This window comes from Python bivittatus, unplaced genomic scaffold, assembly GCF_059951505.1.
Source record: "Python bivittatus isolate LINGU-HERP-01145 unplaced genomic scaffold, Pbiv_v1 ctg000980_np1212, whole genome shotgun sequence".
Lineage (NCBI taxonomy): Eukaryota > Metazoa > Chordata > Lepidosauria > Squamata > Pythonidae > Python > Python bivittatus.
Genome location: NW_028277125.1, coordinates 31004412 through 31148590, shown reverse-complemented (window position 1 = coordinate 31148590; position 144179 = coordinate 31004412). Strand labels below are relative to the sequence as shown.

The 144179-nt window shown below is 37.7% G+C and overlaps 3 protein-coding genes across 4 annotated transcripts; 1 reads left to right on the top strand and 2 right to left on the bottom strand.

Moving 5' to 3' along the window:
* Positions 1 to 903: 903 nt before the first annotated feature.
* On the bottom strand, positions 904 to 6829 carry LOC148213562 (uncharacterized). Its single transcript, XM_088132058.1, has one exon. The coding sequence runs from the start codon at positions 6423 to 6425 to the stop codon at positions 5463 to 5465; it is 963 nt and encodes a 320-aa protein (XP_087988184.1). The 5' UTR covers positions 6426 to 6829; the 3' UTR covers positions 904 to 5462.
* A 31614-nt stretch (positions 6830 to 38443) lies between these two features.
* SGPP2 (sphingosine-1-phosphate phosphatase 2) lies at positions 38444 to 81502 on the top strand. Of its 2 annotated transcripts, XM_088132556.1 has the most exons (5): positions 38444 to 38744; positions 58572 to 58730; positions 73769 to 73948; positions 74599 to 74688; positions 80937 to 81502. In XM_088132556.1, the coding sequence occupies exons 1-5, from the start codon at positions 38517 to 38519 to the stop codon at positions 81477 to 81479; spliced, it is 1200 nt and encodes a 399-aa protein (XP_087988682.1). In that variant the 5' UTR covers positions 38444 to 38516; the 3' UTR covers positions 81480 to 81502. The 2 variants fall into 2 exon arrangements, with proteins under 2 accessions (XP_087988682.1, XP_087988683.1); XM_088132557.1 differs by lacking the exon at positions 58572 to 58730.
* A 2162-nt stretch (positions 81503 to 83664) lies between these two features.
* Positions 83665 to 125271, bottom strand: FARSB (phenylalanyl-tRNA synthetase subunit beta). Its single transcript, XM_007425660.4, has 17 exons — positions 125158 to 125271; positions 124444 to 124499; positions 121674 to 121828; positions 120264 to 120336; positions 119288 to 119403; positions 118763 to 118913; positions 117558 to 117666; positions 115552 to 115622; positions 114951 to 115012; positions 114809 to 114860; positions 113061 to 113122; positions 102287 to 102494; positions 101808 to 101888; positions 98827 to 98919; positions 97813 to 97930; positions 95078 to 95230; positions 83665 to 84078 (listed from the first exon to the last, which is right to left on the bottom strand). Exons 1-17 carry the CDS (start codon positions 125213 to 125215, stop codon positions 83927 to 83929), a joined length of 1770 nt encoding a protein of 589 aa, XP_007425722.2. The 5' UTR covers positions 125216 to 125271; the 3' UTR covers positions 83665 to 83926.
* Positions 125272 to 144179: the final 18908 nt, after the last annotated feature.

Genomic DNA, 144179 nt, shown 5'->3' with positions numbered 1-144179 from the left:
TATTGAAGGCCACCAAAAGATCAAGGAGGGCTGGGATGGGTCCAGCAATGACTTCTTGAAGAGGGTGTTGGACAAACCTCACTTGAAGATGAATTCACTACCACCTGGAACCAACCATATGTCACCTCTCAGGAGGCCTTAACCAACCAGAAGAGGCATGAATCTAATGAACAGGGAGCCATGCACACTGTTCTGAGGATCAAGGCACTTCCTTGGAGCGAATAGGTTCTAAGTCTACTCAGATAACCACTTGGGTCAGAATTCCTACTGGGAGAAGATTCATTTGATCCCATAATTTGTTTACATAAAGCTTACAAGTAAAAATATGTGCTTCACTTTTAAGGAAAATTACCTTAGGGAAAGTCAATGAATGAAGTTTTCTCATGTTCCTCTGCAGAAATCATTGACACATTGCCTTTCTAAATTGTCTTTGCATGTTCTGCTAAGCTCATTTTAAGCTAAATGATCCAGAATGTGTGCCAGAGATGACATGGCACAGTGGTTTGTTGGGCCTCTTCTTCCCTGGCTATATTTCAGGTATTTTGTGATAGGTAGCTGGGCAATTACTTGTATTACTTTACTGACTGACTGATTGATCAAATTTATACGCTGCCCATCTCACTATATAAGTGACTATTAAAAAATATACACACATATGTAGGTACACTATTCAAGAAGTTCCAGTTATCAATACCATCATGTTATTTAAACTGAACCTCAGTCAGTTTAAATATATTTAGCACCTAATTATTGTCAGATATTGAGTAAGCATCTATTGAGCATAATGGGTCTGTATGATGTTTTTAAATAGCTCCATTAACACAATGAAAAGAAAAGGGGGAAGGAATAATCATTTGGAGTACAGAGATATAATCACATACTCATAGTTAATTTATTGTTGCCGTTAAACACTTGTTCATATTTGATAAACTGAGACAAATGATTAAAAAAAAAGCAAGCATCAAAAAAACCTTCAGCATATAATAGTATTAAACACCCAAAACTGTTTAACAGTTTGCACAATCCTTTGCAGTTTAAATTTATAATTATTTATGAAAAATCTGAAGAATACAAAATGCTTAGGTATAAATTTACAACATAGCACTTCAGCATGTTAAAAAGGAGAAACCATCCTAAGCACAATATAAATATACAAACAATGCTTTTATATTTCACTTATTATAGAGATTAACATTAAAGGCCCTGATCTGGCTCTACCAGCATATAAACAAGAGGTGAATGCACTTTTTGAATATAGAAGAATATTCAAGGCAATATACTGAGTTAGAGTGTATTCTCTCACACATATCCATTAAGTTGAAAGTTGGATTTAAGCCTGTGACTCTCAAGTGAGCAAGTTTATAGAAAATAGTGATACATAATTTCTTGGAGTACAACACCTTCCATCAATAGCCAGCAGTTTATTAGTCTTTACCAGAACAGTATCCTTTAATTGATTCAATATCAGTAAATATTCTGATGTAAAAAGCAAGAGTTTGTCCATATTAAATGATTATTTAAACATCCATTCACTATCACAGGAAAAGGAAAGAAAAACATGCATTATTTTACTATTCTATTAATACTGCTGAAGTTTGATTTCTTCATGTAGTAACAATAAAAGCAAGATGTTTCTATATATCCCAAAATATTGAAGATATATACATATATATACATATACATATACATATATTTCTTCAATCCTTGAACTTCTACAATAATGTATTTAAAAAACCAGTTGCCTCCATCTTCTCACCCAGTCAGTAGTAAGCTTAATTAAATAAACAAGTAAAGCAAGCTTAGCCTCTATTAAGGTATCACCACAGCCATGTTAGGCCTGCTTTATGCAATACCAGCTGTCTGCCCTCAGATCACATGACATGCAGTGCCATTCCTTACTGAGGCTTGTAAAAAAACTGAACTCATATCATAACTTTCTTTGGGTTCATTGAGAGAGCTCTTTCTCTCTCTCCCAACTTCATCATATATGACATATGTCTCTGTGAGAAAGGTGTATTCATGCAACACTAAGCCAGTTATGTGAATCATGGTTTACTGATAAACCCAATTGCTTGGGTTCATACAATACCCTAAACCATAAACTAACTACATTGGTTGAGTTTACACAATTCTCTGAGCCAGCTACATTTTAGTCTTTTGTAAACCAAGTGAGAGATCTTCCAATGGCACATCGGCTCTGTGTCTCAAGTGGTACAGCCCAAAAACAGTTTTACCAAATGTATGCTGAGTCAATATGTAGAATGGCTCTAAATCACATGCATATACAAGGCCAATTTACACACACATGGTTATCACTCTGATTAGATCAAACATGACTGAGCATCAACTAATTATTTTCAAATATGTGAGCTGACACTGGTATTATATTTGAGGTAAAAATATTATAAAAAATATGGTTATGGTCTGTTATAATTCATTCACATATGGATGGCTCCATGGTGTTGCAGTCATTAGTACAGATATAGGAATGAGGCCTATGTGGCTTTTTATTGGCAAGGAACAGGGTGAATTAGCCCTTTCGTAATAGAATCGAGAATGACTTCCACATGTGAACTACTTTCATTCCATATCAGCACAGACGTAATACTTTCCAGTAAGGAATCATGCATTCATCTGATATCACCCAACATTTAAATAATCATTAAAATAATGAATCTGTATTTGAATGTCTGAAGCAAACAAAAAATAAATTTGGTGCAAACTCACTGATTTTAACACTTTCTCATATTAAAAACATACATGCATTCTACATTTCTGTAATAATTTCTCAGGAGTTTCTTTACATGAAATGTTTCATCCATATCTTGATAAAGCTATTAATAAACTTTCTCAGTAATTTTAACAGAACTGGATAGCACCCAACACAGTGGTTTGGCTCTTACATAGCTTCCTGAATAAGACCCAGTTCTTTGGGTTCACATATCACTCTAAATCATAACATGGTTTGCTTATTTGTTGCTTAGTATATTGTGTGAACTGGCCATTATGATTAAGCAAAAGATAGCGTAATAGAGCATGTGAAACCATCTTAGCATTTATATTAGTCCCAACATGCATCAACAATAGATATATAAATCAATTTTTATCTCTAAAGATGGAAACTGATTCCAAGTTTCCAATTAAATTTACCTTTTCTGTGATTCATGCACTGCACTAACAAAAAATCAATGAAGGATTTCTTATTAGTGATTTTGAATCAAAAATAACTGGATTCATACAACACACTAAGACAAATCAAACAAGCTACATTATAGCGTAACCACAAGTTAGCCCTAATAAGGATTTTAAAAACAAGTATCTTTTTAAAATAAAAAATATTTAAAAATGGCACACCCCTTGCTCAAAGTCAAAATATTTTCTTCCTGAAGGATTTTAAATTCTAGCTCCAGATCTTCAAAAAAATTAGAGAGTTGGACAGGTTGTTCAATTCTCTGTCCAGTGCAGAATCTAAATTAAAGCATCACTGACAGGCATCTTTCCTCCATAAAAACACATGCAGTAAAGGGAAACCCATCACCTTCTTTGGTAATTGGTTCTAGCATCAAACTGCTTTTAAGTTTAGGAAGTTCTTTTTCTAATATTCAAATGTTTCCTAGCATTCAGCATGTTGCTATTTGGCCCACACAAACATATAATTTCTTTTCTTTTGTTATTCTACTGATCTATAAAAAGGGTATATTCTTCTGAACTGGTGCAGCCAGTAATATAATTGATTTTGGGCTATATTTTTTTTGTCTTTTAGTCTAAAATCAACACATCACTCACTTGGAGACAATCTCCTGTGAGTAAACCCTTGCATTTTGCAATGACATGGAACTTCCTTCACTTTCTGTTACCCAGAGATCAGTAAAAGGCAGATCTTCCGATTGATCTCTGGATGGTTTGCTTAGATTTTCAGGTATCTGTAATCACAAATAGTGTAACAGCAACAAAGGCTCTCTCCTCACACTACTGAAATAATGTGTGGCAGAAAACTGAACATGGATTTCTGTGTGAAAGAATTGCAAGGTTAATACAGATTAGTCCTTTCACAGTCCTAATGTTCACAGGCACCTGTTTCATAAGAGATTATCTGAGCCTCTGAACTTCTATCTGGAGTCTAGATCCAGCTAGTGGACCTAGAGATTCTAATTAAAAAAATGAAACAAATCTCAAAAACCTGAAGTCTGCTTGTTCCTGATTGAAGCAGACAAATAAGGGAATGTAATATCAGAAGAAGATACCAAAGAGCTGCCTATTTGAATGGACTATCCCATATTCTTGCCATATCTGTACAACAGTAACAATTCATAAGATTGTTATGGCCAACTTTACAGAGTTCAATAAAAGAAACACCCCATCAGACCATTATATCTTTTGGTTGATTGGGGAAGTAGTGCACAATTTCTGAGTTACCAAGGGTTTCTGCCTAAGAGGCTGTACCCATTATTCTCGGATGTGTGGGAAGATAATTCTTAAAAGCAGGGAGAAAAGGCACTCAGTATAAACTTAAGAGGCACCCTCTGCTTTATACTGTATATTCCTGGGCAGAACTTTGGCACAAGTAGATGTCAGAGCTAAATCCATATTCAAAACCAATCCAACAGGAAAGGTCACTTAACTAAAAGCTTTACAACCTGTCTATTCTTCTTTCAACAAAAGCCAAGGTTGCAGACTTTAATTCCTCCTGCAACCATTCCCTATGTTTCAACAGCTGCATTACAAATGAAAATACTTCATTTCTATAGACTGTGGACCAGTATTGGCTAGTCACTGGCATAATTTCAAGAGTCTTTCATAGTATTTCACAACCCTAATGCCATATTTTACTTTTTTAAAAAATTAAAGATGCCAAAAAACTGAACCTTGTCTGGATAGCAGGGGCTCTAGAACAGCTACAACTGATGATCCCCACCTTACCACGCAAACTGTAAAGGCACAGGGGGAAATGCAGCAATCTTTCCAAGGGGAGAGTTTTTTCCCTAGAGCATCAGCCACCTTTCTTACAACACAGTCATCTAGGGTTGTCCCTTCATTAGGCAAAGTAAGATAGCCACTTCAGTAAGATGTTAACAGAACCAAGTTGTGAGTGTTGTCCTGAATCCCTTAAGCTACATGGCTGCCCCCAAGTGGGGTAGAGAACACTTTTGGGGGGCTTAAGAAAGGGTTAATTATCAAGTCAAGTTGACTTCCGAATGTGGAATGGGGAAAAGATGCTATATTATGCAGCAAAATGTTTTGAGCATCCCTGCACTGACCCCACTGATCTGAGCAGAATGTCAGATTGCTCGTTTGTTTTCTTTTTTTCTATCCTTCCTCTGCCTCTTCCTCTTCTTCTTTCTTGGCCTAAACGAGGAGGTGGGTAGATTCGCCTGCTGCTTTGCCTCACGCCCCGCAGTCTCTCACGCACTCAGGAAAAAGAAACGGAGAACTTGGGGGCGCCCTTCCAGGACGGCGCCGGCCTAGCAGCGGCTCCTCCCGTCAACTGCAGAGCGGCTGCCGCCGGGAGTGCTGCGGCAAGAGGGCCCTTCTCTGGGATCGCTGCCTCCCGCTCGAGTGAAAAAGATTGTTCTCGGCTCGCTGCGGATTCTGAAGTTGTACATAAAAGGCATGGTGGAGGCGAAGAGGAGGAGCAGGGCAACCCCGAGGAAGATGGACCCGTTCAGCCATTCCATCCAAGCGAAGCCCAGCAAAGCCATGGCGAGCACGGCGAACACGAAGCACAGGCAGCTGGCTTTCTTCCTACAGTTCCCCCCGCAGGCGCCGCCGCCGCCGCCGCCGCCCAGTTCCTCGACGCACGTCTCGACTTCTACGCTCCGCACGGAGACAGTGGCCGAAGGCGTCTCCGCGCCGATGCTCTGCTCGGAACAGGACCGCTGGCGAGAGGGCCTGGGCACCTGCAAGAGCAAGCGCTGCGGGCGCAACTCGGGAAGCAGCGGCGCCCAGCCGCGCAGCTGCAGCAGGATCGCTTCGACCAGCTTGGTGTTGACAGGCAGTCTGTGCACTTGGCCCTCGGGCAAGGCGGTGCAGTGTCGGCACACCGGGCACGTGATGCAGGTGCCGGAGGAGCGACCGCCATCGGCTAGTTCAGTAGCGCCATAGCCGCTGATGTTACCGCCGCCCTCGCCCTGGCAGTGGGGCGAGTGGTCGCCGCGCAGGTGCAGCTCGCTGAGGCATTCCCGGCAGAAGGTGTGGAGGCATTCGAGCAGTTTGGGCGCGTGGCGCTCCAGGTCGAAGAGGTTGTAACAGATCCGGCACTCGTACTCCTCCGAGGTGAGGGGAGCGTCCGTCTTGGTTGGGGGAAGAAAGCCTTCCCCCTTCGTCGGTTCTTCCCCGACTCCTTCCTTCTCGCCATCCTGAACCGGCTGGGTCCCTCCCTTTAGACCGTTAGTCTGGTCGCCGCCTTGCTGCTCCTCCTTGGCCATGATACCATCGCTTTATTTGGAGGGATCTTTCCTTCACACCGCTAGCTCTTATTCTGCGGGAGGGGGAGGGGGAGCGGCGGGCAATGGGGCTTAGTCCTCTGGCTGGTTGGCTTGCTTCCCTCAGTTCATTTCTGGGTTAGCTCGCTTGCTTCTTGGCAGGAGCAGCCGACCGCAGCAGCGCGTGCTTCGCTTCTCCCGCTGCTGCTGGCGACGGCGCAGCCCTTCTGGATCTCTTTGATCCGATAGTGGCTCCCTTTTCTCTGGGTGGTGGCGCCACCTGAATGCTGTTTTCCAGCCAGGAACTGCCCTATGACGTGCGGATTCCCAGTGGTGAGCAGCCAGACAGCGACCACGGGAAGCGCCAACACCACTCCCTTAGAATCCGAGAGCATCCTTATGATCTCATTTCCTCAGAGAGGAAAGCCGGAAGCTGGCTAAAAACAAGAAAGGCAACAGTTGGGATAAACACCAGCATCAAAGTGCACTCTCATGCTTTCTTTGAAAGTAATGGCTGCAATTTGTCATAGAAATGCTCTGGGTGCTGCTAAGAAGCCAGGAATATAAAAGTATGAAACAGACGTTCCAATACAGTGTGGAAAATCTGATACCATTAATATCAATGCAACAAGTACCCACTGTTTCATACTGGCCTCCATCTCCCTGCTTCTGCTGTATTTTACAGTTGTCTCATCCCAGTTAAAAACATTTTTCAGGAAAGTTTGCAAAATAAAAGCAGCTTAATCACTGCAACTAATACTTCAACCCCAGCCAGCATGACCATTGGCCAGGCTTGGTTGCTGAGAATTCTAGAGGCTGGCACTCAAGTGCATCTGGAAGGCACAAGTTAAGTGAGTCAGCTGCATAAATATTTTGTTATTGAGCTTTAAAAGTCCTAAATACTGTGGTATCCCTCTGGATTGGCTCCGTGGATAGTGGGTAAGCAGCACTGTGTTGTGCTGGTTCTCCTCCTTTCTCTGGGGTCGATATCAGTTGGTAGTGATGGGGAGAGAGATCCCTACCCTCGGCCCCTACTATGCAGGGTGCCACAGGGTTCGGAACTCTCCACTCCTATTCAACATCTTACATGAAGCCGCTGGGTGAATGCATCCATTGCCATGGGGTGAGGTATCATCAGTACACTGATGATACCCAGTTATACATCTCTGCCCCTGGCAAATTAATCAATGCTGTGGATGTCTTGTCCCAGTGCCTGGAGGCTGTGGGGGTCTGGATGGGGAACAACAGGCTGCAACTGAACCCTGGCAAGACTGAGTGGCTCTGGATTTTGGGGCCTGCCAGTCCTTGGACCATACCATCTTTGGTACTGGATGGCCCTAGACAGACCTGGTGCACAATTTGGGAGTCCTTCTAGACTCATGTCTCCTGCTCAAAGAGCAGGTGGCAGTCGTGGTTAGGAGGGCCTTTGCACAGCTTTATGTTGTGCACCAGTTGTGCCTGTTCCTGGATTGGGAGGCTCTGCTGTCAGTTACTCATACCCTGGTCACCTCCTGGGTGGACTACTATAATGTGCTGTACATGGAGCTGCCCTTGAAGAGTATCCAGAAGCTTCACTGGTGCAGAATGCAGTAGTGCCAGCAGTTATGTGTGCCCCTAGAATGGCACACATTAGACCTCTGCTCTGTGAGTTGCATTGGCTGCCAGTTTGCTGCCAGGTCCTATTCAAGGTGCTGTTTTTGACCTTTAAAGCCATACATGGCATGGAGCCAGGGTTATCTGAGGGACCGCCTCTTCCCAATTACATCTGCCCCTCCCATCAGATCTGGCAGAAGAGGCTTGTTGCAGGTCCCGTTTATTGCAGGTCCCCAAGATGAGATTTGTCCCTTCTCTGCCATCCTTCTGGAAATCCCTCAAAACGTGGCTGTGTCAACAGGCCTGGGGGTCTGTTGAGGTGTCTCTGTTGCTCTTATTATCTTTTTTTAAATATAATTTTATTGAAAGTTTGAAAAACAAGAGTAAAAATTAATACAATACTAAATTAATACAAACTAAAAGTAAGAAAAAAATAAAAAGGAATAAATAAAAGAGAACACTAAGTGAAAAAAAAAGAAAGAAAAAAGATATAAAGAAGTGGGTTCTGGTCTTTACAGCAGTTATAAGTACAATTGTAGATTTACCTCTTTCTCTAAAGTTACATCATGACTCTCTTCTTTCTATAATCTATCCTATCTAATAATCAAAACCATAGATCATAAGTTCATTTTTTTCTGTTTTACACAAAAAGTCCATAAGGGGCTTCTAGTCAGCAATAAAGGTAGATATTATCTTTTCTCCAATCAGACAGGTCAATCTGGCCATCTCAGCAAGTTCTATCATCTTCACCAACCATTTCTCCATTGTAGTATTGCCAGATCTTTCCATCTTTGTGCATACAATAATCATGTTGCGGTTATCATATATAAAAACAAAGTTCTATGACTTTGAAACAACATACAATTTATATTTATTATGGTGACACCCATATATTTTACTTTCTCCTCAATCTTAAAACCCATTTTCTTCATCAATTCCGTTTGATTCTCTGTTTTCATATTTTTTGTTAACATCTTCGTCTTCTGATTATTGATCTTAAAACTTGCTAGCGTACCAAATTCTTTTAATTTTTATATTAATGTCTCTATTCCCTTTAGTGGATTCTCCAAAATCAGCACCAATTCATCAGCAAATGCCCTTAACTTATAAGTTTCTTTTTTAATCTTTACTCCACAATTCTCTTGTCTTATATCGCTATTCAATATTTAAAGAACTAAAATAAACAGGAGAGGAGACAACAGGCATCCCTGTCGTGCCCCTTTTTATACCTCACAGGGTTCTGTTAGATCACCATTGACAATTATTTGTGTTTTTCGTGAAGTATAAATCGATTTTTCCCATTTAATAAAATTCTCTCCAAAATTCATAACTTCCAAAACTTTAAACAGGAAGGCCCAGTTCAAATTGTCAAAGGCCTTTTCTGCATCTAAGAAAATCAGTGTGGCTTGTTTTTCATTATGCTCCTCCAAATATTTCAAAATGTACAGCACATTTCTTATATTATCCTTTAACTGTCTTTTGTTAAAAACCCACATTGATCCTCATAAATAAACTCTTGCAAAATTGTTGTAAAAACTTATAGTCATTATTCCGTAATGATATTGGCCAATAGTTTCTTGTTAAAGTGAACTCTTGTCCCTTCTTAGGTATTAATGCTATATTACTCTCTTTCCAGCTCTCTGGCGCCTTTCCCCTCTGTAAAATAGAATTCATCATATTCTGTAAAGGTTGTAAAAGTTCATCCTCAAGCATTTATAGTAAGAAGCCGGTAACTCATCTGGTCCAGGCACCTTTCCTGTTTTAGTCTTTTTTATAGCTGTGCAATCTTCCCTTATTGCTATGGGTCCATTCATAATCTGTTTCTGCTTCTCTATAATCTTCAGTAAAATATTCATCAATTTTCTCCAGGTAAATTTCTTGTCATTGCTCTTATTATCCAATGGTCATGCCTAGCTTTTTAATAATAACATCTATGTTCTTTAATGGTAGTGTGTTGTAATACTGTTATTTTATGGTTTTTATTGTACGTCGCCCAGAGTCATGTTCTGTGAGATGGATGGCTATATAAATATGATAAATGAATGAATGAATGAATGAATGAATGAATGAATGAATGAATGAATGAATGAATGCAGTTGTCTTTCTGCTCTTCTCTCTGCTCATCATCTGGAGAAAAGAAATAGATACTTTTGTGACACACTCTCCCCCCAGCTTTCTTTTATAGAGGATAGTTGTAGAAGGGAAGGAACTGGAATTTCATGGAACTCCTTTGAGGTTCCTTGGACATGTATGTGCAAAGTTTAGAGGCAGGTAGAAAGCAACTATAGCTATTGCTACAGTTTCAATATACAGGATTAACAATAAACCAAGTAGCACTGCAAGTCTGAGTTTCTAGGGGTGCTGTATACCCATTTATGAGAACTCCGATATCTTCCAAGTTCACCTATGTCTGTTGTTAGTCCACTGCATCTATTGCTAGGGGTATATCCCACTTTTTCACCAGGATCTTAAAGCAGCATAACCAGCACTCTCTTTTCCAATTTGCCTCAAAAGACAGGTAGGTTAGGATGAGAATTAGTGATTGGCCCAAAGTCACCTAGCTACTTTTTGTGGCTAAGGATAGACTTGCACCATGGTCCTAAGTCCAACATTTTAACTACCGTACTAGTCGTTGACTAAGGCCATTACCAAAACCTGGAGTGGGGAAAGAATGGTGAGTTCACAAGACTACTTATGACACTGAATACAACTCCATAAGATCTCACCCAATGACTTCCTTTGCCTAATATTTCAAGAAACATGCAACCAAAACATTGTCATAAATGGTTATATAGTGTCCTCTATGCATAGCCACTGAATCAACAACCTAGGTAAGCCTAAGGCAGGGCTGACATGCTGTGTTAGGTTGGCTTTGAATACAGGAACAGTTAAGTTACCTGATCTTCCCCTTTACACTACGGCTATTTTCATTTGAATGAGGAAAAGGGAGAATTTTTTTATTAATGTCTATCTTCTACCTGGACAAACTGCCAATGGCATTAGCTCTGCTTGGAAACAATGAGACCTATACATAACTTGTACTATGACAAATTCTCCCCCAGGCCTTTCTCATTTTGTTGGGCAATTTTAATTCAAGGTGTGAATCTGATGTGTCTTGTTCCTCTGCATCCAATCCAGATTGTGGTATAAATCTACCCAATACATTTGGTTGGGATGCTTGGGCTTAGCATTTTGAATAGTAGTTGCCTTCAGACACTTCTAGAGAATATACCTACGCCTACGCCAATGGAAGCAGTGCTGTGGACTATGTAATAGTATCAGAAAATTTATTTTCTCAAATATATTCTTTCACTATTGGGAGTCAATTGGCCAATGATCACCTGTTGTTTATCTGAATGTATGCAAGATAAAAAAACAACAACCCTATTGGCCTTTCATATGATTCTGAAGACCTGGTTCTGTACCTGGGCCTGGGGCCCTGAGGGTGTGCAGGGACCTGCTTCTTGGTTATGCTAGTGATTTGGGTTGATGTTGCTTGGCTGCTGTATAGTTTAACTTGTGTAATGTTTATAATTGTTTTTATTTTATTTTAACTGTGTTTGCTGCCCAGAGTCTCTTGCTGAGATGGGTAGCCATAACAATTGGATGGATAAAGAAATAAATAAGAATTCACTTCTGACAAATTCACTATTGTCAATCGTAAGATCTAAACATGTAGAAAGTAATATAGTGCTTTCTTTTTCAATTCCTCTGAAGGTGATCCTATCAGCAACTGAGGCATCTGACATGGGTTTTTTTTTAATGGTAATCTGGCTGATTCTGCTAGGGATATTTTATTGTCTCAGTCTAAAGAAAACTTTTCATATATCCAGGGCTGTAAAAAAAAAAAAAGAATGCTATAAATTTCATAGCATTTATCAAAACTATAGAGCAGGCGACTTCAGGAGAAGAAATGGCCTATTGAACGTGGCTCCATTTTTTGTGGAGCTGACACCTACAGCAATTAGAGGAGCTGGCATAGGTTCAGCTCTTCTGAATCATCTCCAGATAAAGGAAATTGACAGGTTCACCCACAGGTACTCCTTACAGAAAATCCCTGTGAAGAGATTTCAATCTAGCAGTCTCTAGCAGGTGGAGCACTCTGGGAGTCGAGGGAAAAACACTGAGCCCAAGCTGTGGTGCGGAGCCTTCAAAAGGACACTAGGTTTGCTTTACTTCCTCTTTTAATTAACATAATAAACTGCCTATTTGTGATTTATTTGGCAGTTAAAAACCTCCTGAAAGACAAGTTGCTGTACACCGGGACAATCTCCTACTCTCCTGGGAGAAAGAAGATTAAACGAAGTTTAAAGATCAAAAAGAAACATTTTAACATTTGGAAACAGTGAAAGGGAATTAAGGATGTGAGGACAGTTAAAAGACTAGATGGTTTTGAAACAGCTTTTTAAATGATTGTTTTAAATGTTTAAGAAAATACAGTAAGTAAATTTGGATTTTGCAAGAAAATCTGTCCTGGGAAAGTTTTGCTTCTGAAAATAAACACCAGATAAGACTCAGCTTTCAAGGTCAGAGGGAATGGAGACCAATTAAAGGAAATATATCTCTTTTAACACAATGGAGGAGTATCCTTCTTTCAAAGAAGAATTTTTAGCTGTTGGGAATCAGTGTGCCCAGGAACTATTTTTAAAATTGGGACTAACAGAGGCTGTAGAAGAAGAAAAGACCTTACTGGATAAAATAGCAGTTGAGGATGACTTGAATAAGAATTCTAAAATGGACTTTAAAGAAATGCCAGAGTATAAGAGAGACATGGAAGATATGGAAAAAGATGCTGTGGATCTGAAGATGGACTCAAAGTTGCTTGATTATGAGAATAATACGGAGAAAGAAGCTGTCATGGATCAGAAGGTGACTTTGAGAATTATCCTATTTTTGACCCACAGAAGGGGAACACCCAATCTCTGAAACCTTTTCTCAAAATAGATAGGGAGACAATGATAAAGGGATTGCTTGATTCGGAGTTTTATTTGGAGAAGAGACTGAAGACTGAGCCTTTCAAAAAGAAGAGAAAGGAATTCAAAGTGGATTTATCAGGGTTAAATTGTCTGTGTTTTGATCTTGGATTGTTAATACTGAATTTTCTTTTTCTGACCAGGACTGTAAGACAATGATTTATACCTGTAAAAGTGATTTATTTGGTTTAGTTTAAAATACATATGTGATTATTATTGGTCTTTTGTATGCTTAAGGGGAGAGATCTTTTAGGTATTATTTTTCAGAAAAAAATTAGAAGTTAAAATGCAAAATGGTCTTATTTGTTTAAGCTTAAAATATATAGTTTATTATTACTGGCACTCTTAATGCTTTTGCTGGTTAGATTGACTGTTGAATATTTTTCATAATTTGGTTATTGTCAGGGATGAGAAAGGGGCTGAAGAGGGCTTTTTTTTTTAGTAATATTAGAGAAGATGTTAAATTACTGTTAATGCATATACTTGTTTGGAAGGAGGGGGGAGTCATCTTTTATATTTCTTTCTTTCCCTTCTCTCTCTCTCTCTCTCTCTCTCTCTTTCTTTCTTTCTGTTTGTAGGTCTTTTAGTTCTGTTTTAGTTTTTATATATATAAACTTTAATAAAAATATATATTAAAAAAAAAACTATAGAGCAGGCAAGGAGAAGACTCATCCAGACATTTATTAGTAGACAAAGAGAGAATATAAAAATTCCTAAAGCTTAGTGAGAAGCAAGAATCAAATGCCACTTGGAGAAGGCTTCTTGATGCCTCTAGAAGTAAAGACAGCCCAACTTATTAAAGAGTTATTTTCAGGGCTCTGGAAAGGTATTCCAAAGTCCCATATGTAAAACCTATGCTGGAATTTGACAGAACTTTTTTTTTTTTTTTTTTGTAAGTTACAATGACAATCATTCCCTAGAGTTCATTGCATTCCTGCTATAGATGAACTTCCCCTGTGGCTTCCCATTCCCACACAGGAAACTGAACATATGAAAGATGGGAAAGTCCAATGGACCAGTTCTTATATCTCTAAAGTTAATTAAAATTAACTCAAAATGGCGGTATCCAGTCCTTGCTAGTCTTTTTACCTCTATCTACAAAACAGGGGAAATCCTAAATCTACAAGGGCAAAAGGATTGTAGTACTCTTCTTTAAGAAAGGGTCCCCAAAGGACCCCTCAAACTATCACCCCATTAGTTTGTTCTCAGCAGTGGAAAAATGTTGTGCTATGTGCCCTTTAAGTCAGTAGATGACAGATTGCATAAGCTTGGAGACCTCGCAGGCTGGGTTCAGAGGAAGTTGCTCTGCCTTGACCATAGGTCACCGTATGGCCTAGCACCATCTAAACCATAATATGGTTTGGGTTTCACCGGGGACATTGTGCCAGCCCATGATGTGGTTTGTAATTCAAACCTTACAGTTTCTTAAATTCAATAAATTGTGGCTTATTTAGGGAATTTATATAGTGAATTTAATATACAATAAGCAAAACATGGCTTAACACTGTATGAAGCTAAACTGTTTACCATGACACAGTTACCAAGACAGTATGCTTGTTAACAGTGTCAAAGATCGCTAAAAGTAATGAAATCGGTTTCTCATTATAGGGACTATGCTGACTTTTCCGCAGAAACACTTAGCTAAGTGTATGATTTTCACAGTTCAACCACTGTGTTTATATTTCCACTGAAAGGTGGTTGTAGGATTTTCTACTAGAATAACTTGGTCACGCTTTGAAACTTGACTTCCATGTGTGCATGCATTGTTTATGTCTGAATCATTTTTTCTTGTCCCTTCCAGTCTAAATCCTCCAACTAAATTTTATGTATACGTTGTTTGTTCTTAGCTGATTGTATCAATGCACTAAAACATTGTAGATACTTAGGTTACAAGTAACTGTTTGGGGCAGTTACATTACTTTCAAAGGATTATTTCTAAGTTCATTTCATTGCCAAAAACAGAACTGGTAAGTAGTAAAAGGACTATTAATAAATACATGTGGATTTCCATTGAGGAAGTCATTCCATATGTAAAATGATGCTGTTATTATGCATAAATGATTAAAAATAGAAGTCAATCAGTACAGTCTATAAAAAGCCCCATTTTGAATTATTCAGAGTTCCAAGAGTTCCAAGTAGTGGTCAGAAAATGGCCATAGCAGAGTATCTTTGAAAAGCCCATTTAACTGAAACATGAACTTTAAAGAACCTCCCAGGAGTCTTGATAGCTTGTTAATATCTCTGTAGAACTAATAGTCAATGGTGGTATGAAATGCAAATTATATATGTATATATTGCTTTTGACCTATCGAAATCTCAGACCAACCAAGTTTTGCAGAAATCTAAAAAGCTAAATAACTAAAATAATAATGTAACAAGTATGAATGGTAGCAACATCAGTTTGACTCTGGAAAACTATTTTCCATTTTGACAGGACACAAATTACTTCTATTGCTGTTATTCTCAAAGCACAATTACTTACACATTAGTTCAGTTCACCCATCGTGCTGAGCTATAAGAGTACCTTGACTGATTTGGCTTCCCAAGCTGTGTGAATCCATGCATTATGATTTATGAAACATGGTTTACCATGTTTGCAAATCAACCCAATTATGGTTTATTCAATAAGCTATTGGTAATTAACCCAATGTAGAGCAATGTGTGAGTGAACAGAGGCCAGATCTTGTGACAGCAGAAAGAGTTACCATAAGATGAATTGTCCTGACACTTCACTGTGTTTGGTGGGGCAGAAAACAGTGGGGAAAGGCTATATAAGTGACGGCTCCAGAACAAGACAAGGACGGTGTCATGGTGCAATGGGTAAAACTGGTATTGCCAAGTCATCTCACTGAGTTGTAAACAATGGAGAAAAGTTCCAAGGGGCTGAATGGATGCCACACCCACTTTAGAGCCACCTAGAATGGGATTGCTCATCTCACCCATTCTCTCCTGGCAGAGTTCATTTAATGTTATAAGACAGCCATTGCCATTAACACCCTAATCAACTTGCCAAGAGAAATAAGAAAGGAGAAATATTAAGTGGCCAATCTGGTGCCTTCCAAATGTGTTGGGTTTCAACTCTCACAGTTCCCCAGCCAACATGGCAGAAGGTTCGGGTAGTAGCTACACTCTTGGACACCACAGCTTGGCAGAAGCTGTTCCAAAACCTGCTCCTGTCAGAGCCAGAGTACAGCCCCTGCAGTCATCACTACTATACCTCTGCTTACCACACACAGCTTGGAGAAAAGAGACTGACAAAGCTGGAGACCACCAGCAGGGAAAAGAACCTGGAGGTGAGGATGGGATGACCAGAACTGCAGATCAGAACCAGTTGAGAGTTAGTGGGCCTTTGCCTATTCCTGGATCAGCTTTGAGAATTTCAGACGGGTGCTTACAGCTATTGCCACTACTGCCAGCACCACTTTTGCCTTGCTGCTTTGACAAGGTTGCTACTGGTTGCAAGGGCTGCAGCGGTTTTGAAGTGGAACAATGAGAAGGTGTCTTCCCCTTCTGTCTCTTGCTACTGGCACCTCCAAACTATCTGCAGGCCAAGGCCAGGATGAGATACCTGCTTAGCAAGCTGAGGAGAAGCAGACTGCAGCTCAGGACCATGGGGTAACAAATTGCAGTCAATCCTATGCTGCTTTGCACAAACATCTGGGGTCACAGAATGGCCCTTTCTCCTTTTCTAAAGATGTCTAGTCCAGGCTGTTTGACATAAAATCCCCAGATATGCTTGTTACACTACCTGTGCTGGTGGTGGCTCTGCAGAAATCTCCCATTAGATTTGAGGAGGGGACCTTCCACAAAACTAATTTCAGTCAGCAATGACCTTTTTCAGCAATACTTCTAGAAGTTATGATCTATGTAATGTTCCATTTTTTTCCAGGATAATCACAACACTGGTTCATGTCATGGTGTGTCATGTATCCTCTAGGTCCTCCATTCTGCAAAGCAAGAACATCTTGATTATGATGCAGTTGATTAGCCCATACCTGGCATATTATCAACATCAGAGTTTAATTACAGCTTTGGGAAAAGGTACTTAATAGAACCCTGTTTTGATCTTATCTACAGCCCTGGAATTCTCTGATTGCCCAAGTACTGGCCAGTTCCAACCCTGCTTAGCTTCAGAACCTGGACGAGAGTCAGAGAGATGCTGCCACCTACGGACATGATATTATGGTAAAAGAAGAGGGGGTGGGATTGGGAAGACAAAAAGTCATTTTCTATTCCTCTGGTGTACATTCTGTCTCTCTTTTCCCCCTCTTCATGCAGTGTGCAAAAAGGCCTATGCAGTGCTGTATCATTTAACCATTTCGCTATCAAAAAGTGCTACCAACCAAAAAGCATTTTACAGATAGTTAACTTTTTCTACCAATAGAAGAGAATATATGTAGCTCAGGGTTGAACTGTGGAGTCCTTGGGGTTCTCTGAGCTCGGTTGTTTCCTTGCAGACGTTTCATTACCCAGCTAGGTAACATGTCCAGTGCTAGAAGGGAGTGAGGTTTGTTCTCTGTTTATATACAGTAGCTTGCCCTGAACACCAAGGACTCCACAGTTAGTGTTTTCTCCTTGGTGGATTTTTCTGAGAAAGGAAACAGAAATATAAGTGATGAGAAAACACAGGAGAATTACAAATGGAAGACAAAACTGAAGTCTCTCTTAAATTTCCTGAATGAAGCAGACCAACAAAAGCCTAAGTTAACCTCATCTGTCAAGACTGTCCTGCTTAAGCTGTAGACAGCCTGGCCAGAAACTATGATGAATTGTTGCATGGTGGAATTCTGCTCAAGGATCATACTGGAGTAAACAATGAGAAGTTAATACACCAGCCACAGCCATAGCCAGTAAACATGATACAGTCTAAGTTCCAAAGGAGTTAAAGTTGTCACCAGAAACCAAAGTTCCAGGAGCCAACAGTGTATTAAGGGTAAGGCAAGTTTGTTGTTAAAACCTTATCAGTCACCCAAGTAAGGAAATTACCAGTTATTATCACAAAATGGAAAACACAAAAATAGACAAGCAAGAGCACTCCTTCCATTATTGCTTTCACACTCAGAAAAAATATATATTGCGATATTGGAACATTGTGTGGTTTATCCCAGTAAAAGGTCATGAGAGGAAAATATAGTTAAGAGAAAAACAGATGCTGTTTTTCTGATGTTAATGATTTACATTCTAATAAAAACAACAGTTTCAAGATTCAGAAACTTCTCCAGCTTATGTAAGAAATGGAGTATGCGTGCATCTATGCATTTTTATTTAAGCCAAGTTCCCAGAAGAGGGGTGAGCATACCCAAAGGACTATTAATACATTTCTAGATAATTATCTGAGTCATTCATAGGAAATAAGGGCTGAGTTAGAAGAAGCAGAAAATACTGTCCTATTTGTTTGGGGATAGACATACTAAAACCAGGAGTATTAAAATGGTCTGTACTGTATTAAGTCCTGAGTTCCTAGTTTTGCAAGGGAGTGGAGTGAGAAACATATTTAAAATTCTGTTCTCAGTATAAAGCAAAAAGGGTCTTGGATCATCTCAACTTCCAGTGAGTTTCCCTGAAAATGACATGGAAGTGGTTTACCATCATCTTCTTCCAGGACTGATAGATAAAAAACTCGCTATCCAGATCCTAACTAGTCCTGGTGCTGCTTAGATTCCAGGCCCAGACAAAGCCCTGTAGGTTGTGGAGACACATCTTAAAAGCTATGGGGCAATTCTATTCCCATTTAAGTGGGAATCCTTTCCTTTTGTATCTCAGTAGAATTTACGTCTCAGCACATTCCCCATTAGTCATTTACAGCACCTTCTCAAGTCACTCAGCCAGTGCTGAGGTGCTATAAAGCCTATGCTCATTATTGTTATATTGGCACAACCAGTGCCAGTTTTTGGGTGATGCTAGGGAGACACGGTGAGTAGTGAGGAAATGCCCCATGTTAGCTCTATGTAATGATGTATGGTGCCATATTTATTATGGGACAGGCTGTTATGAACCAGAGCAGTCTTCCCTAACCTGCCACTCTCTACTTCTCAAATGGCTGTGCCACATGTTCTGTCCAGCACATTCAGAGAACATCAGGCTGGAGAAGCCTGGACAGGAATCAGATGCCCAGTGCAGGAACAGTACATCTAAAATGCGTGGAAAGCAAGTCGGGTCTCTCATAATTCTTCATCTCCGTATAGCCGGTAATGAGGCAACACGACAGGATGTGGCCCAGCGCGACAGACAGGAAAACGACCCATGGGCTGAAGGTCCACAAAGTAGAGACTATGGAGAGCACCGAGAACAGTATCACCGACAGGAGGCAGAAGGAGAGCCATTCCCAGGGCAAGACCTCCTGCACCAGCTTTCCCGGGCGCTCGAGTTGATCACGGCTCTCGCAACGCGGCATGAGCTCCGCAGCCGCTGCCCTGAAAGGCGTCGATACCTCTCCCTGCTGCTCCGACAGGGGTCGCTGTGCGGCCGCTTCGCGGGCCGGTGGCGAAGGCAGGGAACGCGGGTTGGCCGAGTTGGGCGCTGCGGGCGAGGGGCAGGCTGTAGATGTCGCCGCCGGGCAGGGCGCCGCGTTGCTTACAAAATGGAGACAGAAGGCCGGCGCTACCAGCATCCTAAGCGCCCTAGGCCTCGTGCATCAGGATGAGGCAACCTGGGGACAAAGCGGGAAGGCGGCTGAGCTGCCTCGGAGCGCGCGGTTCCAGGCTGCAGCCGCAGCAGCTCTGGCACGCATTCCTTCTCCTCCTCCTCCTCGGAGCTGCAGAGGGGCTTCCGGCTGGGTAGGTGCGGACCCGGAGGCCGCGCTCCCCTTGGGGGTACCCCGGCGCATCTCCCAGCTCTAGTCTTTTATTAGGGCTGCAGCCGCTGCTGTTCATCTGCGCGGCTCTTCTCGGCTCGCTGGCCCGTCGTTTCATGCTCACGGCTCGCCTCGCTGCCGGTCTAGCCCGGCGAAAGAGGGAGCAAGACTGCCGAAGGCCGAGGATGGAGCGCGCAGGGGCTGCCTTCCCTTCTCCTCCTTGAACGCGGATTTGGTGCTCCTGGATTCTTACCGGACGCCGATGGCTCCCCAGCACGTTCTCGCGTCCGTCATCCTGCTGTTGGCTCTACGCTCCCTTTCCCAAGTCTTTGGGATGGATCTCATCGCGGTAGCTGCACGTGACGCTCGGCCGCAGCTGGGTGATTATTTCATGTGGGCTTCTGCCAAATCGTTCCTATGTTTCAATCCTTCCTTCGTCTTCGGAAGGGGAGCTTATCGGACAAGGCATTTGTGGGAGCGCCCCAGCAAGGTTTTGATTGTATACAACCGCCCTGCCCATTTCCTGTATGGAAATAGTGCTTCCAGACATACTAATCTAATTAAGTGTTTAAAATCCTACAACTGTGTGCAAGAGGGGAAAAACGATAATGATGGTGAGAAAGTTAAAAATGGGAAATGACATGATCTAGACCTCTGTTAAATTTTCTGACCGAGATCTATAAAATCAGAGAATTGGAAGACCCATTTTAGACAGTTAAGTCCAAGCTTCAGTTTAGTGCAGAAAGCCAAACTGAAGCATCCCCAATAAATGTCTAGATATGGCCAGTATCTCTTCTGACTGTACAACCAGAATTTGCCTCCCAGTAACTTAAGATCAGAGAACCAGAGTGGTTTTGGTGTTGGCCTAGGAGCTGGGGGACCTGAGTTTTCCTGGATGATATTGGGCCAGTCAAAGATTTTGCCCAGAAAACTGCATGGACTTCTCCATGTAGTTGCCATGAGTCAAAGGGATGGAGGAAAAAAACCCCCAAGATCATTATTACCTGTCAAATTCTGGATTATAGTGAACAGATCATGGTCTTCTATGTGGTATTCCCTTCAGGTGTTTGAAAAGTATGATCATAACCTCCTTTGGCCATCTTTTTTCATGCGTTCATACACCCAGTTCCCTCAGTTTCTCCTAATCAGGTTTAATTCTGGGAAGACTTTTTATTTTTTATTTAACATTCAGTTGGAATTTGCCTTTGATTGACTTAATCCATTTTTCCATCTCCCACAGTTTGGAATGAGAGAGAACAAGTCTTGGCCTTTTTCTGTGTAACGCCTCTTCATGAACTTAAAGAGTGCTACCATATTCCCCTTGGTTGTCTTTTCACAAGGGTAACCATGATGTAAACATTAGTTTAGTCCACTGTAGGACCTAGGGCCTTTCCTCACCATTGAGGTCAATGGTGACCATCTTTGGGTCAGTGCAAAACAGCAATAGCCTACTGTTCCTGTTGCCAAACTTTCTCCTGTCTATTGCATCTGTCCTGAGTCATTACCATATGATGTTATTGCAGTGATTGGCTGTCTTCTCTGGCTTTGCTGTTCCCCCCACCCCCACACACACCTTACAGCAACCAATGGGGAAAGCACCACCAGTCAGGGCATTGCAGCAAAAATTGAGAGAAATGGCATCAGGATTCTGCATGGCCTTCTACAGGCTGGTTCAGCTGGCAATTCTCTCTTACCTATTGGAGATGAAGTAATGCTGTAGCCCAGGGTGGTGGATCCTGTCATGATTGTGCAATTCACTGAATCCTACAGAATAGGATAAACAAAACTGCAGTAACTGCTATGCAAACACTTCTCTTACTTCAAGGGATAAGTAAGGAGAAATTATTGAAACTGACAAGTGTGAGGATATTGGCAAATAAGCAACAACAGTACAGGTCAACATTCCTATTTCTTTCTGGGCACTGCAGTGAGGAAAAGCAGGGTTGCTGCATGATAAAGATACTGTACCCACTGTTGCCATTTCAGATGCAATTGAAGTGGAATAGTGCAAACAAACAAACAAAAATCTTCTTCAGATAAAATAGTGGAGGGCTCATCTCCGCTATCTTGCTGGCAGTCTGGAGAGAAGTTGATGGGCTAGAAGATTCTGGATTTTTCATCAGATTACCCAAAAGTGCTCGTAAGTCATTCTGGATTATCTGGAGGGATGTTTCTCAGGGTTTCATCTTTTGCCCAGTGCTATTCAACAGCTTGTAAGCAACCTATCACTGATCAGTTAATTGATTATTACCCTAAGTTCATTACTGTTTCTTACTGTTTTAGATGATGTATCCTTCATGGAAGTAGAAGTTCTACAGCAATTTGAATCTGAACAGAAGGAGGATTGTATTTTCCTTCCCTGTCCCCAGCATTTAAGTGAACTAGAAACCAGCCCTGCAGGTATCTGGGCTGTTGATCTGGGACCCTCAGTGGGGTTTTGCTGCTTGCTATAAAACTCTATTTATTCCTATTGTGCTCTGCTTCAGCATTCAGATGGATTCACCCTGTTAGCCAGTTATTCTGACAATTGTGATGTCTCAGATTTTTAAAGAGCAGGAGGTTCAAGAAGGCTATTCTACTTACCTTTTTAAAGGCTAACCTGGTGTTCTCCAGAAGTTTTGACCAATTTTGCCCTAGCCAACGTAATCATTGAAGAAGGACTGTGGGAGTCCTAGTTCAAAATATCTGGAGGGTCCCAGTTTTCAAGCCCTAAAATAAATACAATGTAATGATTCAGTGCAGTCTCCCATCCAAAAGAAATTAAAATATTACAATTGCCTCTGGACTTTTTACAATTTAGGAAAGTAGAAAGTATGAAGCTCCTTATACAGATAGGTGGTTTGCACATAGTTTTGTGTTTCATGTTTTTTACCTTTTACTGAATTTATAGCTGAATGGTTCATAATCTAAGATAGTTTGCAGCTACACTCTAGAAGTCAAAATTAAAATCAAAGAAAAGGGCTGACCATTAGGAAACAAAATAATGGTTTTTCACTGAGGATAAAGAAATCAAATACTTTGGAGTAGGAGTGAGGATACTTGGCCTGCCAATAATATGTGTGATTTTAGAATTATATTTGACAAATTGAATATAAGCAAGCAGAGTGACATAGCAAAACAAACAAATATAATTTTAGGCTGAATCAATACAAATATAATTAGTAATTTATCTACTCTACTGTGCATTCGTCAGACTTCACTTTGTTTCCAGAATCCAGTTCTGGACACCAATTTCAAATAAATTAAAACAGGTGAGGAAAAGTAAGAAAGATAATGAGAGCATTGGAGAAATAAATCCTACAAGGCAACATTGACAGTCCAGCCTTAAGAAGAAAAGTCTAAGGAGGGATACTCTAGCATAGTTCAGTTGTATGAAAGAATCTAAAAGGAGGAGATAATCAAGACCTTTCTTTGATTCCAAAATGCAAAATATGGAATAATGGATTCAAATTATGGGATGGCAGTTTCTGATTGACTGTTAGGAAAAACTTAGGACAAAAGAAAGATTACATTTATTTTGTTTCCCAGGAGTCTTTCATAATCAAATATATCATCCGGTGGTATCAAATTCCATTCCATAAAGGAAGCCATAGCGTAGAATTTATCTCCACATTTATCTCTTCAGGTCAGCCTTTCCCCTGCCTGTTGTCCTTTAGACAAGCTGGGCTACATTTTCCATCAATCCATGCCAGAAAATGATGAGAACTAGAGTCCAATACATCTGGACAGCACCAGGAAGTTCCATAGTACTGATTTGTTTTAACATGGGGGGGGGGGGGAGAGACAGATTCAGTTTCCTATTGCTAAAAAAATAAACTTCTTTGTAACTGGATCACATTTTAAAATAAACCATAACCTGCCATTCTTATTAAACGTTTATCCATATAAGCAATTATTTATTGCTCCTTGACTGGGCATATCATGCAGTCTTTGTGAGGGAAGCATGCAAAGGAATCATTTTTCATTTGGGTTGATAGTTCTCACAATATATCTTTTTTTAAATTGAAAAGAATTGGTTCCATATGTTGTAGAACTACAGTACTTGGATATACTGGTTTAGCAAATCAGTGCAGCAAAGAAGATCTAATTTGAAAGATGATATTTTGGAGAGATGATCTCAGAGCCAGACTCTTCTTCATGGATTTGAATAAGAAATAATCCATGCATATATGTGGAACTCCCATTTTAATCAGTGTGGATGCACAAACATCAAACAGAGCAGTAAAGTGAGGTAGTGGAAATTCTCTTTCGTTGATTAAGATGACAATAGCAGGGATTGCAATGTCTCCACCTGAGTGCCACTCCTAAGCAGCCATGGATTACTGGCAGTTGTAATCGGTTACACATTTCAGGCATGCTTTTTTCAAGTCCCAATCTGGCCATCCTTAGTCATTCAACCCAGATTTGTGTCAGACGGAGGATGGGAAGCACCTCAAATGGTGATTTCTATGCTCCCTGAATTGGCCTGTAACATTTGGGGCAGCAGAAGATGTTGTCTTATCAGCATTGTTATAATAAAATTCAACTGTAGTTTGATCAGTTTCTCTTCATGGAATGGTAGCAGATCCTACCATTAAGGAGAGAAAGGAAGTAGCAACTGCTGGCAGGAGACAACAAGGGACTGGACAAGAAAGCGACCTGCCACAAAGCCTGCCTGTTGCCTCCTATGCTGGCCTGTTGCCTTGAGGTTCAATGGAGAATTCTGTGTTCTTATCACTATGGAAGAGAGAATCAACTTCCAAACCAACCAGCTTTTAGATACTGAAGAGAAGTTAGTGCCATTTTGGTTTTTGTTTTGGCAACAAAATAATTTGTCCTTAGGCTGGACATCTGGCCTTGGGTCAACCTCTCTTAATTGCTGAAACAGTCATGTGCCTGGAGCTCCTTAGGATCAGGGAGATGAAGGGCATGTGCTACTGAAGTAGCTTCAGGGATTACTGGGCCGAGCAGCTTCAGGTTATACCCAGCCTCACAATCATCAGGGGATGATTTCCAGGTGTTCTTTTATGCCAGCCTCAAGTGAGGAGGAGGTGGCATGAGTCAGGTTCAGGGAACCTCATTTCAATGCATTAATTGTGTGGGAAGGGTATCTGTTACTTATAAAGATCCTTTGAATTGGAAAACAAGTCACTGAGTGGTTTATTTAACTTGTGCACTGACATTATGTAAATGACATACATTCACACAAATGACATAATTTGGACAAATGATGCCAATTACATAATTTGTATCATTTGTGTAATCACTTCATTAAGCAAGTAATGTTAATCACAGCAGAGATTTGGTCTATTGAATGCAAAGCAAGTGGCACTGAGGTCTGGCAAATCAAACTTTTATTGTACTTTGAACATATGAGGAACTTGTGCAAGCACTATGATGTTGATTTGTATCCTCTTTTAGGAATTCATTTAATTTTCTTACCATGCACTGAATTTTGTTTCTTTTATCTATCAAGGAATTTTGACTGGTGGGGTCTAGGCAGAGGGTCTTTTCTGCTGTGGCCCCCGCCCTATGGAACAATCTGCCTCCCGAGGTCCGGTGTGCCCTCACTCTCATGGCCTTCAGGAAAGGGGTGAAATCCTGGCTGTGCCAGAAGGCCTGGGGGCCGGATGGGGGCTCGCACCAGTGGAGTTGGCTTGTGGGGTGATTGACCTTGCCCCCCCATCATCTTGAATGTTTTTAGTATTTATATATAGGGTTTGTTGTTTAGATTTGATTTTTAATGGATTATTTATTTAACTATTTATGGGGGGATTTTTAATTGTTGATGGGGTTTCTGATTTTAATTGTGAGCCGCCCAGAGTCACCTGTTGGGGGGAGATGGCGGCATACAAATTTAATAATCAATCAATCTATATGGAATGTATAAACAAACATTTATATTAAGGGCAAGCTGAGCATACAAAGGATCAGAAATGAAAAATTCCAGTAACTATTATATAATAATATTTAATGGTTTAAATTAAAAGAGAATCATATTGTTCTAGGCACCACATGTTAAAATCACTCATAGTAAACACGTTTTGGTTTTTATTATACCTCTTAAACATTAAAGATTTTACTACAATGGTACTCAACCTTCTGTATTTTAAATCTTGCTGTCAACCTGGATCCCAATATATTAGAAACAAAAAGCCCACTTTTTCCAAGAATGGTATTTATGTGTTTACAAACATTTTGCTATTATATTTATTATTCACAGTAAATTAAGTTCTCAAAGTTTTAATAACTTACCTTGTGTCACATCTTGATTAGGCTTGTATGAATTCTGTTTTAATTTGAACTGAGGATTGATTGACTTTAAGTTTTTGATTCCAGATTTAGTTGCATTCAAATTTAATTTGAGCTGCTGCAATACTTAGAGAGAGAAATTTTCATTCTTAGGATATAATGGACAACTTTAATTTCATTTTTGGGTAGAATAAGATGGAACTTGAACAATCATTACATTTTCAGAGGACATTGATGGTATCAAGGGTTTCACAGCAATAACTTCTGAAATATTCCCCCTTACTATTTTTAGGACAGAAATAGCCGGGCTAAGGAAAGGTTAACATAGTAGCCTCCAAATTATCTATATTTTAGCAACAAGCCTATAGAAAAATTAACTGAATAATTGCAAAGTGCTGCCTCATCTTAAACATTCAAACTTTAAAAAACCTTTTTAAAGGATTAACTCTGACTCCCTTGTTTTTCTGGTACTCTACAGGCTTATACTATGTTGCCTCTGATCGCCAGCTTTTCTGGGGTAAAGGAGGGCACTCTGGCATGCTTGGGAAAATGCCCCTGCCCTCTACCAGAAGAACTTGTACAGCACTGCCAGGATTTGACTATGTCAGATTGTAGCTTGTTGGCAAGGCTCAATTAATTAGCTGATGCAGTGAAGCAGGCTGGCATGGTGAAGGACAATGTAATAGTGATATGCAGGCCACAGAGAAAGAGTCTGGCTGAGAACAACTGGCATCTACAGCTTTACCACACACCACATTCTTAAAAGCAATTCAGACCAGCACCTGTCTATGTAAGCTTGGCACACATTTACTCATTGCATATGCATATGTATTTATATAAGCATATGTATACATTTTTGCTTTTTTGATACTGCTTTTTATAATTTGGAGACTGCTTATTGTTTATTGTTATGTAATTTGACTTGACCATGGATGTTTTATTGGTTTGACTGTAACCTGCCAACAGCCTTTCAGTTGCAGTGGGTAAAAAAATTGAATAAATAAATCTTTTGTTATTGAAATTTTAAAATGTACTTAAAAAAAAAAACCCTTGATGTTATTTTAATACATTTAAACCACTTAGAGTCTATGCAGATTGAGGTGGTGGATAAAATGCATCAATAAATAAATAAACATTGCATAAGTAAATAAATAGAAACTTCAATTTGTTCCAATCAGATAGAATGTAAATGTAAGGTCTGATCCAAGAGTGCATCTATTATGTAATTAGTCAGCTCTGAACCCATATTTAGAAGACTGAGACTTGAACTACAGAAGCGTAAGTTGCCATTAGCACAAGAGAGAGAGAGAGAGATTAAAGGTTTGTGGCTGGCCACATTAAAGAAGCTGAGAACTGAGAGAGTCAATGAAGCCCCAAGCAGTGTAGGTTGCCACCCCATGTGCAACCTTGTATATCAGCACACAGTTTGGGAGGCAATGGAAACACTGGTGCCTAATCAATAAAACAATCGGCAAATAGAATCAATGAGCAATCAGCCATTCTCTCACTTGGAACTAGCCCATCGACCTAGCCTCATATTCATTTTAGGAAAAGCCATATTGTTAGGCTTGTATGCCTGTCCATTTAGTTCTTGTTGATTTGAGATTCAAATCTGCCCTGGGTAGTGTTACAAATCCTGAGTTGGTACCCTCAAGATCCATGGTTTGTATGAAGGTTTGCATGGCTGCTTGGGAATATGACATTTCCAGGATTTCCAAAATGAAGATTTTATAGATAATTGTAAAGTTCACCCACCCACTCCCTGACTAGCTACTTTTGTGGTCCTCACTAGGCATCCCTTCGTAAAAGCGACAAAGTTCCTTAGGGAATGACCTGGAAAGGTGTCCAGCTACAAATCTCAGTGTAATATCTGCTCCCAATATTGTAGTTTGCTGGCAATATTCTGTATTAGTAATTTGCTACACTGCATATCAGAATTACATACAAGAATACCCAAAGTAGTGGAACAGCCATCAGATCTCTTAAATACTCTGGAGCCACCAGATTCAACTCATTGTTTTGAAGCAAGCCCCTGCTTCAGTTCATGAATCTGCTTTGAAAGGATGTTTCCAGCAAAGCTTCATCCAATCAAATCACCCATTCAAAACTTGAATATTCTTAACCTTGAATTCTTCTGAATCTCACATCTGCTAGATGTACCACCAGCAGAGAATCACTATTCCACAAGAGACTGAATGAGTAGCACTGAAAAATAGAATAAACACATCACTATGGACGGAAGATCATTCTTTAAATATTCATATCATTTTTCTGAGACTGGTGCCCTCCAGATATATAGGATATCAGCTCCCATAATTCCCAACCAGCATAACATTCATGCTGAATGGAAATTAAGGGAGTTGAAGTCCAATTCTTCTGATCAGTGGACCCTAGAATGGAGAAGGCTGATTCACAAAAAATGTTTACACATGTTTTCTTGATTTGCATACAAAGCTGTTGAACTATTGGGGCAGAGGGTGCTTCTACACAATGATGAATAATGTTAGCTGCTGGTATTGGATAGTGGTTTTGCCACATAATAATAACTAACATTTTTCCTCATGTTAATAGTGTACCTGATTTTCTTTCCCTGTTCTGACATCTAAAGCTTTCCAGGTGACTTTCCAAACTTCAGGACCAGCTTGGAGAGGACTGAGATGGGGGACAGGGTTGCAGTGGAAGGAAAGTAAGTTATAAGATGCTTCACTTTATGTGAGTATTAATGCTTTCCATCCCACAAAGCTCTGTAAATATGTGTATGCATCTATAACAAATTAGCAATCTTGTGTGTGTATGAATGTTGGGTAATATCAAGTTTTTATAGGCCTACTATGGTTATTTATTTTGATTATCCAGAGGCACTCCTCATCTTTCAATTACTAAACTGACTGGCTTAAAAAAAAAATCTCAGTTATGGTACAAGAGAATGTGGTTTCACTGGTTTCATGCACGATTTAGCAATGACTCACTCCACATGCTTGTAACTAGGCACAAGGTAGCCCTCTTCAAACAAAAGTCTTTACCTTGTGCAGGAGAAAAAGGTGAAAGGGCAGCCTGAGCAAGAATGCGATTTTCTTCCCAGTCATATGGCTCGGAACGGGTGAAGACTGCCTGTTGGCTGATGTGCTGGCAAACATAAGAATCGGTCTAATACGCTAGACAAAATCATTCATTACCTAAACTTATGAAGAGTTTGGACTTCTTTGTCAAATCAAGGAGTAAGTCGCTTTTTTATTTTTGCTAGGTGATAACTCTTCAACATTGTTAAACCCAAAATGATGCTGATTTTATATTGCAAACGTGAGTGAAAGGTTGATTAGCAAATTGGGGAGTAGAGTGATAAAAGTTGAAAGCTAAACACACATACAAAAAAGCATCTAAAACATTGGGAAGAAGATTCTGTCAGATGTAACATATGAGCTGCAGACTGGTAACTATAATTAATGGTTAACTGTACACTCAGTGGCAACAGCAATAGTACTATGGAGCCAAGCTTTCTACTAAGGAAAAAAACATACCACATGACTTTATCATAAAAATAGATTTTACAAGTGTAATTGTGTACATCTGTACTACTGGGAGTGGTAAGTACATATAAGTGATTGGAGCAAAGAGAAGATGCAGAAAGAAAGAAGCATGTTCACAACTGATTCAGGATAAATGATATCAAAAAGTTAATGAACAAGCTAGTTTGAAAAATATCTAAAGAGAGAATATTGGAATAAAATCCCTGTTCCCTCAAAATGAAATGAACAGGTGAAAAACTGTATTATTCAAGGTCAAAAAGGGTATAAAAATGTTAAAGGTTTTGATACAAGGTGCCTAAAATGTGTGTGTCTCTGTGTAGAAATGCACACATTAAGTGCACTTAAACCCAAGTAATAAAGTAATATTAATACCATTTAAATTAATGGCTATTTTCAAAACTTCTCCTTTGGAAATTAGTATTCAAGCTAATGATAATTTTTTAAGCATCAAGATTTGAACCACAGTAGTTAGGACAACAAGGATATATAGTGAATGACTTCAAATGGAATAATCTCTATATAAAGAGGGCCTAAATATGACCTGTTATTATGAAATATACATTTGGAAATTCACATTATGTTGTGTATATGTGGTTTAACAATCCAATGAGATTTTCACCCTTTTCCCCCACATTCCAGCTTGTGAAAAATACAGTCTCCTCACCATCATTGATATTTTGAATAGGAGATATACTAGGTTTCTGTACCTACCCAAACCTTCATTATACACATTGAAGACTAGCTATCCCTCCCTCCCTTATCCAAATTCATATGTCAGCTATATGATGGAAGGGAAAAAGGTTACAAATGTGAACATCACCTGGAAGACACAGATCAAATAATCTCAGCCTATATACAAACCTTTCTTTGGGAGTTGCCTAAAACCTGTGGAAATAGTTTATAAAATTTTTCCTTGTACTATGTAGCTGGAAAACTATTGTGGTATGGAGTGTCAGGTAGCCTCTTGCCTGTAAGAATAACTGATTAACTATCTTTGGGATTTAGATTTCAGATAATCTTAATTATATTTTTGTTAAGATTTATATTATGTCTTGTACCCAGGAACTCAAGGTAGCTTACACCTTTCCTTTTAACCCCATAAACCCTGTGGGGTAGGTGGGGCTGAAAGTGGCAAAGTCACCTGGGGTGTTTACATAAATGAGGCTCATCTGGAATCTGGATCTCCCTAGTCCTAGTTCACCACCTTAACCACTATATCACACATACACAAAAATAGAAATCTTTCTGTCTGTCAACTTGGTAGGGTTGAGAACTCAGGCTTCTGCTTCTGACAGATCCCAGATGATGGAGATAATTTGTTCCACATAGACTCACAACGGCTTGGTAGATGGCATTCAAATTTATTACAGTACAACACTCACTCCTTCAGGTCTTAAGTCAATCCTGAAAGGGTTGAGCAGGAGGGCATAGTAAACATGGGAATATTGGAAGGGCCAATGCTCATTGCCATCAATTGTAGTGATCACCATCAACTTAGATGATTCTGAAAGGGGACCAATTCATCATCAATGCAGCTGTCAATGGCTGCTAGTCTTAGGAGTTCTTTGATAGGTTACATACCTTGAATTCTAGCTGCTAGGGAGCAACAGTGGAAGACAGCAAACCGTCTCTTTCTCTCTCTCTGCTACACACACACACACATACACCCTCTCCATGAAAGTGAGCTTCCTGAATGTATCTGGTTCTCCAGGAAAGCTGAACTGTGTGATCCAGCAGGGCTCTTCTTATGTTCTTATGCTAGTTTATACTAGATTGCCTAGTGTTTCTGAAAATGAAAGATAAACAAATGGTTGGTTTTGCACTAATTATATCTCTTCCATCCTCAGAATTCATTACCTATAACATAAATTGGTTGCCTTTGAGTGGGTGCTGGTGAGTTAGAGTTCCTGATCAGCAACAATTCAGATACAAGTTAATACTTGTGTCATACTTGTAATTCAAAATGTATTGTTCAGAAAGTGTAGCCAGGGATTTTTTAAGACTCTGAAAGTCCTGGAGAGAGAATATTCATTTAAACACTTCTTACATCTCACTGCATCCTACTTCAGTCTAATTTTCCCCGTTGTTGTTGTTAATGGAAGTCAACAGCCCAATAATTGGAAGAGTATGGGGGAAATTGAAATTGCCTTTGCCATTATATTTTAGCTAAATAGTTGTTTGCCCTGAAAGAAAAATATTGATCCATGAGATTATTTTGAACACTAAATTATACTTCAGATGGGTCACCTTCCATGTCTATGGTCCAGGGAAATTATCCACATCACAGATGCATTCAGAGCCTTTTTAAATGGGATGCAATTCACCTTCTACCCCTGAACCAGAATTCTGCATATGAACCTGGTTTTGTTTTAGCAAATAATTCAAAAACCAAAAGAGATCCCTGAAACTTAGGATCCCTGTTGTACATCTTATGGAAGCTGCAACTTGCAGCTCTTAATATAGCAATTGTATCCACTGTACTACTGTAATTGAATTTTGCTTGCATTGCTGGCTAATTTGTTTAAGGAAAAACAAAAGTGAATATTACAGAACACATCAAATCGTTGGTACTACTCTGTATCATTTTCTCCCCCTTTCTCTCAAATATGAACATGACATGAAATCAGTGTGTTGCATTTTTCAGCCCTACCATCTGGCAGGAGTGAGGAAAGCCACAGTGTGATCATGCCAAATCATTTATTGTGTTTTACTACAGATGACAGCAAAGGGGAGAGTCAGAGAAACATTCTTTACAACATTTAATTCCACCATTGATTTATTTGGTATGCCCAGTCCAGAGTTTGTCATAGGCCAAATGGAAGACTACCTGAGAACCCTATATATGCTGCTTTGATTTATTTCATGGAAAAAAAGGGTAGATGTAGATTTTGGCAATCTCTGCCATGAAATGTCCCAGGCTCAAATGACTTGTCTCAGCTATCTGTAAAAGGTATGCTTTATTTTAAAGATACTGTTTTAGTATTGACACCAGTCAATTCTTGGGAAGAGTTATGGAATAATTTACTCATGCTTGCAGCCAAGTGCAAACAAGGTAAAATGCAAAAAAAGTATGTATTTATTTATTGCCTGAAATAATTCGAGATACGTTGCAAATGGCCTATCATGCTTATTATGCAACCTTAAATAATTACTAAATGCATTGTTGCACCATCTTTTCATATAAAGAAAGGCTAGTTAGGAGTCATGCCCATTGACCTAAACCAAATCCAAAAAGCAGGTGCAAATAAAATGCTAAAACATGGACATCAGTTATTTGCTGATTACATTTATAATCCTCCTTTTCTCTGGGACTTCAAGATGAAGTGCCTGCCTCATATCTCCAAGACAAGGTAATTGAGAGCAAGAGATTATGACTAGGTCATCTACGACATGAAACAAGTTGTTTTACCATTGTTTGTAAACTAAGTGGTTGGGTTTATATAATACCAAGCCAAAACTAAATAAACCACATTTTGACTTACTCTGACATGTGAGCCCAAGACTGGCCTTAAATTGCCCAGTGAACTAAAGCCATATCCAAACAATTTCTACTTCCCTTCCACCTCACTTAGTACCCATGGCTTAGGCCATAGCATTACAAGTAAACCAGGCTACTTTGCTTCTTCAATAAACTATGGTCTCCCTTTAAGTTAAATCTGCTTAGTTTTGACAGTAGAATTATTTTCAGAGCATTTCATATATTTATTATGTGCACATGTCAGGGGGAGGGCAGTCAGTCAGAGTGTGCAGATCATTGGATGAGGCAGAAGTGCTAAGCTTAGCTTATAAGCAAGCTTCACTGTTCCTTGGAGCTGAAAAACAGTCTTAGCTGTTAAAAGTGTTGGTGTTTCCTTCTGGAATAGTTTTCCTACTTCAGGGAGAACCATCAAATTATTGGCACAGGCCTATATACTGTTTCTCATCAACACAGTTATTTGTAGGAGAAAATATAAGGGTTTTTTTAAACAAATAATTAAAATAGTTTCTTGGAATTTCCAGAAGAAAACTGAAAAAGTACTTTCTACAATTTGTAAAAAAAATCGGAAAATGTGTTTTAGATATTCAGTGTACAAGTTTTAAATTAGCATAGCATTCAGTATAGTTCACTTCTGTATTAACGTAAATAACTAACCAACACCTGACTCATAGTTAACGCTGGAGCCATGTCACCATGCTTGTGTTTCCCTCCCCCGTGGTATGGACTCTCAGTTGAAAATATCTGCTTGGTGTGGTACTCATTTTATTGCTAAAACACTTTAAATTGGCTCACATAGCTTACTCAACAGAAAATGACCTGTAATATAGATTGCTCCAGGATAAATATGTCATGAAGCTGTAGTAGAATCACAGAATCATAGGATTGGAAGAGACCTTGGAGGTCTTCCAGTCCAACCCTCTGCCCAAGGCAGGAGTCCTCATACCATCTTGAACAAATGGTTGTCCAATCTTTTCTTGAATACCTCCAGCGATGGAGCACCCACAATTCCAGGAGGCAGGCTGTTCCACTGCTTAATAGTTCTGACTGTCAAGAAATTCCTCCTTATTTCCAGGTTGGATCTCCCTTTGACGAGCTTCCACCCATTGCTTCTTGTCCTACCTCAGGTGCTATGGAGAATAAATCAATGCCCTCTTCCTTGTGGCAGCCCTTCGAGTATGGGAAGACTGCTATCATGTCTCCCCTTAGTCTTCTCTTTGTTAAGCTAAACTTACCTAGTTTCTTTAGCAGTTCTTCATAGGATTTAGCCTCCAGACCCCTTATCATCTTTGTTGCTCTTCTCTGCACTCTTTCTTAAGGGCCTTAGCATCTTTTTTGTATTGTGGTAACCAGAACTGGATGCAGCATTCCAAATGTGGCCTCACCAGTGCAGTGTAAGGTGGTACTATCACTACCTTTGATCTTAATATTATCCCTCTGTTGATGCAGCCAAGGACTGTGTTGGCCTTGTTTGGAAGCTGCAGTACATTATTGACTTATACTTAAATGGTGGTCCACCAGGACACTTAGATCCCTCTCATAGGCACTATTGTTGAGCCAGGTACTGCCTATCCTGTACCTGTACTTCTGGTTTTTCTTGCCTAAATGCAGGACCTTACTTTTCTCTCCACTGAACTTCATCTTGTTGGATGGGGCCCAATGCTCAAGTCTATCAAGATCCTTCTGAATCCTGAAACTATCTTATAAAGTGTTAGAAATTCCCTCCAGCTTTGTGTCATCCGCAAATGGGCACCCCTTTAATCCCCTCATCTAGGTCATTTATGAAGATGTTGAAGAACACTGGGCCCAAGACATAACCTTGAGGTACCCTTCCGCGTACTTCCCTCTACATAGATAACATAGATTTCCTTTAATAGAAGACCACATGCTGAGTGCAATTGGTTAGCCAACTGCAATTCCATCTGTTAGTGATACTGTCTATCCCACATTGTTCTGTCTTACCAAGAAGTAGGGTGTAGTCTACTTTATCAAATGCTTTACTAAAATCTAAGTATACTAAATCCACAGCATTTCCTCGGTCCACTAATTTAGTCACTTTATCAAAGAAGGCAATAAGATTTGTTTGGCATGACGTGTTCTTAACAAACCCTTGCTGGCTTCTAGTAGATGACCTTAAGCACCTTATAGGCTGAAGATCCTACATACATGCTGTGAAATACAGGATGCTGGATCACAATGAAGGGTACACTGAAGCAATTTGAAAACATTGACTAAATTAGAGTGTAAGACTATGCTGATAACTGCATTTTGCAAACCAGTACCTCTGTGTTGAAGTCTGACAGAAAAGTAAAACACTACATATACTTGTAATAAAAATAGCATTTCCTGGACAATCAGCAATAAAATCAAAGTACTGCTGCTGCTACTGTTGCTGCTTACTCAGCCATAGATGTTATTTAATTAGCCAATACAAATCAAAGGTAATGCTATTATTACTTTGAAAGGGCCCTAAAAATACAGAAATCATTTAATGATTGAGGCAAACGGCACATTTAATATAACATGAGTATTATCTTTCCAGTTTCTCGGTGGTTCTCTCCAGTCTTCATGGAGATTTTTTTTAAAAAACCTAAGAGCTATTTGTGAATGTATTTAAAGTAAACATAGAACTGCTCTTACAAATATTCAATATCGTTCTTTTAATTCACCAAAGCCATTTATTTTGTTTATGTTTCTCTCTGACCTTTATATGTTCAAAGTAACTGAGCATTATGCTACACATCATTTCTTTATCAGCTACAGACTACATAGAAACAAGATACAGCATGGTTTCTACAGCTACAATGATAGAATGCGTCTCTTTGAAGCAAGTTTCATTCTTTTCCCAGATGGGTATTTCAAGTGCAATGATTCTAGATTATTCCAAGAGGAATGCAGTTGAGGGAAGGGGAAGTATAGATAGGTTGGATATAACTTCAGCTCATACTTCCCCCAACCTAGCTGCTGAGAGTTTATGTGAGTTGATGTTTAACACATTTGAGTGTTAAAAGCCAGTACTTTGAGAGAGGACAATGGGTTAGTCCAGTGTTTCTCAACCTTGGCAACTTGAAGATGTATGGACTTCAACTCCCAGAATTCCCCAGCCTGGGGAATTCTGGGAGTTGAACTCCACGTGTCTTCAAGTTTTCAAGGTTGAGAAACACTGGGTTAGTCCAATAAGCACATTAATGAAAGAGAATCAATTGTCATCAAACCATATGCACCCCTTCTCTGAATGTTGAACATTATGAGGCCAGAACTATATCATTTGCCCAAATTCAATGAGAACTAAGCATACCTAGTGGTCACAGAATAACAACTTTTTACTTGCAGTTTAAATTGACAGAAATGTAACTCAGCAATTCTGATGTTCTCCTTTGATTAACAATTCTGTACAAATCTAGTACCTTTCCCAGAATTTAATCAGTCTCCTTTCATTATCTTGCATTCTGGCTTAAAAGTTATCTTCACCACTTACATGGATAGGATGTAACTGAAACTATAAGATATGTAAAATTTATTTCACTTTGCAAATATTTTGAGGGGCAACTAGCTCAAGGGATTCCACTTGCTTCTGTATGGACATGCTGTTGGAGAATGGATAGCTTTGTACAGCAATAAGAATGTATGGAGAGAGAAACACTAAATTTAGAAGTGTAGGTTTTATATGAAAGCATTCTTAAGGCTGGTGTTTGTGTGGAAGAAAAATTAAGTTTTATTTAGAAAATAACATGGTGATAGGAAAGTCTGAGTTACCAAGATTATCTACAACACAACCTTCTCTTTCCATCATTATGGACAAAGAATGAGTCAGGTAAGTACATGAACTGTTGGAGTCAGAAGAGGAAAAGGAACTGAACTGAAAGCAAGGGATGAAAACTGTGAAAGCTTTTCCTATCTACCCAACAGGAGGCATCTTACATTGAGACATGCAAAGTAAATACTTTAAATGCTGAAAGGAGATAAAAGTAGCAGAGTCCCTCTGCTAACTGTCTCTACAACTACTGTTCTTACTGGTCAGTATATTTATATAGGTAGAAACCCAGGGCATGCAAAATTGAATTCCAGCACAAGGCCTCTTCTTTCTGGTCACTGAATGGCATCCACACTGCCATTTCTCTTCTGGTGTTTGTCCTTTCAGTAATGATTGATTCTCACCATCTTTTCCCTGCTTCCTCTCTTGTTCTAAAATTAGTGATGGGATAACTCTTTAATGCTTTTTAACCCTTTTTAAAGAACCCTTTTCCTCCCCACCCTGCCAAGCACAACACTCCTCTGCACTACACCCCTGAAAAGGTCTGGTCTGGTCTTCCTCCTTCCCTCCCTCCTGTTCTCAAAGCAATAATCTAAAGAACCCAGAAAAGGATATATTTGACAAAATATTGTCAAAGGCTGCAAGTTTCCTTGTCAATTTCAATGACTTTTCTTTGTGCAAACTAGTCCATATTGCCTTCCCATCCTATTGAATGGAAAATATTTTTTTGGCATCAGAGAAAATACCACCAATCCTAGAAAAAAAGAAGATGGGAGTAGAACAGATCTGAGCAAAGCTGAACTGGGACAGTTCAGAAATGGCATTCTTGTTGCAGTACCTGATTTGTGCAGGTGTTCTGCCAACAGGCGATGTTGTCAAAGAAAAGGATGGTAACACCAGGAGAAGAAGACAATGGGAGCAGCACAATCTGGCACTGATGCTACAGAGGGAAGATGCAGTTGATGGCGTGGGCAACCAGATTAATGACAGAAATGTTTTTGCTGACACAAGGAGGGATGAGCAGAGCTTTAAACGGTTCCTGAGAAAATGGTTTATATATGGGATGTATCTGTATATGGTAAGTGGTGTAAGACTGTGTTATGAGTCAGACGTTGTGCTAAACCACGATATCGTTTGGTTTTGGCTTAGCGCAACGATGGAGCTCTTGGAACTGTTTTGTGGAGATCACTTACCGGGTTCAACACTGCTCCCCCCGCAACTCAGTGTGATCGGCTGAAAACTAATGGCTTGGCCACAATTCCGCAATGAACTTCCGGGCTGCAAGCCGGGCTGGGCGGAATGCAGGTCCCGTAAACGCTATCGATATCTCAGGCGAGTTGGTAGAACTCTCCCGGGAAAACGTGCTGAAATGGCCGGGCTACTTTAGAAAGAGGACATCCATCTCTCCAACGGCGTGATAGCCCGATCCTATCGCAGGAAGATGTCCTTCCTTTCCCGGGAGGGAGAAGAGACTGCTTCATTCCCAAGCAGTGACGTTCAAGAAGAGCAGCCCCGGCCCTGCAGTGAAGGCAGCCACCCAAGTCGAGGAGCGACTCAGGCGCAGCGCCGATTTCGGCTCCCGCGGCGGGGCGGGGCGGGGCGGGACGCGGGGAGGCTGCACCTGTCCTCGGAGCTCCCCAAGCCCCGCCCCTTCTCTCCGGTTCCTCTGCAGCGCTGTCGTCGGCTGGCGGCTCTGCCAGAGGAGCGTCCCGCCACGCGTTGCTCTTGGTTCCCAGCCCGGAGTGAGCATGGCCGGCCTGATCGGCAGCCTCTTGGACTCTCAACTCGTGGCCCGCTTCCAGCGCCGCTGCGGACTGTTCCCCCAGGGCGAGGACGACCAAGCTCAGAAGGCGAGGGCGGTGGGGAACGGCAGCCGCTCCCTGCCTCCGCGGGACGTCCGCAATGGGCAGCGCCCAAGCGTTAGTCTGCCAGCCGACTGCGCCACCTGCAACGGCAGCCCCGCTGACGGCTGGAAGGTAACGCGTTCAACGGGGCCGGGATGCGAGAGTTTGCAGCCCGGACCCAGACTGCCCCCCCCCCCCCCCGCTGTCCTAGGTGTATAACGCTCTTGGCCATTGGGGCTTGAGAAAATGCCCGCTTTCTTAACCAGGTCAGTTATCGGAAAGCGAGCGAGCAGGAGGCGTTGGCGATCCGTAAAGAAGTCTCTCGCCGAGCCGTGCCTTCCTTAGCTGTCTCCCTTCTGGAAGCACGCTGACTTCCTGTAACTGGAAGGGCTTCGGGGAGGTGGAAGAAAAATTGTAGAGCCGCTACTTTAGGGTCCAAAATCGTAAAAGCTGTAAGTACTGCACTCTTCATGACTTCCATACAGCCATGGTGCCCCCCCTCCCCCTTTGAATTGTTCACTCTTGATTAAGACTTCTGGAGAACTGAAAAGCTTGCCTATACATACGCACGCACACACAGAGGCAAGCTTTTGAAACACACACACACACACAACATAATAATACGAGTAATGGTAACTTTCAAAAGTGTTTTGATTTTTGCCCAAATTTCATGTTTCTAATTTGCATCTAGGAAATCTACAGGGAATGTTTATTTTCATAATTGTTTCTTCAACAAAGAAAATGGAATAATTTGACCTCAACAAAAAGTGGAGGTGGGGGAATAAGGAATAAATGAGCTGGTAAATTAAACGGTGGTAGCAGTGATGATGATGCAGTAAAATCAATTGAAGAATTTAAGACAATGGTCCATTCAAATATTGCAACAGTCCCAGGAAAGTTCAGTTCCAATCTACCTCTGACATTAAGAACTTCCATGTTATCAGCAAAGATTCTTAATAAGCCTTTATGTTTAGCAAACCATCTAAACACATTTTGAATTCGTGCATCATGCATAGCATGTTGTGTGTAACCAGGCTTTGTGATTTGGAAACCATGGTTTAGGGCTTAGCATGATGGATGAACCCAGCCAGTTGTATTGTATTCACCATGATTTAGGCATAATCTTTCAAGCTGGTCAGAAGCTTGGGTCCTAAGAAATTGAAGAAGGGAAAGCGTTCCACACTATACAGTTCAGAAAGCTCTCTGAACTCTCTAGAAAAGTATTTCTCAACCTTGGCAACTTGAAGAAGTGTGGACTTCAACTCCTAGAATTCCCCAGCCAGCATGGGAATTCTGGGAGTTGAAGTCCACACATCGTCAAGTTGCTAAGCTGAGACACACTGCTCTAGAGCAAGCTCCCCCAATTTGGATGCCTTCCAAGTTTTTCCAAGAAATTCCCAGGATTCCCCAGCCAGGATTATTCTGAGATGAAGCCCACACATCTGGAGGACTGTCAGATTAGAGAAGCTTTACAGGAAACAAAGTATGTCGGAAAATGTTGCTCCTGGGTATTGATTGCTTTTGTTTTTCATAAAACATGAAATCTGTTGACAAATGGTGATGCCCAGTGAGCACCGTTATGGAAATGTTCAGTATACCATCTGTTTAGCAACATTAAGAGTAAACTACATTTTAATGTATTTATTTTTTATGAATATTTTGTTCTGACTTGGTAAATGGGTTGCTTGTGTCTCATACCCAAATCATTGCCTTATGGAGCAATATCTCCAGGTTGTTTTTCCCTTCCATTTCTTCTTAGTTTAGCCCAACATATTCCTATTTTTTCCCTTGAATTTCTGAATTAGTTTCTCAACTTTTCTTCTCCAATCCTTCATATTGTCCTTATTTTTTTTTTGTTCTGATGTTTGTTGTCTTGTGTTATTTAAATCAGCTATGCAATTCATTTTTCTTCTAGATCTTCTCTCCCACATTGTTCAAGCATGCTAATCTCTTTTCTGTTTTGAAAAGGATTAACCTGAATTCTATCTACATTAATGAGTACCTCTAATGTCTTTCTCAGAGATGAACACACTGCAATATTTTGGATTTTGTTAAAGTTTAAAATTTCATCAACCCGAAACACAATAAGAAAGATTGTAGGAGGTGCTGATAAAGAAGATATTGGAGTCACACATTATACACCTTTGGATTCTTTCTCTAATGCTTTTGAAAAAAAAGTGTGAGAAAGCATAAAGGAAAGAGGGTCCCAAGATGGCACTGTTCAATTTGTCATATTAAAGAAATGGACAGTGGGACCATTTGAATAGATCTAAATTGGCAAGTGGGGGAAAATGCATATAAAATTATTTGTTCTTAAGCTTTATTCTCTTTCCTAGTAATTCATTTTAGTTTTTCTTAGCACTGTAGCTTTGCCCTTTAATATTCTTTTTAGTTCTATCTCAGTCAACTTCTATGGTAAAGTTCTGCACCCTTGTTCTATCGAAAGCTTGTAAAACTTGCCTGAAATTTAGTAGAGCTGTCATTCTAGTATTACTATAGTTAAGTCAGCCCATAGAACTTTGTGGCAATTTTGTCTTCCATCCTTACTGCACACTTTTTATATATACATATATGCTGGTATCCATCTTTCATTTCCCCTCTTTCTGTTTCCTGAATATGGTATTATTCTCCTTTCAGTCAATATGTTGGTTTAGATCAGTAAATAGCAAATCCAAAGAGCAAAATTTTAGTACGTTTGATTAATTCTTTGCAAGCAACAGGTTCTTTCATCAGAATGATTCTGTCTGTTGAAAATTTTGTACAGCAGATCAAAAGGAGGGAATATACAATTCATAATCTTTTTACTATGTAATTCACATGTCCCCAACCTTTTTGGGTTGATGAAATTTAGAGATTGTAGAGCATGTTATGAGGTCATAACATATCTGCTGTGAAGGAAGAGGCTTATCCATTCATACAACACTGATATACCAGAATGCTACTCATCTAGGTTCCAATCTACTCTTGTTCGCCTTTAATTTTTTTTCCAGGATAGGAGGCATACTTTCAGGCAAGAGCACTGGGCTAATAATTGTCTATCATTTTTTATTTTCTAAGAAAGCTCAACTGGTTCATTAGGTGGCCAGATATACTGTATATTTGGAAATTTAAAAAAAAAATGCTGGGTGAAGATGCTTTCCAGTTTTCTATTTAAAAAAATAAATAATTTTCTTTTTATTGTAAAAATACCAGGTGGGGCAGGATGTTGGGAGAGCAACGAGAGAGAGGGTTGTGGGTCCCATGGCAGGCATGGGTGTCATATTGTGGATCCCAGGTGTAAAGAGTAACTGTGACCAACAGTTTAAATCAGGGATGGCCAATCTGCAGTTTCAAGGCCACGTGGGGGGTCCTCAGAATCTCCTCTAACCATAATTGCTGAAAATTTGTAGAAATCTTTCATCCATTTTGAGGTAGGAGGCAGAGTGTGGTATAATCCCTAAAATAGGTATATCACAGTTGCTGTTGCTTTAAAAAAATCCTCAAAACTCCCCTTCCTACAAATCAGCCCAGTGTGATAATGCTGCACATTCTTTAAAGACCTTAGCCCCATCAACTATATGAATGCCTTTGGCTATCACATGGTTTGATCTGATCTGTGGGTCTACCACAGTTCTTTTTCTCTCTGCTCTGTGTAATATGATACCCAATCCATATGAATAACCATCCACATGAAAACTTCCACTATTTATTTATTTATTTATTTATTTATTTATTTATTTATTTATTTTTTCCTCCCTTACAGGGCTTGACCATTTGTTTGTGAGTCATATGCATTCCTGTCTCTTCCTTATCTCTAGAATCTATTGGAGTTGGGCAGCTAATAAATGTAAATAAATAAATCTAAATAAATTTAAATAAATAATAATAGTTCAGTCATGTAGAGGAAATGGCAGCTTCCTAGACTCAGTTGACCTCTGGTATTAAAGTTGGGAATGAAGAGAAAAAAAGCATTTAGGAGATTGAAATATTGGGAAAATCTGGCCCCTCCATTTGACCCAGTTGTTAAATCTGTGGATGGACAGGGATATGAATACAGATGTTCCTGCTGCAGTTAGTTACTCTAGATACTTTTCTGCTTGAACTACTGTATTACAGGAACTGCTTGTTAAGCATACCTAGATTTTCTACCTGACCTGCTTGTGTTGCTATATTAAATACATCACAACACTGATATTATCCTGAAAGGATCACAAGAATGCCATTGGCACTTTTAAAGAAAAGAAATGAAGCCTTCATTTTAAAAAATCATACACACACACACACACACACACACACATACACAAATGAGATTTTTGGCTATATGATCAAGGCTTGTCTATATGATCAAGAAGAACAGCAGTACATACTCCCACTGGAAAATGAGGTTGGAGGTTAAGATCAAGGCAACTCGGAGAGACGTTAGTCAGCTGGTGGAACTACAGAAGGGCATGGAGATTAAGGATAAGACTCAGCTATTGAAAAAATACAAGGGCCTGACTCCATCTGAAGCCCTAGAGACTGCTAAACAAAGGCTCATAGCACTGGCTGCCAGGCTAAGGAGATTCACTAGAAAAGCAGAGGCCAAAAAGATAAATGCCCTGTTCTCCAAAGAATCATCCAAGGTGTAGTGCAGCAATACAGTAAGAGCAGAGCCACCAACAGCAGAAACTGAACAGTACTGGAAGAACATATGGGAGAAAGAGAAGACACATAACACCAGTGCAAAGTGGCTGCAGGACCTGAAAGCAGGCCACAGCAATCTCCCAAAACAGGAACCAGTCACTATCACAGTAGCAGACATGAAGAGCTGGACAGCACCTGGCCCGGACATCATCCATACCTACTGGCTAAAGAAACTAACAGCAGTGCATGAACACCTAGCAGCACAGATTAACCAGCTGCTAGCACCCAGACTAGCTAACACAAGGGAGACAGTGCTGATCATGAAAGACCCGCACAAGGGAACAACACCATCCAACTACCGGCCAATAACGTGCCTCCCCACAACATGGAAAGTCCTATCAGGCATCCTAGCCACCAAGCTACAGGAGCATATGGGCCAGTACATGAGCACAGTTCAGAAGGGCATTGGGAACAACACCAAAGCTTAAAACACCAGTTGCTCATAGATAGAGCAGTCACATGAGACTCAAGGTCTAGAGATACAAATCTGAGCATAGCCTGGATTGACTAGAGGAAAGCCTATGACTCAATGTCACACACATGGATCTGTGAATGCCTGGCACTATACAAAGTCAATAGGACACTAAGGACCTTCCTCAAGAATTCAGTGGACTGTGGAAGATAACACTGGAAGTCAACTCAACAAGCTCGCACAAGAGGCCATCAAGTGTGGCATATACCAACGTGATGCACTGTCCCCACTGCTGTTTTGCATAGGCTTGAACCCCCTCAGCCAGATAATCACAAGGACTGGATATGGATACAAGTTCAAGAGTGGAACTACCATCAGCCACCTCCTCTATATGGATGATATCAAGCTGTATGCTAAGTGAACAAGACATTGACTTGCGGATCCACCTGACATGGATCTACAGTGATGACATTGGGATGTCATTTGGACTGGAGAAGTGTGGCCAGATGGAAGTAAAGAGAGGGAGGGTAGTTAAGAGTGATGGAATGGAACTACCAGCAGGCCACATAGCAGACATACAGACAAGTACCTTGGTATCCCAAAGTCACATGGGAATCATGATGTGGAGGCAAGGAAGAAGTAACATCCAAGTACCACCAAAGGATAAGACAGGTCCCGAAGAGCCAACTCAATGGGAAGAACAAGATCCATGCCATCAACACGTACGCCCTGCCAGTCATCAGATATCCAGCTGATGTAGTGAGCTGGCCAAAGGAGGACATAGAAGCTGCCAATGTGAAGACCTGGAAGCTCCTCACAATGTATGGAGGTTTCCATCCCAAGTCCAACACCCAGAGACTGTACACCAGCCAGAAAGAGGGTAAGCGGGGACTGATGAATGTCAAAGCCACTGTCCTGGATGAAACCCAGAGCACTCAGGAGTACATCAGTAAGATGGCACCCAAAGATAAGCTGCTGAGAGAATGCTTGAGGCAGCAGCAGACATGGGAGGAAGTTCAAGAAAAGGAAGTGCCATGGCAAGAGAAGTCCCTCCATGGGATGTACCATCACTAGATAGCTGAGGTGGCTACATTGGGAAATCCTACCAGTGGCTAGAAAGGGCTGAACTAAGAAATAGCACTGAGGCACTGATCATAGCAGCACAAGAACAAGCACTAAGCACCAGATCCATAGAAGCAGGGGTCTACCGCACTAGACAGGACCCAAGGTGCCAGCTGTGCAGATAGGCCTCAGAGACAGTCCAGCACATAGTGGCAGGGCGTAAGATGCAGGCAGGAACAGCATACACTGAACGGCACAACCAAGTATCTGGCATTGTGTACAGGAACATCTGCACACATCTGGAATATCTAGTGTATGGGCTAGACTCTCCCAAGTCCAGATTGGAGATTCCACAGAAGGTCATGGAGAACAACAGGGCTAACATCCTGTGGAACTTCTAGATCCAGACAGACAGGCAGGTACTGGCCAATCAACCAGACATTGTGGTAGTAGACAAGGACCAGAAGACAGCAGCGGTGATAGATGTAGCGGTGCCAAGCGACACCAGAAGGAAGGAGTATGAGAAGCTGGAGAAGTACCAGGGCCTGAAGGAGGAACTAGAGAGGATGTGGAAAGTAAAGACCAAGGTGGTCCCAATGGTGGTAGGAGCACCTGGGCGGTGACTCCTAAGCTGGGAGAATGGCTCCAACAGATCCCAGGAACAACATCAGAGCTCTCTGTCCAAAAGAGTGCAGTGCTAGGAGCAGCTAAGATACTGCACAGAACCCTCAAACTCCCAGGCCTCTGGTAGAGGACCTGAGATTGAGGAAGACACATACCACCCATAGGGGTGAGAGGGGAATTTTTTTTTTATATGAAAAATATACACATACAAGAATCCTACTTGACTTCAAACCCATAACATTCTGCTATTATTGCTAATTTATTTCATATCCTCAGTGTTGTAATATTTAATAGATGTTCAGTTTAAATTTAGGGCTACAGTGCCTTCAGCAGTTCATCTAGAGTATTCATTTGACACACATCCTTTTATAGTTAATTTAAAAAATAAGCCTAACTAACTAGAGGCAGGATTAGTCATTGTGCCTAGCACTGGTCTTATCAACAGTACACTGAATTCCTAATCTCAGATCTGTACATGCTTATTTAATGTGTGTTTGAGAAATTATTTTTCTTCAGAAGGAAGGAAAGAAGGAGGGAGGGAGGGAACATGACTGATTTATTTTCCCAAAACAGAGCTTTGCACTTCTGAGTTTTTTCTAAGCCAAATTCTTGTTCATGGATGATCTTTCTTTGGCCACATAAGGTAGTGGTGATTGGTTGATTGTAGTAACAACAGAGAGCTGAATTCCAGAATTTGTATGGCTAGTTGCATTTGAAGATAGCTAGGTATAACCCTTGAAATAATACTGTATATGTCTCTTTCAGTCAAGGCTGAACTGTGGAGTTCTTGGTGCTCTCTAAGTTTGGTTATTTGCTTGCAGATGTCTCATTACCCAAGTTGGTAATGAAAACAAATCAAAGAACCAAGCTCAGAGAGCACCAAGAATTCCATATGTACAAGAAGTTGTAGTCGTCTCCAGGTGAATGTAATATCTCCCCATGATAGTTTCATAATTTCTCTTTGCTATTTTGGAAAGTTACAAAGGTTGATCAGTACTGAGCTGGCATGGTGCTTATGTCTGAGGGCTATTTTAAAATACATCTTTGAAAATATATTAAAAGTCCATTTGCCCTGCCCTTTAGCACATCCTCCTTCTCAGTCATCCTCCTTCTCAGCCTTCTGTCTCTTTATTTTCAGTTATGCTTCTCTGCCTCTCCTTTTCCCTGCCCTTTCCCTTTCCCCCCATCTGCTTTTCCTTCCTGTAGTAGTTTGTGGTAGCCTAGTGCCCTTCCAAATCTTCACTTAGTTTATTTTTTTATTATTTGCTTACCATGCTCCTCTACCAAGAAAAGTATGTGTGTGTGGTACGGTGTGGTGTGATGTGGTCTTAGATATTATCCTTGCAATAACCTAGTAGAGAAATAATTGATATCAGATCATCCTCTAAACTTTGTAAATAGAGTTGATTTGAACCCTGTATGTTCCAGATCTGTGGTCAGTCTACCTGCAGAGACTCTCAATTCCAGGAACCTAGTCCCATTTAGATTAGGCCTCTCCAGCCTGGTGCCCAGCAAATCAATTGGGTAAATTGCAACAGACTATTGCTGCAATGGCTTGGTCAGAAAGATCCCAGAAGATAAAGAAAATGAAGTGGGTAATTCTGTTTCAGAATCTGCTCCAGCTAGACTGTGCCCTTTCTGTGGTGTTTGCCACATGGCTGTTTGCCATCATTTGCCCTGTGACATATATTCTGAATATTACAATTTTTAAAATTGTGATTTCATTACTAAATCACACCATCTAATTTTGTTGTTTCTGGCATCAAAACTTCCATAATTTGTTCTTTTCCTCCCAAAGGAAAGCCTACAGTTAATAAGAGTTTATGAAATTCCTTAGCTTTAATATGACACAGCAGTTCTCCCTAAGCATCTAGCAAGCTGATCCCATGTTGAGAGGTCTGAACAGATGGAATTTATCTTGTTTTTCAAAAACACCTTCCATATAGTATTTTACTACAGTGTAATGTAGTAATGCTGAAGACTAGTCAGAACCTTTAACAAAGATGGGTACAGCAGCTCAACAATTTTATGATTTTCTAGCTAGATCCAGGCTATTAGGGAACATTTTATTTGGTTTGGCAAAGCAACAGTTAGTCTCTCCAAAGACGCTGGCTTTCAACCTATCCTTCCCATTCTGTAAAACTAAGAATAGTGCTTGGAAAAAAATAGAGGTTGGGAAAAGGAAGAAGCAATGGCAGCAGCAAGGAGGACATCCAAATAACAGGCCAGATTATCTTTTTCCAGCTGAACTCTCTATGTTGAATCATTAACATGTGCTGAAACTCAAGAGTTTCTTCAATAGTTAATAACAACCCAATTTAGATAAGCCGTGTTGATTTAAGTTGGAATTTGGTGGTTGTGATGACTGCCTTCGTTTGTTTTCTTTATTTCACTTTTCCCAATAAGCTTTTTGTATATTTAAAGATTTGGGTTAGGTGATTTAATAAAGTGTTTCTCATTACCTGTTTTCCTGCGTGCACAATTGCATCGCTGCCCTTGTGTTTCAGGACTGACACAGTGTTTGTTATGTTTTGCATTGTTGGCTCTGGGCAGGAGGACCTAAAGTACCTTCCCTTCTATTTTTCCTAGAGCTGAACTGAATGATAGACTAGGAACTTGCCAAGCAGAGGAGTGTGGGTGTTAGGAGGTACTTGACTGATGGCAGTCTATCGTAATACTTTTCTGTTGGAGGATCTATGGGAGAAGGAGTCTGCCACTGGGATTTTCTGTTATCACCTTCAGACAGTAACACAGCCCCACCCTAATTCTTGACTCCTCTTCCTTGGTTTCTTCTTGTTCTCCCATCTTCCACGCCTGTCTTTTTTTTTTTTTTTTTAAGAGTTAGGTTTTGTAAAAGGCTTTCTTTCAGCCTGGTTTGGAATTGTACTTCTTGTCCATTTCAAGATAACTTTTAAATGTTTATTGCACCAATAATCTTTCTTGAAGGAGCTTGGACAGGTGGTCATGATATTAAACTGAATCCTTTCTGTTCTTATGCTGGCTGCTTTAGAACCTTGTTATCAAACTCTACTAATTGTCTTTGATGCAAGCTTTAAGAGATACAGAAGCCATTTTTCTGCCTTCGTGTTTCAGGCAATTTTTTCAGTCAGTGCCCAGTACCATATGCTATGCAGACAGGCAGGCACCATAGGTTGTGGCCAATTCTGAAGCAAGCGTGCATTCAAAAATAGTAAAGCTGTCTGGAGAGTGAATTGGAAGCCAACAGGCATAAAATCTGCCAGATCTTGCTGGTTGTGTTCATAAATATTAACCAGCTGTTTGACACAAGATGCTTCTAACAATCGACACAGCTCTTTCCTCCCCTAGTATGTCCCAAAGAAGGATTTTTCTGTATCTAAAAATGGTAAGAGTTCATTTTCCCCCACATGGTCAAACTATAGCACAATTCATTGCAATGACAAACCAACCTTTCATGAAATTTTGTGGATCACATTTGGCTATTTCATAAGCTTTAATAAGCTATGATAAGGCACAGTTTGCTGTAATGCTATGTGATGCATAGCATCCATTTTCTCACAGTGAACCTACTCATATGAACGGGTTTTTTTTTCATTATTTCAAATAAGGAGTAATTGTAAGGACTTTTTCTCTAAACATGGTTCTCAAATTATTCTATAATAGTCCTGAATCTTATAGCATTGTTTCTCCTGAATTGCTAACTTTCTTCCTTAAAAAGAACAAAGATATTCCTTACCTGCCAGTAAAAGAAGGTTGCATGCTACTTGTACCTGGGTGGTTGTATGATCATTTTAAGAAGGTGTTAAGTATATAGGCGTCCTTTGGTGCTTGGTACTTGACACACGCTGGGCCATTCCTGCATGATTTTCAGTTGACGCTACATATAAGTGAAGCCTAGCCAGATTTTACATTGGCCCTTGCCTCAAGCTTTCTATGATCACCTTACCAGACTTTGAGGGTCAGGGAATGAAGAGTATCTGGTCAATATAAATAATGTTTGAGGCATCCTCCTCTTTTTTTAAACTCAGGGAGCTTTTCAAAAGCAATGTCTACCTTCTGGAGCTGCCTAAGAATGATGTTGATATGGGAAGAGGTCCCTTAAATAACCGAAGGATGAAAAGTAGTTTTTAAAGCCCTAGAAAAAAAGCACACCATAAACCATACTGCCAAGTTTACTCAGAAGGCTGCAGAGTAGGATCTATGAAGCCCTAGCCAAAGAATCCAAGTTGCAAGGATCCAGATGGCCAGTACTGGCAGAAAAGAGTTAAAGTTTCATGTGTCTTGCTGCTGCCATTTAATTGTCATTTATTCATTCATTCATTCATTCATTCATTCATTCATTCATTCATTCATTCATTCACAGACATTTTTGTGAAGGTGAAGCAGTATGGTCCCTTTGCTTTGCTTTGCTTTTAGAAGCAAGGGAGCTTTGTTACTCATGTAGCAGCTTCAGGGAGGCTTCCATCAAAGCAAAGCATCCCTTGAAGATCTTATTTTGCTCTGTACTTTGATATGGAGACAACACAGAACATCACTGGGAAGTACAGTTAGAAGGATGCCCTTGAGCCTATATCCTCCTTATGGACTTTCCATTAGTTGACTACTGCTAGTATAAAACACTGGACTAGATGATCCTCTGCTTGTATCTAGCAAGGATTTCCTTATGCTTTTACAGCACCAACCAGTATGCAAGATGCTGTACAAATTTCAAGGGAATCCAAGAAGATTATTATCCAAAATTTGACATGGCAGAACAATATAGCAGAAGGAACTGGAGAAGAAGGAAATAAAGAGCACTTTCAGTTGTATATGTTTGTGAAGGTTTTTGATAAATATATAAAAAAGGAAATCACTTTTCATAGCAATTTTTGCTTGAAGTATGGAAGCTAGATTATGATTAGTTCTAGAGGAACAAAATGGATATATTGTACCACCTTAAATTGGTCAAAATAGGGTGGGATGGAATATCACTATAAATAATACATGAGAATAACAAAAAGTTTACTGAAACACCAGTAAATTTGATTTAACACTCTTCTGTATTTATCATTAAAAGGTCCTTATACCAGACTTCCCAGGCCTTCAGATATGAAAGGAAGTACAAGTATTCAATAATAGGAGTTAAGAGATGCATATTCTAGTCTACCTTCAGCTATGGAAGCTCAACAAGCAACTTTAGGACAATTTCTCTCTCTCTCTCTCTCTCTCTCTCTGAGCCCAACTAAACTCACAGGGTTGTTCTTGCAGGAAAAAATGGAGGAGGGGCCACTAGGCACACTATCTTGGGTTCAATGAAAGGCAGGATATAAATGTAATAAATAAATAATAGACCTTAATGCTTCATTTCATCATATGGGAAAGGAGATCACACCCTAGCTGATCATTTTGTTGTCCAACCTGCTTATGCCCCTAGGCTATTGAATCAGCTCTGTTTAATTTACCACTGTTGAACTTCTACCCTATTAATGTGTCCAGCTTTTAATTGCTTATGCCATCTTGTATAAAATAACTGGACTTAAAAATGGAATTGTTGAAATGAACATTGTGATGAAATACCATAATTGCTAGGAAGGAACAACATAATGATGCATTCTCTGTTCACATATACATGAATTTACATGTACTGTATATATTTGAATAAGGAATCTTTATAGAGGTGTGCTCCTTATACAGAAGAATAATACAGTTTAGTTTAATAAAGTAGGGAGTAGCTATACTTAACCTGAAGGCAAAAGAGTTTAGCTCAAATTACTCTTTAAATCCAAAATTATGTCTTTATTTTTAACACACACTTGCATACTGTATACACAGATATATTATTCTCTTTATTCAGTGGGAAAATGTGTAAGATATGTGACACTTACCATTTTTTCAATTACTGCATTATTCTTGGTTCAGATAGCCTCCCAAACATTAGGGTGAACTGCTTTTCTTGAAACAACATAGATTATTGTGCCAAACTATCAGAGTAATATCTACAGAAAAGCATAGACATAACTTCATGGGTATAAAGACTCAGTATGGCTGAGCAACCTTGTAACAATAAGTAGAACAAAAAACTGGGGTGACTCAAAGTAAATCACTGTCTAGAAAGATGGAAAAATACTATCTTTGATAGAATCATAGAATCAGGGAGTTTGAAGTGGCCATTGTTGTTGTTGTTCAGTTGTTAAGTCTTGTCCGACTCTTCATGACCCCATGAACCATATCACACCAGGCCTCCCTGTCCTTCACTGCCTCCCTGAGTTTGCTCAGTTTCATGCTCATTGCTTCAGTGATGCTATCTAATCATCTCATCCTGTGCCATCCCCTTCTCCTTTTCTCTTCAATCTTTCCCAGCATCAGGGTCTTTTCCAAAGAATCCTCTCTTTGCATTAGATGGCCAAAGTATCTGAGCTTGAGCTTCATTATCAATCCTTCCAGTGAGCAATCAGGGTTGATTTCCTTAAGATTGACTGGTTTGACCTCCTAGCAGTCCAGGGGATTCTTAAGAGTCTTCTCCAGCACCACACTTCAAAGGCATAAATTCTTCGGTGCTCAGCCTTCTTTATGGTCCAGCTCACAGCCATACATACTACTGGAAAAACCATAGTTTTGAGAAGTCATCTAATCTGACCTCCTGCTGAGTAGAAGATCCACTGGCAGGTAATCATCCAGCCTGTTTCAAACTCTCTAATGAAAGCAAACTCATCATGTTCTACCGGCTAACAGCTTGTACAGTCAGGAAGTTTCTCCTGACGTCTAGTCTTAAAACTAGTCTTGTGGTTTTTACCCATTGATTCCAATTCTTCCTTCTGGGGCAACAGAGAAAAAGTCCATTCCCTTTTTGCTGTGAGAATCCTTAAGATATTTGAAAACTGCCATCATATTTCCCTTTAATTGATTTTCATGTGATCTAAACATGCCCATATCCTATAAGCATTCCTCATAGGCCTTGATTTCCAGACCCCTCATCCTTGCAGTGAACTTGATCCAATTTGTTACAGTCCATTTTGAGTTGTGGTGCCCAGAACCTGGCACTGTATTCCAAATAAGATTTTTCATAAAAAATAAAATAAAATAAAATAAAAAGGTATTCGGAGCAATCATTTCCATGATTTGCAATCTGTGTCCTGCCAATGTACTCTTTATTCTCCATTCATACATCTAGGAGGAAGCTTTCCTCGGAAAATGTAGATCACTGCAATTTTATCCAGCATATGATTTATGTACCCCCTTGTAGCAAGTGTCCTTCCTTTTCTCCAAAGAATAACATTTTAAATGAACAAAGGGCAGTGGGCCCCTACCCTCCCAGCTTTCTGGAAAGGACTAAAGACTGGGCTCTGCCAGCTTGCATGGGGCAATAAGAGTTCCAATCAATCCTGGGGGTGGCTGGCACCCTGATGATGCTCCCTGAGCTATTTGCCAATTAACATCAATTCTTGGAATTTATTTTTTATTTATTTAAGACTGCTTTTATATTGTATTTTAATTGATTTTATCTTCTCCATAAACTGCCCAGAGTCGCTTTTCAATGAGATGGGTGGTGACAAATTTGGTATATATAAATAAATAAACAAATTGCAAGGAATTAGTGGCATCATGTGACATGGTGGTTTGCAGCATGATGGCATTGTGATCATGCAGTTGGTAGCAGTTATTTGGTGCAGAATGTCTTTTTTTTAAGACATCAACCTTGCAAATGTGATTTCTGTTGACATTCTGCCTCATTGCAATGAGTGTTTTTTACTTATGTAAATTGCAACCTCAAGGAAGCACAAATTGGATTTTAAGTACAGGAGTTGAAGGAGGAAAATCTTCCCTCCTCTTTTCCTGCCATGATCCTGACAAAAATGAGCTGCTGTTTGCATTCCAAAAGAAGCCTCCACTGAAACTGATAGAAGTTTCTGCTGAAATGCAAATAGCAGCTCCAAGAAAGGTCACTTTTGCAAAGTCCAAGCAAGAAAAGGCAGAAGTTAAGCTTCTTCTCTGCGCCAAATTCTGAGGCTATCCAGCTTTCCATATGATTAATCTTATGTAAAGCATAATAGCAGTTGCCATTCACACTGATTGCATTCATACAATTAAGATTTGGTTTGTTCTACTTCTAAACTAGATTCCTATTCTCAGAAATTATTTGCCAGATGCCTCTCAAAACTCAGATTGCACTGCAGGTGACGTACACCATTCCCTGTCAACTGCCCTGACAAAGTAATGCTCCCAGTGGGAATTGCTCTGCTTATTAGCTCAACCATTGGATGAGCAAGATTTGAACCTGCTTTGCATCAGTTTGGGCCTCCTTACAAAGCTTCACATGCACCTTGAGAGCACATTGCCTGCTGTTTGGAGAAGTATGTACTTAGTTGATGTTTTTCAAAATGCACTCTTATTTCACTGCAAGGAAAAAAGAAGAAACAAAAATAAATGGTTTTCACTTTTCATAACATTTGAAGAAGTCTTTTTGCTTTTGACCCCCTTGAAAGGGTTCCCTAGATCAGGCAGCCTCTTAGGCTTTATGAACCACCCTGGAATTTTGAGAGCATGCCACAGTTGGTCTCAGGAAATGGCTTCCACCTGGGAGTGGGGTGTCACAAAAGACACATTTACCAGATGTGTTATCTATCCAGTCTACCTATGTCTTTTTGTTGGGCAGGTGAAGACCCTAAAAAAAAAAAATGCAAAAAGGTTGGGTCACAGCCACATTTATTTATTTATTTATTTATTTATTTATTTATTTATTTATACATTTATACATCACCCAACTCTATCCTTTAAAATATACATGGGTCCTCTATGCAACCCAGAGACATTTTCATTCATAAGGATGCACTAGAGGCTGCTAAGCAGGCCTCCAAGATGAAGTAGACAGGGCTTCTGGGATTCCTTCCCGTCTCTATTTTCTTCCATGGAAGAAAATAGCCGGTGTGCTTGTTTGTGTTTCTGCTTTCCCCTTGTATGGCATTCCTGTGTGTTTCTGAGTATATGTGCACAAGAAGCCCAAGGTGGGCTTTATACTCTCTACTCTGGGTCTCAGGGTCAGGAGGGAGGAGCTTACAATGGAGGAGTTCCACTGAGATTTTTTTTTCTCCCCAGTGGGAGATTTGGATCTGGCCCTTTTTCGGACTCGTCTTTTTTTTTTCCCCTTGGTTTCTCCTGCAATACCAGATTTGGTCTCCTTCTGTTCAGTTTTGAAGAGTTATCCTGCTGATGGATAGACAGAATCCAGATTCCCTTTACTTTATTTCTTTTCATCATTCTGTTGTGTTGGAAGTAATAGAAATAAAATTAGGTGGATCAGGGAATCTTGTGGGCAAAAAGAGGGAGATCTGCAGAAGCTAGGTTGCCTAGCTTTATCTTATATTGGTATCATTGCTAATACCCTTAGAACAGGAACAGAGTTTATTTTAACATACAACTGGGTGAATTTTTTACAAGTAGAAAAAAGTGTGCAGTGGGAACTAGGTTTTGTGCAGTAGGGAATATGGGGTTTAAAAGAACTATATAAGAACAAATGAAAGAAATAGAAAGTTAAGATTGTTTCTTTCAAACCTTTGTAATTTTATATTACTGGGACCAACTAGTTGATTAAACTAAAATATTTTTAACTGTTTGCGTTGTATATAAACACTAGAAATAGATACATAACAATTATATAACAGTAAACCAATCTCCATTACAGCACCATGTGCCAAAGAAAATAAATCTCAGTTGCACACCATATGTTGTGCCTCACTTTATACTGAAGACATCAACATTTCCTTTGTTTTAAGATGGTTGGCTCATCAGCATTCAGAACTGGGTGGGAGAAACACTGGTACCTGCAAACCTTGAGAAAATTTGTTTCAATCATATCTGTTCTTTTGCTTTTGCTATAGGTTTTTGGGGTCTTATTTAGTTATCTGTAAGAGTATGGATACCCTAGGATCCCATCCAGTGAAGGGTGGTATATTTTGATAACTGAACTAGGAGTTTAGTCTTCTAACTAAATTGAGATGTTTTTTCTGCTTATGAATTTCTACATGTTGCTTGTATTAATAAGACATTCAACATCAGCACTGTGAGATTTGGCTGCAAGGAGACGTGCTGTGAGTGTTGTCACATTTTTATATACACTGGATAATTCAAGAAAATGAACCAAATGGAGTAATGTCATTATGCAAATTTCATTGAGACTGTCATGTTGAAATATCTCCTTGTTGTTTAATGACAGTTCTGCTAAATCAATACCTCTTCCTAGCACCTTGTGAACAACTTCTAGGCTTCTTTGAAGGCTGCAAAGCGCTCCTCTATCTATTCATGTCCTCTGGATTCTTCTCTCACTGTTCCATCTGGCTGTATAATAGTTTAATTTTTTAAATTTGTATTAGAAATTAAAGAAGATGTGTAGACCATTAGTAAAAAGACAAGAACAACAGATAAAAAATAAAGTACAGATGAATAAACAAGACATTTTAAAATATCATGGAAGTTATGGTTTTCATTGATTAGTTAAAAATAACTGAATATATTATGTTGCTTTAAAAGACTAAAAATCATTATTAAGCTCTAAGCTAAGAGTGAATCTCAAGAACCATAATCAGTATAAATCACCATGTAGAATTATAAGTTAAAATAAATTCAATCCATATTATTAAGAAACTGTTCTGATTTAAATATCCTGTACAGTTGAAATATAGTTTCCATACATAGAGAAATCTGAATTATGGTTATGGTACAAATCCATGAATTAAGTTGTAATCTAGGGATGGTTTCCAGTTTGAGTTGAATTCTCTGTCAGATTTACTTTTAAGGTACAAAAGTATTCTAGACATCGAAGCATATTCTCACAACTTGGTTAGCCATTCTTCCATGGAGAAAGAACCTTTTTAGTAAAAGGCATAAAATATCCTTGCAGCAACTAGCATATGCAATGTTAATTCAGTACACCAGAGATACATGGTTTAATAAAGTTTAATAAGAAAATTGAGGCTGAAATGGGAATTCAACTTTTAAGATTTTTTTCATTGTAGTATAAATCATTTTCCAGAATTGAGCTTTAAAACATTGCCACCAATTATGAAAAAAGAGATCTGCTCTGTTGATTACATTTCCAGCAACGTTTAGAGAAAGAATTGTCTGTTTTAGTGGTCAGGATTGGAGTAGTGTGCCAACAATAAGACATCTTGTAGTAGTTTTCTCTAATATCTGAAGTAAATTTAATATTCTTCCATTGGAATTCTCATTGTTGCATCTCCATTACTGCCTTCAAATTCTGCATCCATTTAATCATGCTGTCTGACTTGTTTGAATTCTAAGTCATACTTCACCAACAGTTTATAATAAGACCCAGCAAATATCCTGGGTTACATGTTTTAAGATTTTACAATTCAGTCAAGTCTTTTAGTATTCCCTTTGTTTCTGTAATTCTTTTAATACTATGTTATTTATTTGAAAATACTGGGACCAGGTAGATAGACTGGACCGTTGTGAAATAGGAGTCTCAAAATATTTTAATATTCATCTTATTAATAAATCTAGTTTCATTTTTTAAAATCTTGATCCACCCACTTTGCAAATATTGTTCTTTCAGTAGGAATAGCATTGATGTTATCAGCATGGTCAGCTTCTCTGTATCGTGGATGGCAATTCCATCTCCTTGTAGCTGCTTCGGATATATACGGAAGATTGAAAGTACATCGGCCAGAAAGCACAGAAGTAAGATATTATCTTGATCAAGGAGAATTGCAAAAAAACCAAGTGCTATCTTCTTTTAAGACTTCTTCACGAAGAAGACTATAGACTGCTAAGACGCAAGGACTGAAGGCATGAGTGATAAGGAAATCTTGCCCAGTTTTCCTTTTTTCAGCAGACAGCTCAAAACACAGGATCCTTTTGTGTGGGCTTCTCTTCCTTCTGTTCTGCGATCTTATCCCAACTACAAGAGGAATTACAATGAAGGGTACAAACCTCATATTATGAGTCCCAGGCTCCTTGGGATCTGGCTGCTCTGGTTTGTCTGAATTAGCCCCTTCTTTACCCTTCCTAAGAAATGCAGAATTTTTTTAAATACGCATGTCATGTGACTGGAACTGGAATTCTAGAAACTTCAATTCAGCATGGTCTCTTCAGAACACAACTTCTTTCAGGAACAAGGCAGAATGTTAGGATGTATATACTGGGTTTGGCCAAAGAGCTCAGGACTTGCAGATACACTGAAGATTCAGAGAATATGTTGATGTGAATACTGTATGTGTGTGCATTTTCAGAGAACATTGCCAAAAAGATAAGCGGTACTTATGATCCTGCAGAAGATCCACCTCATTCTGTTTAGTTCCTATGATGAAGTCTGTTCAGTTGTTTGCATTCCCTTGCCTCCAAATCCAGGACTTCTCCCCATATATTAACATGTGCGGTTCTGAGGGATTCCCCACCATTTCCTGGTGAACATATTCCCAAATGTTTTCATTTGTATCTTCATTCTGTGACTTCTTAAAACCTATTATTCCTTTCAGAACCTTCAACATACTTTGTTCGGCAAATATCTAGATACAGAACATTCCACAGAGGATAAATTATAATCGTTCCACCTTTTTGTGGTGAGATAAATGTCATTTAAGAAAGAAACATGACCTACTAAGTATCAGGAACCTTCTTTTTCCTTTCTTCTCTTACATTTCCTGTCCTTCATTTCCTACCTCCTCACTCTGCCTTTTTCTCTTATGTCCTCTATTCATTGTCATGTTAATCTATTTCTGCTATGCTTCCCTCCTCCAATTAGAAAACATTTGGAAGGTGCTCATGACTGGGAAGGAAGACTATCCTCAGCTTTGGGGGCAATTTGGAAAAAGCTTAGAATATATCCTGAACGGTAACATCCTTTTGTTGTGATAAAATAATTATTGGTTGTATGTCTGTTGTGCAGTGCACTGGTGAACTTCAGGAAATATCCTTAATAATATCCAGTGAATGTGGAAAGTGTTTGTTGCTGTCATTCTCATACCATCATAGCGTAAGGGAAATTGAAATATACTATCTTGCTTCCATGGCTTCTTATTAATTCAATACAATCTGTACTACACTATCTTTCCTGCTATAACAGAAGCAGGAAACCTGTAGTAACCTTCTATCAGTTAAAACACAGAACTGGAAACAGAGTTTTTGTTTGTGTTTTCCACGTTTTTGGAAATCCAAAATTGGTGAAGCTGAATATCATTTGAGAGCTCCCTAAAACAGGTACTAACATGGTTACAATTTTCTTGTAGGACTGTTCACAAGATTACATTGTAAAAAATTATTTCTACTACTACCTGTTCCAAGTTTCTGCTGCGATGGGCCAAGAAATTTTCTACATCACATTTCTTCCATTCACTTACTGGATCATTAACCCCTATGTTTCAAGAAGACTAATAATTATGTGGCCTGTAAGTATTACTAACATTATTCACAACTTAATGTATTATTACTAACTTTATCTATCTATCTGGTTGTAAATTAAACCATGTAAAGCTGCATCATCTTTTTTTTTAATATAAATTTTACTATGTTTTCAAAAAAAGTTAAAATCAAGAAAAATCAAGAAAAAGGAAAAAATAAAAAATAAAAAAAGCATAGAAAAGAAAGAGTAGCTTCCGACTTTCCTTGGTACAGGTATAGATGTAGAATATATTCACCTCTTACTCTAATATCTACAAGTTCACATAATAAAAAATACTTTTTAATCTAATATTCAAGAAAATTCCTAAAATCATTCTATTTCAATGATACATGTGATTTGTACAAGATATTTCTAAAAGTATAACATCAATCATCAAATCTCAAAATCAAAATTGCATTTTTTTGAGTGTCAAACAAAAAGTCCAAGAGTGGTTTCCAATTACAAAGCTAGGCAGTGCCCTCTCTCTGAGCAAAGTAGTCAGTTTCACCATCTCCACCAGTTCCATTAATTTCAATATCCATTCTTCAGCTGTAGATATTTGTAAATCCTTCCATTTTTGTGCATATAAAAGTCTTGCTGCAGTTATCGTATAAAGAAATAAATTTCCGTGTTGTCTTTCCATTTGTTTATCCGTCATACTTAAAAGGAAAGTCTCTGGTTTCAATTGCAGGTCTGATTCCAAAATCTTTTGAATCAAAATACGTATCATATTCCAGTATTTCTTAGCCTTTTCACAAGTCCACCATAAGTGATAGAATGTACCTTCATACTGAATACATTTCCAACAAACACCTGAAATTCCTTAATACATCTTTGACAATTTATCTGGGGTCAAATACCAATGGTACATCATTTTATAAAAAAATTCTTTTAACCTATAATTAAGAGTGAGCTTTAACCCATTATTTCATATATGCATCAACTGCTTCTATGCTCAGCTCTCCCCATTTGGACTGAGGCAATAAGACTCTTGGTATAGAACTCACAAACAGTGTTATAAACTATTGGTTTCCAGAAGGGTTCATGCCTGATGGAACTTGCATCTCTTCTGAGTTAGGATGCTATCTTCCACATGCTTATAAATGGGATGGTGGGATGATCCAGCCACATAAGAGGGTACCAATAGAAGTGAATATGTGTAGCTAAGGGTGGAACTGTGGAGTCCTGGGGTTCTCTGAGCTTGACTATTTTCTTGCAAACGTTTCATTACCCGGCTCAGTAACCTCTTCAGTGCTAGAATGGAATGGGGTTTGCTCTCTGTTTATATACTGTGGCATGTCCTGCCAGTGTTGGTGGGGGTGTGGGTTTTGTTTTGTTTTATTTTTTCCTCTGGTAGTTCCTTGAATAAAGTATTGTTTACTGCTTGTATGTCTGGTGGTAATCTTGGTGTTAATCTCTGCTTATCTGGGTGATGATTACTGAATATTTGGTATTCAGACAAGGCAGCCATCAACCGGCACACAGAGATAAACAACATCTACACGCTATTCAAAAGTGACAATAGAAAGGAAAACAAAACACCAGAACATCTCCTCACCAGCAATTATCACCCAGATAAGCAGAGATTAACACCAAGATTACCACCAGACATACAAGCAGTAAACAATACTTTATTCAAGGAACTACCAGAGAGAAAAAATAAAACAAAACAAAACCCCCACCCCCACCAACACTGGCAGGGCATGCCACAGTATATAAACAGAGAGCAAACCCCATCCCATTCTAGCACTGAAGATGTTACCTAGCCAGGTAATGAAACTTTGCAAGAAAACAGCCAAGCTCAGAGAACCCCAAGGACTCCACATAAGAGGGTGTCATACTGTTGAAACTGGTTTTCATATATATGAGACTGCTGGAGTTGAATCGGTTCAGTGTTGACATCTAATCAGTGAAATGGTTCCTTTTCACTGTAGTAATTCTTCAGAGGATTAGAATAATTTATCAAGAATAGCGGTGTTCTCTTCCTTGGTGTGTTATATTCTATTCACAGTATCAGATTCTCTTTTTACATCTGTGAGGGTAGTAGTGCCCTCTGCTGGACTCAAGTGGTTATTATTTAACAGGACTGAATTGATGACTTTTGTTACATCATTTTGTATTCCATCAGCTCAAGAGAGCTTACCTTGCAGGAGAAAGGTATTCCATGTTATGGGTGCTGCTGGAGGCAATGAATCCATATATAAAATCAGTGGTAGTACCAGAGATGAGAGGTTGTTTGGATAAGAGGCCTCTTCCTATGAGCACAAACTGGAAAAATGGAGACATTTGGCAAAGGAGGACATAATTTTATTGGTCACGTGTGAAGCTTTAATAATCCAGCAATTCTGGAACTCATAAAGTGATTCCATAGTTTCCTCAGCTACCAGTTGATATATTTCCTGACCATCTAGAGTAAAAAGTATAAGTGTCATTCTAAAGAGGCCAGGCCATACAATACATCTTATCTTCCAGTAGTACCACTCCCGTCCAGGACCAACCTTTGCTCTCTGTTTGAGATATGCCTTGAAAACACCATTGTAGTGGTTATGTTCTACACTGGCATTCTGATATTGCTAGATTTGTAGCATGTGAATGAATATAGCCAGGTTTCTCCATGAAAGAGCCTAGGCAAGAATGTTCAAGTAATGTTAATGCTGCTATTTTCTAGTTATTGCCTTGATATGTCATACTGTATTTCTTTGAATGCATTGATTTGGCTGGGTGATACAAAGCACTTTTTTTCAAACCGAACTTAGTTAGATTGTTGTAGAAATAGGCAGGCTTTCAGTCTTCTTTTATTGCTTCTAAAACATTTCTGTGTATCTAAATTGTTACCATCTAAGTGCTTCCTCTTTCTTATTTGTTTGTTTGATTGATTTATACTCTGCCTTTCTGCTCAAATGAGCACTTAAGAAGGCTAGCATAAGTTAAAAACATGAAGGATTTTTAAAAAATGGAAATGGATGCTAAAATCAATAACCAATTAAAATCCTAGGAAAAGAGAAGCTTCTTTACAGATTTTTTTTTTTTTTAATGCTGAGAGAGTTGGGTGCTAAACGTAACTTCTGAAGGAATGAGTTCCATACCTCTCCACCAGGCCTCTCCCATTCTGACAATGGGGGCATCTTCAACAGGGCTTCTGCAGACCTTACAGCAGTGTTTCTCAACCTTGGCAACTTTAAGATGTGTGGACTTCAACATGCTGGTTGGGGAATTCTGGGAGTTGAAGTCCACACATCTTAAAGTTGCCAAGGTTGAGAAATACTGCCTTACAGGTTGGACAGGTGCAGAACAGGAGATAGGATCTCTCGGATAGTTAGGGCTTTGAAGGTCAATAAAACACCTTAACTTGTATCCAGCGAGGAACTGGCAAACAGTGTTGATCTTTTAGTATCTTCATGAGATCCTTGTGCTTTGTATCAGTCAACAGCCTAGCTGCACCAGTTATAACTTCTAGGCGCTTCTCAGTGGTGTGCCCCATTTTAGATATGTGGAATATGGTTTTTAGGACTCAAGTAGAAACTAGTAACAATTATTAATGTTAGATTGATTGATTATGTGCCATCAAGTTGTTTTTGACTCCTAGTGACCACATAGATTTTCTCCATGAACTAATGTTAGATACAATATTCAAATATTTAACTGTGGCTTGAGGTTGGGCATATACATGGGAGAGAAGGGGTGGATGCAATTTGCTTTTTTCTTTTTTAACTTAAACATAGTAGTCTTTTTTGCATTATCTTTTTTTTCCCCTTGTTTACTTCCTTTGTATTCCAATATATGCATTTTTCTACATTCTTTATATTTTACTATTTTAATAATAAATACAAAAAAATGGTGTTCCCTATAAACAACAGGTTAAAATAGTTGAATGTAATCAAGGGACAGATTACTGCCACTGATGGTAGTTATAACTGTGCAAAATGCTTCTTGCCAGCACCTGCAAATTCCGGTGACAGCTGAGGATCAAAGTATTTTCAGACCTCAGACCTATTATTTTGGGGGAGTGCAGCCCACCCTGTTCAAAACAGATTGAATCTCTGTCCCTGAGTCAATGACATCAAGGGACAGCAGGAGGATGAAAGTGGCATCAGAGTGTCATGAAGCAGGCCCATCCATGGTACACGTCTTGTGACATTACATACCCCAAAGGAGCAGAACCTCTGGCATGATGGTGGGATGCTGATTTTGTCATTTTGATGAAAGCAAAAAGCTGCTGCTGCTATACAGAGTCCAGTTTTCTACTTGCCAACAATGCCTGTATTTTCTCTGGACTTCAGTTCAGCTTGTAAACCATGTTCCTTTTAATTTGGGGAAAATGTTAGCTGATTCTGAAGGAGCAAAGAAGTGGGAAAATTGAAAACTGAACTGATCCAACAAATCTTAAAACCAGGTGGCTTAAAACATATACAAGTTTTTTTCAGTCTGTATTCTCTGACTTCACTAATCCATTTATGGATTGGGTCAAGGAGAGCACATACACAGGGAAGTTGCTTTTACTGGATAGCACCAAATGTATTGGGAAGACATTAGTATTTCTTACTCAGAGCAGGCTTCTAAATTGTGAGGAGGAAGACTTTTCTTCTTGCTTTGATTGAAAGGCTTTTTATGTATGCATTTTATAGACAGATGATTAAGGTACCTAAATAAGATGCATGGATGTTGTACACTTTACTTGGACAAAACTTTTTACATTACCTTCCAGTGTGCTTGAGCAAAACCCTTTTTTGAATATTACCTTGCAAATATATTCAGGCATGAATAATACCCACAGCAAGTACATGGAAGGACTAAGCCTGAATGGAGCATACCTTACCTGGGGAGTGTCTGATGCAAGCTAATAAGTTTCAGAAAGGTGGGATATCTGATGTTAGAGAACTGAAAACCTTTATTGGTTTGAGTAGATATTATTATTGTTGGTTGCACAGTCAGTCAGTTGTTTAGACTGGATTTGGCATTTTTATACACGTCCTTCCCAAGGACCTGGGATAGGCAGATGTTGTTGTTTGATGGTGTTAAAGGTATCATCGCAGGATGTAAGCTGTTCAGAGTAAAGATGCTTTTCGCAATTGACTGATGGTGATTTTGTCAATGCTGATGTTCTTCAAGTGGTACTTCAGATGTTTTGGGATTGCACCCAAGGTGCCTATTAATATTGGTGGTATTATTATTATTATTATTATTATTATTATTATTATTATTGCCAAAATTGCCAGTGCTTATTCCAGGATTATCCCAGCATTTTCATAATCAGTCTCATTATGATAGATCATCTGTGGTTCTCTTAATACTACTGAACCAGTACACCTAACAAGGGCAATGCTGGGGAGATGCTGGGAGTTGCAATTCAGCAATGTCTGGAGTTTCACCAATAGCAGTGTGAAAATTGGAGTGGATTGGCTCCAAAACATTTCATTTTTCTCTTGTAATTAAGTTGATCTGAGTGTTCTGGGAATGATTTGGCATTTTCAGAAATACAGTACATTGTCTGGGACATGATGTTCTGTATGTGCTAGAACACATCTCTAGCTACATATTCCCAAGCAGTTCATTATAGTAATTGCATCTGTTGACTCCTCAGGATCTCACAATCCAAATTAGTGACTATTTGTGTTTAACTCTTAGATTAAAAGTCTGAGTTTTATTGCTTCTGGCTTAATATTTTAATGTCTTGATATCTATCTTGACATGAGAAGGCTGTTTATTAGAATTAGAATAGTAGAGAGAACATGAGGAATTAAGTAGTACAAAGTCAGATGTCAAACTGAAATAGCCTTATGTTTGAAATATAAAATAAGCTAAAATAGTGTGTAACATTGTTGATAATTATGGTACAGAATCTCAAAAAGTCTTGGATTGATTATAAGAAGGCATTCAACTCCCTGCCACATGACTGGAAAATCAAGTGCCTAGAAAAAGGGAGAAAGGAGTCAGTAGAAACATCAGAAGCTTTGTGCAAAGATCAATGGCACAATAGAAGACACAGTTGCTGGTCAATAGACTGGGAGAGGTTAACATCAAGAGAGGAATCTTTCAAGGAGACTCACTATCACCACTACTGTTTGTCATTGCACTGATTCCTCTGTCAACAATACTGAACAAGTCAGGACATAGCTATTAAACATCAAAACATCTGTCAGGTTATCCCATCTCCTTTACGTGGACAACCTGAATCTGTATGGAAAAACACCATCTGAAATGGAATCGCTGCTCAACATGGTCCAAATATATAGCCAAGATATTATAGTGGAGTTTGGATTGGACAAATGTGCCACCCTTACATTCAACAAGGGAAAAATAGTGAAAACTAAAGGAATCAAGATGCCCAATGGAAGTAACATCAAGAGTCTGGATGAAGAAGATCACTACAAATACCTGGGCATCCTTCAGGTTGACAACATCAAGCACACTGAAGTCAAGAAGAAGGTTAGTAGTGAATACAACATTGGAGTGAAGAAGATCTTAAAGTCCAAACTCAGTGAAGGAAATACCATCAAGACGATTGACACCTGGGCAATTCCAGTCATTAGTTACACAGCTGGAATAGTGGATTACACTCAAGCAGAACTAGAAGCCCTGGATAGGAAGACCAGAAAAATAATGACAAGGAATCATGCTCTTCATCCATGCAGCGATGTTGACAGATTCTACTTACCAAGGAGCATAAGTGACTGTGGAATGTTGCAAATATACCAGACAGTTGAAGAAGAAACAAGAGCATGCTTTGAGAAGGAGGAGGAGGAGGAGGAGAAGGAGAAGGAGAAGGAGAAGGAGAAGGAGAAGGAGAAGGAGAAGGAGAAGGAGACTTGGCAATGGCTAAGAGCAGGCAAATTGAAAAAAGAGACAGAGGGGCTAATTCTGGCTGCACATGACCAAGCCTTAAGAACAAATGGATACAAATCCAGAATTGAGAAGACAGCAATAGACAGCAAATGCTGCTTCTGCAAAGAAGCTGAAGAAACAGTGGACTACCTAGTCAGCTACTGCAAGAAGATTGCGCAGAGTGACTACAAACAAAGGCATGACAAAGTAGCAACAATGGTGCATTGGAATATCTGCAAGAAATACCATTTACCTGCAAGCAAGAACTGGTGGGACCACAAAACAGACAAAGTAATAGAAAATGAGTTAAAGTAAATAGTAATAGAAAAGTAAAGTAATAGAAAAAAAGCTAAAGTGCTCTGGGGCTTTAGAATTCAAACAGACAAGCACCTGCCGCACAACACCCCAGACTTAACAATTGTTGATAAGAAAGACAAAAAAATCCGGATAGTGGACATTGCAATACCTGGAGGCAGCAGAATAGAAGAGAAAGAACTGGAGAAAATCACAAAATACAAAGACCTGCAAATAGAAGTAGTATGACTGTGGCAAAAGAAAGCAAAGATAGTACCAATAGTAACAGGTGCCTTGGGTCCAATCCCAAAACATCTGGAGCACCACTTGAAGACCATTGGCATTGACAAAATCCCCATCAGTCAATTGCAAAAGGCAGCTTTACTTGGAACAGCTTCTATTCTGCGACAATACCTTTAACACCATCAGCCAACAACATCTGCCTATTCCAGGTTCTTGGGAACGACTCAGTAGGTGGATAAAAATGCCAAATCCAGCTTGAACATCTGGCTGACTGTGTGACCAACAACAATAATAATAATAATTTATTAAACTTGTACACTGCCTGACTCTCAATGTGAAAGAACTATTTTAAGATGGTTTGATCATATACAGTGAATGAATGAGAGCCAGATAACAAAAGAAATAATTATGTTCTCTTATTGGAAAAAGTGAATCAATCAGGAGGGAGGGGAATCATGAGAAAATCATGGTTGGATGGAGATCCTCCAAAAGAGAGAGTTGAGAAAATTAATTGAATAATAGACAGTATATGAAGTGGATTGTGGATATGGCAGAAGCAGGGATGGCTTTCAATGACAGAAATATATGGAGTAGTAAATGGCATTGGTATAAACTAGATTTAGCTGTATTTCCTTATTCTTTTCTTATCTCATGCCTTCACTTTCTTTTCTCCTATTTATTACTCATTTTCTGTGCTTTGCATAACGTTATTTCTCCCAAAAGGCAGTAGTGTGAAGACTTGTATGTGTTTGGGGGGTGTGTGGTACATATATGTATGTATGCCTGGATGTGTATATAACTGCACCATCACAGCAGAAAGGTAGCCTATTGCAAGTAGCAAGAGTAAAAACAGATCAGTCCAACCAATCAGTCATTCTGCCTGCTTAAAACCTGAATAATCAGGAGTGACATTGTGAATAGAATGTTGCTTGTTTTTGTATCGTTAAAAAAAATTCAAATGACTTTAAATGAATCCTGGTGATTCAGCAGCACTCTGTGCTCTCTAAATTGCCTAATTAAGTATCTAGATCCTGCCTTCTCTTACAGTCAATGCTTCTCTCTAAAATTGGGCCTTCTTCCAAATAGAAAAGCCTTTATATTGGAGGTTGCATTTAGATTTAAACCAATTGGCTAATAGCCCATAATACAGTATTGAGTAGGCAGATATGATTGAGTCTGCTTAATTGTTTTAGTTTGAAATCTGAGACAAAGTTGCTGCACAGATTATTATTATTACTATTATTATTATTATTATTATTATTATTATTATTATTATTATTATTATTATACACAGTAGCTAGGAAATGAGATGGTATAGATGCCAAGTTTCCAATGGCTTTATATTTCAGGGAATAAAACTGAGAGGATGCTTTTATGCTTAGGTCAAACTTTCCAGTTATGCTCATTAGATATTCTTTAGCAGAAGGGGGCTGAAATCTCTCTGCTTCACCAGCTTTTGACAACATAAATAATGCTGAGACTCAGTCAGGTACTCATGCTTAAACACAGGCATCTTATGTAGCTGATTCAGTTCACTTTTCAGGAACCATTTAGATATGTTCTAAGATATACTTCATCTTTTATCATTCTGCTCTACGTTGAATAAAATATACCATATTTTCAGTTGTTGAAATACATAGATCTGAGGATGGAGGGTGGCAAGGAAATTTGTGGCAGTACTAGGACATCATTTAGGGTATAGTTGAACCAGGTTTTGCCTAACTGAAGTAACACCCTGTAGAATTATTTCACTGTCTGCCTTCCATCAGAACATAGATGGGAGCACTATGGACTGTACATGGTCTCAACCCCCCTTTTTAGATTCATGACTATGCTACAGAAAATTATAAACAGCACATCTGAAGGTAGGCAGGAAACACAATGAGCTAAGCTTCAATTAGGCTCAACATCTTAGTGATAACCTCCAGCCAATTATCATGACATTGTTACATCACCACCCTACTTCTTGTAGCCTCCAGTTGCTGAAAATAGTATTACATAATATTAAAGAAAATGTGTGCTCCCAGGTTGATTGGTCTGGTATTGAGCATTTGCTATTCCTTTCCCTTTTTTGATTTGGATCTGGATATTTATAAAATTGGAACATACATGCAACATGCACCGAATTAAGCAAAAGTTTTGTAGGAGCTTAAGGCCAATTTATTCTAGCATAAGCTTTTCTTGACTTCTCTTACTTCATTGGTTCAAGTAGCTCTGTTCAAGTGGAAAGGGGTTCATACATGTGCTGAAAAAATACATTGATCTTTCAGGTACAATGCATCTTTGTTTTTATGCTGTATCATAAAACTAACCCATCTACTCCTCTGGGAATCTATAAGGAGGACACAGGAATCTGAACAACTTGGGCAGGGTAGATGCTTCCTATCACCATCTGTCTCATACTCCAAAAATTAGAAGCGGGAGAAAGCTTCTTGGACAGAGGGATCTGCGCATCCTTCTTGTTCACCTCCTCAGGTTGTAGTGAAGGGGCTGAAGAAGGAAACAGAGAGATGAAGTCGGTCTAAGGGATGATAACTATTCTTTCACTGCAACTGATATTGCTCTGACTATAGCAGATTTCCAAGATGCTCTTCCACAGAGGTGCATTGGTTTTTTTTTTTCTTGGAATGTTTTCTTTGCAGCCCCTGGCTAGTTTTGGCCTGTTTTCAAGCTTCATTTTCCTTTTTCTGGATTCTGCCACTATACCTAATTCCATCCCATTCTGTTTTGGGGGAGTTGTCTTGATGGACAGACAGACAGTTCTAAACTTCTTTACATAATTATTTCTAACATTTCATTAGATTGGAAACAACAAAAACAAAAGAATTGGCTAGTGAGAAATACAGCAGTCATACCAACTTAGTTCTGTGCTGCTTCCAAATAAACTGATAAACATACTTCATGATTCTACTTGTCACAGCTGTTGTGTCTCTTGAAAATAAACCTTGACTCCCAATTGACTGATTATGTGCCATCAAGACTTTGTCAACTCTTAGCAACCACACAGATAGGTTTTCTCCATGACGATCTGTCCCTAACCTGGTCCTTCAGTGGTGCAGCAATGCAGAGTAATTAGTGTATCTGACAGCATGGCAATGGAGGTGTGATGAACCTTTTCTCGGGGCTTGTTATTCAATGTAATCAACTGGTTACTATGTAAAGCAGAAGTTGCCACAAAGCAATTTCCTTCTTGTTCTGATGTAAAATGCTTTTTTTCTTACTTGAACTAATAACCTGTTGATATTAGCTTGGCAGGAGAGTCTTCTCTTTCTCTGCAGCCAGCATGATAAAACAGAAGCTTGTTGGAGGCTGGACAGAAAAATATCTCTGTCCCTTCTTTGGAAGTGACCTCCTATGACTGTGAGAGAAGGAAGAGAACAGGGACAAGAAGGTAGAGGCTACATGCTGGATGGATCTAGTTATTGCCCAAAATCTGCTTACTGCCATTCTGCTGCAAACCTCAGGCTTTTTCCAGTTGGATTCAATCTACCACATTTCCTCCTTTCAGACTCCGTCCATTCTTTTTAGTGGCTTAGACTAGCCATTAATCATCATAAGTCTTTTAACCAGCATTTTGAACAATATCAGTATCTAAAAGCTTTGGGGAGAGGTCTGTTTCTTCGCTCCGTGGGATAAAAAACATTTGATACTATTACTAGTGTCACCTGAGGAGTTTGTCTGCATGTTCTCCTCATTATGCCATTTGCCAGGTATGACTGGAAAAATCAGAGTGATGTTAGATTGACTTAAGGAATTGACTTTCCATGACCTAGTCCATTGATCAGAATTTTTTTTTAATGAAAATCCTGCAGTTTTTCAGGATTATGAAATTCTTTGCTGCCAAACCCACTTAAAACTTCAACTACGTACCAGACTTCATGTTCTTCTCAACAGGGTATCAAAATAAAAAATGTTGATACCCTGCTGATGAGCATGTGGTTTAGAGGTTTTTCCATATCTGTGCTAGAGAAGGAGAGAAATGTGATGATTTGGACTGTCATTTAGTCAGACTCTGCAAGTTTGACTGGAAGTACACTTTATTGATATAGGTTACAGTAATAGAATCTTGAAAGCCTGACTGTCTTTTCCCTTTCTGGGAAGTTAGAGTGGAGCCAAATTGTTTTGCTTTGTTTTTTATGTTTTTCTCATATCCCAGGCTTAAAGCATGTCTTATTTTTGTAAATGTTGCTGCATAGTTTCTCCAAGCTCATCTCTAAGGCTCTCTACAGCAACACACACCATTCAGCTCATTTGTCCATCACTATATAATGTACAGACTTGGCCTTATTATGGACTGACCTGATGTTTACTAATAATATTTAAATAGAGTTTGTTTTTATTTATCTCTTGTGAGATTGGTCTGTCTCCCAAGGCATGGCCAAATCCTCCAGCCACAAACCTCTATGCTATTCTGCCCAGTGCGGTAATACAGAAATTATTTCAACTCTTTTATTTTACCTTTTGATTGTCAGAAAGCAGCACAAGTTGTGAGACCCAGTCTCTCTTACACACCATGCTTGAATGGATGCCAGGTGGTGTTTTCTAGAAGATAGGTGGTGCTGCTTCCCGAAAGCAGAAGATGAGGTGAGGCTTCTAGGGTGAGAAGTTTGAGACCTCCTGCCTTGCAGATTCAGCAGTCTGCTACAACCTGCAGAAGCTCTACTATCCAAGATGCTGATTTTTCCAGGTTCATTTCTGCCTTGCTTAGAGGAACGTTTCATCCATCTACTGAACATGCAGATGTATTGGCAGGAGGACCTACATGTAGCTTTCTGAGATTGCCACATTTGTTTGAAATATACGAGATGTTCATTTGAATCTCCTACCCCAACATCAAATCAGCAAAAACTTCTCATTCATTAAAGCAGGACAGCAAACTTCATATAGCAGACACCATCAAGTGATTTGATGCAGTGATGGTGATTTTTTTTTAAAGGCCAAATGTTTTATATTAAGAGATGGCTGGGATCTAGCAGACTTTGTTTTTTAAAAAGTTTAAATTTTAAAATGTTTCATTGTATGCTAGCTTCAGTTTGATGAAAGCTTAATTGATTATGACTGCTATTGATCCCAAATATAGAACAATGAGAATTCATTCTCAAAAGTCATCGTTATCTTATACATACAGCATTAGCTGTTCCTCTGTTTCTTAACCATTCACACAGTTTCATTTTGATTTTCAGTGACTTATCTTCAAACATTTTTCAGTTTTATTCTGAACAAAACAGTCATTTTTGTTCTGTGAAAGCCATTTGTAAAAGTATAAAAATGGAAAGCATTTTTTAAAAAGTCAGTTTCCCCCAAATCTGCAGATGAATGCTGTTGATAAAAAGACCCAGTGATATGTTTTCTATGATCTTGACCTTGTGACCCAATCAGTGACCATGTTATCTGTCACTTAATGTGTTCCTTGGTCATCAAAAGAATTGCAACACGTCTGAAGCAAAAGATTTATGCAGATATTGAAGGTGAAAATTGCAGCCCACAAATCTCCAGTCTTATATTTTCAAGGCTTCTGGAATAGTTTTGTATTTTTTTCCTGAGATGTATGAGTGGTGGAATTGTGAGGAAGTTGTTGCTGACAACCAGACTTTGATGCTATGGTGTTCTTGATGTCTCCAGGTCACTCATGTTCTTTAATTCCTCTTTGAACTTAAAAAGGAAATGTATAAACTTGTGAACTTCATTTCAGGAAGGAAGAGGTACCAAAAGGGCAGAAAAAATCTTGACATTAAAGCCGGAAATACTGTGAATTTTAACTGTGGTGGGCACCTGTTATTCACTAAATGCTGTGGGGAGACTATGTTGGAGGGACAAGGGGGAAAAGTGTTTGCATCAACTAAAAGAGTGGACATATCCAGAGTCCAAACCACATCTACTTTTTTTTTCATAAGTTTATTTTACTTCATTCATTTTCTCTCACCGTTTAAAAATCACTATGTAAATTAATACTGGAGTTGAACACCCAGAAGAATTTTATACAACATAGTAAAAGATTGAAAAGAAATGAAGGAGAAAGAGATTGAGAGAGATGCATGTGGGACAATATTTGGTAGGGAAGCAATGAAAGATAGAGCAAATACACATTCTCCGGGTAGAATTCCAAGCATCACTTTGCAACAGGATGTGGCACCAACTTGTCGATTGTGCTTTTCATAGGAGAAGTTTTCAGTCCCTCATGTGCGGGAACCGAGGGGAGCAGAGCTTGGAAACAATATTTCCTGTGATGGCCCCTCCCCTGTGCAATGGCCTCCCAAATAGGCCATGTTTTCACAAAGCCTGAGAACTCTCACAGACAGCTCTCAGGGAGTGAGGGAGTGGATGCTCTTGACTTGTGGGTTAGGCTATACAGTGATACCTCGGTTCACAAACTTAATTCGTTCCACGATTCTGGTCATGAGCCGAATTGGTCGCCAACCGAATCAAATTTTCCCATAAGGTTCAATGTAAATAAGGTTAATCCGTTCTGAACCATATGTATTTTTTTTTAACCACAAAAATATGAAACAAAGTACAGTTCAGTACAGTATGAAGAGAGAGAACACTAACCTTGTTTGAGGCGACACCAAAAAGCTTCACAGCAAGTGTCTGTCTGTGACCACGATCTCACCTAGAGGAAGCCACAACCACGTGTCAGAGCAGGGAAGATGGTTGCAGGTTGTGTTCGTCACCCAATGAGGAGTTCGCGAATGGAAGCAAAAATTTGCGAACGCCGCTGTTTGCGAACCAAATTGTTTGTGAACAGAGGTGTTCGTGAACCGAGGTATTACTGTAAATGTTTCTGCTATTGATTGATGTGTTTATTATACATGTATGTTTTATATTGTTATCCATCAGGAGTCTATTATGTGATCAGGCCAGTATACAAAATTGATAAGTGAATAAATATTGCTCTATGTTTAGTATTCCAGTTCAACATAGTTTGTGCTACCTTTGCTCGAGGATGCCACTAAGAAGTTACACTCCCCAAAAGTGGGTACACATTTTCTCTTTAGGTGTAACTCATGATGTTTGAAGTTATGATGTTCTCTGTTGTGATTTTCAAACATTTTAGCTACTGCGTTTATGATGCATTCTTTTAGCATTATATTGACTTGCTTTGTTATTTCTAAATGCTTAATGCCACTGCTTAATGTTTCTGCCATTACTGAAGTTTTGTGTTTTTACACTACAATCTTATTATCTCTGCAAGGGTGTTTGATGGTGCATAGAACAGTTTGGATCTTCTGTTTCAGGGCCACAGGGAGAAAGAAGGGTCTATACTTCCTAGACCAGTGTTTCTCAACCTTGGCAACTTGAAGGTGTGTGGACTTCAACTTCCAGAACACCCCAGACAGCCATGCTGGCTGGGGAATTCTGGGAGTTGAAGTCTACACACCTTCAAGTTGCCAAGGTTGAGAAACACTGTCCTAAACAATATCTGACCTCAGGCTTTCTACCTTGAGCCTTGTAAAAATCTGAGCTTTAGTCTGAGCTTTAACAGGTCAGTCTTTACCAGCCAAGTACATTGCAGATGAGCTCGATTTTTAACTCCTATAATTCCAAGCACACCTTTTCCTGTGTGTGTAGGAATTATGGCATCTGGAGCTCATCAGGTTGGGATAGGATCCCCCAACTACTTATCTCGAACCCCTTGGGCAAATCTCTCTCATTTTAAACGAGCCAATCTCTCTTTGCTGCCTCCAGGTAGTTATGTATATTGGTCAAGTCATGAAAGACCTTCTGAAGTGGCCTCGTCCTCTTTCGCCACCTGTGGTCAAGCTGGAAAAGAAGACCAATGCAGAATATGGAATGCCATCCACGCATGCAATGGCAGCCACCGCCATCTCTTTCACTTTTGTAGCTGTGACTGCAAACCGGTACAAGGTAGGAAGAAGCAATTATGATTTAATCTGGCCATGTTGTATGACCAAATCCCATAGCCTAATTTGGTCAAACATCAGTTCTTCCATCTTAAGCCCCAGGTATTTTCAATGGCATCACAGTCCCTTTCTTTTTCATCCATTTCCTTCTCATGAATTGCCTCTTCCAATCATCGGACAGTCAAAACAAGCTTTTCAATGTGGCTGAGAGAACTCATTCCTATGAATATGGAGCTAGCTTACCTCTTCATTCACATTTCTGTAAGATTAGGATCTTTTGTCCCAGTGGGATTTTTTATCACAAGGAATGGGCAAAAATTCACTTTTGTGCACTACTTGGTTACTCTTTCAACTATAGAAATGTTTCTTTGGAGTTCTTCATTCAGTTTGGGATGCTTTGGAGGCTTGTGTTGGAATGGAATCAATGTTATCTGCAAAAGAAAGCCATATTCACCATCTATCATCTGACAACCCATCCAAATGGGGCTCTTGAGAAGTCACATGTTCCCTTCTCATTGTCTGTTTCATCCCAGGTTTTAGGGGAATTAGATTCTAATTAACTAGATTTATGGTACCCTTGAACTAAATTCTGGATGGATTGTATTCTGTTAAGGCGATGAATAAAGTTAATATTCTCTCCCCTCATCTTTTTAGTATCCACTTGAACTTGGACTGTCGGGAGCCTTCTTATTTTCAGCTCTGGTATGCCTCAGCAGAATTTACACGGGAATGCACACAGTGCTGGTAAGTTTTTACCTTGGGTGACTGCTGGGGGACAAGAGGCAAGGGAGACAAATGATGAAATGTGTGTGATGCCATCATTACTTAAATTCCAGGATTGAGATGCAAGTCCCTAACTGCGGCATTTCACCATGTGTATGTCATCATTTAGGGGTCATTACCGTTTGCAGCAAATGCCGCTGAGTCTCCCTATGATATTGCTCCCTTGATATGCCTTGTATCTTGTTGGTTTCCCCTACTTACAGTGTCAATATAAATGGACAAATATACACAATAAGTGATTACTACAAAATAATAATTTCTAAAATATAGCAGATTTTTCCCCTTCAAAAGAACATGTAGTCAAATTACCAGAAGCAATTTATTCTGCCGCATTTTCTCTCATGACTCTCTTAAGCTTTCCACTTAAATAAGCCAACCTGAAAGGAATTCTGGCTTGATCTCTTCATAAACCAGGATTTGCAAATCAAGACAAACAATGATTTGCTATTCTGTGTCATAAAGGAACAATAAGCCCAAATCCCCAGCTTGCCACTCTCCAGATGTGTTGGGGCTGCAGCTCTCACCATCAATTTGACATCTGGGGAAAGTTCCACTAAGTGATCTGTCAAGGGTTGTTTAATAGTCATGCTAGTAGGAAGTACAAAATAGAAGCAAACCACTGCATGGAAATTTCTCTGGAGGCCTGATATATAGTGAAAGTGGCTGTTGCTTTGATGAGCATTTATTCCATATGAAAATTTGTTTCTCTTTTAAAATTTCTGAGGTAGAAAACGTTGATTCTGATGATTTCAGGTAGGATAATGTCATTACAATTTATATTTAAAGAGATGCCATTTTTTATTCTGCACTGTAGAGGCAGCAAATTCGCCAATATGGCATCATGGTTAAGACATCGGATTGTGACTGGTGCAACCTAGGCTCAAGTCAACTCTCAGCCATGAATGTTCATTGGGCCAAGAACAATCTCTCAGCCCAACATACCACTCTGAAGGGTTGGGGGAGGAATTGGAGTAGGAAGGGCTATGTATTCTGCCTTGAGCTGAAGAAAAGGTAGGATGCACTAAAGTTAAATACAGATCATTAAGTTAATTTTGTTTCTAATACAAGCTCAAAGAATCTGTAGACATTTTCCAAATCTAAATCCAAATAACAGGATATTTGTTTCTTCATGATTCAAGACTGAGGACACTGAGGCTATATCTTTACACACCTTTTATTTTTCTTGAAGTGTGATCTAATCAAACTGGGAGAAATTATGAAGTAAAACCCCATTACTTTAAACGTCTTGTTTGCTACATAGTGCACCTATGACTGAGTGCATTCATTGAGAGTTAGTCTTAATGTTATTTATGAGATGGGAAGATACAATAAGAAATTTTAATGATAATTTTAATTTACTCATATGAGCATCCTAAATAATTAAAGCTGCTAATGGCTACATTTGCTTGTTTATCACTATGAATTTTGATGGAAATATCTTGACCTTATTTGATCAAAACAATCTAGCTTAGAACAGAGAATGTCTCTCTTCCCCATTATAGAGGTAGTTACCCCAGTCGGTCAGTCAGTAAAAATTCTCTGCATATTTTTTTCAGTATGTGATGATAGGAAAAAATACTTCTCTAAAATAAATAAAAACAGGGCTGAAAAGAGAAACCTTTGTTGGTTGTCTTGAAAGAGCAATGTGACCTTAATGTAGTAGTAGGTCAACTTATTTCAATAGCTTGAAATTCTGTAAATAGTTTTTCGTACCTCAAGAAATGGAATTAAAGATACATAAGCTATAACTCTTCTGGAGTTTAAAGCTACTTGTATTTACAGTAATATGGAGATCTCTGAGAATGTGGTCAGGCTTCTAAAATAAAATGCTACACTTGTCCCCAAAACAGTCTCAACTAAAATTTTCTGATTGGTTCAGTAGATCTATGTCTCTCTTCTTCCACCTGAGTTTGACCCAGACTTTCTCTGGCAAGGGGATAACAACATTTTGCTGTCCTAGTTGCCATTAAATCATGTGATGGCCCATTCCCCTTCCACCACCTAAAAGTCTTTTGAGTTCTTGCTTCAGATTCCTAATCTCATGAAATTTCATACTCAGGAGGGGAGAAGGAAGTAGTTGGAGGTATAATAGCACATACTCTGGTGCCCAGGGACACCACAGTTCTTTATGAGCTCTGCTGAGACTTCTATAGTTTTCCTCAGGCATTCAGTTGAATGAACAGAGAGCTTCAGAGTGGGAGAATGGGATATACGTGTTGGTGTACCCCTTTCTCTTCCTGAATTCCATCAGAGTTCTGAAGAAAACCTGTACTCAAGTTTGCATGATACACAATATGCTAATAAAGCAGAATCCCAGTATACAAACTGTATTCAGATTCAAGCTGTTCTTCAGAAAGGGAGATCAGGCAAAATAGATGACAGAGTTGCATGGGTGACCTATTTTCTACCCTGTTTAAAGCCCTCCATGCGTTTAGCTAAATACCTAAATTCAGCTTTTCTGCATGTTAAATGTATTTTCTCTGATCCAATATAGGGCATTTCCCAACTGGTAATTTAATGTAACTGGCTTAGGCACATAACTAAGGGTAAATACTCCCCAAAGTCAGTCTTGACTCCTGGTGTTTCCACAAACATGTCTATGTAGCTTTTCTAGCATCAGTGTGGAAGTGATTTTCTATCACCATCTTCCAGAATGGTTTTCAATTTCCTAGTCTAGCCTGTAACCCTGGGATTTCCTCTTGGTCTTCCATCCAAGTACCAACCCAGTTCAATTCTCCTTAGCCTTTTAAGATCAGCTAAGATAAGTGTGGGTGCTGCCACACAAATATTCCCTTGGTAACACTGTTCTACCTTCAAAGATGATCTCATCACATATTTATAGCAATTCGGAATGAAACGTGGAGGAAGCAGTACAGTGAACAAATATTAAATTGCAGCTTTCAGGACAGTTTTTATCCTTTACTTGGGGCAAACCTGAAGAAAGTGACGGAAGCAATTATTTGCTAGATTGACATGTCTATATATGGAAGTATTTGTCATGTTCAGACTTCACTTAATACATTGTTCTCCCCAAAGCTAAACACCTAAAAGGGTAATATAGGAAGATGCTACTGTATGTTTAGCAGAAAAAAAATGCACTGATGCTTGACGCTGGCTGTTTCTCTTTGAATGCCATCTTTATGCACATGGCTCACAAATATTGTGTAGTTTTATTCACAAATGCAGGTGCCAAGGAACCTTTAATCCCCAGAAATATTATATCCTTTTGCTTGAAGGCTACTTGTTATTGTTCACACCTCTTTTGTTCATTAAGCCTAAGTCATATGGTGCTTTCCAAGATGAGTGGGCAGGTTATTAGATTCTTGCTAGCTCTTGTCTTCAATTTCTTCTTGTAATTCCCATGTTGATTCCACTTCTGACATAATCCCTTATGGGAATTGTTCCAAAATCATTTTTCTGATGAAATCTATTAAATCCAACAATAATAACATATATATATATATATATATATATATATATATATATATATATATATATAAAAAAAATAAAAAAAACTCTTTCACAAATACACATTGTTCATTTTCCCATGTTGGAGGTTTATCTCAAACTAGCTAACAAATGTCTCTAACATGTACTGTGCTGGCCAAAGATGTATCCTCTGAAGCCCAGGATTGCATGCAGCCCCTAAAGATCTTGAGGGGGACTTACCCACGGCACTTCCAAATATTGTCACCCAATTATCATGTGACCTAAAAGGAAAATTATTATATATATGGAAATAGTCACATGAAATACATTAAACTTAAATCAGATTTTGTTCTGATTAAAAAAAACAAAAACAAAAAACAAACTTGGTTTCATTTCCTTGGTATACTATCAGATGCTAAATGTGACCCATGATATAGGCTATATTTATCAGTTTACTATATTGGTTCTTGGTATGGAATTTTGAGCGGATGAAGAAAATCAGAACTTATTTTATACATGGAAAAAAAAAGTAAGCTTCATCTTATAGTGGTACGGCAATTAAGGTTCTCACAGTTAAGTCTATTCTATTTGGCTTGACTTTCTGATGATAAATAAGTAGGGGTTGATATTGCTTTTGATTTTTCAAGTTTATTTTCTTCTCCACTGCTCTGGCTAATCATAGAGATCATTTGACTTTTAGTTACTTTTAGATATTCTACTAATTTTTAACACTTGGGAATTCGAGAGTTTAAATGTGAGATGTTCTGTTTTACCTCCAATTTAACAAGTGCTTCCACAGGGTTGTACCTAGTTTTACTCTGGTATACCTAGTTATAACCATTTGGGTATGATGTACTTATTGTATTTATGTAGAAAGACACTTTAAAAAAATGTGTATCCAATTATAGTAGTAGTAGATGGAAAAAAAAAAGTTCCAGTGCCTCTAAAACTCTAGGCCTTCATAAGACCATGTGGAACACCATAATGTATGAAATAATATAGCAGTTGGCATTTAATGCAGGCATATTTTATTTATTTATTTTATTCAATTTGTATAGCCGCTCATCTCAAACAGTGACTCTGGGCGGTGAACAATCATAAAATCAATTAAACCAATTAAAAACACAATATAAAAAGAAAAAAATAAATACATATAGCAGCCAAGAAATATTATAATCCATAGGTGTTAGCATAACCAGGAAACGGGGCCCTTCACACATATTATGATGAACCACTTCAGTTTCCTATGGGATACAGGACTAACCAGCCCCAACCAGTATCTAAGGTAAATCATAATTTAAGAAAATATATTAAATCATGGATTTTCTGTTGCACTAACCCTCCTCAACTTGATGCTTTCCAGAGGTGTTAGACTACATCATTCCTGCTAGCAACAGGAACTGTAGTTCAATATCTCTCAAAAGTACCAGATTAGGGAAGGTATGTGTACAATGTAACTTACAGTATGTAATGTGCTTGTGTGAGAGAGCAAGAGATAGAGAGAAAGAAACAAAGAAAGAAACCTGTGTTGATATTCTTTGTTTCTCTTGCTTGGAAGGGAATTGGGATTTGTACTAGCATCACTGATGTTTTAAACTTCTTTAGTGTAGATTACAGTAGCAGTAATGAAACATTCAGAAAGTGGTCTTTTGCTTTTCTTAATAAATGTAGTCATCTAAGACAATTAGTTTTAATATATTCACAAATAATTCAGTTTTCATTAAATAAAATAACAGATACCAGGGAGTGGCCTCATATCAATAGTTGTGTCTAAAGTCACATGTACAAGGTAAACTAAGGAGGGAACATAATCCTTGTGAGAGAAATTGTGACATTATTAAACTGAGAGATTATGGGAGGGGAAAAGCAGGTGTTAACAGAAAACTGTTGTTGAAACTTGATTTAAATGTATTCCTGATTTTTTTCTTTCCATGAGTAAGTCATCAGAAATCTTAATTTAAGAAACATTATTTCATTGCCTTTCAGCAAAAAGGTCCAAATCTAAATTGTGTGTTTGCATACATTGTTATATGAGTACATACTCTATCCATAAATATTACCTTAATTCTGCAAACATATACATTTGCTGCTCCTGGAGAAATCCTTCCCCTGCCCTCCCCACATAAAGAGCACAAAAGTGAAGATTCTGCAGTTAAATTTTGCTTCAATGAAGTAGTAGGATTCCTTCACTGAATATTCAGTTTTAAAAAAAAAAATTTAATTACCTGTTATTTTCTAGCTTGAAAAACATCAGGATCACATGGGAAGAAGCAGATACCATTGCAGTGGACTGACATTTTGGAGAAATCTGTTATTCAATGTGCTGTACAGTACAAGAGGACCTAGCCTAATTTCTAGCATATTTACTTCTGTGGTGTGGAAGTAAACTATCGCCCCACATTTCAGGCCTATGACAAAGTTACCCATTTAAGCAAATTAAATTACTTCCTTATCAAAATGGAGCTATCATATGTAGTGCTTATGCTGGAGGACTAGGAATGGAGAGTCCCAAATTGAAATCTATTTTTAGTCACTAAATAACCTATGGTTAATTACCCAGTTCAGGGTGATTGCTGGGGAAAATTGAAGGACATACATCATACCAAGCTCCTATAATTTAGTTATGTTTCTCTTTGACATTTATTCTTAAGGTATTTCTTCTTCTGATGTGCACTAGACTTGTAATGTTCTAAAATTGTTTTGCAGTTCAAGCTAGGGATTGCATTCTGGGGCAAGTGCCAACTTATGTCTCTAATACCTTTGTTTATGTATTTTTCCAGGACGTCATTGTTGGCAGTCTAATTTCCTTATTTTTGACTGCTGTTGCTTGTCCTACCTGGGATTTCGTGGACCACTTGATGCTCACCAACCCCTTATGTCCAGCATTCTGCATCACTGTGCCCCTCTTCTTATGCTACAATTATCCCAAACTAGATTATTATAGCCCAACTAGAGCAGATACCACCACTATTCTAGGAGCCGCTGCAGGAGCAATTATAGGGTTTTGGGTAAATAATCGCTATGTTTCAAATGCTTCATCTGAAGATATCACATACAGTGTTTCTTCCAACATTAGTGAAATTATCTTGCTAGTGCTTGCAAAATTTTTAGTGGGGATTGGTGTACTAATGGTCACACGCCAGATTGCCAAAACCATAGCTTGCAAGTCATTATGTTCTTGGCACAAGGTTTCTAGTAGTGATGTTGTAGCTATGCAGCAAATAAAAATTGAAGTGCCCTATAAATTTATAACCTATTCTTCTATTGGTCTGAGTGCTACGGTGTTTGTGCCCCTACTATATATATTTTTGGGTTTAAATTGAATGCTATGCATTTGTTTTTTGAAATTGCCCATATTATAGACTGCAGATTAAAAAGATTTGCAGTAGTAAAGTTGGGGGGTGGGGTGGGGATGGAATGCTGTGCCTTTTGCATAAATTCTGTAGCACTGCTAATATTGGAGACCTAAAGATAGATTCTAGTCAGTCTAGTATTCAGATGGTCACAGACCAAAAAAGAACAACAAACAAACAAACAAAAATCATAAATGGCATCTCATTTTATGTATATTGATATGTTATTGCTGAGAATTTCCAGCTTTGCAAGTTTTCATTGAGGGAAACCAAATATAGTACAGTATCAGTCTTCAACAGTTTTTTAAACATGTGTGACTGGGAATAAATACACTGTATGATCTGCCTTGGTAGGGACATGTTGCAGTATTACTCTAGGGTTTAAATGACCACCCCAGCCCCCAACTTAACCTTTTATCTTACATACCATAAGAATACAGATTTGAACTTTCATTTTTGTCAGCTTCGTATTTTGAATAGCAAGGTTTCTGTAAGATACTGATTGTGTGAAGACATAATATTCTTATATCAAAATAGACATTTCTCAGGAATGTAGCAGTGATAGCATAACAGAAGCAGCATTGTGCATTGCAGTGCTAAAATAAGAGAAAACCAGTAAATAGTGAAAGTACTGAATTGCTCCTGCTCAATCAAGCTCTAAACATGATAGATGAGCAAGATTGGGTGAGGAGAATAGTTACATGAAAGAATGTATGGAAACTGGAGTAGTGTTACTAGCCAATTATTCCTTGTATTCTCACAGTGGGAGCTGAATACAGTAAAACTTCCATTTCACAGATTTTGGTTTAACAGATTCTAGATATAACAATTTTTTTGTTTGGACTTCACCTTCATTTACTTATATCACTAATGTGATGTAATTACATAAATAATGTAAACTGGCATAAATTGGAATTTAATGGACATTTGAAGGATATGTTAAATCAAGGTTTTATTTTAATGACCAATATGTTATTGAATTAAGTAGGGAAATTCTATTTAAAATAGATTTCTGAACTGTAAGTTGTCTTCCCAATACCTTTAGATTTGTTTACAGAACAGTTTATATGAATAGCATCTATTGTATGCTGTTCAACAAGACTGCATGTATATGTTCAGATTTATAAACTGTACAATTTCTATTTTTGTATCATTTTACTGTAAGGCATGAAATATATAATCTGAAAAAATACTGTTGCTGCATTCAAATTATGTGTTTCTAGTTTTTTTTTTAATTAAAGCATATGTCATGTATCTATGTCTGCAGTATATGGTATAGCAAGAGATTATTTCAGAATATAAATACCAAATGCTCTTAGCAGGGAAGCACTACCAAGTGCAGTATTTTCTGGTTATATTTGTAGTTCATGTCAGATCTGAATTAAAATGTCATAACAAGACTGCGTACAAACATACAGCGCTAGACTACTGAAACCTAGATCATTTGCTCATGATTAACATTTATAGCAGACATATGTATCTTATGACCTTGCCTCTATTAACTTGATCGCTCCATCCAAGATGATCTAAAAGGTAGAGGTAATGGGAGTTCATTTAACAAGTGAGATACTCAGCATAATCAGTAGTGTCCTTTTTTAGTAGTGTCCCGTCAGCATAATCAGTTTTGTTTCAATTCCTTGTAATCTCATCACTACTAAAACTAGCCCAGAATGGGGGTTTACTTAAGATCAGTAGGTGTGCATTTTTTTTTCATCAAAAGACTTATTTACTCAATATGAAATTCTGAAAGAAATTACCATCATGTCTAAAAGACAAAGAATATCTTTTGGGCATTTGCAAATTACATACAAATGACAGAGCTTTCTCATTTTATTTTCTTCATTGGCGGTACAAGAAAAAGCAGAGTCAATAGATAGTTTACTCTGTAACACGTAGATGCTTGTAGTTGCCTCCACTACAACTCGGGTAAATAAGCAGGCAAATACATTTATTTTGATCCCATTTTTAGTAGAATAAAATAATTTATAGTATAACTACTATGGGGAAAAAAAACAAATTTGTTCCAGCTTGCAAGAAACATATGTTTCTAACCAGGAAAAATCTAACCCCTCCATTTAGTTCACATTTACTATAAATTAAACTATTTGGAGCAGCCATAATCAGTTAACAGCCTACATTTTAATCTCAGAAACTATTTGAGAAAAAAGTAATTTATTTAGCCAATACATATTTATGATAATTGATTGAACTTTGCCTTGTTTTTTTAAAAAGGGTGATGTCTTGAACTGTTAAAAAGAGCCTTTAGCTGGTTACCCAAACCTTCCTTATTACATTAAGAAACATTTTTAAAGCCTAATATACCATTGGTTTAATCCTTTCAAGTACAGACAACTGCTAGGCAGTAGCAAGACAAAATAAAATGCAGAATGAAGGTAGACTAAAGGAAGATTTTCTTCTTACATGAAAGGCTCAATTGCAATTTCTAGAGCAGAACAGGGCATGGTGAGCTCAAATTTGGTGACAACATCAGGATGAAGAACTCCCAAGTTCCCAATGCTCTGCCCTCTGGCAAAGATCTCAGCACAACGGCCAGGGAAGAAAGCAGGCTCTGAAAACAAATAAAGGGGAGATGGAATTAGTATTTCCAGGAATAAACAGAAACCAGAGAGAAACTATCAAAGAGCAACTTAGATAATTTCAGCTGGAATTGTTGCCAACCAATGAAAAATGGCTTCCCATTGTATAGCGTTAACAGAATTGAGCTATGTAAGGAAAAAAACCCATTTGAAAAGTCAAGCCTTTTTAAGAAGTAAACTTATTTCATATTTTAAACAATTTGGAAACAGTTTTGCCAGGAGTCCAAAATCTGCTTAAAATTCAAATCTATATTTTCAACACAAGGTGTCAAAGTAGTTGATTAAAAAATTAAAACTTTTAATTAATAGATATAATTAGGCTACAGATTCAAATCATTACAACTAAAGTACCTGTATTATATCCCCACTTATTAAGTGCCTGCCTTTTTTCTCACAGTCATCTCAATAGAATTTCATCATTTAATGCTGTTGTAAACTTTTCATGTAATATAGCTCCCATGTGAGGAAATACTGTTATGAAGAAATATCCACAGGATTCCATTTCAAGCAAAAGCTTTGTGAAATTAATCTGAAAACTTTATTAGATTAATAACCTATGGATATGAATTATAAGGTATGTGGGTCACAATTACACTGCCTGGGATGTGTCACCCTAAAACATTATCTATCCATCTGTCTGTCTGTCTCTCTGTCTATCTATCTCACATCGCATTTGTGAAGGACCTTATTATCACCAGGCTTAACAAAGGCTACATTATAGTTCATATTGCCACATTCTGAGATTTTTCAGTTGTATTGCCCTGTAAAGTCATGCACAAGTCGGGGGGGGGGGCAATGTATCAAATATCCTCAAAGTTTCACTAGATGCAGGAGTACTAAAATCACTAGTTTTAAACCCAGCTCAATTAGTACAAGAGGCCTAAGAAGTATTTAAAAGAAGCAGCAGCTAGTGTATTAGAAAAAGCTTCCATAAATTATCCCAAGCTTAGTGGATCAGCAATAATCTCATAGGACACTGAGCCTATCTCTCAAATGTATACCTGCAAAAACAGCATGGTGTGAGCAGATGAATTACAGCAATACCATTTTATTCAGATTTAGGGAGTCTGCCATAAGAGAAAAGACACTGAACTGAAAGACATAAGGTCAATATAAAATATCATAGTTCTCACTATTACATCTCGCTCACACATGCACATGGACAGACTTGGAAATACATTACTTTAAAACCTACCTAATACAGTGCAAGACAGGCTGGAGGAATCTCTTTTCATAGCTTAGCTACACTTATTTAAAAGTTTGATTGCAGTATTCTCTTAGGTCTCTATCACTTTACAAAGAGCAATTACATATCTGAATATTTTATATGAATAAAACTATCATGGAAAGCTAATTTCTCAGCAAAAATGTTCCTCCCTTCACAACAGAACATGCATGCCAAAGGCAGTCTGTGCTAGCAGACTGCCATAAAAATTAGTATGAAAATAGGAATTAATCAAGGCGGGTATGCATAGTGTATTTCTCACTGGTAAGAACTTTTTCTCTACTATATTTGACTATCAATTTATCTTTTTGGGGAGAAATAAAAAATGCATGCACCTCAGAATGCATTGGCATAACATAGTATGGATGGGCAAAACTGTCAATACACAAGAGTTGTTTTAAGGATCATATTATGTATACCCAACTTCTGTTAAAGTTACATGAACTAAAATTCTCCCACTGCTATAAAGAATGCTCCTTAATGAATCAAAAACCTGATTTTATTAATCTTGAAAAATTTCAGTTTCAAATACAAACATAAAATAGCCTATGTGAAAGAAAATCTTCAGCCCAATGGCATCTGGCTTCCTAACTAGGTTGTAGCAGACATCTGGCCGTATATGTTTTCAATATATTAATAGGAATTTAGTTCTATATGAATGCACATAGGATTCAAGCCCCAGTCTAGTAGTTAGGGTCAGCAAACATGTAAGTTCCTGTTACAAGAAAGCTCCCTGTGAACAAGTGCACATAAAATGTTATCTTCCACAGTAAAAAAAATCTGCAAACTATACCAAATCTTTTCCAGCTAACTACTGTATTTTGTTGGTTCCTATAGGGGTTCCATCCTATAGTCAAACAATATCTGGGGACCCAAGGTTGGGAATCACTAAACTATAGAATGAGATCTGTTGGCAAGTATATCTAACAGGACAAAATTGCATTATAAGTTACGTGATGCAATAAAAGATGACAGAATCATACAAAAATATACATATTAAACTCTACTTTGAAGCCCATAAAATTAAGATCTTACTACATGCTTTTAAACTACCAAATGTCTCAAGGAATCCAAAAGAGGAGACTAAATTTGAAAGTATATGAGCACTATAAAAGATAATTAAGAAAGGTAAATTACAAACTATTTGATGACTTCGGATAAACATATATGCATTCTGAAAATAGCACCTCTAAGACTTTTAAAACCCATAGGAATACAACTTCCAAACAAGAAACTAAAATCAACGATCCTTAGTAAGAAAACAATTTCTGAAACACTTTGAGGTTCAAAGAATTCTGTTATTAAAGCTTTTATTTTATGTCCCTAAGAACTGATAATTGTCTTTGTGTTCCAACTGCAAGACTGCTTTGATTATTCAGGGCATCTCTCTTTGGCCACTAATCCAATGGAAAACCTGGTCTTTAGCCTATTTTCTGGCTAATTGACCTTCAAAGAGCTTGTTGAATTCTCAGTGTGCTTTACTGTCAAATACCTTATACATGGCTTCTTTTCTCTATCTAACTCCTTTTCATATTTGGAGTGAAAAGATTAAAGAAATGATATAGGATCAGAGTTAGCATAAGCTTTAAAGGCTATACCAATTCAACTCATAGTTTGAAAACAGTAAGTAAACAAATATTAGATGTCAGTGCTTCAGTAACCAAGAGGAAGGAACTATGCTATCCAGCATGACTATTAAAGGCTCAGTCCAAATATTCCAAGAGTTAATGTTTATTATCTTAACACGAAATGGAAGAAATCTTACTACTCATTGATCAGACCATGGTGTACTTGTAAATCAGACTGCATCAAGCCTAAAAAAAATTAACGCCTTTTCCAGGAAATATAGAGAAATCTTTTTTCTGAATTTATGGAAGGTTAGTATAATCTAATTGCCCAAGTTACAAATATGTAGAAACTGGAGCTTGGAAGCAAAGTATAAACATCAAACATTTTGAAATATATGAGAAGAGAACCTCAAAATGCCAAATACACTATAAAATTATTTTATTTGTTTATTGCTGAAATTTATAAAGCTGCCAAATTCAAACAATGTGACTCTGGGTGGCATAACACATAAAAAATGAATAATAAATTAAAACAAAACAAAAAACCCACCAAACCCACCATACACAGTATATTAAACATATACAATATATAAATATAAAACGATAACCAAGCAACATAACAAAACAACCAAAAGGGGACTCTCACTCAACTGGACCCTAATGCCTGGGGGAAGAACCAGGTCTTAACAGCTTTCCTAAAAGTAATAGAGTTATATATTGAAGGGGGTGTGGGGATCATTCCAGAGAACAGGGCAACCACAGAAAAGGTATCCTTTCTTGAAGATAAAATAATTACTTATAATTTGTATATAGTAAAGGCCCACAGTTTGCTAAATTTTGCAGTTAAGCAAAATTGTGCAAGTAAAATTTAACTACAGTTGTTATTTCTCCACTATCCAATAGCAATGTTTTTCTAAGCTATTCTCTACTGCAGATGGTTTTCCATGATGAATAGGAATTTCAAATAATATAATCTGTTCTCTACTATTCCCTAACATTTGTTACATGTATCCCATATGAAAAGATAGGAAGAAAAAAAAGTTAATTATTTGCAAAGCAAATGCAAACAAGTAATCTGATCTGTGTAAGGAAACTGTACTGGAAGAGAAACAGTTAACAGCCATTAAACTTCTTAATACATGTAAACTAATCCCCTAATTCAAAAAGTGCCTCTCATCCCTTTTTTGAAGATCAAAAAGAAAACTCTCTTACTGTATGTTTGAAATCAGTGGGAACAGGTGTGGATTCTGGATAGGTATGCAGATGAAAAGGTATAATTACCTAGCTAGTCCACTTCCGAATTAGGGGATCTGAATTCCCATCAAGAAGAAACATTTCAATTTTATAACTTTTGTAACTAAGTGTCTTATTAATGAAACAAAGCTTAACACACATTAGTATTTACATCAACTATTAGTACTGGCTAATATCTGTGCCCTTTCTGCAGCAGGATATCATTTTCCAGTGGTAATTTCATGCAAAATATAATTCAGGCCAAACATCAGTTACAAACACTGTACAATATAAGAGAAACGTATAAGCTAACCCCAGAGCCTGGTTTTCCAGGCTACAGTGATCTTCCAGTGTAGTGTCCTGTAATCTGCCAGTGGTGCAGATTATCATTCCAGGTTGGACAATCAGGGCAAGAGCTAGCCTAGCTTCCATCTGTTGCTGCTCCTTGAGTCCCAGCAGTCCTTGCTAGCATGGCTAATTGTAAACAATGCTGAGCCACACATTCTGTACCGTATTCCTGCTTTATGCAAAATAATACATGGACAGAAATCTAACATTTAAAACGGCAATATCCACATTTATAGGGCAACATTTCTAGCTACTATAAAATTATCAGTTACTGATCTTAGAATGTGCATGCAACTGTTTGGATTTAAAGCAAAAAGGGGGGTTTGGGAGAGAGTGTGCTTGCAAAGGCTACGCTTCTGGTTGCCACTTTAAAGAAGCTGTGTCTTTTTCTGTGCTCATGTGGTAGTCACACAATCCCAGGAAAACATATGTTTGAGATAAGAGGCACCAACAAGAAGCCTACCCCATTCCATCTACTTACCTCAAACACATTTTTTCCAAGGATCACACTGCCACCTTATGGGCCCAGGAAAATGCAAAATTTTAATGAAAGTGCCAAGAAGTAGAGCATGCACACCTACAAGCCTCTGAAGGACCTCTTCTGCTTCAGATCTGAAGCACTACATATCCTTAAGATGTGAACTATTCAAGGTAGGTTATGGATGATAACAGGCTTGGTCAAGGATATGTAGTAGGATAAAAGTACATTTATGATAGCCAGTAATATGTCATGTATATACCATAATATAACGTGCTAATTTCTAAAAAGTGGAATTGGAACTGTTTAAGGGTTGCTTTTTGAAAACATAGAATATATCACATTGCTTTATTAATTTATGAGTGTTTATGTGGTGAACAATCCACTATCACTGTGGAGATCAAAACTTTGTCTAATCCACATATGGAGGAGGTAAAGAACAGAAACATATCCCTACTTCTATAAATAATTCTGTCCTGCAGTCAGTTTCTGGAAGTCAGATTTTGTGCTTCTATTATAATCAAGCCCATTTCTCAGTAACGGAAAAAGAAAAGGAAGGGAGGGAAGAAGGTATTTTAGTAGTTCTCGATGCAGACTTAGTCTAAGCTCTTAGTGAGTTCTATCAATGCAGAAACACCTGCTCTCCAACTTTTCATGGCTCGCATGAAAATATATTAATATAAATAAATAGCATTCTCATGCTATTTAACTATAATCTGGTCAATTAGGAAGTGACATGATAAGTATCTCTTTTAAGGACATGTTCATCAAAAAGATGGCTGATACTTTTATTTGGGCTAAAGACCACATAAAATGAGAAACATTAGCTATGGAAATAGGTCCTTTACCATTATTGTCTGAAAGAAGCTTAATGGAACTAAGTCTCACCACCAATAAAATGAACTAAAGTTTTAAAATGGCTAAAAATATTGACTACCAACTAGTAACTTTATTTGGACTAATAGCTTCAGTAAATTGTAATCCATCACTAGTGTATTTTATTTGAAGCTTTCTAGAGTTCTGGCAGGTGGAGGCATAATAATAATTATAACTGTTGCTGTTATTTAATGTTGGAAATGCAATGGGAATTATGAACAGGCAAATATACTCTCACAATCAAATGCATTTCAATGTAACCTGCATAAGGAAAATATCTGAGGCAACTGGGGAATGCCAAAAGATTCAATGTTATGCTACTGTAAAGATCTGTATGAAATAACTATGAAACAGTAATATGCTAAACTTTACAGTGACATAAAAGCCAAGAGAGAAAGCTTCCCAGATACTGTTTCAGCTTTCCAGTGATTGTTTGTCTATAGTCTTGAGAATAACAAAAGGAGGACAATTTCTTTAAGTTATCACTAATTTTTACACTGTACTTTTACCTTCATATGGGAGGTATTATAGTGGCATGTTAACATGAGTTACAGATTCTGAAAACACCACAGTAAATTTTTTGATGCAATGTAAAGTTTAGCATGTTCCATTTTTTCTGAAATATTTCAAATGATCTCTAATGAGAGAACTAAATAAAACATTGGGTATTAAATAAATCCAGGAAGAAACATACTTTAAGAATAGCCTTTTCATATAAAGCTTATCATCCTATCCCTTTTTAACAATTATTTATTTCATTCCTTCCATGGATTAGTAATATATTTCTACCCCAACTTTCTTCCAAGATGGAACTCAATACTGGCACATTTACGATTTCTAGGTGGTTTACCATTCTGGTACTGATCAGACCCAAAAGAGAAATGTTTATACTAATCAAGCTTGATGCATTAGGCATGCATCTCCAGCAACTAGTTAGTACCGATTACGTGGAACCAATCAGTATCATATTGTAAGTAGATTTCTGATTTCTGATTAAGTTAGGAGAGAAAATAGGAGTCAATGGCAGGGTAAGTCTCCCAACATTACATTTAAACTCTTGCCCTCATGTCAGCTCAGATCTGGATCATAGCTTGCAGTTGTTCGTGACTCAAGTTACTTTAAGACTGAAAGTTCAGCAAATCATTCCTCAGGCTTTAAGAAATATTGGATATTTCTCGGCAACTTGAGTTTTTTTAAAAAAAAATAGTAACTTATTTAGCTTGTATAAGGCCTGACCAAGGCAGTCTGCAACACATCTGTAACGCAAAAACCATTACACACTATAGATTAGAGTGTGACAAATGAAATACAAATGTTTCAAATTCTGGGTTCTTTCTTGGGAGTTTATAACTACAGCATGATTTATATATATATTTTTAAATATAGCTCCACATTTGACATACCTTAGTAATTTTTCCCTTCCAAATATTCCAAAACGCCAAGGAAAAATGGTAGAATGCAACAATTACTTGTCAGCAACTGGTCATGCATACAACCCCAGGATTTACAATATAAAATTAACCATGGACCTGCCAATTTAGAATCTACCACTGCCTGGAAACATATCATAAGTAGCTCTGCCTAAAGGAGTATTGACACCACAGTGTGTTTAGTCCTAACACATCTGGACAGAACCAGCTTCGGAGGGCCATGGTAAAGATACGGTAATTCGAAAAACCAAACCTGAGATGAATCTTCATTTTCTTTTTAGTGAACACACTGCGACACACATATATCTGACTCACATCATTTTTTATCTGAAATCAGTGGATCAGACTGATAATCTGAGAAACCACTCAGGTAGCACTTAGCTCTTGGGCATTCTGCTCAATATCTTTATCAAGAACTCAGAGGAAAGTCATCAGTCAATCGACCAGCAGACTGTCCCAAATGACATTGAAATTCTCATTACATTACAGCAAAATGTATCTTGCAGCCTTGAGAGCTGTTTTTCATTTGTAATAATACACACGTGCAGCACTTTCCCCAACAGATGTATTAACTGTCTGACTGCCCACCAAATCTTAGATAGGGAAGCTATGATCTACTCTCATTAGGATTTTGCGTTCTTCACTAGATCTTAAATTAATAGAGGCTAAAAAGAGAAAGGAGCAGCAGCATTTTAACCCAGCTCTCCCCAAAGAAAGCAGACTTAAGACTTTGAAACAGATATTTTCATCTCAACGAATGAATCTACAAGTATATTATTTTCAGAATAAAAAACCTGCAAGACAACTGTTTACATGGGGAAAAACTTGTAGCATTTACTGCAAAGTTGATCAGAAAATATAGATGATACCTTCCTGGAAATACCAACAAGAAGTCAAGAATATTAATCTTAGTTAAATCAATTTAATCATATATTTTTCCTTTAAAAAGCCCAGGAAAATATAATGAACAGAACTTATTCCTTAACCAGGAGGACAAAGAAATTTCCCCCCCTTTTTGTTTTACTTCTTGTAATTCAGGATTGCTGTTGAAATCAACTCTCATTTAGTTCATAACAGCTTGGAATACTTAATTTTGCAAGTGCAAGATTAATAATGAAGAAAAAGTAAAGTTGAGCATGGGGCTCATGATTAGTAACTCTTATTTTTGAACTCAAAAAGATGGACTTTGGTGGTCAGTGATTTAGCAGACAGGTTCTGATCATGAACTGAAAAGGTAAAATAACAGTGCTATCACATATAAGCCCAAAGGCAGGACAATATGTACATAATACCCATCATGCACATTCTGCTGAAACTCTGTAAACAGTTTCTATTATTCCGTTTCTTAAAACCAGAAAAAAACTATTTGTAGACTATGTGTGGTCATTATTGATACATCTCTACATTTAAATATGCCTTTTAAAATATACATTTTATAGAAAACTATGGGACAGACAACACTGATATTTTCTGCACTGAAGCATGAAAAAGCTTTGCATTTCACAGGAAATTCTATAAATCAGTAGATAAATGCTTTCCTGTTCCCATAAAAATAAATTGTTTGTTGAACTAGTATTTAATTATCTTGTAAAAAGAAAAACAGTGGTAAATGAAAAGAAATGGAGTAAAGTCATAAGCCCCTGCACAGAGGAAAAATAAATGGAATTATCAAAGAATGGGGTCATACAGAATGCTTCTGATTGCTTCCTAACAACTATATCAAAGAGATAAATAAGAAGAAAATGCATGAATCTAAGGCTGAGTGCTGTTTATACATGTATAGTCAAAGTATAGTAATATTAAAAAATGGACCTATGAGTATTGATTTTCATTTTAGAGCTATTTAAAAACAATATAGTTACTTCTGAAAAACAGACATATATTAAGACAATGGCAGACATGCATATATATGAAATTGCCTTATAACACCTCAGATTATTGGCCCATCCAATTTTGTAGAAACTCTCCAAAATTTCATGGAGAGATCATTCCAAGGAAGCAGTACCCCTTTAAGTGAAAGTAACAAAACTTATTTTCCCTTTGAGCTAGAGCCCTTCTAAATAAAATTCGGGGGAGAAATATTCTAGGAGCTTAGAAGTTCGCATGTTTGTCTGACAAGATCTCTTATACCAGTATTCTCTGGCTCTAGAACACAGAACCCACATTCCCATATCTGCTAGAAGGGAAGATATCACTTGAAAAGGATCTGAATCCTAAATCCTATGATTAAAAATCTTTATAAGCAAGTAATTCAGACCTTCAAGGGGGAAAAAGTGGCCTGCTATAGTATCTCTGTACTCTGTTCCATTCCGTATCTGGCCCAGAATAGGAATGCCAAATGTAAAGATGACACATGGGGTTCTGCTATTCAGAACACAAGGAGAATTTGTAACATAGTTAAGAAGTGGCAAACATTTAACTGCTTAGAACTGGGTCCAAATTTAGAGAGTCATGCTTTAGTAACAAATAACTGATTTCAACAGGACTAAAATATGATTCGTGTATATTGGCTCTTGAGTTTCTATAAGGAATGCTTAGTTGAGGAAGTATATTTGCCTCACTGCCCTAGATGTTTGAAACAAGCAATGTTTCTGCCTTGAATTATGCCTGATTCATAGGGCTAGAAATTTTTAATTTTAACTTTTAATTTAAATTTAATTTTAAGGACATCAACATTTCACCTATATTCTTAGGCATCTGCAGTTGTTCCAAAGGTACTGCTATAAGGACAAAAACAGGTTATGATCCTGAGATTAACATAATTAATATTAGTGAAACCAACGGTAAGCCATAGTCAATATATATGCAATCTGAACGAACGTATATAATAAAAGACATTTTATTTCTCTATCTAAATACTGAAAATAGATTATATAGATCTTAAGAAGGTAATTCTATTCAAGATGGAGTGTTTCATGGCTTCCTAAAGTAAAGCCTGTAATCTGATACCATACATAAACTGCCTGAATTACAGAATTGTTCATAGATACATCCTTATGCACATTTAAAGTATAACCATATATTCTGCCGAATATATATAACTTTTATTTAAAAGAATGGTCACAGATACAGCATATCCTCGATTTAAGCAAAACCTAATTCTTATTCTTTTTAAATCAAGGGCTATCTGAAAGTCATGATCCATCTGACATTCATTCCTCATATGTTCAGAGAAAAAAGAACTATGTTCTACAAACATCTAACACTAAACGAGAAAAGCAGGGGATCAACACTATGTCCCTGTTAAAATAAAATGTAAGAAGCTGTGTTTTTAACAAGGTCATTCTCTTGAAACAGTAAAGCTGCATATTGGCTTGCCTCTCAGCTTTGCAAAAGCATAAAAAAGCTTGCCTAAATGCCCCTTCTTTCTACAATATCCCACTACATTTTATTCTGTCATGTTCTTCAAACTGGAGAAGGCTTTATGAGGATGAAGGGAGCTAAATGGTATAGGAAATACTTCTTATATGAGCTTCCTTCTCATTGTGCTTTGATTATTTCCAAATAACTGCTCTTGAAGCTAGACACTACCTTCCGTGCATGCAGAACAGAATTTAGAAAATATGATTAACAACAAACTATAGTGAATAATAAAAGAAGCACTGTTAGGATCATATTATATAATAGTAAGCTAGTATTGAGAGTAAAGAGACCAGTCACGGCATTTGTGAAGACAGCAGTGAAACTTAAGCAAGAATCCTAAACCACAGAACAATGGATTTGAATTTTAAGTCATTAAGGGTCGGACTTTTGTGTTTTAATTTAACACAGATATACAAGGAAGTCCAAATGTATTTTCAAACCTTGCCTTACCTTCAGCTGCTTTAATATAATATCCATTCTCTTTACTTTGAGGGACATCCAGGAGCTGCATGATTCTATCCAGCAACCCATGAATTATCTCAAAACCAGGGTTTTTGTTATAGAAGATAGCACAGAGATGCCTGTGGTTTCTTGTACCTACATCTGAAGAAGGAAAAAGCAAAAAAGTTAACAACTTTTTAAAAACTGTACTTCAAAGACCATGTTTGTTCTGATCCCATGAGGTATCTATGTTTAACAAAACCATGGGTAGCAATTCGCAGCTTTGGTGGGTGTCTGTTTGGCTTGTACTTCCTGATAGCCAACTACCAGTTAATAGCCCAGCTGCTCGGTAGCATGCCCTATCATCTTTCCCAGCATGATAAAAAGTGCTCACATGGCTATATATTATGCCCAGCAGCTAGCCATCAATGAGTTGCTTGGGGGGTATAATGGTAAATAGAGAAGAATATGCAAAGTAATTATTTTTTTTTTCAGAAACTAACCTCATTGCAACAATAAACCTGTATCTGAATGATATTAATTCAGAGGATCACATGACTAGCATTCCCCCACTTTAAAAGGTAGGTTTTAGCAAAGTCTTTTCCCCGACATACTAGTTTTTAAAAGCTTATTATCCTATCACACCAAACCAGAGTTAAACAAAATATGTACACATGGAAAAAAGTTGCAGTCTTAGGCTGATGCAGTTTCCTTTCTCTTCCCCAAACATTCTGTTCATCCAGCCTTCCCTCTCCCAGCCATGCAAGAGAAGATGGGAGGGGAAAGCTTGTAACTTACTCTCCCTTGTTCACATTGCAATAAACCAGAGACACACAACCTGAGGTTCCAGGACTGCTGCAGCCCTCAAAAGCCTTAGGACAAACACCCAGAGCCCCCACAAAAGTTGTCACTAAATTGTAATTTTATCTTGAGTGACAATTATTAAATTTATCATAAAAATTACTAATCGTATTAACTATAATTAATAGATTTTTAATTTAATTTAAATTATATTCAACTATACAGTAGGTATTTTCTTTTGTTCCTGCTTCAACAAGTTTTTAGCAATCCTAATATACTATTCAAAGGACAAAAACGGTCATGGGCCAAAAAAACATTGTATACCACTGTGATAAACTATGGTCTAGTATGACTTATGTGTTGAATTCCTTTTAGTTGGAAAATGTGGCCAATAAAATGAAATTAGAAATAAAAATAGCAGTATGAAATTCATTCGCTACAGACCACATAAAAGAATTGTTGCCAAACCGAAGCAAAACTTTCTTGGATAAGCTTAGGTTCTTTTTGGCCAAATAGAAACTTATTGCATCATTCCATAAAATTATTTTCCTGTTTTTGTTTTAAAGTGTAGGAGCCAAGATGTTAGGAAAAATTACATATGTATTGTAGAGAGTTCAAAGTGCTGTTTGAAGAACCCGTTCCATACAATTTGCAAGGAAGGTAATCAGTGGGGGCTCTCTGGAACAAGCCAAGAGAATGTAACAAGAAATACTAGTATATGCTGCCCCCTGGCAGCAAAAAAAATTAAAACACATTTTGGAAAATTTATCTTTCATACAGTATTGTTATCAGTACTCTAGCAGCAATACCTATACACTGTTAAGAAAACTCATGAAACAACTAATATATAAATGCAAAAACATTTCTGTGTTCAGTATTTCTATTGCCAAGTGCTTTTTCCCCCTAAATGTCCACTCCAATAGTGATGCCAACAGGAAAGGATTCAGTACCATACATTCATACACTGCCGTTCAATTTGAACATTCTACTCCATTGTTACAATACAATGGCCACACATCTGAATTACAGATATAATTTTAGTGTGTTTAGAACTATCTATTAACGAAACAATATTTATAATGTAACTGACAAATGTTCACACAGTATTACATTAACAGTACTGACCAAATACAACTGTCTAATAAATCAATTTACCCAAAATTAAGCACTGGTGAAAGCATTTGGAAACATAGTTTGTATTCTGTTAAGTATGCTAACTAATAAAACTGTGATGGCTAACAAATGCCTTGGCTTTATTATGTTCAAAAGCAGAAGGAAGGTTTTTGAGGAATTTTAGAATATACGTTTTAAAACAATACTTTTTCATAATATTGATACAAAGGAATTCAAAGCAATCAGTTATCATGTGTCTACAAATTAATCTTCTGCTAACCCATAAATCTATTTGGCATGTGCTTAGCTTGTGTGGATCCAGATGGCTGAGATTATGATCCAGGCTAGAAATTCTACATTGTCTAAGTTCCTTGAAATTGGGGGGGGGGGGGGGGAAGGTAAATAGTTTAAAAGGGCAAAGGAATATATTTTAACAGAAACTAGAGATGTGCAGTTTCTGGATCCAAAGCAGGCAAGGGTGTTTGAGATCTAGCATGAATACCCACCTTGTATATATCAAATGCTAAAGAAGCCCCATCCCATTGAATGCTATAAGCAGATGTGCCGGCTCAGGAAAATACAAGTTAGAGATAAGGAGGTGTTACAGAGGCAACAACAGGTAGTACAGGATGAGACCATGGCCAGTGTACCAAGACTATGCCTTCCTCTTGCTGGGCTACTGCATAGGTTGAATATAATCATATGTGAGCATAGAAAGAGAAGAAACAGGTCTAGCAAGCATACAGTAATCTACTACTCTGGATGCTATAGCTACAGTGAACTCACTTATATCCCTGATATTTGCACTAGATGAATGAAAATTTTCCTACCCTTGGTGGAATCTTTCACTACAATGTCAGAGATTTCAAAGAGTTTCAGAGGTAAAGGCATCTTCTTATTAGCTGTAATAGTTTTCAAGAGTCCAGGCAACAGTGTAGTCCGTGCCACCTGTAGGACACATAAGGTGCTTGATAAATTATACTTCCCTGAAAAGAAAAGTTGCCAACATAAGCAAGAATGGGATTTCACATGGTTGTTGTGGGGAAAATAGGAGGAGAGAGCATTAAACAAGTAAGCTGCTTTACAGTATTTTGGTCAACTTAAAGGCAGGATAAAAATCTAATAAATAAATATCTACATAATTAATCATAAATGCATAACCCTTATTTTTCCTTTACAGTACAGGCCCATGGAGAAATATTAATTTCCATATTAAAATCTGTCCATATTAATTATATCACAAATTTCAAATAAACTGGAAAAATGGATAAAGTTAAATATTATAAAAGATTCTTTGCCTTGACCACTAAGAACTATACAACAACTAGAACTGAGAACAAAATAAGGCATGTGATTAGCTTCTACTTTAAAAAATAAATAGGTAGGGTTGGGAAGAATGTGAAGGTGAATATACCATCTTATTCACAACTTTGCCTGCTGGCCAGGAAACATCATATATGGTATTATACTCTAGTAGAATATGAGTGGTTTTTCTTAAAAAAAAAAAAAAAAAAAAGATGCCTTTTGCTATACCAGCTTCAGGCTAATATAGCTGAAAGACCCAGGCTGATAAAGCTGAAAGTTCCTGAAGTTTAGAGCTGTTGGTACCTTGCTCCAAAATGTCCCATTTTGAGACTCTACAATTGCTGGCACAAACATTGCTGGTGGTAACTTCCTGACTTTGGAACTTCACAAAAGTAGAAAAAGACTGCAGTCGAAGATGTAGCAGATGCACCCTCCTAGAGAGGTATGATTCCTCATGAGTCTAAATCCAGCAATCTAGTTTCAAGGCTAGGATTGCAATGAATTTTTCAGGTTTATACTGAAACTTTTGTAGCTCTCACCTGAAATTCAGCTGTTTTGGGGTTGGCTATATGTACAGCTTTTGTTGCAGAAATATCAATCCCCAACTTACTAGCGATGTCTTCTTGGGAACACTGAATATGGATACAGGAAGTCAATGTATTTAATCATGTTAAATTACAACTCAATTGCAAGAAGAATTAAAAGCCGAAAAAGCAAAGAAAGAAATAAGGCTCAAGCCCCAACAGTGAGTTAATTTTCATGTTACAGTACTACCCAATTTAGTAACATTTTATTGCTATAATTATGCCGTTAAGGATTTTAATTATTGCTGTTTAAGGAATAACAGTTTTTATCAAACCTTAGAATTTAAAAAACAAACAAACCAAAACCTTAATCTGAAACCTTGCTGATAAGATTGGGGACCCACATTACCAGTGCCACTGGGCTGAACAAAACTCTTTCAGCGACGTCCAGGTAGACACAAAGCCACCAAAAGTTGGAACCTCAAACCTCTATTAGGGTTGTGCACATGCATGCATGCGGAGACGGCCAGGACCAGCTTATAAAACAACTCAGCAATCATGTAGAAAGACAGGCTTTAATAGGTTGAAGAGGGGAGCATTATACACACGTCCACATGCAGCAAAATACCTATTTGAAAGGATTTATAGAACCCTATCTTCCATTTCTTATCCCAGATGAATTATCTGGAAGTACAGTGAGGCAAAAAAGTATTTAGTTAGCCACCAATTGTGCAAGTTCTCCCACTTAAAAAGATGAGAGAGGCCTGTAATTTTCATCATAGGTATACCTCAACTATGAGAGACAAAATGGGAAAAAAAATCCAGAAAATCACATTGTCTGATTTTTAAAGAATTTATTTTCAAATCATGGTGGAAAATAAGTATTTGGTCAATATCAAAAGTTCATCTCAATACTTTGTTATATATCCTTTGTTGGCAATGACAGAGGTCAAATGTTTTCTCTAAGTCTTCACAAGGTTTTCACACACTGTTGCTGGTATTTTGGCCCATTCCTCCATGCAGATCTCCTCTAGAGCAGTGATGTTTTGGGGCTGTCACTGGGCAACACGGACTTTCAACTCCCTCCAAAGGTTTTCCATGGGGTTGAGATCTGGAGACTGGCTAGGCCACTCCAGGACCTTGAAATGCTTCTTACGAAGCCACTCCTTCGTTGCCCGGGCAGTGTGTTTGGGATCATTGTCATGCTGAAAGACCCAGCCACGTTTCATCTTCAATGCCCTTGCTGATGGAAGGTGTTCACTCAAAATTTCACGATACATGGCCCCATTCATTCTTTCCTTTACACGGATCAGTCATCCTGGTCCCTTTGCAGAAAAACAGCCCCAAAGCATGATGTTTCCACTCCCATGCTTCACAGTAGGTATGGTTTCTTTGGATGCAACTCAGCATTCTCTCTCCTCCAAACACGACGAGTTGAGGTTAGACCAAAACGTTCTACTTTGGTTTCATCTGACCATATGACATTCTCCCAATCCTCTTCTGGATCATCCAAATGCTCTCTAGCAAACTTCAGACGGGCCCGGACATGTACTGGCTTAAGCAGGGGGACACGTCTGGCACTGCAGGATTTGAGTCTCTGGCAGCATAGTGTGTTACTGATGGTAGCCTTTGTTACTTTGGTCCCAGCTCTCTGCAGGTCATTCACTAGGTCCCCCCGTGTGGTTCTGGGATTTTTGCTCACCGTTCTTGTGATCATTTTGGCCCCACAGGGTGAGATCTTGCGTGGAGCCCCAGATCGAGGGAGATTATCAGTGGTCTTGTATGTCTTCCATTTTCTAATTATTGCTCCCACAGTTGATTTCTTCACACCCAGCTGCTTGCCTATTGCAGATTCAGTCTTCCCAGCCTGGTGCAGGTCTACAATTTTGTTTCTGGTGTCCTTCAACAGCTGTTTAGTCTTGGCCATAGTGGAGTTTGGAGTGTGACTGTTTGAGGTTGTGGACAGGTGTCTTTTATACTGATAACAAGGTCAAACAGGTGCCATTACTACAGGTAACGAGTGGAGGACAGAGGAGCCTCTTAAAGAAGTAGTTACAGGTCTGTGAGAGCCAGACATCTTGCTTGTTTGTAGGTGACCAAATACTTATTTTCCACCATGATTTGCAAATAAATTCTTTAAAAATCAGACAATTTGATTTTCTGGATTTTTTTTCTCATTTTGTCTCTCATAGTTGAGGTATACCTATGATGAAAATTACAGGCCTCTCTCATCTTTTTAAGTGGGAGAACTTGCACAATTGGTGGCTGACTAAATACTTTTTTGCCCCACTGTATGCTAATCTCAAAAAACACTGAGAAGTCAATCGGGGCAACTATGGCTGTTTCAGTACTGAAACCTAATTTAAACTAAGTGGAAGGAGATCAAGATAATCAGTTTCATCTAAAATCTGAAAGCCAATTATTACTATAGTCTTCAAGGTTCAAGAGTTTCTTGAAAACAAGTCACATGCCTTGTTCAAAGCAGTTGAGACTGCTAGCTATTGCAGAGGCTTTCATCACTCTGAATACCCAGCTAATGAATCCATTTATCTACCAATGCTTGCTGACATACTACATGTTAGTATCCACATTACAAAATAAGGACACTGAAGGTGGTTTGAAAATTTTTTTTTCCTATAACCTGAACTTTCTGATGTTCAAAACAGGGCCAAAAAACTTAACTCCCATTCTGAGGACATGATGAAGCTAGTTTGCTCTTTGTCAACAACATTCTTCATAAAACAGGAATATTCTTATTATTTTTCTTCTTCTGCCTCCAAATTAGAGCAGATAAAACAGAGAGAAGGGCATAGAAGAATAAGGGTCTTTGGATTTCAAAAATCAGAGCAACAATCACATTCTATTATCAGCGTAGTGCCATATGTTAAGTATACTGAAGACATTAAGAAATGAAGGCTTCACAATTGCGGAGTGCTACTGCAGTCTATCTTCTTATAAGATACAGTACCCTCTACTGAGATCTATTAAACACATACCAGAGCAAAAGTGAGGGCTTCAGTAAATCCTGCAGCCGCCAAATCTTGCCTCAGAAGTTCTGTGAGTTTATTGAGAGGAAACTAGAGGAGAAAATAAAAATTCTTTCAGATCAATGAATATCACAAAACTATGGAAATTACTGTTAGTTTACCATTTTTCAAAAAGAAAGGAGTGGGATAACACCAAACAGTTACATCTGGTCTCTACAGAGGAAATGCAGTTCCCAATTAGGGATTTAATATACAGCCTCCAGGTTTAAACCTCGCCTTTCTGGAAGCCCATCCATTGCAGGTCTTTTGAATTTCTCAGATCAGTTGGGCATCTGTTTTGTATCCTTGCTATGGTAAACTCCCCTTGCTACAAGACATGACAGAAGAATGTTTTAATTCTTAGACAGTTTTCTTCTACAAACCCTTCTGGCATACTTCTAGCCTTTTAAGTGACAATACAGACTGTTTACTTAAGGGTGCAATCTTACTTGATTAGCTATGGTGTACGTTTTTGGAATAGTCATCTGAATGTTATTATAGCCATACGCTATTGCTGCATCTTCTATGATATCACACGCATGGATAATATCAGCTCTGGTAGGTGGGATTTCAACCTCTATATTGTTCCCATTCCCTATGACGTGTGACTTCAAACACATCCTTGTAAGCAGCTTTGCAAGGCTGGATGGTGTCTCACTAAAAGAAAACACAAAAGTAATTTTTAAAGAATGTTTTGAAAAATATTACCTACTTTCATTAGCATTCAAGCATCATAATTCAGCATAGGTAGGTACCCTCATAAATCAAGCCTGGAGATAAAATAGATGTTTTTAGAAGTCCAAAGCAAATCCTGATGATATTGGGTGAGGAATTAGTTCATAAGACTTTTTAATTAAAAATATGCTGTCCTATTGGTTTCAAATACTGGCATTTTCGGCATACCCAAATGCTCCCCACTCCCCAATCAAGTTACCATTTATACCTTAATATATAGCTAATAGGAAGTTGTCAATAAATACATAAATGGTTGATTTTTTTTTTCACTAATCAAAACTATGTAACATGTTCCAGGAGTTTTTTTAAAATAATTTTTATTGAATTAAAAGAATAATAATAAAAGACAATACAAACTAAACTCAGAAAGAAAAATAAAAATAAAGAGAGAATAGAAAGTGCAAGTGAAGGAAAAAAGAAAAAAGAGGAAAAAATAAGAAAAAAAGAAAAAAAATTAAAGAAAAGACTTCTGATCTTCATCACAAGTACAAACAAATTTAGTGATTCTTTACCCCCTATAAGGTTACATGCAAGTATCTCTTCTTCCCATAACCCATCCCTTATCCATATGCAAACCCATCAATCATTAACATTTCAGTCCTGGTGTCAGCAAAAAAGTCCATAAAGGGTTCCCAGACTTTTAATCTTGGTCAAACAAACCAACTCTGTACGCCTTCCTTTTGTTTCTAACAATCTTGATCTTTAATTTATTCAGATGTTATTGTAGGATTTGATCTCTCTTCAGTTTTACTTTTTCCCATCTCAAAGGCTTCTTTGAGGCTTTAACAAACCTCTTTTGTAAATTCAGTAAGGAGTCATTATCCAGGTCATTCTGTTAGCTTATCATTTGTATTTCCACTTTAACTGTCATCTCTGTTTCATAATCCATATTTTTTTATTTTCCAGAATTTCAACGATTTCTTTATATTCTAATATTTCTGCATCAGATTAGGTTTATTTCAGCTCTTTATCCTGTAGTTCTTCCAAGGTATTCTCTTTCACGTCTGTCATTCCTTCTTTAATACCTTTTGGAAATAATCTGTCCACAGCAGCAGACATCACTGGTGACATTGTAGCTGCTAGTTTCTGTCCACATTCTTCAAATATCTCCTGGAGTATTTTAAGTGTCATACCATTTTCTGTCATTTTGTCCAAATGCTGATCAATGACAAAAGGCAAGTCTCTCTCTCTCTCTCTCTCTCTCTCTCTCTTTTATGCTTGGAATCTTTAGCCCCCTCTAATGTCCAATTTCTGAAATCATAAATTCTCAAATTTCTGTTATGACTTAAGGTAGACTAAACAACTTAGCTCCCACAAAGGTGCTATTCATTTATATAATTATTTCCAAAATCTTATAGCAAAAGTTCTAATAATCCAAATTTGTCTGGTTCTTTAATTCATTTATAATTTTCTTGAATTAAACTCTTATTTAGCTTTTTGCTGTTTATTTCAAATTCTTTAAATTCTTAAGTTTAGTTAATTTTTCTGTCTTTCTAATTTACTTTCTGGAATGAAGGTAAACTCATCAGGTAGCTTTGCAAACTTATTGCTCTGAAGATCTCTATTAGCCTTAAGATAGTTAAATAGGTAATTTCTGAAAGTGATTAGAAAGTGAGGTTAGTGAACCCAGCATCCTTACAAAGGCTCTGCTGCAGTTGAGAGCATGATGGCTTTCCTTTGTCTTCCGGTACTCAAAACTGCAGGAAACTGCTGTCCTGCAGTCTCCTCATGAGGAGGAGCTGTCCAGAGCAAAAGTGGGCAATCTCTCATCCTCTCCTTATCTGGAGAGATTCCGTAGGACTGGTCTATTTGCCAGTCCTTCGGTTGTGGCTGTGACATCATCTCCGCTTGTTCAGAGAATGTTAGCTCACCATTCCTCACCCAGAAGTCCAACATGTACCAGGAGTTGTGATCAAAATTATTTTCTTTGCATAACCTCAAAACTGCTAGTTCTTTCACAAAAAACAAGAAAAAGAATTAATCTGCTAAGAGACTTACATATACTGCAAATAGTTCCTAAAAAGACTGAACATGATTTCAAGCGGTTGAAGTAAGAGTGACAATATAATTAGAAAAAGGAACTTGAGGAGGGGGATGAGGGAGGTGAAAGCGTGATGTTCTACATTCAAATAACAAGAAACAGCGGCAAAATAAAAAGATCCCAGTAGCTTTTAGCTCCAGCAGCCAGACTAGATTTCTCTTGATATTTAACATGCTATAGAATGGAGCAAATTCCAAACTGATGTTTCTACAAGAGTGACCTTATCTGCTAATCCTGCTAAGGGTATGGACATCTGACTCCTTCAGTTTAGGAGACAGATTATAGATTTTACGATGCAATGTACTTTGCACAATGTAGCATATGTGTGTGTGTGTGTGTGTGTACACACACACACATACATACATACTGTATATGGACAAAATAAGAGCACAGCCACCGATAACTAAAATTCACATGGAAGCACAGCTGACCTTTTGGAAAAGAGATCTATTCAAACCCCTGACACACCAGTTTATTAGTTATCTACATTGTCCATAAATCAGTACATTCATTCTTGCAAGACCTTAACTGTCAAATTGACACTGACTTCACCATGGAAAAGAACAAATGGCATTCCAAGGAACAGAAAGACTCAATAAAGGCAATACTATGTTAACACAAAGAACATACTCCTTGTACTGACTAAGACTTTGGTTTTTGATTAGCAAGTTGTATAAACCCAATCAATTGTGAATTATTCATACCTGACTGAACTTCCCTAGCAACATCATCAAATATTTCAATGGAATAGCGCTAGAAGTCCAGCTTTGCAGCTGTCTTTCATTCAAAATTATCCCTCAAAACTAATAATGTAATTGGTAAGTGCAAAATTCATTCAGAACAAAATTGGAATAGCATCTTCCAATATTATAATGGTAGCACCTAGTCTGTAACACATATAAAACTCTCACTAGTATTTATAAAATCCTCAGGAATATGTTTGATTCAGCCTACTGCTCACTGATCTTCCATCATCTTTATAATAGAACTGTTCAGCTGTTGCTTTTAACAGTGTATTATTTCTTTTAAAATAATTGCCACTTTTCATCTCAATACATTATAGGAATGGATCTTTCATTAGTGTATTATACAGGAAGAATAAGCTGAAGCTGAATTAGAAATTCCTGTTATTTATTATTTTACTGTATTTATTTTACTGAAAAGATTTATATGGCTACCCATCATGTAAAATACAGTCAGGACCAGAAATATTGGAACAAAGATAACTGTTTTGGTATTTGGCCTCTGTACACCACCACATTGAAGTTGAAAGGAAACACACCCAGATGGGAGCAAAGTCAGGACTTTCAGCTGTAATTCAAGGGGTTTGACAAAAGTGGGGCACTAACCATTCAGGAAGTACAGTCAGTGGCATACACACACCCCTATCGTTGGTGGCTCATAAGTAATGGAACAAACCAACATCATTACAAACATAAAGATTGCCTTTAATACCTGGATGAAAATCCTTTGCAGTCAATGACTGCCTGAAGTCTGGAACCCACGGACATGACCAAATGCTGAGTTTCCTCCCTCAAGATGCTTTGCCAGGCTTTTACTGCAGCTGCCTTCAGCTGCTGCTTGTTTATGGGTCTTTCTGCCTTCAGTCCTGTCTTCAGTAAGTGAAAAGCATGCTCTATTGGGTTGAGATCAGGTGACTGACTTGGCCATTGAAGAACATCCCACTTCTTTGCCTTGAGAAACTCTTGGGTAGCTTTTGCTGTATGTTTTGGGTCATTATCCATCTACAATATGAAGCGGCATCCTATCAGTTTGGCAGCATTTGGCTGAATCTGAGCAGAAAGTATAGCCCTGTACACTTCAGAATTCATCCTGCTACTTTTATCAGCAGTCAGGTCATCAAAAAACACCAGTGACCCGGTTCCATTGGCAACCATACATGCCCATGCCATAACACTGCCTCCACCATGTTTGACAGATGATGTGGTATGCTTTGGATCATGAGCTGTTCCTTTCCTTCTCCATACTCTTCTCTTCCCATCATTCTGGTGCAAGTTAATCTTGGTTTCATCAGTCCAAAGAATTTTATTCCAGAACTGGGCAGGCTTTTTTAGGTGTTTGCTGGCAAAGTCTAATCTGGCCTTTCTGTTCTTGAGTGTTGCCACTGGTTTGCACCTTGTTGTGAAGCCTCTGTATTTACATTCATAAAGCTGTCTCTTGACTGTAAATGTTGACAATGACACGCCTACCTCCTCAAGAGCGTTCTTGACCTGGCTAGATGTTGTGAAAAGGTTCCTCTTCACCATGAACAGAATTCTGCAGTCATCCACTTTAGTTGTCTTCCGTGGTCTTCCAGGCCTTTTGGTGTTGCTGAACTTGCCAGTTAATTCCTTCTTTTTCATGATGTTCCAAACTGTTGTATTGGCCATTCCCAATGTTTTTGCTATCTCTTGAATGGGTTTATTTTGTTTTCTCAGCCTAATGATGGCCTCTTTCACTTGCATGGACACCTCTTTGGACCTCATGTTGAGATTTCCAGTGAACAGCTACCAAATGCAAATGTAACACTCAGAACTACCTCCAGGCCTTTTATCTGCTTGATTGGTCATGGAGTACCCAGGAAACAGGCCACACCTGGCCATACAGCTGCTTGTGAGCCACTCATTCCATTATTTATGAGCCACCAATGATGGGGGGGAGGGGCTGTATGCCACTGGCTGTACTTCCTGAATGGTTAGTGCCCCACTTTTGTCAATCCCCATGAATTACAGCTGAAAGTCCTGACTTCGCTCCCATCTGGGTGTGTTTCCTTTCAACTTCAATGTGGTGGTGTACAGAGGCCAAATGCCAAAACAGTTATCCTTGTTCCAATATTTCTGGTCCTGACTGTACAATTCTGGACTGCTCACAATAATAATAAAACCATATACAGTAAAACCAAGAAAACTGGGCACCTAATCCATCATCTCCATCCATCCATCTACACAATTGCCAGGCTCCAATTAATTATAAGGTAGCACTCATTGAGTAATCCTGTATACTTCATTGGTCAATCTCAATTAACTCCAAACAGTAGGTAAAGTCAATTAATTAGGCAGAGGTGTTTTTTGAAATCAGTTCCTTTTGAAAGGTTCAGCCTGATGTTATTCTTTTAAAACAAGAATAGGTACCATTCTAAAAGGTTCTTTTAAAAATATATCAAGTAGAACAACTGGTTGCCCTAGCCCTTAAGATCTTCTTGGTAAAAGTTGTTCTTTTGATCATATGGCATACTGCTTTAGAAATTTAGCTGACTTAATTCAAAAGTTGGGAAAAATTCTTACAAATGCCCAATGAATGAGGTCAATCTATAATTATTTTAATCTTTACAAAAAGGAGAAGAGACCAATCTGGCTAACTTCCAACCAATTAGCTTATTAAATATTAAGAGTAAACTCTCTGCCATATACCTTTATAATAAATTTATCGACTGAATGATCCAAGTGAAAGTGCTGGCTGAAGAGCAAGACATCTTTAAACCAGGTCAATCAACTTTTGAGCAATGTATCACTTCAAATCATCTGGCAGAAAAATACTCCAGTTGCCAAAGAGGAATTCTCCAGGCAACTGTTCACTCCATCCCTAAAGAGAGTTTATGGAAGAAACTGACAGCCACATTTATAGATCGCCATTTACTCTGGCTGACTGTGATTTATGATTTATTAATGATTTATACTTTATTTATTTACTTTGGTTTCTATTCCACTCAATTCCCAAAGGATCTACACATCTTACAATAAACCAAGGTAAGTAAGATTAAAGCAAGGAAAAAAAGAAAACAATCAGCAATTGCAGCAACAACCTAAGTGCTATCTTCAGAATAGGACGACATTCAATTCAATTTTCCCCAAATGCTCTCTTGAAGAACCATATTTTAACTGCTCTTTCAATTCAGGTTAAGGAGAGGGGGTATGAGAAATTAAAATACTTGCCCCAAGGGCCTCCAATACTATACTGAAATTCACTAGTTTTAATGATAACTTTGACACTGCAGCAATTAAATTATTTCAATTCAAGATATTAAAGCTTTTGCTATATGGTGCACAACTTTTCACCTACAAAGATACAATGACTTTAGAAGGAATCCAACTGAAATGCATACGACCTATGCTTTGCATTCCTCAATCTGTGCCACATGCATTTCTACAGCTGGAATTGAGGTGTGTTTCTATAGAGTTCACATGAGAATTAGTTGCTTGAAATACTACCTAAAACAAACTTTCTGGGATGAGTTCTTGGTCCAGTCTATCTTCATTGACCAGCTTGACTTGGACCTACAGAATGAAGCTTCAAACTATGGTTATGGGGGCCTTGACAGTACACTTTCTTTCCATGTTACATACAAGGGCATTTATACTAATGAGTTTAATGCCTAATTCTCAGAGGTATTGGAATTTAGTAACATCCCATATTCAGAGTCCCTCTGCCCATGGTCAGATTAAGCCATTGTGACAGTTGTGAAACCTCGCTGAGTGGTCCACTGTCCCACATTTGGCACTGAGTTAATATTCCCCTATGCCTCACTAAATGTATCGATTGGCCTGAAGTATAGGTTGAGCACTTTCTACTAGCAGATTAGTCTACCAAAAATCCTATGAAAGTTTCCAGATTTTGCTCAATTATGACTGCTATCGGAAATGCTGGATTTGAATTATGCTTAGTCTTCAATGATTTGTTGTTCACCTTTTGTTTGTTTTCTTTTGGACTCTGTCCATATCAATCAATCAGTAAGTAAATATGTGGTGAAGATAAAGAATAGGTTTAGTGGATTAGATCTGATAAACTGAGTGCCTGAAAAACTCTGGACTGAAATCTGTGTCATCAACAAAAATATCCCAAAATGAAAAAGCAAAAGGAGGTAAAAAAGCAATTTCCTGATACAATGAAAACAGCTGAAGAAATGTAAAAGAAAAAGACAACAGAAGAAAATGTGTCCAAAGAATTTCAACAAGAGGCAAGGAACTAAATCACTATTTTAATGCATGCTTTATTTTTATCATATTTTATCATATCCAGCATATTCAGCTTTCAATCTTTATATTTATTTAAACTATTCCATAATTCAAGCCTATTCACTTTATCATATTCTAGTGAATGGGCAGGCTGGAAAGCCCTGCCCACATTCACTAGCAGAAACTGGGGACCAAGTTTCGATCAACTCAGAATAAGGCATGGTCTTTGTCACACAGAAAGCAAAATCTCCTATCCCTCCTTCTTTAGAAGGGAGAGACTCTGTGCTTGTGGGAGACAGCAGGCAGATATCCAGAGGAAGGGAAATGATGAAGAAGCTGTGTGCCAGGAAGGAGAGAAGGAGAAAGCTGAGATCATTCTCTTTCACCCCCAGATTAAAGTTTGGAATTTCCAGAAAAACAAAAAGCACATCCAGGAAAATTGAAATCAGAAGGAAAATCTGATTCAAGGCTCTGTTACTTGGCAAAAAAATTCTAGCTGGAACTGCAATAGGTTTAATTTTTGTTTTTTGTGTGTGTTGCTATCATTTTTATGTCTCTGCACAATTTAAGGGCCCTGAAGTTCTTGTCAGTTCGAACCAATCTTTCAGGGATTCTGGGCTAATGAACCCTTAAAAACCTGTTAGCTCTTACTGGTAGGAAATTTGTGCCATCTTGTGCTCTGCTAGAATTCTTATATTTACTTTTATATATTCTATTGAAACCTTTTTCTTGTCCTATTCATTAGAATTGCTGGATCCCTTAATTAAAACAGCTTTCTAATTGATCAACAACGTGTACCTGCATTCAATAGTGTTATTGCACACCTATCAGCCTCCCAATTTTTGCCTAGTAATTACCAGAAAGTAACCAGCATACTGGTTGGGGAAATCTGGGAGCTGGTCCACACATCTTAAAGTTGCCAAAGTTGAGAAGCACTGCCCTAGAGGATAGATGGTGACAGTGAGCCTACAAGCTGCTACTCTAAGCGGCAGGAGGTGGGGCCAAAGTGTCAAGACCTAGAGGGCTTCTGGGGGTAGGATTTTTGAGACCTCCACTTGCCCACCCACAGGCTCTGCTGTGCCACAACTCATACTTTCTTTCTAAATCAGCAGCTGTGCAATAAGCTTTCTCATATTCATGTATTTTTCTGATGGATTAAAAATCTCTTCTGTACATCCTATGTCTGGCATATTCCACATTACATTTCTCAGATTTTGCTCACTGTCACTGCTCAGTCCCAACTGTGGGGTATTTAGAAAACATGCTTTTTTTCAGAACACACTGGGGCAGACAGGGTGATTTGTGACCATGCACTGATACTGGAATATTATACCATTGGTACTTACTTCCCTAATATAGTTGTGTTAATATGGGTCTCGTTATTGTTTTATTGCTTTCTCTTGCCTTATTTTAATGTTTTAATATATTTTATGTCACCAACAGTCACTTCAGCAATTGAGGTGGCTCATGAAGTAGCTAAATGAATAAATAAAATATCTGTTCAATCAAAATTCCACTAAGCACCTTCCTGGGCACATTTCTCTATACACTCTTATTACTTTCAATGGCATTCTTCTAATCATCAGGCATGTATGTAGTCTTCACACATGTGCTAAACAGACTGCATGGCACTTCATACAGTTACACGATCTACTTTAGCCTTACCATTTTTCAACATTCTCAGAACATTTATGACTTCCTTTTCATCATTTTTTCTTTGACATTAACATTCATAGCTTTTATTTAAATTTTTATCCTTAACGTATCAGTATCCTGATACTCCTCCCAACATTCTCTCACTGGTTTCATCCCAAATAATTTAATCATTAAAAAACACATTTAATTTGCTTTGCAAGAGACACCTTGCTTAGCTCTCTTCAGCCACTTCCAATTTTTTTTTTTTTTTCATCACAATTACTCTTACATGTTTTTTGCCTGATTTAAACTTGACCTTCCTTGGTCTCTGTGATTCCATCCTAGGGAACCATCCTTTTCTCTCTATACCATATATTTTCTCATATTTTTTTTACAACAATCATTTTCTTATTCACTTTTTGCAGCCTACTTAATTTCATCATTTCACCAAGCATGCTTTGTCATGTTTTGTATTAACATAACTTACACACTGTGGCCCTTTGTAACATGATTCTTTTCACTCTGTTCAAAGTAGCTTCCACATTATCTTTCCTTACATCCACTTTCTATTATTTCTGTGAGTATATTAACCTATCTTCTCATTTGCTTTCATAGAGAACTCATACTTTTTCTTTCAGTTATTCTTTATTTTCACTCTCACTCATTTCACTTTTATCCCTTTTACTTCCAGAAAATGTCCATTTTTTCTTAAGGATCCACTTTTGGCATTAAAAAAAAATTAGTCTTTCCTATATGAGATCTTATAACCCCCTTTTATCCCTCACTAATTCTCTGCAACTTTTATTAGAAACATTCAAGCCAATCATGCTTTTAAATTTAGATTCTTTCCTCTGGCATGTGTACAAATGAATAAATTTATGCTTATATCATGTATTCAAAACAGACTTTTTCTAAATAGATACTAATTATTATTCTCATTATTAGGTTCTCTTGTTTCAGTCACACACATTCATACATGTCATCTAATTTAATCACTTTGTTCTCAGAATCATATCCTTTCAGAAAATTGCGTGATTTTTCTCAAAAGCCTGGTTCTTTCACTATCACCATTCAGTGGAGTATAATGTACAACTATCATTAACCAATCAATTATCACGATACACTACCCACAGCACTCTAGATGCCAATTAATTTTTTCTAGCATATACTTTAGCCATTCCATTCATCATCAAACCTACACTTTGATTCCATGCAGGTATCTATCAACTGAATTCTATACAATCAGACAACCTGCAATCAGATCTATTACAACTTTTCTCTTAGACTCACAGATACACAACATAACAATCTTTTTTCATTTCATTCATACTGTTTACCATTTACTTGTCCTACAGTCCAAGTTGCAATCTTCCATACGCCAAGATCATTGCCAGATGAGCCCCTCTGCTACCCATCATGGTTTTGGCCAATCAGGCTTCCCCACAGAATTTTTTTTAATAGTTCAATTATAGATTAGGCTACAAACTTAAGTTGTACCTATGCCACAAGCAGCATTCTCTGCTCATGGTAAGGACAGTACTGGTCAGTTTGGGCACTTTTGACCAGTATTCCACAGGCACAACCAAAGTCAGTTTTACCCTAAGCACGCTCACATTATCCTATTCAAGCTAGGTTCTCTAATCCAGAGACTACTTTCCAAGCTAATATGCTATCCCATTTACTAAGTCTTGATTTAATAAAATGAAGATGTCTGGTTAAAACAATAAGCTGCTAATGAATTATTACCAGTCTTGCCTATTCTTACAAAAATTATCATTAGTTAGAACTGATTACACAAAAATCTATCACAGATGCTGTTAATGGCATTCTATGTGCACTTTTTGAAGAAAGAGAACATACCTAATTCCTATCTTCTTATTAATTATTTCAGGTTTTATCTTTTCACGACGGTAGGACAGCTCCTAGAAAGATTTTAATACAAGAGTCACTTCTTTAGTATCATCAGACTTGCCTACATAACAAACTATACAAAGTTCTTTGACCAGGTATTGATAATCAGAGTTTTACTATTCTTAAATATTAGTAGTGCTAGTTGTTCTGGCCAACAGAGATATAGTCATTATTAAACAACGTGATCAATCTTCCTGACCAAACATTTGGTAGCAATACTTTCCATAACCATCCATCACATGAAGAACCATTTAACACAACATTGGCATCAGATACACATAAAACAAATAGCCATACGTGAATATGAACAATCCCAGCCTTTAAAAAGCTTCTCCAATATGCACTGCCAGGCAGAGAAATGTCAAGAGCTTATCAACATACAACTAACTGCTTGTTACAGACAAGCCTTTGCTGATATTTGGAGCAATACTGAGTTACTCATGCTCTGGAACATGCTGCTACTGAAACATGTGCAGCCTCTGCTTTGTTGATATATCAGAGGTTACCTCCATTTTGCATTGGCTGAGAATGGTGTTACTTTTCTTCCCTATCAATATAGGACAAGATCCAAAGTGTGCTGTTTTTCTACTCTGTTTTTGCAGTAAGAGTCTTCCTCTCAAAAAGATTGGAAGAATCTCTCTGTTAGAGGTTCTGCAGGAGGGAAAAGTGTCTGCCACTTTATATGGAACGCATATAAGAAGTTTGAGATCTCAACTATCCTTTGGACTGTAATTATTTAATTTCATACAGACATTAAAAGAAAAAAAAACCTTACAGAATTTATGGATAGATCAGAGGTAGGCAAACCTTTCGAACCTGGGGACATATTATGAATATTGCCAGTATGTGGTAAGTGCATTTATAAAATGGCTGCAATAGGAAACTTAGCTATTACTAAATGGCTTCCAAAGTGGACAGAGCAGATCGTGAAACACTAGGTATCGGCCCATTTTTCAAATTAAACCATTTGGAATGTGAAATAAACTGAATAAATTAAAAAGGCCAAACAGCTTTTTCAAATGCAAAACTGCTGTCTTGAGCACTTAGTAAGTTTTTCTGAGTTCAAAGCACTTCCAAAATGTAGCTACCTTGGACTAGATGCAACTGATTTATCCTCAGGATGGAGCATTTCAAATCAAAAATGGTTCAAATTTGAAATCCAAACAGAACATTCATTTACCAGAAGACAAACTGTGAGGGTTTTTTTCCCCCCACAGACCTTTTTAATTCCCCAGGATGCTCTTTACCATTATCACTTACTTCTCTGTGTGTGTTTTATTTAATCTTAATTCTCTTCAATAGGCTCAGTATCCTGAGGACAATACCCATGTTTTATTAAGCCATGCAGTGAAGCAATTTAGTTCAGGTAGAATATGAAATTAGAAAATGCACTGTAGTTGAAAGTGCTACCCACTTGGTACAGCAACACCTTAAAATATACCTTGGGCAACCAGTATATCTTAAGGTATTAAATAGAACAGTGTAGGAAATAGTAATGATCGTATTCAGTAAGGAAGCTCTATGGAATACAAAGGAGGAAATAAGGACAAATGTCCAGAATTTCTTTCAGGAGACAAGATAGTTGAAGAAGAAAATATCACATCCTGGCTTTCCTTTCCAAAATACTTGAATCTGTTAAAAAAATGTTCCAGTTCTTAAATATATAAAAACTCTGCGTTAGCTTTTATAATACTCACTGGAAAGATGTAGCTTTTTCCATTAGGATAAGTTACTTCTACTGCTTCAACCCTTAAAGAGAGCAAAAACAAGCAAATATTTAAAGCACAGGCTACAACACACAGGCGTATTGTCACAAAAGGAAAAGTCAGACTAACTCACGTGAATGGCTTATTGCAGTATTCACTAAACATTGTAACCAGGATATCGAGTACAATTTTTGCCTGAAAGACAGATAGCATACCTATTTCTTAAATTAAAGTATTACATTAAATTGTTAAATAATGTAATGTCAGTAAAGATATTAAATTAATGCATACAGTTTTAAATATAAAATTACAGTATCGGTTCATAAGAAAATTCTTAAAAACTTTACTACTTTTCCAAAACAAATGTGTTATGCAAAACCAGGCAACTAAATCACTAATTAAGCCAATTAACAAATGAAGCGCATGCATGTCTCTGAGGCTGACATAGAGAAACCCAAACTCTGAGTAGCCCATTACATTATTTACATTTATTTCAAATTTAGTTTCCAGAGACATAACAGTTACCCCAACAACTAATTCCTATGATCCAATATTTTCAAATCTCTTTATAAAGCATCAAACTGATTCTTTACATTTACTCTGAAAGAAGTCACATTTCTAAAAATTAATATTGGTCAGCAGTTAAGGTGAGGTTGAAAGGAACATCATTCTCATTTTATTTTGTAAATCAAGATTACACTTCATTCAACATTTTGTTTGTCAAGGGTATTTACCTTGGTAAGATCTGTGGCTGTACACTCAATGAATACATTTCTAGTGTTAAGACTTATTTTTGAATGTTCTCCTAAAAAATACAGATACGCTTGAAATGAAGTTGCAATTGTTTTGTTCCTGAGTTTAAAACAGAGACAGTTTTACAATTCTTTCAACTGAGTATTGGAATTAGAGCTATTGGAAAACTAACAAACAGCAGAATAAATATGCATGCTGTGATCCAAGTGATCTTTTTTTAAGTGAACAAGAACTTGCAGATCTCCTGTAGGTCCTTGCTCTTGATTCTCTTTGTTTACAGCTGTTCAGAGTTTTATATCAGGATATTTATTTATTTATTTATTTATTTATTTATTTATTTATTTATTAGCAAACTTGTATGCCACCCATCTCCCCCAACGGGTGACTCTGGGTGGCTCACAATAATAAAAAAGAAAAAAACACAAGTCCCTCCAACCATGGATAAAATCTATAAATAATTAAAAAACATATACTAAAAATATTTGAGAATTTTGCCCCAAGATAGTACTCAAAAGGGGACTCTGAAATCCAGATGTGCAGGCATGATTACATACATTATTTTGGGGACCAGGCCCTGAAAAAGAAATTGCTGGTGAAGGGTACAATGTATTCAGTAGAAGATCTGTATTTCCTATAATTGTTATAGTAAGATTGTGGTGTTAACTGTGGTTACAGCATGTATAAATATCTTGCCTGCTTAAAAAACAGATGTTATTTGAACTGCAATGCATTGCCAAAATTAGTCTTTGACAATGAAGCAGTACTGCCTGCGGCTAAAAACAACATTGGTGCAACTATTGATAGATTATTTATTAATACTTTTCTGAAAACATATCTGTTATTTATTTAAAGGTCATGCAGATGGGATATTAAGAGTAATCCCAAAAATATGTTCAAATTATGCTACTTCATATTTCACTTAAGGAGCTGAAATTATGTAGATGTTACTCTGTCATCAATGCTTCTAAAGATTTCATAGACCAGAATCTCTAGTTCCTATGTCATGAGAAATAAACTACAGCTACTGCTGTCCATAATTCATTATCTATGTGTGATGGAGGACTTGGATGAGGAGGTTCAAGGTCATGGGGAGAAGCATCTCCTCAGCCCACAGCCTGAGCCTGTGAAAGCAAAGAGGATGAGAACCACCCTAAGGAATTTGTAGTGTTTAATTGTAGAGTTTGGGAGTTAGAGTTAGTCTGGTGAGATTCTGTCTAGCAGGTGTAAGCTAATAAAGTAACTAAGCAATTCCAGAACCGTCTCGTGTAGTTTCTTGGGCTGAACCTGACGCTATGTTGCTTTATAACAGGAACAAACGACTGCAATCTGAACAGTGTGTGGTAGCAGTTTCTCTTCCCTACTGTAAGCAAGAATTCTGAAATTCTGGCTTCCTATGAAGTGCAAATGCACTTCCCATAAAAAAATAAGATTTTCCTATTCCTGTTCTTTATTTAATAGAACTTTATATAGAAAAGTACTCAGTGTCATTCTGAAAATGGGTTCTTGAAAAATTTGTAATCTTGGAGCTGCTTTGAATGATATATAGAAATGCATTTTTCAACAAGCTACATCCATCGTCACGCAAGTGGACTTCTGCTTATCTATGGGGTTTCCCTTTATCCTGTGAACCTTTCCCAAATATGTTCCATATGTACATGGGAAGAATGCAGATAGAAGGTGAATCCAATCTGCTAGTAGCATCCAGCCTGCTGAGTGGATTATACCCAAGTGTACATATGGGAGCCTCAGCCAATTTAAATTTTTTAAAAACAAAGATTATATTCCATTTCTGTTAAAGATTTGAAACAATCAGATCTTGAGAATATATTCAAAAAGCATGAAGAGGTTCTTAGAAACAGAAAAAAATTTTAAGTTGAGGAGTACCGTCCTGAAATAAACATAACAAATTTCAGACTATAACAGTATGCCATTTCCTATTTCTCTCATACTGCAAAGTTAATACAAATGTTGCTAAGAAAAATCTTACCATTAATTATTGGTGGCATCGAAAGAACAACACCATTGCTATCACAGATAACTGGATAAAGCGATTCATTTTCAATAATATGTAGATAGTGCCTAAGATGGCTATCCATCTAAAACCAACAAAACTAAAATTAATGTTTATATCTTTCCACAGATACCACTGCACAGTATCATCTCATAATTTCTGTATAACCTTATTATATACAGTATGTGTGTGTGTATATCTATATATTTTAAAATGTATTTAAATCCCTAGAAGAAGCACATGTTATATATGAAAGACTTTTCATAGGAAAAAGTCACTAAGCACTTGGAAGGTAATCAGCAATTCACTTTCTTTCTAGTAGATTCCTCATGTCACATTCCTTGTTCAAAAGTCTATGAGCATATATGTAACTAAAAATAGAACTATTTGTAAAAACTCAGATTATTGCTAATCTGTATAAAATAAGCAAACTATCAAGGAATTTGGATGTTGACAAATTCATAACAGTATGTAGTGCACAGTACATAGTACACACAGTGCAATTCTTCTGCAGAATCTTCAGTACAAGGAAATACATTGTCCAGCAACACCAGAAGAGAAATTTCTAATGTTATCCACCCTGGGAGACAAACCTTAAAAAGCAGATTTTGTCTTACTGGACATAAGAATTCAGGCCCAAACTATTATCTAATTTCTGCTTAGGCAACAAAGTGGGTTTGCAAGCTCACGTCTATGCTATAACATGATATCTAAATAAACAAATCATAGTTAGGGCAAGCACTCTACTTCCAGGAGCAACAGTACTATGGAGTCAGAAAGGAATTTAGAAAAAGTAAGCTAAAACTTATTTTACCAATGCTCAAGAGTTTACTGGACCACTGGATAATCTAAGTTTTTTTGCTACGGGCCAAACTGTTTTGTAAAATTCCTACAGTTATAAAAGCTGGATGTTAGCTGAGCTCAGTGTATAAGGCTGGTTAGTGTTTCCCCATCCCCATGAGTTTATTAGGAGCCTCAGTTGCATTGTATTATTTATGTGTGTTAAATATCTATAACCTGAAAAAAAAATTAAGTTCTTGTTTTTACCTTCATGTAATGTTGTTTGTATGTATTTATATATTGTATTTACTCAAGGCCACTATGTTGAGATAGATGGCCATATAAATCGTATCAAATCATAAATAAATCAAAACATATCTTCTTGTTTTAAAGTTACCTACCCTGTACATTTCCATGATTTCAGGAGCACTATATTCTTTATCCTGATTCAATGGTTTGAATTTAATTTCAGCTGGTGGTTTAGCTGTATATGTAAATGGGCCAGAGATTGCATCTAGATCATGGGTACCAATTGCAACTAATGATCTCTTCCTAAGAAGAAAACAAGATGAATTAACATGCCATCCACATATTAAATTCCCATTAAACAGGATACTGATGAAAAACAGGGATAAAGTGACATTTGTTATATTCTTGTATAATAAACATTATTCATGAATAATAAATAAACTTTGAGTATTACACTATAACTTGCATCTGAAAAATGACTGCATACAATTATTGTTATCCAGCAATTTCCTTCCCTTTTTACTTACATTTGATTTCTAATATACCACATAAAACAGAATTCTTAAGCATTTTCTTTTCAAGTTTAACATAAACTAATTCAAAATGGTATAAAACACTTTCCAAAGCATTGTTTAATATTTTACTAAAAATAAATTGCTTTTCAGAATACAACTAACCTGCATATATTTTGATGCAATTTCTCCTGTAGGTCAATGAAACTATCATAGCGGTCTTTGACAAAAGTTATATTACGAAGAATTGCAGCCACAGCATAAGGACGGATATTGGCAGTCTGCCATAAAATGGATACAATTATCAGTAACAGACAATTTGGGCAAAAATATTATATATGGATTGTTCTATAAAGTGATCCATTATTTAATAAAATTAAGTCTTCATCTTAAAGCAAAACACTTAAAATAACTCATCCCCAAACCAAATATTACTTATTAGAAAGATCCAAAGAATCAAAGTTCTATATGCTCAAGGAGGTGTTAATACCATATAATGCATAACACCACTTCACTCTCCCCAACATATACCCACACCAACTTTCTCACATAGCACATAATAAATTACTTCTAAAACAGAGTAGAATTCTAAAACTACATTGTGATATGACATGGAAGTCAGCATCCTGCAGTTTTGGTTCCAGCTTTCAAGAGCTGGCAATGTTTACAATAAGCAGATGGATTAATTAAAGTTTAAAAACAAGACTTTGGAGTCAAGAACACAACTGAAAGAATGAAAATCACCACAAAACCTGATCTTGCCATTCTTGACAAGCTAAACACTCACTTAACTCTTTTCTGAACATGAATAAGCATAAATTGTTTGACCTTTTTAAGTCAGCATTGAATTAACATTAGTATCATACATTTTTTTGTGAATTTTAGCATGGGATTCAAGGATCAACTGTTTTAAAAATGCTATTACAGTAAACACCTGCAAAAACTTGAGACAAAATACCTTTAAAAATAAGCATTAATGGTATTCCTTAAATGTCTGCACTCAAAGGAAAAGGACCAGTGGTGCAATAAAGCAATACAACAGCAATTTTATTGCTTGTTGACTCTTATCCAATCTCTACAAAAATTTGAAAAACATGTATTTACAATCTATGCATCAAGATGAGGATTCAGTTTTACTTACCTCTTCAGTAATGGTAAGCCTTTGAATTTCACCATTGGGTGGTGTGATTTTTTTGTATCGTGGAGCCCTTATTCTAAAATATTGAGATTTTAATATTAAAGATCAGTTTTAGAGCCATAAAAAAGTAGACTCCACCTTAATGCTCCTCCCTCATCCAACCAATACCCCATTAGCACATGGAAACATATAAATACTTCCAGCATGGTTCAAAAAGCTGTTTTGAGCTAAAAAAATTTAAAATTTGCATATCACTAGTAGATAATTTTTTCTGCCACTTATTATCAGATTCCCAGCCACACATTTAGAACAAGGATTGGCTGTGTCTTATATATTTTAAATATTGTTAAATATCAAATAGCTTTCTGAGCAACAATATGGAAATAGTTTGCCATTACAACCTTTTAGAATGTTTTTTCAACTTCTCACTCTATCTGAAGTTACATATCTAAAAAGTATTAAATATTTATGATTTAATAACATAATATACAATAAGATATTGCTTAAACAACAAACATAAGTTACATGTACCAAAGCAGTTCAAGCAACCTGAATTTCTAGTTATCTCTGAACTTCTCCTTTAAAAAATGAAAAATACAGGTAGTCCTTGGGTTATGATAGCAATTGGGACTGGGATTGCCATCACTAAGCAATGCGGTTGTAAAGTGCGATGTCATGTGACCGCATTGCTTAGTGATGAAAATCCCAGCAGTCCCAGTTGCTGTTGTAACCCCAAGACGTGTGGGTCATTAAGCAGTAAGTGGCAGGAGTCCCAGATAAAGAGCGCAGGGGTGCCACGCAGGGGTGGGGCAGTGCTGGGGCAGCCCCTAGGAGGGCCGGTGTAGGCTGCATGTGTGCTTGGGAGGCCTGCTACAGCCAACACAGTAGTGCAGGAAGGCTGGGGGATGGATGGTACAGTGCGAGCACAGGAAGGCCAGGGGATGGATGGCATGGCAGGGCACAAGCACAGGAAGGCCAGATAGACTTACCAGAGTGACTTGTGACCTTCACTGTTGGCTTCCCCATTGACTTTGCTTGTGGGAAGCCAGCAGGGAAGGTGGCAAAAAGCGATCACATGACTGCAAAACACTACAATTGTCATAAGTGCAAGCTAGTTGCCAATTACCCAAATCATGACCACATGACTGACACTGCGACATCTGGAACATCAAAGACCAGTTGTAAGTACCACTCATTCAGCACCATCGCAACTTTGACTGGTCGCTGAACGAGTGATCAGTAAGTGAGGACTATCTGTAAAGTATAAACTTTCAGTTAGTAGATAGGATTTCTTGCTAAAGGCACAAACATTTATACTATCAAACACATAAAGAAGTTGACATGTTTCATCTGACTGCTTACTTATAAGCCTAATGAAACACTTAATAATATTAGTTTCAAATGTCATATTACCTCTCTTTAAAAACCTGAAGACCTCTCACTAGGCCTTCCAAACAAAGGAGGTCATATCGGTTAGCAGGAACATCAATTTTATACAGAATGGTTTCTGATGCACCCTCTGCTTTTCCATCACCTTTTTCTTTGCTTATTATGTCCTTCTCGGAAGTCTGAAATTAAAAAAAAAAAAGTTTTATAAAGCATACGAACAAACAAAAATAATGAGCAGACTTCAAAATCAAGCAGTGTGAGTCCACTCTTCCAATATAACTTTTAAGCCCTTCTATACAGCTCCACAAATCTTGCTTTTTAGAGCTTCCCAATCCTTTTGAGAAGATATGAGGTCCATGAGAGTTTGCAGATGGGAAGGAGAAGCTTTGTACCATCTAAATCTGTTGTTAAAAATAGTTAAGGCAGTAAAAACAGAACATGGGATTTCAGTTCATGGAAATTGAAATCCTATATTCTGTTTTTACTGCCTTAACTATTTCTAACAACAGATTTAGATGGTACAAAGCTTCTCCTTCCCATCTGCAAACTCTCATGGACTTCATATCTTTGATAAGCTATTTGAAATAAGAATATTTTGCTTAAAATGCATTCATATATGAACAAGCTTATACTTAAGTTAATAATCAACCTCTGAAAATTAAAAAAAAATGCATCAGTGACAACCTAAACTATTTTGACCTAACACATTCCTATCATCTGATTGATTATTCAGAAGTAAGTTCTACTGATTTCAGTAAATTTTACTCCAAGCAAATGTGCATAAAATTCAGCTTAAGGTCAAATAAATAAACATCTAGATAGTACTAACTGTAAATATGTAACATCTAAAACAAATGTCAGTTGGAAGCTATCCCTAAGCTCAACATTAGCGTTACTTCTCATTACACACAGGCATTACAATTATTTTTTCAAGGTAAAGTTAAATTTGGAATTGTACTAGTTGTATAATCAAAGGATCCTTTTTTAAAGGTCAATACCGGAAGTTATTCATTAAATAAGCAATTTGATCTCCCCCCAGATAATTGTATTGATTATGCTAATTAATGACCTTTGTTGAAACCTGTAGGGGTATGTACTCTTTGATCCTAATGGACCTCTCTGCAACTTTTGATACCACTGAACATGGTATGTATCCTTCTGGACTGCCTGTGGGGTTTGGGGGCATCGTTCATCAATATTTCCAGTTCTTTCTCAACAGTCAATTTCAGTTGGTGATGCTGCCGGAGAAATTGACCTGGTGGTCTGTTACCTTAGGAATGTCAGAAAACTCAATTCTCTATCCCCTACATTTTAATATTTATAAAAACATACTCCTGTAAGAGGTTATCTTTTGGTCTGAGGTATGGTATCATCAATATTCTGATGATATCTAACTGTGCATTGTCAGCCCAGGCCATCCAGGCAATGTGATGGTAGTCTTGTCCTAGCACCTGGAAACTATATTGGAAGAAACAGTCTGAAGCTGAACTCACGCAAGTTGGAATTGTTCTTCCTTCACTGAAGTTTTCTGTCATACCCAGTGCTGTCTCTCCTGAAAGAGCATGTCTGTGACTTGGTGGCCTCCTAGACTCACAACTATTTCTGGATGGACAGATGTAGACCAAGATCAGGAGATCTTCTGCCCAGCTCTGGCTGGTGTACTGACTATAACCCCACCCGAAATGAGCAGAACTTGCAACTGTAACTCATGTTCTCACCATTGCCTAGTTGGACTTCTACAATGTACTTTATACATCACTTTCTTTAAAATCATCCAGAAACCCTAATTGGTACAAAATGCAGCAGCCTGCTTACTAAGTAGCATTACCTGTCATGAGTACATTACACTTGTGTTAAAAGCCCTGCACTAGTTGTCAATGGGTTTCCAAGTGCAGTTTCAAGCATTGGTTTTATCTATGTATTCATTATTTATAGTTTTTGTAGACTCTGAGTAGATTAAAACAGAGTAAAAATATAAAGCAACAAAAAAAAAGCATGAATTATAAACTACCTTCCCAAGATTAATGCCTCCAGCAATCGGAGTTTTAAAAGTTCAGCAGTTTTTGCTTACAAAAACCCTATATGACTTGGTCCCACGATACCTCCACAATTGCTTCCTGCAGTTAGAACTGTCCAATCTGATGCAAAGATCATAAGAAAATTGCTTGATTCCCCATTTCCATGAGATCAAAAGGGCCAATCTTTATTTATTTATTTAATTTTATTTATATTTCAAATTTGTCACCGCCCATCTCACTGTGGGGTGACTCTGGAAATATCAGGAGATATTTCTCTATCATGGCTCTGATTTCATGGAGCAACCTCCCCACAGAAATTAAATTAGCTCCAGCCTTGTTGTCTTTCTGGAAACAAAGATTGAGGTTTTGTGGAGGTTCTTTTTAACTAATTCAATGAGATACCACCATATTTTAATTAAATTCAATGCCTTTCATTTCATTCGGTTAATAAATAAAAAAAAATACATTTTATCCTTATTAATACCCAGGTAAGTCTGACAGAAAGACTGAGACTACATAAACTTTAAGAGCTTGGTGGTGTCTTGGGGAATGGATAGACAGTGCTTACAAGGCTCAACTGATTATTGAAAAATAATGAAGTAATACCCAGCATAATTAGAACTGTTCTATGTTTTCACTGTTAATTAAGTTTTTTTTTTACAAAACAGAATCCTGAAGAATGAGAGAAAAAAGCTTTATATAATGACAGCTGCATTACACCACACCCATCACATCTACAGTGAGTCTGTAGTAAATATAGCAATTGAAATACTTACAATTTCATCAAGTTCCAAACCAAATTCAAAACAGAGTTCATCAAATTCTTCATCAGCTGCAAAGAAATAGCTTTTTTAAAGTTTGGTTACATGTTAAAATTTAGAGTAAATTGGAATTAATCCATCTTTTTGAAAAAGATACTGATTTTATCATGGTATTTACTTAAATGTCACTTCAGAACTATTTCAGAGGTGGCCAGAAAGTAACAGGAAGTGATGCACTTTTGATAAGCAATCAATGTAATAACCTTCCACTTTCACAGCTATCATGGGCTAATAATCCATATTAATCAATAAGTAAAGTTGTTTCCTTTATGTTTGGCTTCCTGCTGGACAACACAAGTCCCCCTCCTCCTTCCACGATTTGTCACTTACTCTCTTCTCCAACCTGGTACCGGCTGAATGTGTGGGAGTACTGCTGCCCAGCATCCACAGCAGGCATGGGCTTGGTTGAAAGCAGTGGGGGCTGAAGCCCAGCATATTTGGCAGGCACCAAATCAGGGCAGGATAATACACCTTTTCGCCCCTGAGCTCAGAGAACTTTATCGAGGCTCTATTATGCTCCAAATCAACCAACACACCCTTTTCTTACTCTAAAACCGAACTGCCTGAGACCTAGTGCAGAATATCAGTCACGCAACCAGCCTCTCCCACCACCTCCACCTCTTCTGACCAAAAGGCACGCTCGCTACAAGCCCCTCATCTTTTCCTTACTGTAACTCCTTCCTAGGGCTTGAAAAAGCAGATCCCGTTTCACGCCGACTGTCGGCATGGCTCACTAGCAGTTCCTGCTACTTTCTTCGCGGCGCATGCGCCAGGCTCACTGAAACTAAGGAAGGCCCTTGTGGGGTCAACTCTGTGACGTTATAGCTGCGATCTAAACTTCTGCCCGATCCAATGCTGCTCTTTTGGCTCTGTCTTCGCTCATTTCCTTCTTCCAGAAGAATCAACATAGTATAAAGTTCGTCGAAACATTGTGTTCTTAAAGTGGTGAATAACCCGCCAAAGAGAAACTTGTGTAAAGTATGTTTTACTTGATAAGGCTTGTCTTTGGACACCTAACATTAAGACCGCCACATCAACCGGAAAAAGGAACGTATTTTTTGTCTATAGACTTACGAACAGTAAATAAAGGGTAGAACCGACTTCCCCCTGGCACCATTTATCAGTTTGGTAAAAAGAAGCAACACGTGTGCATGTAAGTCAGTAAAACCTACCATGTTGGCATTAAACTGAATACTTCCTCTGAGGTAAGGAGATAGAGATCGGTAAATCAATTTAAATGGGGGGGGGGGCTTGTTCATTTTGCAATTTCAAATGGGTTGGGTTCATGGACGGGACTGTATTTATTTAATTTATGTTCCTATATGATTTCAGCATATAGTAAAATCGTGCCTGATAGTTTACAGCAATGCTATTTTCCTGCGAGTCAGTTCTGATTGCTTGTGGCTACGTAGACATGTCCATGCAGTTTTCTCGACGACATTTTTCAAAAGTGGTTTTGCCAGTACCTTCTTCTTAGGGCTGAGAGAGAATGACTGGCCCAAGGTCATCCAGTGGCTTTGTACTTTCTGCATAAGTAAAACCTGCTAAATGGGCACTTATTCCTTATAACTGTTTATGATTTCCTTCACTCTGTTAAGCCATTTAATCTATCAGAGTTTCAGTTTTCCACCCTAAGGCTGGGTTTTTACAATAATTAGCCGAAATGTGGTTATTATTTATTCAGTTTATATTATTCATTTCTACTGAAAGAATGAAAAAAGTACTCAAGATAGCTGTGAGTATTTAAAACCCCACACATCAGAACATTGTCCATTACGAATGTGAAGTGTAAACAATAAAAACAATATGAGCAAATATGCCAAGGTAGAGCAACACTACATTCAAATTAATCCAGTTTTATCTGCTTTAAAAACTCTGAACTATAAACCATAACCTATATGCTGCCTGGTTCATAACTCACTAAGTCACAAGCTAGGCAGCCCCATTTTTGCCTAGAATATGGAGAAAGCACACGTCCTGTACTTAATTTATTGTTCAGTGTATTGCACAAATCCAGCAAATTTGTTTAGTTGAATATATCTGGATTAAGTTAATCATAGGTAGGCATGGCATGTTAAAATAGCCATAATGTTTAGGGCAACATTATAATATAAAGTGGATATGGATGAAACTGAATTTTTTCATTTTGGGTTGTTCCTTGGGGAGTGGCTCTTTCGTTTTCTTGCTGTAGCTTTTATTTGTTATTTATTTACCTTATTTGTTAAGCCTCTTCTTCATCTTATGGAACAGCTTGTTTTTCTCACTGGAAAAGATTTGGAACTCACCATTCTGAAATTCAGTAGTGTATTTGGAAGAACTACGTAGTCTTATCCTCTTCCAGGGAATTATTAATGTAGCTCAATTAATGAGTTCAGTTATTTATTAGCTACAACCATAAAAACTATTTTTTAATGCTTATGTGTTGCAAGCTGAACTGGTGGTGGGGATTGTGTCAATTAAGATTTGTCCAGATTGCAATTGGTCCTTGTATATAGATTGGTAATATGTAATTGGACAATATGTAAATTACAGCACTACATGTTAAAGTAATGTAAAATGATTTTAATCAATTATTTGGAGAAATAAGACTTATATATTCTACCCTGAAGTAAAATCTAACCCATTTGATATAGATTTTTTTTTTCCTTTTGGAAGAACATTGGTTTAGAAATTACTCCAAACTTTTGAAAAGCCAGTTTAGAAGGAATTAAGGACATGAACATTCACTTTTTTTTTTAATAACCGAACTTCTTCCGTTGCATGCTTAAAAGATATCAGAAAAATATTTTTTCTTTCTTTTTTTAAAGATTCTATGATTTGTTCTGAAGTGATGAACTCTTTTGTGCTTCTGGAAATCAGTCTTCATTACATATGCATGTTTGAAGCTACAAGTGCTTAATTTTGTGAATTTTCCCCAGTCCTTCTTTTCAGTTTCATCTTTCGAAAGCACAGATAGCAGAATCCTAATTACATTTCTTTGAAAGTAGTGATTATTTAAAAATATTTACAGGTGAATGTATTTGGAATTACTGTCACAGTAATATATAAACTGATACCTAAATCCTAATTCTAATCTCCACAAAACAGATTACTCTGCATAACATGACTCATACAACATGTTAAACTATGAGTGGTTGACGCTTTGTGCTAGGTTAGATGGACAATGTTCTGACATTAGGAGTCCCATTTAACTTTTTTGTGGGTAAGAGATTAATATAAAGACATGAATGAGACCATGTAATAGGGCTGGGGGCAGGATATTTGTTTTCCAGGGCTTTGGTGGTTTTCCTTTTTTAAAAAAAAATTGGTATGTTTCTGAAAGTATCAAAACACATTACAATGGAGAGAAGCCATAGAAATCATCCCATTATTTTTAAGCAGTTGTAGTTAGGCCATGAAAAAAGGAGTTTGTGACTTCAAGATATCTTAAGTCAAAACCAAACAAACCATGTGATGACTTATTGTTATGTATGAGTCCAGTCATAAAGAGCTGGTTTATATATAACATAAATGGCTTTACAAGTAACAGTACAAGTTTACTTTACACATTGTAATAAACCAAAGGTAAATCACATGATGTATGAATTAGTTTGAATGCCAGACTGCGGGCTGTTGAGCTTTCTGGGTGTAGTTAGGAAATGCATCTTTGAGATAACTACCCAATCTTAGCAAAAATATTGCCTTAGTATGAATTTCTAATCCCCCTCCCCCTGCTTTGTGGTGAGCAGTTACTTTAACACATTTTAAACACCAGATAATTGTCTAGATCAGTGTTTCTTAAACCTTTTGCCCTCAGGGCCCCTTCCCACTTTTAAAAATTATGGAGGACCCCAAAAGAGCTTTTGTTTCTATGAGTTATATTTATCAATATTTACCATATTAAAAAATAAAATTGACACAGTTGTAGAATATTTATTTATTGAATCATGTAAAAATAACAATATTAAGCCCATTAGAGATTAACATAACTAAAATATTTTCATGGAAAAACCCTAATTTTTTAAACAAATAATAATAATAATGAGAAGAGTGACACTGTTTTAAATTTCTTTTCTCTTTCTCCTATTATGGGCATTAATAGGGGCCATAAGAATATCTTTGCTTCTTCAGTGATTAATACCAGTTCAAAGCCTTTTCTCTGAATTCACCAAAGCACTGTTGCTTGAACTTCTGGCTTGCAGTTCATCTGTCTTGTTTTTTGTGCCACAGGTCACCATCCAAAACAAACAGGCAACTGTAAGCAGTTGTTCCCATATTAATCATCTGTACAGATCAAGGGCATAGTGACACACATAACGAAGAGTGGAACTTTAAGGGGCTCAAGGCCCAGAAAAACAGATGATGGAATACAGGTCTCCTGTTGTTCTACTTCAGCTGTAGTAAAGCAAGGGTTTCTGAATATGGATGGAACCTTGCCGAATAGGCATTTCTAGGATTAATGCAGCTAATACAGCAAAATAAAGACAATGAAGTGTTCTGAAGAATTAGTGAAGAGGGATTTTGGCACATATTGCCCTAAGTTCTCCCCAACTAGTACTCTCCAGTTTTGTTGAACTTTGATTCTTAAAATTCCCAGCTAAAAAACCAGATTGGAGAACAATGTCTTACACTATTCAGTACAGTATTAGAAGCTAAAGCCACAGCGATAGAGAAATGTTCCCAGTATAATCCAGTTGGTGTGAAATTTCTTTTAATATGCACAAAACGCGTAAATTGTACAAAAAGTGGCTAGCTTGCTTTGATGAAATGATTTTGAGGGGGGAATATCCCATTTATTCATATCTTACCTCTCAGAATATAGTTTAATATTTGAGCTACAGTATTTAGGTATTGGGTTTGCTTATACAAATGATCACAGCCTGCAGTCCGGCTTTCAGAAATTGCAGCCAGCTGGTACTTACACACATCCTGCTGTTTGAAACATCACAAGAATGGAAATAAGAGTACTGACAGAATACCCATTCTATTTTCACTGCTGTTACATATGTTGAAGGCCCAACACATATATGTCTGCTCTCACTCTGATCAAAATACTGATCAAAATACTTTCTTTAAAAACTTTGAAAATATAATATGCGGCCTTATATACTACCAAGGAGTAAAGAACATTAAAATTGGGGGCCAACATATAGGATGCACTAGTAATTTCACCATGGATTTGGTTATGATAAAATGATTGATAATATACAGATCAATAATCCATATGTAGATAAGTGTACTAGTTTCCATTGCAAGCCAGTATGCAGTGATTAAGGTGTCAGGCTAGAAAGCGGGAGACTGTGAGTTCTAGTCCTGCCTGAGGTCCAAAGCCAGCTAAGTGACCTTGGGCCAGTCACTCTCAGCCCTGGGAAGGAGACAACGGCAAACCACTTCTGAAAAGCCTTGTCAAGAAAACTTCAGGGACTGGTCCAGGCAGTCATCAGGAGTCAAAAACTGACTAGAAGGCACTAAAGGAAAAAAAAAAAGTTTCCATTACACCTGTGCGTATGTGAATGTTATTAGCTCATTTCTGAAGGATTCCATTTGGAAGGATTTTTAAAGAAATCTTTGAAAAAGACAAAATATTGCCAGTAATTTACTACAGAAGCTGTCCCAAAATAGGTACCTTGCTATAAACCTATATACCTAAAATTAAGATATATAATCAGTAAATAAGAATACTAATGATGATCATCACTTTTATGCTATAGAGACCATAATTTGCTGGGTGGTGAAAGCTAAAGTAACAACTTTGGCAACACTGTATACTGTATAACATAATAATGCTTATTAGCTAAAAGCTACATCAAAATCTTCAGTCCAGTCGGAGTTCCTGGTGAAAGAGGAGAAAATTAGCTTGTGCCATAAATCCAGATAAAACCTCCTCCATGCCACATCACGCAAGAAGTGCACTGTAAGGATTTAGCATATCTGCCTGCAATTATATAGTTGGGAAGGAGTTAGTATATGTCTTTGTAAATGCCAAGTGCTTGAGTCAGTGTATAAAGAGAGAGGACCATACCACTCCTTTGAAAAACATTTGGAGATTTACAAAAACTATTCAAAAACTAATATAAAATTATTGTTGTATGTCTAAAAGTTGCTCTTTATCAATTCTTTGCTCCTGGATAATCTAATTCTCTATCATAAGGCCAAGGTGCATAGCATACATTTTTCTGATAATACTGAATAAATTAACAAGCCTATCATTTGATGTATCATCTCTACTGCCTTTCTTGTAGATTGGATACTACTAATGTCCCATCCCTCAGTCTTTGGGGATAAAGGCTAATCCTATCTATAAAGAAGAGTAACACAGCCAGAATTAATAGCAACCAGTAAGCATATTTTCTTACATCGCTCAGGGGTGGAGGGGCAAATTGGAATTAACATTAACAATTTCTAAACATTTTACAAGCTTTGATTCAACAAGAAACATTAGTTTCCATGAAGAATGTGGCAGGATTTAAATTAGCAGACTAATCTGTAGACACATGGGGATCTTTCAGCTTTATTTTCTAAGTTGCAGGGTGGATGTCACTTTTTTCATGTTTGCTATGAGGATTGGATGCATGCAACTTCTCTGTCTGATGCAGTCCTCAGATACATGATCCCTTCTCTGAAGCCATGCCCATGACATAATGTGACCTACTGATCACATTGGATTCAGTTCACCAACTTTGGCATACAACATTTCTGCTATGCAGACTGGAACCTCACGTTGGATCATGATTGTTTAAACAAATCCTGAATTAAGTAGATACACATGTCATGCATAATCATGAGGTTTGGTTTGGATTGGATTAGCACAATGTCTGAACCCAACCACCACACAGGTTTATGGTGCAGTGTGCTATTCATGATGGTTTATTCAATAGACTGGTGAAACTAAATGTAATGTTTGAACCAAGGGTGGAAAAAGCCATACCTGAAATATTGGAGAGGACTAATTATGTAGAATCCAGAAAAAAATGTTTTTGTTAGTCAGAGGCAAAATTGAAACATAGCAAAAATGATGTTTGAGATTAGTCTTCTCCAACTAATGTAGATGGTTGGACTATAACTCCCAGCCAGTATATTCAATGGTTGTAATTCAACCCAGTTGGAAGACCCCAAGTTGGGGAGGCTTGTCTAGACATACTCTGGATTTGCACTATAGTGATCTTCTGGGCTGCCAGATACAGATGATTTACTACTTGTTCATTTGACCTCTTTGTGCTTTCTCTAACACAGAGACAGTGCTGCTGCCAATCACCTTTCTTACAAATCGGCTATGCCTAAGTTTGTTCAACTTGGTTATCAGTTTAGATTTAATTAATCCTTTTAAGAAATGTCTTCAGTTGAACTCTGAATCATGAGTTTGCTTAATAGTTTTCTGTAATAGCTCATTGAGAAGAACACATGAAAATTAGAGATGGTTATGGATTTGCTTGAGGCGTAGAAGTTTTGAATATATTTGGCTTCACAATTGCAGTTAATGACAAGCATTCTCTGAATTGCCTCAATAAGGCAGAGTTAGCTCGTAGCTATATGACTTTTATACTACAATATAATCTTCATATTAAGCAACATGAAATCCTGTTCACGAGCTGAAAGGAAGGCAATTTTATTAAGCCAAGTTATACTGTACTGAATCACCAGTCATGGCAGGATATATCTTGCTCAAATATATTACATATCTCTTGGCTTTTGGAAGATATTTAAAGCTGCTAGATTCTGTTAATTTAATAGGGCTTGTGATCAAATGGAAAAAGAAAGCTTTATCCCTTCTGAAATTTTCTTGGGGTGCCTCTTTCTATGTTCTTCCTCAGCTTGTTCCCCTTCAGATGCATTTGGACAACAAATCCCATATTCTCAACCACTATGCCCAATATTCCAATGCTGACAGAGAATTCTGGGAACTATAATCCTAACACATCTGGAGAGCACTAGATTGAGGAAGACATGAAATTACTGTGCAAGCTTACATTGGTTCAAATGTAGCACTGAACACCTTGGATATAAATTAAACATGCCATACTATTCAATGTGAATGAATTACACAATTGTAAATGTGGGGTTTTCTTTTTTTAAAAAATAAAACCTTTGTTTATGCCAATTTCTTTCTTAAATTCCTTTGCTTTAAATATGTAGAACTCTAAGGCTGCATGTACTTAGAGACAAAACTGTGAATGGAATGCTGTAATTCTTTTTTCAAATGTTTTGTGGTTTTTGTTTTCTTTTTAGCAAGATGTGGTGGTGGAAGCTTTATTATCTTCCTGTTCTGAAATTGCTGGGTTATCTCAACACTTAATGTTCTACCTCGCTTCACTTGATTGAAAAGCTCTTGAAGCTGGAGAAAGGAGGTCCGAATAGACTGTTTAGAAACAGTGTAAAGAATACTTTCCAATTAATGTAAGTACCTCCAATTCCAGATTGCTAGCTCTATGCTAAAGCTAAGAAAAAAACTGGAACCTCCCTACTAAGAGCATACACTTTATGAATAAAATAGTTAACTTTAAAGATTTTCACTATGTATTTGATGAAACGGTGTTTGAAATGAGATAAGATCTATCTGTCTAAACTAGTAAATAGTTCACTATCCTTTATCTCAGTAGTAAACTTTCTGGCAAATATGATTTAGAGCAATTTGGGCCATCTATCTTTATATTTTAATAAATAAACAGGCTAATTGTTGTTAGGGGGGTTTATTCCCCAAAGGTATAAGATTCTTCCAGTTATTTTGACAAACTTAATAATATAAATTAATCAGAAGTTAAATTAAACTTTAAACAATTAAATCAGAATGAATTTTGTACACCATGCTAAAGTAATTTGTTTGATTAATAGGAGGTGGTGCAAGTACTGCCTTTTTTACTTCCTGTCTTATACAGTTTTTAATCCAAGCCCCAGTTTTTTTCTAAGCCTTGGCATACAGGTAGTAACCTGGACCCCGAGGCACTACTGTGCCCCAGTTACCTCCCTTGATACCTATCAGGCTCCTCACTCCACCCAACTTTTTACAATATAATTTTACAATAAATAAAGAAGTGGGCATATATATATATATATATATATATATATATATATATATATTAATATCCATCATGCTGTTTTATTTTGGGGTAAGCAATCTTCTACAAAGTACAGAAAAAAATAGCCAAAACGACAACAACAACAAAAAAGAGTGGCATGAGATAAGCAAAACAAAGCAAATACAGTTAAATCTAATTTATGCCAATACCATTTGCTATTTCTCTCCATAACTTTCTGGCTTTGCAAACTGTCCTTGCTTCCACAGGGTCCACATCATTTCATACATAGCTTTATGAGAATTATGCCTAGCTCCCCCTCCTCAGTTTTCATCATATGAAAAGTCTAAATTGGAGTGGAAGAATGCCTTGTCACCTTTGCTACCATTAAACTGTTGGAAGCACAGGTGGGATAGAAATGTTTTAACTACATCAAAACAAATACAGTACGTGTTACTGATCGTCCCCACATTTATCTTTAGATCCTGATCTACGTCTTGTCCACTGCTGGATTACAGGGCATGCACACAAGCTTAAACTGGAATCTCTTGCCATTTTTTCATGTTTTGAGATTAAACTAAGCATGTTTATACATGACTGTGGCTAGGTTTGTACAGCCCCACTGAATACAACCAGATTTATTCCTGAGTAAGAGTGCTCAGGCTTTCAACCTTAGACAGATGGTGGTCTTTGTACACCCTTTGCTGATGGTATATACTTTAGAAATCACAAATGTTGTAACTTCCTATTTTTGGAAGAATGTTTGTGATTATTATTTCTAAATGTGCCATTGGCCAATAACAGCCCTGTAGACTTCTCACTTCTCATGGGCATTGCTTTTGATTTCCAGATGTATTGCATTACCTAATGCCATTTTCTATTTTTTTAAAAAAAGTGGATAAAGGGGCAACCAGATACAATTTCCTGAGTAAAGCAAAATTCTGTCTGATTTTGTCAATAGCTCTCTCTTTCTCTCTCTGCATCTTTTAAATGTTTTAGAATTTTTTTCTCATTTAACTGAATAATTTGGTGAAATATAAATTAACTGAAGATTCCATCATGAATCCAAGTTGATAAATTAATACGGATATTTTACTCATCTAACAATGGTTTACTAAAACATAATTTACTGAATAACAACAATTGTTGGAATTCAGTCAAATGAGAAACCATCATTTACAAGTTACAGTAGCTGGATGCATACAACAAATAATTATCAAACAAGCAACATTTTGGCTTAATTTGGTATTAAGATTTATAGCACATGGTTGTTGTCTGCTGAAAGAGAGCACTATGTTTGGAGAACATATAATGTTGAGAACCAGAAGTGTTCATGACATAATGGATATATATGCATGTCATTTAAAACCAAAATGTATGTCTTAATAAACTAGAATTTTAATGAACAAATGGTGCACTGGTGATGTTAGTTGACTTGTTTCTTAGTTTACAGTTGGGGTAAACAAAAAAGGGCATATTATCTCTTGTCATCCACACTCAAGTTGCGATTTGATTGATTGATTGATCGATCGATTATGTGCCATTACATTGGTGTCAACTCTTAATGACCACATAGATAGACCTTCTCCAGGATGATCTCTCCCCATTCTTGTCTTTCATGTCTCCCAATGGTGCACCTTGCTGCTGGTTATCATCTTCTTCTCTTTCCTTCTACCTTTCCCAACATTATGGACCCCTCAAAGTAGCTGGTTCTTTGCATAATGTATCCAAAATATGATAATTTGTGCCTCAACTGAAAATTCTGAATTGATTTGTTTTATAATCCATTTGTTTGTTTTCTTGGCTATCCATGGCGTTCTCAAAAGTCTTTTCCAACACCAAAATAAAAAAGTGTCAATATTTTTTTCTATCCAGCTTCTTCAAAGTCCAACTCTCACATCCATAGAGTGTCACAGGAAAATCATTGCCTGCATTATTCTGATTTTTGTAGGTACAGATACATTACAGCATCTGAACATTTTTCCTAAGGCCTTCATTGCTACCTATTAAGCGCTAGTCCACAGCTCATTAATGACTGCTAGTTCCTTTACTTCCTAAAAGTCAGAAGCTACCCACCCACTTCAATATCTTCACTGTCAGTTCTAAACCTGATTACTGTACTTGTTTGGTTTATATTTAACCATAATCCCATTTTTTCATCTTGCATTACTAGAGCTTCCAGATCATTTGCATTTGCAGCTGTCAGAGTAGTGTCATCAGCATAGTAAAGGTTATTGATGTTTCTTTCTCCAGTTTTAAAACCAAGCTCATCTTTTTCCAATCTAACCTTTCTAAATGAATATATTCATCATATAGGTTGAACAAATAAGTATTGCCTCACTTCTTTGCCAACCTGTTTTACCATGTTAGGTCAGGACTGTGTTTTCCTGTTCTGTTTATACATTTTGAATGGGGACAGTGAGATGTTCTGGGATTCCCATTTTCCTAAGGACATTCCACAGTTTGACACAATTGAGGGCCTTTCTATAGTCAATAAAGCACTTTGACTTCTTTTTGGTATTCTTTGGATTTCTTAATTATCCAGCAGGCATCAGCAATAATGTCTCTTGTCCTTAGCCTTTTTTAAAAGCAGCTTGAACATCTGGCATTTCTCTTTCCACTCAGGGCTTTAAAGTGCATTGGATGATCAGAGCGTTATTTTGCTAGCATATGAAATTAAGGATATTGTGTAATAGTTTGCACACTCTGTTAAGTCTTCTTTCTTTGGTATTGGTATGTAGATATGCCTCTTCCAATTTTTTTTAGCCACGGTGTCATTCTCCAGATTTGTTGGCATAGTTTAATTAGAATATTACAGATTCTTCTTCTGTTGCTTGCTATATAAATGTAGCTTTCTGACTTGGTAATGACTAGGGTGCTGATCTAATTTCATATTCTAATATAGAGGTTCTTGTAAAAAAGGAATATCTTGTAAGGTATATCTTGAGTGTTGACACCCCTGCTCTGCAGAATTTCAGTATACTCCTTTCATCTTTGTTTGATCTTCTTTGAAACAATTATTAGCTATCCTTATTGTGCTTTAGCATACTAATTGGAGGTTGAAATCTCCTCCTGAGTTTAGAGATCTTCTAGAAAACTTTACTTGCTTTTCCAGCTCTATCTTTAATGTCTTTATAGATGCTGTAATATTGCTTCTGGTCTTTTCCAACAGCTCTCTGAAATTCGTTGTTAAATTCCTTCCTGAAATCTTTGTCTTCCTCAGCTTTGTCTTTTCTGCTTTTCTAGGCAATTTCCATCATCTGTTCTGACATCTAGTTTGGTTTCTTCTGTTTCTTAGTCTTTTTTCACATTCATCCTTACAACTTCTTCAATTTCCCTATTGAAGTTTCTCTACTTTCCTATCAATGAGTTTCAGGACTTTCTGAAAGCAATTTCTGAGATTCTCCTTGAAAATGTTGGGTATATGCTCAATATCATATTGTGGAAACCAGTTGGTTTTGTTTTGCTCGTTTAGCTTGACTTAAAACTTGCACTGAGCAGTTCGTGAGCTCTTCCCCCTTTAATATAGTCAATTGATTTTTGGTGATGTTCATGTATATGGGTATTGTTTTGATTGGATGAAGACTGTGTTAGCTGTGAAGAAATCATTGGATTGGCAGAAACTGATGCATTGTTTTCCACCTTTATCCTGTTTCCTAGGCCATAGAGTCCAACTACATTTTCCTCCTTGCTATTTCTAACTTTGGCATTCCATTCTCCAACCACAAGCAGCACATCCTGCTGCATTTTCTGTCTATTTGAGATTTAACTTGACTAAAAAACATGTCACTCTCCTCTTCTACATCAGCGGTTGGAGCATAAACTTGATAACCATTATATTAAAGGGATGTCTACAATATCTAATTGATATTATTTCAAACAATGAATGCATGGTACCCAGGTACTGTCTTTACTATATTCTTCCTGACTTTGAAAACAGTGTTGGTCCTTCTTTGTATTTTCTGTTCTGAATAGTAAACAGTATGATGGTGAATTAATCTTTCACAGTGCTGAGCTTTCCCTTATTCATGTTTCTTTTTAAAAAATTTTTTATTGCTTTTTCATTAATAACAAAAATAAAAAGCAAAAAAGAAAACACAATGATAATAATGATAGAGATACGTTGTCAAAGAAAAAAAACTTTAAAATTGCTTTACAAAAAAAATGAAAGAAGTATGACAAAAAAAAGATGATACGTCACTGTCATTATACCAGTAAACAGTTACAGTTCTATATATAGTTATCTAACATAAACATTATTCAAATGCATATATATTTCCAATACATTTATATGATCATTTTTTTTAACCTACTGTATTTTGTATAGATGAGTCCCATATTTCATTATACTTGTCCATACAAGGTCTACATCTACAGACAATCTGCTCATAAGCGGCAAGTGCAATCAGGTCTTTGATCCATTGAGTGAACGGGGCCATACATTTATTTTTCCAATGCTGCAGTATCAGTGTTTTGGCCATAGTAAGGGCATGGAGAATCCATTTACATTGTCCAGTTGTCAGGTTCCATGTACAGTTCCAGGTTCCATAATTCAAGAGAATATTATCTTCTGAAAATTTTAGCTTTTGTCACACAATTGCTTTATCTGGTACTTTCTCCCAAAACTTAGTATAGGACATTATAAAAATGTGTGTTTTAAAGAAGCATTGTCCTTATTAATCTCCACAAAATGCTGTCTTAGACAATCCTTTTCTATACAAATGTAATGGAGTCCAATATATTCGAAATATTATTTGTTGTTGTTGTATAAGTCATAGTTTAAGGTCCACTGACACTCTTGCTGTAGAATCCCATATTCATGTTTCTTACATTCCATATTAACCAATGTAATTTTATCCTTGCAACTTTGGATTTTCTTTTCCTGCATGGCAACATCAGCAACTAGATGTCCCAAAAGCTTTAATTTAGCTGCATCATTAACACCATTAGCACCCTGAAAGATCTTCAGTTCTTCCTTAGTAGCATCTTGGGCATCATCGAGGAGCCCAACATCTAGCATAATTATCACTTTACCTTGTCTGCCCATTTGGTTTTCTTGGTAAAATATAGGAATGGTTTACCATTGCCTTCTCTCACATAATGTGAGATCATGCCTTTGCTAATGTCACTAAAGTGATCATCTGTCTCCTGTATCTTCCTGTATCACTGCTGCCTGTATACTTTAGTTGGGCAGCTGGGATGTCCTTCATGCCTTGAGTGACCCTGTTGGAATTATATATTTCTGGCATACAGTACAAGAATTCTTTGCTCATCACTCCCAGGAACACTCTCCTGATGAGGTGGAATGGCAGGACTTGAGGGGTAAGTCATGATTTCATTCATCCAAACAAACTAGAATTATAAATGCTGTAAAAATGCTACATCTAAATAACTGCTATGTGTTATGATTTAATAGTGACAGTATAGCTTTACCTTTATCCTTTATTATCCTGTATAAAAATGAATCCATCCACGTGTAATTTTAAAGAGAGAACAAATGCACAAAACTACATATTAAAGAATCAGTTTTCCTACTTTATGTAGTAATATGATGACATTTCTGTACATGATGGTTTATGACATTTTTCCATCAAGATATGTTGGTAAAAAAATGTATTCTTTTTCAACTGCTTGATGTGATTTTTAGAGATACACATTATGCATTCTTTGACATCCTTATGGTTGCATGTTTTAGCAATTGCTATTGATTTTTAGTGAGTTCTATTATGGCTGAGCTGAATATTCTTTAGTTTCACTTTCAACTTTACCCTAGTTTTATTCTTGGCAGTTTTCCTCTCTCTGCACTTGCTTTGGCAGTCATTTTTCTTTCTCCCATTCCTATATAAATTATTGTAGCCAAGTATGGATTATAGACTGTATGTACTGAATGTGATGTTATTAAAGCAGACAGTCAATAACCGTTCAGGGCAAATTGGGGAAAGAACATGACTCGATGATAGAGCACATGCTTTGCATACAGCACATCACAAGTATAGTCTCTGTCATCTCCAGATGGGCTCAGAAACAAACCTATATGAAACCCTGAAGAACTGCTGCCACTAGGTAGTAGTGTAGAGGTATATAAAGATAGTTCTCCGGTTACAGTGGCAATTGGGACCAGGATTTCCATCGCTAAGTGATGTGGTCGTAAAACATGACATCACATGACCACATCGCTTAGTGACTGAAATCCCGGCAGTCTCAGTTGCCGTTGAACCCCAGGACCATGTGGGTCATTAAGTGAGGATCTCACATGACCACGATGTGGGAAGAGGCAGGAGTCCCAGGCAAGCAGGCGGGTAAGAGCTATGGGCTGGGGAGTGGGTACCGCGGGCAGGCACTAGGGAGTGCGAGGCTTGACACAGTGCGGGCTGGAAGTGGCACTCCTTGGGGTTGACAGCCTTCAGCAATCTCAGCCTGCCACCACTTCCCCTGGGCCCCTACTTCAGGCCCAGAGCCAGCCAGAGTGCCGCCTCAAGTACTGCCCTGCACCAAGCCTCATACTGGTCAGCCTCAAGCCCCAGCAGCACCAGCCAGTCTTAAGCCTTAAGCCCCAGCACCATGGCAAGCCCCACACTGCAGCAATTTCTGCATCACCCCAAGCACCACACTCCGTTGTGCCAGCCCATGGCTCCTGCCACCCTGCTCATAGCTCTCACCCACCAGCCTGCTTGCCTGAAACTCCTGCCTCTTCCTAGGCAAAGAAGACAAAGAAGATCAGCCTGGGAGGGGGGGCAAGGGGGCTGTAGTAAATGCAGGAGGGCCCAGATTTTTATCATGTGACCTCAGGGGTATTGTGACAGATGGAACTTCAATGACTGGTCGTAAGTCCATTTTTTCAGCACTGTTGTAACTTTGAACAGTTGCTGAATGAATGGACATAACTTGAGAACTACCTGTAGTCCAATGGCATTACTTAAGGCAGTCATCTGTGTTTTAAATTAAGGTCATTCACAGTGAAAATAATGCTTCCAATACTGCATTCATAGGAATGATCAGTATTATCAACCAGGGGTCATTGTAACAACTGAACATACTTGAAATTATTTCAAAATTTCTACGATTTGCTATGATTTTTAGTGGCAATATTTCTGGCTTTAGCAGCTCTAGATAATATATTGCAAGTAGTTAAATTATTTAATACATTGTAATAATTAAAAATGTATATTTTTGGTGAATGGAAGACTAGGAGTAATAAATTACTTTGAAACAAGTATGTGCTTGGAACTCTTTTTATGTATTCTTTATTACTTCTGATGGAAAAATTGGCTATATGAAAGTTGGAAGACAATTTTATACGATGATATCATTTCCATGTAAAATGCTGTTTATACTAGCAGCCAGTTCAGCTGTTTATATTAGCAGCCAGTCCATTGAACTAATTAGAAGACATAGCATTCAATTCAGTCCCAGTCAAAAGATGTTGGGTATTTGTGATTGTAGTCTTCTTTTCACTACGAAAATAAAGCAGCATGCTATTATATAATATAAGCCAACAGGAATAAAGCTTGACTGAACATCTTAATGAAGTATTGTCTCATTATACTTAGTATGAATGGAAGTAGCAGCTGCTTCATAGTATAGCATTATCAAATTTAATAAAGAAAGATCAACATTGTAGTTTGTTACTATGGAAGTAGAGGGAATGAATTGTCATTTGGAAAATGAGGTGATGAACATTGTTATTGACACTGTGTATTTTTCAAAGGAGTCTTAAATACTAAACAGTAATACTGTCATATTAAAGCAGGATTCTTTCTTGAAATGAACACAAAGTCTGCTTGTCTAAAGCCTGCTGGTCAATTTATTCACTAAGATAGTCAATAAAACAGAAATGAATTTAATACCATAAAGTTAGTCCAGTATTGGAAAAGAAGGGAATTGTTAATATTTATAATATAATTAATGTCAATTCTAAGAAAATAAAAAAAACAAAAATTACATTTTGTTGAATTCCAATTCCCATCAGTTGCAGCCAACATAACCAATAATCTAAAGAGGTGAGAGCTTTAGCTCAACATTTGTATGGGCCCAACTACTACAGAAATATGATACCTTAAACGCAGTCAGAGGGGTAGCAGTTAAAGTGTTGGACTAAAAGCGAGGGGAGCCATGTTCTAGTTACCCACCACCATAGAAGCTTATAGGTGACTTTGTTCCAGTTACACACACTCAGCCCAACCTAACCCACAGGCTGGTGGTTGTGGGAAAAAAATAAGAGGGAATGATATGTACCCCTTGAGCTTCTAAATGAAAGGCAGGATATAAATCAAGGAAATAGATAAATAATGAAGTCACCAGCAGACAAGCTTTTTTCTAAGGTATTCATGCAATTCAACTGGGACAGTGGAAAAGTTATGCATCATAGATACCAATTAATTTACTAAGGTATAAACCTGTTATCATTTTAGATAGAGATTTTTTTATTTTATTTTTAGCTGGAAAAGAAAGTATAACCTGGCTGAGAATAAATCATCCCTTCATTTGGTCAAGCCTAGCTAGGATAGCATAGGGTAGCTTAATATCTGTTACTTGTCTTGAGCTTTAACTGTATTTCCACCTGTTCTTTGAAGAGTCTCTACCTCCATATGCTGGATCAATTATAGTTGTTCATCAGAGAAAGGCAACTTATGGGTGTTTGTCTTAGAAGAAAGACAAACTTCAGCTTCCTAGATTAGACTAGGAAGTTGAAAAAGTGTCACAGAAGAAGGCAATTGCAAACCAATTCCATGGACAGGTCCACATGGATAGATCCATGAATCACTAGAAGTTTTCTTGAATGAGACTTCCCTTTTTTACTTATTTTTGTCTCCAGAAGACATTTATTTTTAATCCATAAATACTGGTTACAAAAGATATTAATAATAAATATATTTATGTGGAAAGAGAGCTGCTACAGCATCAGCAATGGAAGGGATACAATATACACTTGATTACAACTGAGGAAAATGTGTTGGCTGCCTGTATTTGGTACATAAGAAGCTGCCCTATACTTACTTGATCTAACTCAGTTTTGTCAATACCAGCTGGATTCACGCATCCCAAAATGTGGTTTGCTTGTTTGTGGCTTAGCATGGTGCACAAGCCAAACCATTCTCATTTCTAAATTGCGGCATATGTATGACATAGTGTTTTGTATGGACTCAGCTAATTGTTTATTGAATAAACTATGGATAAATGAACTTGTAAATCTGGTTGTTAATTGTTAGAAGAACTGCACAGTTTCAGGCAAGAACATTTTTTTCCAGTGCTACCTGGAGGCAGTAGAGATTGAACCCAAGACTATCTGTACTCTACAACTGAGCTACAACTTCCCTGTTCCAAGAACCAGGTAGACTTTGCCTTGTTTATTAATGTTAGAAATAATTAATTGTTCCTCAGATGGCCAAGTTAACAGCGTTAATAAGAGATAATACTGTTTCTAAACTTGTCTCCTCATGGCATCCCTTTCTAGGTTACATGCTTGGGTGGGAAGAAAATGAATCTTTCTTTGTGGGATTTAGTGATTAGATGGTTTGTGCTGATAGAAATAATGTAAATTTGGATTAATTAGTGGTAAGAGATTAACCTTTTTTAAATTTGTACTCATATCTGTATTGGAGATAGTTGGAAGTCACTTTCTGTTTCATCTTTCTATCTGTTCTCACTATCTTAGTTTTTGTCTTTTTCTTTTAGTTCTATCTTCTTTCTTTTCTATACTTTCTGATTTGTATTTTAACTGTGCTTTTTATATATCTTAATAAAAGTTTTAATTAAAAAAGGAAATAATTAATTGTTCTACAATTATATGGGGTAAAAAAGCACACCTGTTTTATGTTTCTATTAATCCACTAGATGTCACCTTTCTTTTTTATTTTCCTTTTGTTGTTCACCAAAATTCTTGATCTCTGCAGGTGACATCATCAGAGGGTTGTAATGTTACAAGGAAGGGCTGGGCCAATTGTTTAGAGCCTGTTTTTCAGAGTTTTTATTTTTTTTTTAAGATGGGAATTGGAGCAGAAAGCCTCTGGGAGCAAAAGTTCTCCCATTTCCACCTTTTAAAAACTCAGACTGCCTCCTTTCTGCAAAATGGCCTGACTCATACTACCAAAACTCAGCTGCAAAATATACAGATTTCAGTGGCATGATTTTGGACTATTGGCAGAAGGAGGATGGAGAGAAATGACAGAAGGTGAAGCTGCTTGTTTATTAGAAGTCTCCCCAAATAGTGCCACTGAAAATTAGCTATTGGCCACCAAATTCAGTTGGCATGATCTTAGGGTGCTGGGGGCCACTGCTCACCCCTGATCTAAGATAAATTAATGGAGAGAAGTTTTCAGTTTTGGAATGTGAGAAACAAGCCTAAAATTGTAACCCTGTACTCCCATAGGAATAAATGTCATTGTCATAGGTAAAGCTTATTTTGGATAAATATTTACAAGCCTGAACTGTTAAACTCTTTCCATGTAAGCAAGAAGGGAAAAAGTTGACAACTGAGATGTAGGTGCTGATCAGTGATGGGTCATGGAAAAATTAATATGAACAGTTTCTCATAGCATGCTACGCCTGTCAACATTTCAGAATCAGAAATAGGGACAAGGTTATTTCAATGTGTCTCACATAGCACAACACACAGCATTATTTTCAGTCCTATCTCCTCTGCCTCTCCTCTGGTACTGTTCTCTCTCTGGAGCCCTAAAAGGATAATCCAACCAAACAAGA

Bases quoted from the DNA above. Each gene is read 5' to 3' on its own strand.
- SGPP2 (XM_088132556.1), top strand. From the start codon at position 38,517: ATGGCCGGCCTGATCGGCAGCCTCTTGGACTCTCAACTCGTGGCCCGC. The intron at 38,745-58,571 runs GTAACGCGTTCA...ATTTTCTTGTAG, and splicing joins GCCCCGCTGACGGCTGGAAG to GACTGTTCACAAGATTACAT. The intron at 58,731-73,768 runs GTAAGTATTACT...TGCTGCCTCCAG, and splicing joins GACTAATAATTATGTGGCCT to GTAGTTATGTATATTGGTCA.
- LOC148213562 (XM_088132058.1), bottom strand. From the start codon at position 6,425: ATGGCCAAGGAGGAGCAGCAAGGCGGCGACCAGACTAACGGTCTAAAG.
- FARSB (XM_007425660.4), bottom strand. From the start codon at position 125,215: ATGCCGACAGTCGGCGTGAAACGGGATCTGCTTTTTCAAGCCCTAGGA. The intron at 119,404-120,263 runs GTAAGTAAAACT...ATTTTATGGCAG, and splicing joins GGCTTACCATTACTGAAGAG to ACTGCCAATATCCGTCCTTA. The intron at 118,914-119,287 runs GTTAGTTGTATT...TTTTCTTCTTAG, and splicing joins TTGCATCAAAATATATGCAG to GAAGAGATCATTAGTTGCAA.